General features: G+C 39.0%; 3 protein-coding genes across 6 annotated transcripts in view; all 3 read right to left on the bottom strand.

Annotated features, from left to right (window-relative positions):
* LOC127444490 (WD repeat-containing protein 19-like) overlaps positions 1-29,005 on the bottom strand; it is a 46,146-nt gene extending 17,141 nt beyond the window's left edge. The window contains exons 1-20 of the mRNA XM_051703861.1: positions 28,852-29,005; positions 25,932-26,054; positions 25,429-25,596; positions 20,507-20,616; positions 20,036-20,127; positions 19,550-19,615; positions 19,208-19,333; positions 18,573-18,688; positions 17,997-18,112; positions 17,826-17,906; positions 17,035-17,147; positions 13,268-13,441; positions 12,773-12,843; positions 12,494-12,666; positions 10,130-10,244; positions 9,945-10,051; positions 9,717-9,839; positions 6,553-6,702; positions 6,284-6,431; positions 4,961-5,168 (exon numbers count right to left, since the gene is read on the bottom strand). Coding sequence (XP_051559821.1) covers positions 4,961-5,168; positions 6,284-6,431; positions 6,553-6,702; positions 9,717-9,839; positions 9,945-10,051; positions 10,130-10,244; positions 12,494-12,666; positions 12,773-12,843; positions 13,268-13,441; positions 17,035-17,147; positions 17,826-17,906; positions 17,997-18,112; positions 18,573-18,688; positions 19,208-19,333; positions 19,550-19,615; positions 20,036-20,127; positions 20,507-20,512 — 1,985 coding nt within the window. The 5' untranslated portion in view covers positions 20,513-20,616; positions 25,429-25,596; positions 25,932-26,054; positions 28,852-29,005. The remainder of the gene's footprint in view (positions 1-4,960; positions 5,169-6,283; positions 6,432-6,552; positions 6,703-9,716; positions 9,840-9,944; positions 10,052-10,129; positions 10,245-12,493; positions 12,667-12,772; positions 12,844-13,267; positions 13,442-17,034; positions 17,148-17,825; positions 17,907-17,996; positions 18,113-18,572; positions 18,689-19,207; positions 19,334-19,549; positions 19,616-20,035; positions 20,128-20,506; positions 20,617-25,428; positions 25,597-25,931; positions 26,055-28,851) is intronic.
* An 8,195-nt stretch (positions 29,006-37,200) lies between these two features.
* LOC127445509 (thrombospondin type-1 domain-containing protein 4-like) lies at positions 37,201-52,912 on the bottom strand. Of its 3 annotated transcripts, none has more exons than XM_051705639.1 (12): positions 52,603-52,912; positions 48,918-49,101; positions 46,054-46,229; positions 45,729-45,840; positions 44,432-44,599; positions 43,813-43,942; positions 43,300-43,513; positions 38,906-39,079; positions 38,654-38,830; positions 38,224-38,403; positions 37,996-38,140; positions 37,201-37,643 (listed from the first exon to the last, which is right to left on the bottom strand). In XM_051705639.1, the coding sequence occupies exons 1-12, from the start codon at positions 52,750-52,752 to the stop codon at positions 37,504-37,506; spliced, it is 1,950 nt and encodes a 649-aa protein (XP_051561599.1). In that variant the 5' UTR covers positions 52,753-52,912; the 3' UTR covers positions 37,201-37,503. The 3 variants fall into 3 exon arrangements, with proteins under 3 accessions (XP_051561599.1, XP_051561600.1, XP_051561601.1); XM_051705640.1 differs by having other exon boundaries at positions 44,432-44,596; XM_051705641.1 differs by lacking the exon at positions 52,603-52,912 and adding an exon at positions 51,623-52,031.
* Positions 52,913-60,458: 7,546 nt separating this feature from the next.
* On the bottom strand, positions 60,459-132,923 carry LOC127445363 (zinc finger CCHC domain-containing protein 7-like). Of its 2 annotated transcripts, none has more exons than XM_051705398.1 (9): positions 132,865-132,923; positions 128,763-129,370; positions 90,769-90,827; positions 90,420-90,545; positions 89,739-89,909; positions 85,955-85,990; positions 67,291-67,386; positions 67,052-67,169; positions 60,459-62,348 (listed from the first exon to the last, which is right to left on the bottom strand). In XM_051705398.1, exons 2-9 carry the CDS (start codon positions 129,355-129,357, stop codon positions 61,753-61,755), a joined length of 1,797 nt encoding a protein of 598 aa, XP_051561358.1. In that variant the 5' UTR covers positions 129,358-129,370; positions 132,865-132,923; the 3' UTR covers positions 60,459-61,752. The 2 variants fall into 2 exon arrangements, with proteins under 2 accessions (XP_051561358.1, XP_051561356.1); XM_051705396.1 differs by lacking the exon at positions 132,865-132,923 and adding an exon at positions 132,243-132,379.
* Positions 132,924-144,179: the final 11,256 nt, after the last annotated feature.

Genomic DNA, 144,179 nt, shown 5'->3' with positions numbered 1-144,179 from the left:
CAGCTTCATTGATTATAATAGAAGCGATCTATTATTTCTGATGTTTCTGCTGAGGAAATAATTATGAGCATCTAAACTATGGTACAATTTCATCGCCTGTCCCACGTAGACGCTCAGTATCAACAAGTCTGGATCAGTCACTTCAGGTAAATGTATGACGTTATCTGAGAAAATATGTTAACTCAGAGTCTTATTTAAAGGATCCGGTGCTCCCAGGCCAGTAGCGTTCTAATTCCTTTGTTATTGTTTACATCCTTGAAATAGTCTATACAAATACATTTTTTAAATCAAAAGTCGTATTTGTTAACATGCACTATAAACTAACATGAACGAAAAATGAACGATTGCATTTATATTAACTAACATGGCAGAATTGTATAAATGCATTAAAAAATATATATTGTTCATTGTTTGCTCATGATAACTAATGGATGAACTAATGTTAACAAATGGAACCTTATTGTAAAGTGTTACCAAATAGAATGTCATCTACGTCAGATACTTCAACTGAATCCGATAAATGTTAATAAATGAATAAATGTTAATAAATTCTCAATCTAAACTAATATTACTGCTGTTACCAATAAAATCAACAACAAATATGAAAGTAGCTGTAAGTAATGCACAAAAACGTAACAAGACAATAAACACTCTGTGGCCAGGGTCTAATGTGAGAGAGTTTGCGAAACTATAACAGAATATCTATTCAGTGTTTCATAACAGATTACAGTTGAAGTCAGAAGTTTACATACACTTAGGTTGAAGTCATTAAATCTAATTTTTTAACCACTCCACAGATTTAATATTAGCAAACTATAGTTTTGGCAAGTCATTTAGGACATCTACAGTTGTGCTCAAAAGTTTGCATACCCTGGCAGAAATTGTGAAATTTTGGCATTGATTTTGAAAATATGATTGATCATGCAAAAAACAGTCTTTTATTTAAGGATAGTGATCATATGAAGCCATTTATTATCACATAGTTGTTTGGCTCCTTTTTAAAACATAATGATAACAGAAATCACCCAAATGGCCCTGATCAAAAGTTTACATACCCTTGAATGTTTGGCCTTGTTACAGACACACAAGGTGACACACAAAGGTTTAAATGGCAATTAAAGGTTAATTTCCCACACCTGTGGCTTTTTAAATTGCAATTAGTGTCTGTGTATAAATAGTCAATGAGTTTGTTAGCTCTCACGTGGATGCACTGAGCAGGCTAGATACTGAACCATGGGGAGCAGAAAAGAACTGTCAAAAGACCTGCGTAACAAGGTAATGGAACTTTATAAAGATGGAAAAGGATATAAAAAGATATCCAAAGCCTTGAAAATGCCAGTCAGTACTGTTCAATCACCTGTTGAAATAAGTGGAAAATTTTGGGATCTCTTGATACCAAGCCAAGGTCAGGTAGACCAAGAAAGATTCAGCCACAACTGCCAGAAGAATTGTTCAGGATACAAAGAAAAACCCACAGGTAACCTCAGGAGAAATACAGGTTACTCTGGAAAAAGACGGTGGGTTGTTTCAAGGAGCACAATACGACGATACTTGAACAAAAATGAGCTGCATGGTCGAGTTGCCAGAAAGAAGCCTTTACTGCGCCAATGCCACAAAAAAGCCTGGTTACAATATGCCCGACAACACCTTGACACGCCTCACAGCTTCTGGCACACTGAAATTTGGAGTGACGAGACTGAAATAGAGCTTTATGGTCACAACCATAAGCGCTATGTTTGGAGAGGGGTCAACAAGGCCTATAGTGAAAAGAATACCATCCCCACTGTGAAGCATGTTGGTGGCTCACTGATGTTTTGGGGGTGTGTGAGCTCTAAAGGCATGGGGAATCTTGTGAAAATTGATGGCAAAATGAATGCAGCATGTTATCAGAAAATACTGGCAGACAATTTGCATTCTTCTGCATGAAAGCTGCGCATGGGACACTCTTGGACTTTCCAGCACGACAATGACCCTAAGCACAAGGCCATGATGACCCTCCAGTGGTTACAGCAGAGAAAGGTGAAGGTTCTGGAGTGGCCATCACAGTCTCCTCACCTTAATATCATTGAGCCACTCTGGGGAGATCTCAAACGTGCAGTTCATGCAAGACGACCAAAGACTTTGCATGACCTGGAGGCATTTTGCCAAGACGAATGGGCAGCTATACCACCTGCAAGAATTTGGGGCCTCATAGACAACTATTACAAAAGACTGCACGCTGTCATTGATGCTAAAGGGGGCAATACACAGTATTAAGAACTAAGGGAATGCAGACTTTTGAACGGGTCATTTCATTTTTTTCTTTGTTGCCATGTTTTGTTTTATGATTGTGCCATTCTGTTATAACCTACAGTTGAATATGAATCCCATAAGAAATAAAAGAAATGTGTTTTGCCTGCTCACACATGCTTTATTTAAAAATGGTACATATATTACCAATTCTCAACTGTACGTTGCCCATGACATGAGTAATTTTTCCAACAATTGTTTACAGACAGATGGTTTCACTTTTAATTTACTACATCACAATTCCAGTGGGTCAGAAGTTTACAAACACTAAGTCAACTGTGCCCTTAAGCAGCTTGGAAAATTTCAGAAAATTATGTTAAGCCTTTAGACAATTAGCTTCTAATAAGAGGTGTACTGAAATGGAGGTGTATCTGTGGATGTATTTTAAGGCCTACCTTCAAACTCAGTGCCTCTTTGCTTGACATCATGGGAAAATCAAAAGAAATCAGCCATGACCTCAGAAAAAAAATAGTGGACCTCCACAAGTCTGGTTCATCCTTGGGATCAATTACCAAATGCCTGAAGATACCACGTTCATCTGTACAAACAATAGTATTCAAGTATAAACAACATAGGACCACACAGCCATCATACCGCTCAGGAAGGAGACGAATTCTGTTTCCTAGAGATGAATATAGTTTGGTGCAAAAAGTGCAAACCAATCCCAGAACAACAGTAAAGAACCTTGTGAAGAAGCTGGAAGAAACAGGTAGACAAGTATCTATATCCACAGTAAAACAAGTCCTATATCGATATAACCTGAAAGGCTGCTCAGCAAGGAAGGAGCCAGACTACAATATGCAAGCACACATGGGGACAAAGGTCTTACTTTTTGGAGAAATATCCTCTGGTCTGATGAAACAAAATTTTAACTGTTTGGCTATAATGACCATCATTATGTTTGGAGGAAACAGGGTGAGGCTTGCAAGCCGAAGAACACCATCCCAACCATGAAGCATGGGGGTGGCAGCATCATGTTGTGGGGGTGCTTTGCTGCAGGAGGGACTGGTGCAATTCACAAAATAGATAACATCATGAGGAAGGAAAATTATGTGGATATAATGAAGCTACATCTCAAGACATCAGCCATGAAGTTAAAGCTCGGTCGCAAATGGGTCTTCCAAATGGACAATGACCCCAAGCATACCTCCAAAGTTGTGGCAAAATGGCTTAAGGACAACAAAGTCAAGGTATTGGAGTGGCCATCACAAAGCCCTGAATCCGATAGAAAATTTGTGGGCAGAACTGAAAAAGCATGTGCGAGCAAGGAGGCCTACAAACCGGACTCAGTTACACCAGTTCTGTCTGGAGGAATGGGCCAAAATTCCAGCAACTTATTGTGAGAAGCTTGTGGAAGGCTACCCAAAACATTTGACCCAAGTTAAACAATTTAAAGGTAATGCTACCAAATACTAACAAAGTGTATGTAAACTTCTGACCCACTGGGAATGTGATGAAAGAAATAAAAGCTGAAATAAATAATTCTCTCTACTATTATTCTGACATTTCACATTCTAAAAATAAAGTAGTGATCCTAACTGACCTAAGATAGGGAATTTTTTCTACAATTAAATGTTAGGAATTGTGAAAAACTGAGTTTAATTGTATTTGGCTAAGGTGTATGTAAACTTCTGACTTCAACTGTAAAAAAAAATCAGAAATGAAGTTTGGTGCCATTTTTGGACCCCACATTTTAAATATACACCGATCAGCCACAACATTAAAACCACCTGCCTAATATTGTGTAGGTCCCCCTTGTGCCACCAAAACAGCACCAACCCGCATCTCAGAATAGCATTCGGAGATTATATTCTTCTCACCACAATTGTAAAAAGCGGTTATCTGAGTTACCATAGACTTTGTCAGTTCGAACCAGTCTGGCCATTCTCTGTTGACCTCTCTAATCAACAAGGCATTTCCATCCACAGAACTGCCGCTCACTGGATGTTTTTTGTTTTTGGCAATATTCTGAGTACATTCTAGTGACTGTTGTGTGTGAAAATCCCAGGAGATCAGCAGTTACAGAATTACTCAAACTAGACTGTCTGGCACCAACAATCATGCCACCAACAATTAATTTTTATCCCCTTTTCTCCCAATTTGGAATGCCCAAGTCCCATTACTTAGTAGGTCCTCGTGGTGGCGCGGTTACTCACCTCAATCCGGGTGGCAGAGGACAAGTCTCAGTTGCCTCCGCTTCTGAGACCGTCAATCCGCTCATCTTATCACATGGCCCGCTGTGCATGACAACGCGGAGACTCCGCATGTGGAGGCTCATGCTACTCTCCGTGATCCATGCTCAACTTACCACACGCCCCATAGAGAGCGAGAACCGCTAATCGCGACCACGAGGAGGTTACCCCATGTGACTCTACCCTCCCTAGCAACCGGGCCAATTTGGTTGCTTAGGAGACCTGGCTGGAGTCACTCAGCACGCTCTGGATTCAAACTCGCGACTCCAGGGGTGGTAGTCAGCGTCAATACTTGCTGAGCTACCCAGGCCCCTTAGGCAAGTGGTTTTAATGTTGTGGCTGATTGGTGAATGTGGCATGAGAATGTCACGCCCTGGTTAATTTCTGACCCTGAAACACCCCCCCCCACCCACACACACACACACACACACACACACACACACACACCTAATTTAGCATAAAATAACCTGTGCAAATACCTTTTGAGCATGATGGCCTGCTGCAGTAAAGGCTGGAGTTTTTCTTTGCTGGTGTCACTGTGTGGGTTGTTGAGGAAGGCATGTGTGTTCAAAACCACACTGTTAATTTTCCCACTCTGGGTCTGACATGTCAACTCCCCATTGTACAACAGCAAGGGCTTATGGGAAAAAGGCAACTTGGTGGCACCAACAAGAATCACTTTAGAGCCTTGACACAGACACACACACACACACAAATAAACTAAAACTCAGTAACAGTGAAGTCTGTTTCATTACCCAACTAAAATCCATCCATCACATTAAAGGAATATTACAGGTTCAATACAAGTTAAGCTCAATTGACTGCATTTGTGCCATAATGTTGATTAAGTTCAAATGAATTTCAACTCCTTTTCTTAAAAAAAGCAAAAATTAAGTTACAGTGAGACACTTACAATGGAAGTGAATTGGGGCCAATTTTTGAATGTTAAAACATGCACAGTTTCACAAGTATTGCCACAAGACGATGTGTGCAAACATGATTTTAATGTGATAAAATCACTTAAAAACCTTTTCTGTGTAGAGTTATTGCCAATATTACAACTTCGTTACCATGATGATGTAATGTCAACAAACCCTAAAACAACTGTAAAAATGACAATTTAAACAAATTTACAGCTCAAATAATACATGAGTTTTAACAGAAGAATTAATGTAAGTGCTTTTATAAAATTAAAAGCATCACATTTCTGTGTTTAAACCCTCCAAAAACTGGCCCCATTCACTTTCACTGTAAGTGCCTCAATGTAACCTCGATTTTTGCTTTTTTTTAAAGGAGGAGTGAGTCAACATTCATTTTTGTGGTAATCAACAAATGCTGTAGATTGAGCTTAACTTGTATTGAACCCGGAACATTCTTATAATGATTAGTGTTGGGAATCGAGAACAGGTTCTTATAACAAACTGCTTCAATATTTAAACATCTGAATGATTTACATGATGTTCAGTTGCAATAAATGTTCTGCCAATGTGGGAATCAACAATCAATTTTTTATTTAATGTTTGATTTCATTGATTCTAGTGATTAAATAGACATGCTACACATGTCTCACAGAAAAACGAAATCATTAAGTATGGGTTTAAGATTGAAGTTATCTCATGATGTGATAACAAGCTTGTTTTTTCCACTGTCCATTTTTCCTTTCTCAAAATTACTAAAAGAATCTTTAACCAAACCATTAAGAAAACATAATCATCGTCAAATTGCAATCTGAACCAGAATCCTTAAATTCTGTACAATTCCCATCCTGACTGATGATAAAACATTCTGCTAATTTAGTTTACCCTGTATGGTTTCTTTGTGGAAGGCATATGTGTAGACTTTGTCCTCTTCATACGCTGCAAACACACCCTTGTTGGTGATCCAATTTTCCCACAATATCCCTTTAATGGCAGGAGAAAAGTCTGGGATCTCAAACAGCGAATCATTCACCTACAGGAAAACAGACTTGCTTTCACTTGATTTCAAATGCTGATATCAGCAGTGTAAATAGAGTATCATTTTTTAATTAGTGCTGATCAATAAACGTTGAAACGTGTGTGTTTCTGTGTACCGGGCAGTATAGGAAGCCATCACTCTTTTCATCAATAAAGACGAGACGTGTTCCATTGGGGTCGGGAAAGACTTTGCGTATGCCCACTGTGTGACGATACTCATTCACACTCTGCCAGTCCTCAAAATAGAAACACTGAATCAACCCAGTCTACAGAAAAGAGTGAGAGAGAGAGATGTTTAACAATTTGATATTTTTTATTCTATTCTGAGTGATTTTTAAAAACTGAACCTTCAGAGGTGATTGTAACTGACTATTTATCAGTAAATGATGGAGAAAGGTAATTTATTATTGATCTGGCTTTACAGATTTGCTTTGAACTCAAGAGTATGCATTTTCAGTTTCTGTGCAGTTTGAGAAATATAAGAATCTATTGTTTTTTTGCACAAGTGAGATGAGCAAAGAGAACAGTACTTTTGCATAAATTGACTATGTGTGTCATCCACATAAATCACTAATGCCTAATATTTAGTTTTTAGAACTACAGTAACTACGTTAATGCTTTAACTGTGTAACAATAACAGCACATGTTCTTTATGGGTGCCGCGCAGTGATATATAAAGTAGCTAGGTGAACAGGTGTTTCGCATTATAGCTCTTCCTATTACACAACTGGAACTGGGTTTTGGCCATTTAAGAATTAGAACTATCAGTTTTGTAATATGAGATTAAAGGAATAGTTCCCCCCAAAATTTAACTTCTCTCATCATTTCCTCACCCTCACACAATCCCAGATTCATATGAATTTCTTTCTTAAGCAGAACACAAATGAAGATTTTTAGAAGAATATCTCAGCTCTATTGGTCCATACAATGCAAGTGAATGGGTGCCAAAAGTTTTAAGCTCCAGAAATCACACAAGTCAGCATAAAAGTAATCCATATGACTCCCAGTGGTTAAATCAATGTCTCCAGAAGTGATTTGATAGGTGTGAGTGAGAAACAGGTCAATATTTAAGTCCATTTTTCCTATAAATTCTCCTCCCTGCTCAGTCAATCTCCACTTTAACTTTCACTTTCTCATTCTTCTTCCTGTGTTTTTTTGTGATTTACATTTTTCATGCATACGCCCCCTACTAAGACTACTCTGAGAAGATTAACAAAAAGCTCTCAGCCAACAACTCATCTTCAGCATGGAAATGCCTCCAGGAATGTACAGAATACAAAAGAAGCTGACCAACTTTCACCTGTGTTTACAGAGATTTTCAACCAGTCACTGGACCTTTCCACTGTTCCTGCCTGTCTTAAAACTTCAGCTATCATCCCAGTTACCAAAAAGCCAAGAATAACAAACCTGAATGGCTACAGACCTGTTGCTTTAACCTCAGTTGTCATGAAGATGCTTGAACAGCTTGTGTTGGCTCACCTCAAACCCATCACCGATCCACTACTGGACCCACTACAGTTTGCATACAGAGCTAACAGGTCTGTAGATGATGCAGTTATCATGGGTCTACACTTCATACTCCAGCACCTTGACAGCCCAGGGACCTACGTAAAGATCCTCTTTGTGGACTTTAACTCTGCGTTCAACACAATAATACCAGAGCTTCTACAAGCAAAGCTCTCTCAGCTGACTGTACCTGAGGCCACCTGCAGGTGGATAACAGATTTTCTTAACAATAGGAGGCAACAGGTGCGGCTTGGTAAGTTCACTACAGGCTCACTCACTATCAGCACTGGAGCACCACAAGAAGGTGTGCTGTCTCCACTTCTCTACTCTTTCTATACAAATGACTGCACCTCAACTGACACCCTAGTAAAGCTCCTAAAATGTGCAGATTACACAACACTGATGGGCCTCATAAGTGATAGCAACGATTCTGCTTATAGAAGGGAGGTAGAACACCTGGTGTCCTGGTGTAGTCTGGACAACTTGGAGCTGAATGCTTTAAAGACAGTAGAGATGGTCATAGACTTCAGAAGGTCCTCTGAACCTGCAGCCCCTCTCACTCTGATAGGCACAAATGTCATCACGGCTGAATCTTTCAAGTTTCATCACTCAGAAACTTAAATGGGAGGAAAACACTATCTCCATAGCCAAAAAAGCACAAAAACGGTTTTACTTCCTGAGACAGCTGAAGAAGTTTAACCTGCTACAGTCACTTATGGTCCAGTTCTACACTGCCATTATTGAACCCGTCCTCACATCATCCATAATAGTATGGTATGGGTCAGCCGCAGCTCACGATCTGCACAGACTCCAGTGCATTGTTCACTCAACAGAAAAAATTATTGTCTGTAATCTGCCCCCTCTCCAGAGTCTGTATAAGGCGTGATGCAAAAAGAGAGCTGATATGATCATCAATGATCCCTCACATCCTGCTCACCACATGTTCCAGCTCATGCCTTCCAGGAAGCGCTGGCGAGCCATCAGAACAAAAACAGCCAGACATAAAAACAGCTTCTTTCCCCGAGCAATGGCTCTCCTCAATAACTTAGTAACTCTTTAACTTATAACTGACCAGCACAATAATTGGACTGCTTGCAGTCCTCTCTGCTACCTCACTGATACCAGTTTAATTTATTGCTGCTTGACTCTATTTCTGATTTCTACATTGCACCATATATCCACACTAATACAGACCAGCATGTGCACTGCACTTTATTATAAAGTATGGTATTGTACTGTATTGTATATTTATGTATTACATATACTGTTCTTGTATAGTCTATCTGTACACTCTTGTATATTGTGTATTGTGTGTATATGTAATGTTTCACTTCTCCTTGGAGCAATATCACCAAAACAAATTCCTTGTAAGCATAACTTACTTGGCCAATAAAAAGAATTCTGATTATACTGGGCAGGGAGAAGAATTTCTAGCAAAAATGGACTTATATATTGATCTGTTTCTCAACCACACCTATCATATCACTTGTGAAGATATGGATTTAACCACTGGAGTTGTATGGATGACTTTTATGCTGCCTTTATGTGATTTTTGGAGCGTCCAAATTTTGACATCCGTTCACCTGCATTGCATGGACCAACAGAACTGAGATATTCTTCTAAAAATTATAATTTGTGTTCTGGTGAAGAAAGAAAGTCACAAACATCTAGGATAGCATGAGGGTGAGTAAATGATGGGAGAATTTTCATGTTTGGGTGAACTATCCCTTTAAGGTTAAAATGAAAATATGATGTATGCATGTGAATGACTCACATCAGTCCCATAATACAGAAACTCAGTGGTGAGAGCGTGACAGAGGATGCGGTATTTTTGATCAGGTTCTGGAAACAGTTTCGTCTGTCTGTCCTCCTGAACAACCTGCTCATCTCCGTCAATCTTTCATACACGCACACAACAATTAGAAAATGTCATTTAGAAAAATTCGAGAGCCATACATTCCAATTTGACAGCCATACTTCTTACAAATGATTTTCCTCTTACCACATGCAACTGGACTTTCCCCTCAAACAGGGCTGCAGCATAGTCACAGTTCAGACACATACTGGCCACTGTCCCTAAATACTCTGTGTCTTTTACACGCTCCACTCCTGAAACACACACACAAACATGCAATAGGCCGTTTTATTTGCAGAGGTCAACATATTGTTCGTCTCAATCTCACTCACCACTGTCTCCTGAGGCATAAAACCACGCCCTGTTGTTCATGCCCACAGCAACATGATACGGCCCCACAGCTATGAAACTAGGCTCCACCTCCACTGCAATGGCAACAGGGGACTCCTGAGAAAAAGAACATAAGTCCAGACATGATGCATTAATATAAATTGGATTGACACATTTTCTTAAGAAAATGTGAGTGGTGCTTGCCTGTGCTCGTCGCTACTTTGCGAGGGTGTTGTGGGTGGTTACTACAATGTTTCTAGGTGGTCGCTAGGGTGTGGTAGTTTCTAGGTGGTTCCTTACTGGCCCATCTCTAAAGAGCCCACCCCCTGTTCTCTATGATATTGCGGTGCCTAGATATGGCTCGTGTCCCTCCTTCAATGTAAAGGCCAATTTACACTTCTGCGTTGAACCTATGATGTAGGCTCCACATTGCATTTATAGTACACGGTCACGTGCAAGTAGTAAAAATCTTCATTTCTGAAATAATTCTACAATTCATCTATAAACGAAAGAAATGTCATTCGTTGATTCAAATGTATTTATTAAACTATTTTAAAATTAAAAACTAGTTCATTAAAGTATATTGTATTTAAGTACATATTACTTATTAGCCGATACATGTTGCCTGTCATGCAGATTGAAAATAAATCAGTCATATGCTGTATGCTTGCTCTTGAGTCACTTAATTAATAAATAAATATACTGCCATTCTTTAGTGCTCCGTGCTTAAAAAAACAAACAAAAAATTAATAAATAATTACTCATGGGGCCTGGGTAGCTCAGCGAGTATTGACGCTGACTACCACCCCTGGAGTCGCAAGTTCCAGCCAGGTCTCCTAAGCAACCAAATTGGCCCGGTTGCTAGGGAGGGTAGAGTCACATGGGGTAACCTCCTTGTGGTCACGATTAGGAGTTCTCGCTCTCAATGGGGCGCGTGGTAAGTTGTGCATGGATCGCGGAGAATTGCATGAGCCTCCACATGCTGTGAGTCTTCACGGTGTCATGCACAATGAGTCAGGTGATAAGATGCACAGATTGAATGTCTCAGAAGCGGAGGCAACAGAGACTTGTCCTCCGCCACCCGGATTGAGGTGAGTAACCGCGCCACCTACTAAGTAGTGGGAATTGGGCATTCCAAACTGGGAGAAAAGGGGATAAAATAAAAAATTAAAAAATAAAAAATTACTCGCTTGACCAACACAAAACGGGGTGTCGTTTTAAAGCTTAAAAGCCAGACTTTATAATGCAAAAAAGGCAATATAAACAACTCGTAAAAAATGCTTTTTAATCTGTTGACAAAGTAGAAGTGATCCGTTTTCATTACTTATGAAATATGATTATTTACCATACTGTCAAACATACTGTCAAAGTATCGTTTCACTCATATTCAAAATATACACCCACCGACCACTTTATTAGGTACACCTGTAAACCTACTTATTGATGCGATCATCTAATCAGCCAATAATGTGGCAGCAGTGTGATGCATAAAATCATGCAGATACAGGTCAGGAACTTCAGTTAATGTTCACATCAACCATCAGAATGGGAAAAAAACTGATCCTAGCTGATTTCCTGGGATTTTCACAAACAACAGTCTCTAGAATTTACTCAGAATGGTGCCAAAAACAAACAAAAAACATCCAGTGAACGGCAGTTCTGCGGACAGAAACACCTTGTTGATGTGAGAGGTCAACGGAGAATGGACAGACTGGTTCGAGCTGATAGAAAGGCAACGGTAACTCAGATAACCTCTCTGTACAATTGTAGTGTGCAGAATAGCATCTCAGAATGCACAACATGTCGAACCCTGAGTCGGAATTGCTACAACAACAGAAGACAACGTCGGTTTCCACTTCTGTCAGCCAATAACAGAAAGCTGAGGCTGCAGTGGGCCTACCATCTGTGTACCTCAGAAGAAATCGAGATTCATCAGACCAGGCGATGTTTTTCCAGTCATTAACTGTCCAGTTTTGGTGAGCCTGTGCCCACTGCAGCGTCAACTTTCTCTTCGCAGAACTGCTGCTCACTGGATGCTTTTTGTTTTTGGCACCATTCTAAGTTACCACTGTTGTTAGGAGTTGCCTAAGATGTAGGTTCAATGCAGAAGTATAAATCGGTCTTAAGTCAGAGGGACTGTTTTCACCCGTTTTATCATCCGCCATGTATTATTACTGACCATACCGCAAACAATGTGGGGCGAGTTTTGAAAAACCCTAAACCCAAGTATGATGAGCTATTGTAATAGTGATGCTTGTCTTAGCAAGCACCACTAATCAGGTACAACCTACCCAGAGGCTTTAAGAGTAAGTGCCCAAGTGTTTCGCCTTTTTGTAAGTGCATATTTCTTTGTGTTGTCTCCTCACCCCCTCCACCTGGTTGGCGACTGTAACCTCCAGCAGGGATGTAAGATAGGCGATTCTAGTTCCACTGCTGTCTCCTAATATGGGCAACTTGGTAAGAAAAACGTGCAAAGTGCCCTGCTGAGAGGACACAGCTAACAGCTGCCCGTCATCAGTCCAACACATCTGATCAAGACCTGAGAGGGACACGCACACTGAGTGTTGGCCGAATATGCACACTACAGGGAGAATATTTTTCACACTTATAACATGCATCAATACACATCATTAATGGCATAATACCTTTAGTCTCCTCGTCCAGAGTGACTATAGCATACATCTCCTTCAGATCAGTCAGGTCATGTATCTTAATACTGACAGAGATATACAGTACAGTCATGTTATCTCACATGTTCTTATACAGACACTGCACTACTTGATAAAGAAAACTGTTCTAAGCATTTCATGCTTGATATAGTGTAGGTTACTGTATAGAACCATAATATAACTGCATTAAAAGTTCACCCAAGTTTGCCCAGAAATGAAAATTCAGTCATACTTTAATCACCCTCATGCCATTCAAAACCCATATGACTTTTTTTCTTTATGCAGAACACAAAAAGAAAATAATGAATATTGCAGTCTGTCTGATGAGGGTGAGTAAATTATGACTAGTTGACTTCAGACAACCCACCAAATAGTGGATTAAGAAAATATGTCATTTTGCACATCCCTAGTTACTATGAAATTCAAGCAAACATCTAATGCAATGGCATGTGCATGCTATCGAACACTTACCAGTTGTCCCCGCAGGATGCAGCCTTGTTTAGGGACTGTGAGATGGCGATGCTAGTCAGGCTGTCTTTGTGATTGTGGGCTTGAAATAGCTCTTGTCCAATCTCACGGATATGTGTGGAAATGACCACAAAGTAACCATGGGAAAATCCAATCATTATATACCCGTCCCCATACCTATAGACATAAAGGGCCAAATCTGTTCAGTACATGAAACACAAACTGGAATTGATCTATTTAAATGGAAGTTAATGTTTATGTGGCTGCCAGGAAGCTAGTTATTTACTATTTAGAGCAACCTTTTCATCACAGTGACACTAAATTGATTGCATATTCAGTCCTCCACACTGCAGTTAAATGTCTTGCTCAAGAGCACAATGATGCACAACTGGTGCAATTGGCCAGTTTTTGTGCTTACTCCTGTTTGGGACCGAACCAGCAACCTTTATGGTAGCAGCCCACATTATGAACAGTTAACATGTCAACTCCATATGCAAGTACATCTGTGTGTGTGTGTGTGTGTGTGTGTTAGAGGTAGGCTGATATATCAGTTTTACAGATTTTGGAACTATTGGTTATCAGCAAAAATATGCCGACAGTCAATATATACTGTATATATTTTTGTTCCTCTGTGGTCAGTGGATGATTCTACACTTAGAACTATTTAGTTCTACAGTATAACAGTGGCCTCAAAAGGTAAAATAAAAACAATCATTGACATCTTGTGGGGATTTGCTGTATCTAAATCTTTCATAATTGACTAAATGTATCCATATTTTTATCCTCACTTCAATGCATATTTTGTTAATTTGATTAGACAATAAATTATTATAAATTGAAGAGAGAGCATGCAAAGAAATAAACTATATGGAATTGTGCCCCATCAGCACATACATTGTGTCTACAACTTCATATCTAATAGTAATATTAAACCTTTTGCCTCATTAAACCTCATCTGTATACAGTATATATATATATATATATATATATATATATATATATATATATATATATATATATATATATACACTGGCAGCCAAAAGATTGGAATAATGTACAGATTTTGCTGTTTCGGAAGGAAATTGGTACTTTAATTCACCAAAATGGCATTCAACTGATCACAATGTATAGTCAGGACATTACTGATGTAAAAAAACAGCACCATCACTCTTTGAAAAAAGTCATTTTTGATCAAATCTAGACAGCAGCCATCACTCCAACACCTTATCCTTGAGTAATCATGCTAAATTGCTACTAGAAAATCACTTGCCATAATATCAAACACAGTTGAAAGCTATTTGGTTCATTAAATGAAGCTTAACATTGTCTTTGTGTTTGTTTTTGAGTTGCCACAGTATGCAATAGACTGGCATGTCTTAAGGTCAATATTAGGTCAAAAATGGCAAAAAAAGAAACAGCTTTCTCTAGAAACTCATCAGTCAATCATTGTTTTGAGGAATGAAGGCTATACAATGCTTGAAATTGCCAAAAAACTGAAGATTTCATACAAAGGTGTACACTACAGTCTTCAAAGTCAAAGGACAACTGGCTCTAACAAGGACAGAAAGAGATGTGGAAGACCAGATGTACAACTAAACAAGAGGATAAGTACATTAGAGTCTCTAGTTTGAGAAGTAGACGCCTCACATGTGCTCAGCTGACAGCTTCATTGAATTCTACCTGCTCAACACCAGTTTCATGTACAACAGTAAAGAGAAGACTCAGGGGTGCAGGCCTTATGGGAAGAATTGCAAAGAAAAAGCCACTTTTGAAACAGAAAAACAAAAAGAAAAGGTTAGAGTGGGCAAAGAAACACAGACATTGGACAACAGATAATTGGAAAAGAGTGTTCTGGATCTTAACCCCATTGAGCTTTTGTGGGATCAGCTAGACTGTAAGGTGCGTGAGAAGTGCCCGACAAGACAGCCACATCTATGGCAAGTGCTACAGGAAGTGTGGGGTGAAATGTCACCTGAGTATCTGGACAAACTGACAGCTAGAATGCCAAGGATCTGCAAAGCTGTCATCGCTGCACGTGGAGGATTTTTTGATGAGAACTCTTTGAAGTAGTTTCTGAGCATTTTTTTCAAATTGCAATAGTAATTTTTCATGTTATTAATGTCCTGACTATACACTGTGATAAGTTGAATGCCACTTTGGTGAATAAAAGTACCAATTTCTTTCCATAAAAGCAAAATATGTACATTATTCTAAACTTTTGGCCGCCAGTGTATATATATGGTGTACACATGCACACACACACACACACACACAGATATATATAGTTTCATACATACACATAACCCTTCGTCTGGTGAATATATAGGCTATAAAAAGGTTAATTTGGTAAATACTTACATATAGAGCATTGTAACGGAGCTAAGTCTCTATAATTTCAAAATAAGAGTTTCCGGTGAATTTTGGGCTTGTTTATAATTTAACCTCCTGAGACCCAAGCGTGACTGCTGTGTGCATTTTCCATTCCCTTTTTTGGTTTGTAACTAGTAGCCCCTAAGAAATATATTAAAAAAAATAATAAAAAAAAAAAAATATATATATATATATATATATATATTTTTAGACCAAATAGTTTTCCTAAAAATTGATGTCCACATACAGTATGTAGACAGTGGGACTAAGTTGGGAAATTTTAAATAATACCAAGCTATAGAAAGTGAGATTTTTCTCCAGGAGTGTTGGTTGTTCATGTTTTTGAGACGTTACAGATTTACATCAGAAATTAGCATAAATAATTTTGCAGCAGCATCCCATCATTGCCAACCATGTTAAAATAAAGTTTTGCAAGAAAAATTCTAAATCTATGTACTGTTATCAGTATCCCATATCTGCCAAACATGTTGAGTGGTCCAAACATCATCTGCAGCCTGAAACTGAACATTTGACCGGATATTAGGAGTGAATGTACTTGGAAATGCTGCATATGAAAGCACCCTTGCTCCCTAATTAGGGAATGACTCCAGTGTGCTGTCTGTTTGCACTGGTCTCAGAACAGTTTGAAATGCACCTTATTTTCATCCTAACTCTGTATACAGCCTCTGAAAGCAACATTTTCCAGCTTTTGGTTGCATCCATTGATTCTTAATGTGATAATACACAGTGAATGTAGGATATGTTAAGGAAAATGAGCCAATAGTCCACATACGTGGTCAGTGTGCCGTTTCACGATAAATCATAGACATTTTTAAAATGGCATATTGGATGAAGCTAGAGACTACTCTTTTGACTCAAACAGGTTTTAATGTAAAAACTCTTACCACACTTGCCGTTTCTCTCAAAGACAAACTCAAATGAGATCGGTGCTATGTTGTTTTGTCACATGACTGTGCGTTGAAAGTTTAACCCTTTAATGACAGCGTAGAGTCTCCTGAACTGAGATCAGTCAGTTTAAATTAAATTAAATTATGCATAGCCTATAGCGAAGCCAAAACGTAATGTCCACGCATGCGGACGTGGGGTCTCAGAAGGTTAAAGTCCTGCGTTATGTACCAGATCTTCTTTTTTTCTGGTTATTATTGGAAGTTTGGTTGCACAATAAACTTCATTTGGTTTTTATTCCTTTTAGACTCTTGTTGCCACTATGTCTGTGCCCGTTATAGTAAGGAAAGACTAAGAATTGTTTTTTACATTCTATAAACCGATTTTAAAACCATTAGCCAATTCATTTGTTATCTTCCTTTTCCACCACCTGAGTTATTGGTATCAGCAAAATCCACTATCGGCCGACCTCATGTGTATATTTGTGTGTGTACCAGCGGTAGGAGATGATGTTGCCGTAGCGCTGCTGGAAGGCCAGTTCAATAGGGTTATCAGGATCATTCAGGTTAAATAGGAACAGGGTCTTCTTCCCCAAAGCCACACTCACCTGCAAGTTAAAGGGCATTTAGTCAAATGGTTATTCTTGTAGGATTGCCCAAGATGCATCAGTGCAAGATTACTTAAGCTTGTTGCACAGTGCACTCACATAAAGACACATCTAATGAATTATAGTCTCATGTTCTCATTCTCATCAAGATCTGAAGTGAATAAACCAAGCAATAAATGCATGAATTAATTTCTAATGTATCAGTGCCCTTTTCTTGCTGTCTGAATTTCTTCATTTTCTCTCCACTTCTCGTTACATCTGAAGCATTTACAGAGGCATCAAACGAGACTCATCTAATCAGAACTGAAAGTCTGAGCTATTCGTTCTATAACATTAGTTTCTGTTTTTGCACTGATGCCAGAATTATTATTCATTTGTTATTAATTTTAGTTTCTGGTTTGCATTCAAAATAAAAAGAGAAATTAATTAAATTTTATTAGCCACTTCTTTTAATCCAGTATTTAATTCACTGGATTATCCCAAAATAGGCATTACCTCATTGTTATTTAATGCAGATTTTTTTTTTGTTGAATTTCCAACAAAAACAAATATATTTTTACTGTATATATACCGTTAGCATGATGCAAAATTACTCATAATATGATCTAAGATTTTTGTCAAACCTACCTTAAGTATGACCATTAGTAATAACTACGTTTAACGAGCTTGTTAACATACAGTGCTTTCGCCTGGAGATGATCTCTCATCTGTTTTCATCACTGAGAACTGAACATCTGCAGGGTCTGCCCTCACGGAAGTCTAAGGGACAGAGATTAATAACATTAAAAACTGTGCTTGCTATTGATGGGAGCTTCTAAATCCCTCTCTTTCTGACACACCCACACATACCTGTCGAACAGTGTCTCCCTCATGGTTGCTGATGGTTATGCTGCGGTCTTCACTGCCCAAAGCCAGGAGGTTCTGAGAGCTCCAACAGCCACATGTGATTTTCTTTGTATGCTTACCTACACATTAGCATGCAAGATGTGTTGTACTTATTCACACAGCATTCCGTTCAAATCAGGACTTTTAACAATACATAAGCTGCTTTTCCACCATCGGGACGAATCATGCAGTTCTGTACCGATCCGGCCTTAATGGTATAGTTAGGGTTTCTTTTTCCACTGTGTTGCTGCAAAATCAGAATTAGAATGGACTGGCTGAGCAAGTAACCAATTGAGAGTCGCCACATCGCTGTAGGCATTTCACCAGAACTCTGTCCTGCATTAGAATGGCTAACCGTGGTGACAAATGCGGGCCGGGAACGGTTTGAAATGGTATCATGCCAAACCATGCTCAAGTGGAAATGTTACTGGAACTGCTACTCATCAGGCTCAGAACGGTTCGGCCCGATGGTGGAACAGCGCTTATATTGTTCCAAAACATTCATCGCACTAAGCCGATATAGGAGCAATAAGGCTTTACCCAGAACAGGAATTTTGCGTGAGGTTTGCTGGTTGTAGATGAGAAGGTTTCCTTTAGATGTGCCAACGGCCAACAGTGGCCCATTTTTGGACCAGAGCAGGAAGGACATCTGATCTCTGTGGTGACCACAAAATACAGCAACCAAAAAGAGGCATCACCTTAACAACAAGATGTATACAAGAGTTTATACTCAAAAACATGTGTTCTTCGGGGTCTGGGTAGCTCAGCTAGTATTGACGCTGACTACCACCTCTGGAGTCATGAGTTCAAATCCAGGGTGTGCTGAGTGACTCCAGCCAGGTCTCCTAAGCAACCAAATTGGCCAGGTTGCTAGGGAGGGTAAAGTCACATGGGGTAACCTCCTCGTGGTCGCAATTAGTGGTTCTCGCTCTCAATGGGGCATGTGGTAAATTGTGCGTGGATCGCGGAGAATAGCATGAGCCTCCACATGCGGAGTCTCCACGGTGTCATGCACAGCGAGCCACGTGATAAGAGGTGTAGATTGACGGTCTCAGAAGCGGAGGCAACTAAGACTTGTCCTACTAAGGTCCTACTAAGTAGTGGGAATTGGGCATTCCAAATTGGGAGGAAATAAAAACATTTAAAAACGCGTTCTCTATGTCTCAAACACATACCTCATCCCACTGTCCAGCTGTGAAGTTTTGTTGACATTGGCATCCCACAAGTAAACGGAACTGGACTTTTCAGCGATGACAGCCAAGATATCACCATCTTTATCCCAGTCCAGAGATACACAACCCCTGCACACACACAAAACAGTATGAGCTACAACAGAAAGAGAACATCGGTGCCTGTAATCTGTAAGCATATATCATTTAGATTAATATTACATTTATATTACAAGCAAAATTAACAAAAAACTTCACTGTCTGTATTTATGACAGTGAGTCTCAGGTAGACTTCACGACAACTTTGCCCTGATATAAATGGCTGCAAATGCCTGTAAGCTCACTTACCCAGGGAGATTTACTTCATTCACCTTCTGTCCATGTCGATCAAAGATTTTTACAAAATTGTCAGGGCTGTGAATTGGATGTTTAAAATATGAGATAAATAACTGTTCCCTCATACTTTACGTAACAAGATTATGAACACTTCATGCAGGGGTGCAGCAATCATTTCAAAAGTGAGGGGGACAGAATGATTAGTGCAAGATGAACATAAATATTTAAGAGATATATTTTTAGGGCTCTCAGTCGATTAAACATTTTAATTGAATTAATTACACGAATGACCAGTTAATTTTAACTTTTGCATTTACACATTTAGATATTTGCTGTATGAAAGACACAGCGTAAACACATCTGCCCTGTTAAAAAGTGTTGGGGGACAAACTTTGGCTTTATTGAATTTGAGGGGGACATGAACCCCACATCCCCCTAGTATTCTACGCCCATGATTTCATGGCTAATAAACCAGAAAGCAAACAGTCACTCACTCACCCTGCAACTGCAAGATAGTTGCCAACTGTTTTCTGCCATTTGTATTGCAAACATGATCCCGACCAGGACTTTTCTGACAGCGTAAAAACACGCTGAAAAAATAGACAAAACAAGAAATCAATCGCAGCCATAATATATAAGGATAAAATAAACAAATATAGCATGGCAACGGTCCTTTCCCTTACTTGTACATTTGTATTGTTAGCAGACGTTTTTTATGAACTCGACAAGGTAATTTGTATAAATATATTGCTGTTGTATATTCAATTTTATTTGCGTGCATTTATTTTCAGAGCCAAAAGGCATTGTTATGAAGCTAACTAGCCATCGTGCTAATACTGAGTGTGATGCTTTTAAGAAACTAGCTGATAGTTTTAATTCCCGAGTGCACATATGCACTTCAAATAGCGGTATTCCTTTCAAATGAAACTGGACATTCAGTCATTTTATAAAAATAAAAAAAATACCTGCCTTCATTTTTACTTGTAGAAAGCTTAGGAACGTTCCACTGCGACGCGTCTTGATCTCCCTTAGCAACCTCGTAGCAAACAGCCAATCAGTGTTCAGCAAAGAGGTCACGCCTTAAAGGAAAAGTTCACCCAAAAATGAAAATCCTCTCATTATTTACTCAACATGATTTCTTTCTTCTGCAGAACACAAATGAAGATTTTTAGAAGAATATCTCAGCTCTGTAGATCCATACAATGCAAATGAATGGTGACCAAAACCTTGAAGCTCCAAAAAGCACATAAAGGCAATTTAATCCATGTCCATAGTGCTTGACGCATCCCAGAGCAGTTTCTACCAAGGGAGCCTACAATGTAAGCAACAAAATGCACAACACAGCGGTCCCATAGATGTTCTATGGGCGCTACACTGGCAAGGAGAGTGCCAGTGCCAAGGCGGTCTTGCACCCAGCCAACATGTGCTGCAGATTTGTTCTTGGGGCCTTGCAGAGGGGACAACTCCACTCTTTACCATACCACAGAGACAAACTTCCAGGGCTTGGAAGACTGTCATAGGTGGATCTTATTAGAAAACTTAGCCTGGCCTGAGGTATCTTCCACAGTTCAGCCCATACTAAAACTCTATTAGATGTACCCTCCCATACTGTCCAGCACCCTTGCTGCAGCTGGCTGACTGCTTGAATCATATACCCTTCCTCTTCCATCTTAGTTCTCTTCTGTCTAGACTAACTAGCATCGCTTTAATTATTCAATTATTTTATTTTATTTAGTTGTTTTAATAACAGTTCTGCTTTTCAGTCAAAACCCGGCAGCATCTATATTTGGCAGTTTGGGAGAGAGAGAGCCACATGCAGTTGCCGTGTGTGCGTTTGTGTTTTGTCTTTATGTTTTAATTTTTACATTTAATATTACTTTGATGGTTCGTCTGATTCCCACCTCCTCCTTGCCCATTTTAAACCTTGTTTCATTGGTGCCGAAACCCGGGAAAGAGGAGGGATGTGCTATCGTGGAGTCCTCGCCACTACCAGCCGACCGAGGAGCAGTCGTGGCCATCCGCCCAGGTCGGGGAGTGGCAGAGGGCTGGGCGACAGCGAATCTGGGTGCCGGCAAACCAAGTATTTCCTCTCTCTCCTCTCTCTCTCTCACTGCTGCCCAATTTTGATCCTTCCCTCTCCTTGTCCCCCTCCCCAGCTCTAAAGAGGGGGCTGCTTTTCTTTATTATTTGGTCCAAGTCATCAAACTTTTTTTATTTTTTATTAAATTTTAGTTTTATAATGAAATAAATTAATATGGTGGCACAATTATATTTTTGTCTACAAAACTAATTTCAAACATTTAAGCATACGCCTTCAGATCAAAAGATTTTTAAGATCATGAGAAACATTTCAGTCAAGTGATTCAAAACTTTTGACCGGAAGTGTAGTTGTCTAAAAGGTCTTCAGCATGTCACAGAAGGCTTCATCCACACTGTGCATTAAGGTAAAGAAATGTGTGACAGCAGTTTCCTTCAGAATCAAAGCACATGCTTTTTATATCTACAAAGAGAAAAGCCAAATTTTTTGGGCAGCAGGAAGTGGTGTCATTCTGACTATTTAGACTGGTTTCATGAAAAAAAAAAACTGTACAAAATTAACCAGTTATTAACCAGTTACCAGCATCTACAAATAATATTTTCACTCCGGAACAATTGAAAGAGACTTTGTTCACATTTACGGTTACGTTCAGCAAAATTTTAGCTTGCTTTCAGTTTTCGATTCTTGGAATATTTTCAGTCCCTGGTGGTTGTTACACATATTTTATAGAAGTTTCTCTCTATTTCAGTCCTTTGCTCACTGTATACATTTGGATGACTACCTTAAATTGACTAAAACAGAAAAAACACAAAAACACTTAAAAACATTAAAACATTCTGAATATTAACATTTCTGGTTGGTTAGATACTTGTAAGCCAAAGATTATAAGAACAGCAAAAGATCTGGAAAGTTATTAAGTTGTAATTGTTTTCACATTCAAAGGCAAATGATCTTATTACCCTACTATCCCTTATTGAACAATGTCCGCAGAATCAAAACCTATTTTTTGCAAGATGAATTAAAGTGGATATGTGACCTCAATGGCAGAGGTCTCCGGTTTTGTAGTCAGTGTTCTGAAGAGGCTTGATGAAATAAATATTAAACTGACAGGGACGTACTTTATTTGACCCTGTTATGAATCATGGTCTCTACTTGAGAGGCTTGACAGAGAATTCAATTTAATGCGAATAGATCTGAAGTGACTTCAAAAGAGGAAGATGAAAGAATTGATTGGCCAGCATGACACAGTTAATGTCACTGGTCAAAGAGGACCCAACATCACCATGTGTTGTGCTGTCTTGGGGCCATACAATATAGCAAGCCTGTTCTTCATTTTTATTTTATTTTTTACAGATAAATTACACATCTTCTTTCCAGAGGAAGAGCAGGACCAAGCTGAACAAAGATTTTCTTGTGGTTTAGGACTTTGTCCATTTCCATTATCCAGATATGGGGGAAAAAAGCCAAAATCTTCATGGCAAAGTAACTCTTGGAGAGATATTTAGGCATATTGGCACAAATGGATCCCATAGCTTAAGAAAACTGGCCAGAGAGAAATTAGAGGCATCAATAAAACACAAGGAAAAAGAGCCTCCATTGTGGAACATTAATGACAAACCGTCTATTGTTGAATGTGTAATGAAATAAATAGCTTGTCTATAGTTTTGTTCCATTTATTTTAAATAAATGTATTAACAGAAAAGAATACATTGCTTCATTATGTAATGAAATTGAACTGTTCTGCAAAATTACGAGCCTGTTTAATTGGCTGTGTTGAATGGTTTTTTAGCATTGATCAAAGTAGAGAAATGTATACAATCATTAAAGAAAAACTGTTATAAAATTGTGTTAATTATTTCTAGTTACCTCAGAGCTCAAGCACGGTCTCAAGTCCTTTAAGTGGCTTTCGCACTTAAAATTGTCAATGTTCATACACTAGTAGTAGCCAGAACCTTGGATTACTTTCTTGTCACCAAAGTTTCCACCAGTTTACTATTTTCAATTGAGAGAAGGTGTTGATTTGAACTTTTTAATAAGCAAACCTCTAAACCTTGTTTGGTTTATTCATACAGTATGCGTTTAATCATTATCAAACATTATAGGGAGCTTTACAGCAGAACACTGTTGTGTGCCAATGTGTTATGCATCTGCCCCGTATAATACAGCCTTTAGTCTTAGACATTACCTTCTGATACATTCATATGACTGCATGAGGAACTTCTAAATACCTAAAAGACATCTTTATATTACATTGTTTTGCGTTGCTTTATTAACACCTATTTTGCAAATAGTTGTGTTGATAAGTAGGTTTCGAGTGCATTTCAAAGTGCTTTTGTTGAGTTCAGCGTGTTGCACGCAGACAGCCCCACGTACACTGTAAACACTAATAGTAATCTCAAATTATAAAAAATAGTTTACTCAACTAAATCTTACATTTTTACTATTCTTACTAGTTTAAATTAAATTACAGTTACTCTCTAAATCCTAAAATTGTCATTAATAAAAACATTTAAGTGGTCCTATTTAAACATTACTTGAAATGTCACATTTTGGAATCATAACTCAAATACATAAGTTCTTTAAAATTTGGCTTCGAGTACTACTAACTTAAAATTACCAAGAACAAAATTGCGGCTGTGTGGAATACCCATAAACCCTTGTGCTTGAATAAATTATGTTTGTTTGGTCAAAACAAGGGAACTTATGAAGTAAAATAATAGTTTTTTATTGAAAAATGTATTTAGTTTTAATTCTTATGACTATTGTAGTTGTTCTGTTGTAGCTGGTTGATAATTGAGATTTCAGTTAAGTCACCATGAGGGTGATAAGTGTTACCTCTGGTGAAATTGGAGCCTGTTTAGTTTAAGCCATTCTTCTTTACTCAGTTGTACTTTACAAAGGGCAGATTTATGTGCACTATGAAGTAGAGTCCAGTGTGCCATATGGCTAACTTAGAGTCTAGTCATAATTTCCCTTATCCTTCATATCTTTTTTATAAGACATGTAATAACCCAATTTAAATAATTAAATCAAAGCTACTATACTTTAATCATAGATGAGTTAAGCTTACTTGTAACTAGTTAACGTTACTTAAAAAATTACGTTCAGTTTACTTGAGCCAAATAAGTATGTTCACTTAGAAAAAGCATTCAAACCGGTTGCCTTGAAAAATGTAAGTAAGGTCAACTAATTAGATTTTACAGTGTATCAACTAACTGCGCTGTTAATTTATTACAAAAATGTGCAGATGAGGACAAATATTCTGTTACAGTGGATATCCAAAATAAAAAATGTACATTACGCATGCATTATCTAAATAAGACCACATTCTGACTCATATCAGAATATTTTTTTGCACGTAAACGTGCTCACTCCTTTGTTAATAAATTCAGTCAGTCACTGACTTGTATTTGCATCACTAAAAATAAAATAAAATATCAGAGTGCACTGGCACTGGAGCAAAAGCACAACAAACGTTTGTAACCATGCTTGTCAGTTGACATACACATAAGAACATTTTCATGTTAGTTTCTGCCATTATAAATCTTGATATATTCCTCACTTTTGACATAGGATCAAATCCATGGAATTTAGGATCAAATCTGATCATACGCACGCTTTATAAATGAGGCCCCTGCTCTGATGACCCAAAACTTGGCAAAAGGGATGATCTGGCACTTTAATGGAGAAGTCAAATGAACAGCTGTGCCTAAAAAACTTTAAACTATTTTATGACCCATGTCAACACCCAACACTACTAAAACATAAGGCATGTGTGTTAAATATATGGATTTCGGTTTGTTATTAAAATTTGCTCTTTTAGTCAAATGCATCACCATCATCATTTACTGACCTGAACACAGCTGTCAGTACTCTGAGGTTTGTCTCAAAGCGAACATTTCTCTAGAAGTCTCAGGAATGTGCAAACCAGCATAACAATGCCCTCCCTTATTTTCAGCAAATCCTGTGCCGAAAAGTACATCCCTTCCATTTCATCATCTTCATCAACATCGATCTCCATCTGTTGGAGGAAAAAAAACACACCATAAAATACACACTTAAGATTACAACCCATATGGACATTACGTTTATCACACTGACACAGATCAAAATAAAGTCTTTGGAGGTCAGCTCCCACAATGGGTTAGTCAGAGTAGAGAAAAGTACATTTAACATGTCTATTTCCAATGTGCTTTGTACACGTATTTAGTGGAATGAGTGGAATGATCAATAAAATGATATAGGTTAAGTTACAAATACAATGCCACACATGCATTCAACGAACAAAATGAAACCACTATACATCGTCAGACACTTTCTTTCGGGGTTTGGATCGTTTCCCACTTTTGGAGTCACCTTGGGAGCTTTTCAGAGAATCTTTCTTGCACTTCTTGACAGTGTCTTGAGGCCAGCATTTCAGGGGCATGTTCAGAAAGGTATCAAAAAGGATCTGATGGAACACTTTATTTGCAACACTCCCTAAAGATGGACAAAAAGTAAAATAAATAAACTGATTAAATAATCCAAACTGGGCATAATGACTTCCAGTATCTAGCCTACAATTGCAATTAAATTGATTTAACCCCCCTGACCAGCAAGACATTCTAGTGATGTGAATCATCTAAAACCTCAGTAAACAGTCAAAGTAAGTTTTTAATACACATTTGAGTGATTTTAAGAACAAAGAGTTTAGTTTTTACTCAAATTTCAAAAACAAACAAAGCAAAAATATTATTCCACAAATGTAATGTCAAAATTTTTCAACCCCCAAAGTGAGTCATTTGTAGTGTATCTTTTACCCTTTATAACAGCACTACTCAACACACGGGAAGCGGACCGCAGCGGCCCTCTAGCCATCTTTTGCGGCCTGCATTATGATTTCACCATCAAAAACATCATAATCTAATGACTCGATTACACTTCCAAGCACTTGACGAATGCACAGAGCACTAGATGGCACTAGGAAGTGTACTCGAGCTTGAAATCATGATGGCCTGATGTCAAGATTTATCAGAATCAAAATGAGCTTTATTGCCAAGTATGCTTACACATACAATAAATTTGTCTAGGTGAGAAGATTCCAGTACACAAACAATACAATGACAAGACAGAGATAATAATAAAAAATAGCATAAAAATAAAAAGTGAATAGATAATATAAGTATATATAGAAACACACAATAAGACAAAAATATACAGTGCATCCGGAAAGTATTCACAGCGCTTCACTTTTTTCACATTTTGTTATGTTACAGCCTTATTCCAAAATGGATTAAATTCAGTATTTTCCTCAAAATTCTACAAACAATACCCCATAATGACAACGTGAAAGAAGTTTGTTTGAAATCTTTGCAAATGTATTAAAAATAAAAACGAAAAAATCACATGTACATAAGTATTCACAGCCTTTGCCATGATACTCAAAATTGAGCTCAGGTGCATCCTGTTTCCACTGATCATCCTTGAGATGTTTCTACAACTTGATTGGAGTCCACATGTGGTAAATTCAGTTGATTGGACATGATTTGGAAAGGCACACACCTGTCTATATAAGGTCCCACAGTTAACAGTGCATGTCAGAGCACAAACCAAGCCATGAAGTCCAAGGAATTGTCTGTAGACCTCCGAGACAGGATTTTATCGAGGCACAGATCTGGGGAAGGGTACAGAAAAATTTCTGCAGCATTGAAGGTCCCAATGAGCACAGTGGCCTCCATCATCCGTAAATGGAAGAAGTTTGGAACCACCAGAACTCTTCCTAGAGCTGGCCGCACAGCCAAACTGAGCGATCAGGGGAGAAGGGCCTTAGTCAGGGAGGTGACCAAGACCCCGATGGTCACTCTGACAGAGCTCCAGCATTTCTCTGTGGAGAGAGGAGAAACTTCCAGAAGAACAACCATCTCTGCAGCACACCACCAATCAGGCCTATATGGTAGAGTGGCCAGACGGAAGCCACTCCTCAGTAAAAGGCACATGACAGCCCGCCTGGAGTTTGCCAAAAGGCACCTGAAGGACTCTCAGACCATGAGAAACAAAGATTGAACTCTTTGGCCTGAATGGCAAGCATCATGTCTGGAGGAAGCCAGGCACCGCTCATCACCTGGCCAATACCATCCCTACAGTGAAGCATGGTGGTGGCAGCATCATGCTGTGGGGATGTATTTCAGCGGCAGGAACTGGGAGACTAGTCAGGATCGAGGGAAAGTTGAATGCAGCAATGTACAGAGACATCCTTGATGAAAACCTGCTCCAGAGCGCTCTGGACCTCAGACTGGGGCAAAGGTTCATCTTCCAACAGGACAACGACCCTAAGCACACAGCCAAGATAACAAAGGAGTGGCTCCGGGACAATGCTGTGAATGTCCTTGAGTGGCCCAGCCAGAGCCCAGACTTGAACCTGATTGAACATCTCTGGAGAGATCTGAAAATGGCTGTGCACCGACGCTCCCCATCCAACCTGATGGAGCTTGAGAGGTCCTGCAAAGAAGAATGGGAGAAACTGCCCAAAAATAGGTGTGCCAAGCTTGTAGCATCATACTCAAAAAGACTTGAGGTTGTAATTGGTGCCAAAGGTGCTTCAACAAAGTATTGAGCAAAGGCTGTGAATACTTATGTACATGTGATTTTTTTTATTTATTTTTATTTATTTTTCTTTTTTATACATTTGCAAAGATTTCAAACAAACTTCTTTCACGTTGTCATTATGGGGTATTGTTTGTAGAATTTTGAGGAAAATACTGAATTTAATCCATTTTGGAATAAGGCTGTAACATAACAAAATGTGAAAAAAGTGAAGCGCTATGAATACTTTCCGGATGCACTGTATACAGTATATATATATATATATATATATATATATATATATATATATATATATATATATATATATATATATATGTACAAATACAAATCTGTTATATACAGATGTGAGGGAATGTATGGCAGAAGTGTGAAAGAGGAGTTACATTTTGGTCTGTTGTCACTCAGAATAAATTAGATCACTTCAGAGGACATGGATTAAACCACTGGAATTGTATGGATTACTTTTATGCTGCCATTATGTGCGTTTTGGAGCTTCAAAGTTCTGGTTACCATTCACTTGCATTGTATGGACCTACAGTGCTGAGATATTCTTCTAAAATTAAATCTTTGTTTGTTTAAGAACTCATTTATCATGCAGCACAAGTCATCACCATTAAACAACCTGAAATTAATTTATGTCATGCATTAAGATTGAATACAGTACTGCAGTCTGAGGCAGGCATTGGAAACTGACCTGGCATTTTCAACAGCAGCAAATATAGGGAGGCTGCCTGTAGACCGCATTCTTTGCTCAAGACTGGGGCTTTTGGTTTTTGCACTAAGGATGAAGTACGACAAGACAGCCACCAAAGCTTTTGTAGAAACGCCATTCTCACCAAACAGGACCCAGAAACTCTAAAGGAAAAACAAAATACCAAGGAATCAAGTGAGTTTCATGATACACTGCGTCACAATCTGAGCCATTTATTTTTGTGTAATAAAGGTGAAGCATAATGAAATTATGGCATCATCACATGTCATACCTGAGTGTTGTCATCATCATCAGTGGAGAAGGGCAGCAGCTGCATGTAAACTGTTTTGAAAACATCAGGGTCTTCCTTTATCTCCTCCTCAATAACAGGGTCAAGGGGGTCTGTGTGGGTGAACTCGAAATCCCACACTGCATCCACCCAGTCTGAAACATGTCAACAAATCAACAGCTGTAAACAATAGCTAGTAGTAGTGTCTTTTGAGACACAATCAGTTAAAATGTAATATGCTCTTATTAACAACAAAGTATGACTCTTTTTTCTTTTTTTTTTTTTTCTTTTTTTTACAATGACTGTTTGAACAGTTGGTTAAAAGTTAGATGGAAAGATAGAAAAGTATTTCTTTGTTATGGCCAGTATAGTGTGGTGTAGTATAGAGTAGATTGTATAGTATATGTAGAATATAGTGGAGCAGTACAGAGTATGCAGTATAGAGTATGTAGTATATAGTGGTGCAGTATTTATTATGCAGTATAGTGTGGTGTAGTATAGAGTATGTAGTATATAGTGGTAGTATAGAGTAGATTGTATAGTATGTGTAGAATATAGAGGAGCAGTATAGAGTATGTAGTATATAGTGGTGCAGTATTGATTATGCAGTGTAGTATAGAGTAGATTGTATAGTATGTGTAGAATATAGAGGAGCAGTACAGAGTATGCACTATAGAGTGGTAGTATAGAGTAGATTGTATAGTATGTGTAGAATATAGTGGTGCAGTATTGATTATGTAGTATAGTGTGGTGTAGTATAGAGTAGATTGTATAGTATGTGTAGAATATAGTGGAGCAGTATATAGTATGCAGTATAGAGTATGTAGTATATAGTGGTGCAGTATTGATTATGCAATATAGTGTGGTGTAGTATAGAGTAGATTGCATAGTATGTGTAGTATATAATGGAGCATTATAGAGTATGTAGTATATAGTGGTGCAGTATTGATTATGCAGTATACCTGTGGTGTAGTATAGAGTAGATTGTATAGTATGTGTAGAATATAGTGGAGCAGTATAGAGTGCACTATAGAGTATGTAGTATATAGTGGTACAGTATTGATTATGCAGTATAGTGTAGTGTAGTATAGAGTAGATTGCATAGTATGTGTAGTATATAGTGGAGCAATAAAAAGTATGCAGTATAGAGTATGTAGTATATAGTGATGCAGTATTGATTATGCAGTATAGTGTGGTGTAATATAGAGTAGATTGTATAGTATGTGTAGAATATAGTGGTGCAGTATTGATTATGCAGTACAGTGTGGTGTAGTATAGAGTAGGTTGCATAATATGTGTAGTATGTAGTGGAGCAGTATAGAGTATGTAATATATAGTATATTAAGTCGGGTTTAAAGATACACCAAAACACATGCTGTATAACAAACAATGACCCTAAAGCAAAACAATTCCACAGAATGACAGCATCAGCTAAAGATCATTATACTTCGACATTTAATACAACAATTACACATAATGAATTTCCAAAAACATTTGAGCTATAATTCCTGTGACATATTCATTGTAAAAATCGAACTATACCTGTAGACACACTGTTTAATTTTAATAACGCAAAGCGCGAACCAGCTCAATTTTTCGTTCAAAATAATGCGCCAGTTTATTAAGTGATGAGCTGTTTCCTCACAAGAGCAGTTAATTCAGCACACTCAAGCATCTCCTCAATTAACATTCATTCAAAAAGTATGACCTCTGGTCTCCTCGCCACATGGCTTTGCTAACCTTGTAGGCTCCCCTTAGCAGAAGGGCTCTGATCCTACTACTGCGAATGCTTATTAATATTAATAGAGTCATGTTGACTGCTTGGTAGGTAAAGCCAGAGCCGTTGAAATGCTTACTGACATAAACCACTATCCCAAGTCCAAAATCTTTGTGTCTGCCTTTGAAAGAAACAAATGGGTGCTCTGGTCGGGGTGCAGCGACCTTATGTTAAAGGTGAAACGTCATTTTTTTATTCTAGTTATCAAAAGGTAGCCTTTCCTAGGTTGACTTCTCCAAAGAGTGTGAACACGGAGGCTCTATGATGATTTAATTGCTCTGTTTGTTAGAGCTGTCCGAAATGTCAACTTCTGACCTAACCAACAGGACAACCTGTGATAAGTTATTTAGTGGGGAATTGAGAGTTTTGAAGAAAAAAATAAACGTCTACAAATTAGAGGTCAACCGATAGTGGATTTTGCATATACCGATAACTAAGGCGGTGGAAAAGGCCAATAACTGAATAATCAGCCAATAGTTTTGTTTTTTTTAATCGTTTTGTAGAAAATTAAAAAACATGTGACTCCAGCCAGGTCTCCTAAGCAACCAAATTGGCCCGGTTGCTAGGGAGGGTAGAGTCACATGGGGTAACCTCCTCGTGGTCATGATTAGTGGTTCTCGCTCTCATTGAGGCACGTGGTAAGTTGTGCGTGGATCGCAGTGAGTAGCATGAGCCTCCACATGCTGAGAGTCTCCACGGTGTCATGCTCATCGAGTCACTTGATAAGATGCGTGGATTGACTGTCTCAGAAGCGGAGGCAACTGAGACTTGTCCTCAACCACCCGGATTGAGGTGAGTAACCGCACCACCACGAGGACCTACTAAGTAGTGGGAATTGGGCATTCCAAACTAGGGAGAAAAGGGGAGAAAAAAAATAATAATTTAAAAAACATTTTCGTCTTTCCTTACTATGATGGCCACAGACATTAGTCTTTTTTTCACCATCGGGCTGAACGGTTCTGAGCACGGTGAGGAATGGTTACAGTAGCTTTTCCACCTAGGCACGATTCGGCACGGCACGATTAGAAACCGTTCTCGGCCCGTAATTCTCATCCCGGTTAGACAACCGTGCTCAACTGTGCTGGTGAAATGCCTTTAGTGACGTCGCAACTCACGATTGGTCACTTGTCAGTTGCCAAGGTTACTAGTTTTTTTTTTCTGTAGCTGGCCAAGCACACTATCTCTTCTCACGTGGTCCTTAAACTCCCAAGGTAATGACTGACGTATTTCTTGTGTACATTTGAAGTCTGTTTTCAGCACCACAGTGGAAAACAAATCCGGAACTGTGCCAGCTGGCCCGGATCGGCACAGAATGAAACGGTTTCGCAAACAAGAACAGTTCGGCCTGATGGTGGAAAAGAGGCTATTGAGGCTAAAAGAGACCAAAATGAATAAAACCCCAAAAGCAGTTTATTGTGCAACCAAAATCCCAATAATAACCTGAGAAATTAAGATTTGGTGCATAACGTGGGACTTTTAACCATGAGCACTGCTCGTGACAGTCTGTAACATATTGAGAATGCTTTTCTTCTTTCTTGTTGTTAGGATTGTGGTAGATCTCAAAGAGGAAGTGTGGTATCAGAGATGCCATGACCCTGAGAGCAGAAGACAGAACTACAGATCCTCCAGTATGCTCAGTGTAGGAAAAAGAGCACCACACAAAACCTTTATGGTTATATTTGTACCGTCAGTTGAGGTGACATACAGTAGTCTGTTTGGCATAGATGATATTGCTCACAGATGGGTTTCTGGATAGATATGGAAAGTTTGTGGGGAAAGATGCTACAGTTAAGTGGAGTGATGTAAGGTTTGTTTTATGAAATCAGTTCTCAGTTTAAACATAATATGATTGCATTTTTCCATTTTCACAGGTTATCCACTGCCACAGGAGCTCTGTATGAGTTACATACTGATGGAGGTCTGTCAATCTTCACCTTTGCATAAACATCTTTCTTACATAACAATACATAAGGTTGAATACATGTTTGTGTGTTGACTATGCACAAAACAAATCTATTCTATTTTATGGGGTGCTTTTTAACCCAAATACTATCCTTTCACTTACTGGACAGTTATTTAAATTTTTTATTACACAGCTCTCTAGAATTCTTGATTCTGATTGGTCAATGGCGCCATCTAGTGGTCTGATATTTCTCAGTAACAACAGCACCTCCACGTAACAGACCGCTCATCTGGGTATTTGTGAGTCATATTTCCTGCTTCTTTGATCACTGTGTGTTCTGTGCAATTAAGCTAATAAAGTCATTACAACTCATCAATGTTTCATGTGCTTTCATATATTTGTTGGGCAAGTAGTCTTGTAATAAGATGCATAATATGAGCAGTCAGATGTTCATTGATTACAAAATAAACACCAAAAAATCTCAGAGATTAGAGGTGGATTTTAGCAGTTCAGTGATTTATTTCTTGTCACACAATTACATAATTTCAACGCAAATCAATATTTTAAGTCACTGAATTTATTTATGTAAAATTAGTGGGTAGTCAGCCGGTTGTTATAGCAAAATAAACCTCTTCAGGACACCTTGATCAGTCTGTCTGTCGGGGTTTATTTTGCGATAACTGGCTGATTGTACAGTATCCCTTACTTATTCGATTTAAACACCTTGAATAAAACTGAAAATGGCAAATAAGTATTTTGTTTTAAAATAAATGTGATCATTTCAGGGATCCTAATCAGCTACATACAGTTACTATATTTTAAAAATGATTAAATATTAGATCAAATGACCTTAAAACAAAGTCTTTCTAGCAAGTCAGTCCACTGCCATCTTTGGAACGCTCACGGGAGGCTTTATTTCAACATAAAGCAATAAAACTGTATAATATTGGAATCATAAATTTGGCTTCTTTACCTCATATTACGCTAAAACGGAATTTTCCCGGCTTGTATAGGTAATACGCATGCGCGTTCTCGAGATGATTGACAGGCAATGTCTGTATCTAAAAGGTGATTGGCTCTTTTACCTGTAAGGTGGGACTTCCTTTCTACATCCGTTGACCGTTGGCTGCCGTTGGGCGTTCCAATTTCTCCCATTCATTTTAATCAAATTTTACACATTACATGCAATGATCTCATGGATCAGGAAAAGCATCACAGATGTGAGGTATTGCTTAATATAATACAATTATTATTTTATTATTATAGTAAATAATACATAACTATAGAGTAGTGATATATTTCTGTCATATTTTTGTCTATGTAAATTGAACTCTTATTTGGACGATTTACCCAGAAATGCTGCTTCATGATCTCATGATTCACAGTTGAGGAAGCGCAGACTGCCTTCACTGTTTAACACCCTGTTCAGCTGAAAGCAATTATTTTTACAACTGGCTTCTGGCGACCTCTCCTGGATGTAAATGGATGTCACACTTGTTTATATGCTCTGAAACACTTACCGCTTTATCCTCTGGAGGCAGTGTTTTCAAATTCGGTCAACATATACTGATTTCGGCTAAAGAAAAATCGGCACACACTCACCGATTTTTATGTGAGATCAGGCTGGACTCCGAGGGAATTTAAACTGCTAAAGGCAGCAATTTAATCAACTAATATATATATATATATATATATATATATATATATATATATATATATATATATATATATATATATATACATACAAGTATATATATACCAGTATCGGTATCGGGACATCACTAATTTTGTTGTTTCTATTTAGTGTTTTAGGAGAAAATCAAATCAAAGCTTTAGCCCCTTTGTACCCTAAATTCATTCTGTAGGTTATAAATTCCATTTGCTCTAAGTTTAGGTTATACATACATACCCCATCCACATGTGCTTGAGCATAAATTTTTAAACCTCACACAAGTAATACCAGTTTGATACAGGCATGCCCTCTTTTAGAAAGACACAACAGACCCAAATACAGTAACTCTGATCGACCAAAAACTATTCAACTATATATCACCATCAGAAAGTCATATGGAACATTTTATGTCATGGTATAAAAACACTTTATAAGTTTTTGTTACTTTTCTGATTGGTTCTGATATGTATATAACACATAAAAATCTTTGGTTTGAATGGTTTTACATCTTTAAAGTTTGGTTTTTGTGGCCCATTGCAATAACATACTGAAGTCAGCGAATGAATTGCCTTTTAATCATTTTTTTCTTTGCACACAATGACCCTAGTCATTTCTTTTAAAGACCAGTGACCCCCCCCCCCCCCCCCCCCACCCGTTAGTCCAAGTTTAAGATTATATAAGGCAAGTATGATTTTACAGAATATGAAACTTATCCGTGATGTTCTTTTGCATGAAACAGGCATAAATAAAATGTACATTAATATTGTTCTTACTGGAAGTTTGTTTCCTATATTGAATTATGGCATTCATGTGATATTTTCATAATGTATGTCTACATACCCCATAATTTAAATATTATTTTTATTATTATTAATGTCCAACACTTAAATAAACTCAGTTAATGGTTGTTTTGGTTTTCCATAGATTGATTTATGCTGTTGTTCTTTTTCAGCTCCCTAATGGAGATTTACTTCCCTGAAAAGCAACATATGGATCATAGCTAAAACAGTCGCCATTCAGTCTGATTTGACCAGTATGATCAGATCCCTTCAGTACTGTGTATTCTGGCATTGTAACAAATAATCATGTCTGCCCTCAGGCTGTATTTTGACATGGATGTTTAAAATGCATTGTGAAGTTTTTGGCAGTGTCTAATGAACATAATGAACATTCTCATCTAACAAAGAAAAGGGCTCATTCTATTCCAATTCGTATAGTGTGAGTGCATGCTCTGTGAGCGTACAGGCCTTTCAGAGCATGTTACCTTCTTTTTTGGCTTTTATCTAGCTGTTAAGTTGTGAACTGTTTATAAAAAGTAGATATTTAAAACAGTTCCTCACTGAAGCGAACTTGTGTCATTCACTTCAGTGCTTCAGTCTTTTTGGAATTCACCATCACCTTCAAGCTTTTGCATATATATATATTTTTTTACAATGAAAGGGAAAAAGTTGAAAAGCTGAAGCATGTGTGATTGTTAGGTCAGACTTTGTTCTGCTCATACTTAAGTGGTCTTGTAAAGGGGTCAAATAAAAAAATACATTTTCTTTGATCTTTTAAAATAAGACAGGTTGCTGTAATGAATGTAAACATATTCTAACTTTCTGAACTCAGAAATATCTCTCCAGTCCAAAAAGCCATTTGTTGAGACTAAACTGCAAAAAAAAAAAAAATTCTGCAAACTATATTGGACAGACAGAAAACCCACAACATGCAAGTGTTGTTACTCGTTTCATATGTGAAGAGTTTAAATAGAGGACTTAAATGTACAGTAACCAAAAATGTCCTGTTAAAATACAAAGGATCAAATAAATGGTGGAAAATATTCATGAAAAACTAAATTACGACTGATTTTGGTGCACGAAACCTTAACTATAAATGATACATTCGTGTGTATATGTATTATATACAGTATATATTAGGGCTGGGAAACTTAACGCATTCATTTCTGCGATTAATATTTTTTGCAGTCGGCACAGGCTCACCAAAACTGAACAGTTAAAGACTGGAAAAACGTCGCCTGGTCAGACAAATCTGGATTTCTGCTGAGGTATACAGATGGTAGACCCACTGCAGCCTCAGCTTTCTGTTCTTGGCTGACAGAAGTGGAACCCAACATGGTCTTCTGCTGTTGTAGCCCATCTGCCTCAAGGTTCGACATGTTGTGCATTCTGAGATGATATTCTGCTCACCACAATTGTACAGAGGGGTTATCTGAGATACCATAGCCTTTCTGTCAGTTTGAAACAGTCTGGCCATTCTCTGTTGGCCTCTCTCATCAACAAGGAGTTTCCGTCCGCAGAACTGCCGCTTACTGGATGTTTTTGTTTTTGGCACCATTCAGAGTAAATTCTAGAGACTGTTGTGCGTGAAAATCCCAGGAGATCGGCAGTTACAGAAATACTCAAACCAGCCTGTCTGGCACCAAAATGATGCCATGGTCGAAATCACTGATATCACATTTTTTCCCCATTCTGATGGTTCATGTGAACGTTAACTGAAGCTCCTGACCCATATCTGCATGAATTTATGCATTGCACTGCTGCCACGTGGTTGGCTGATTAGATAATCGCACGAATAAGTATATCTATATATTCTTGCTCTACTACCAATACTTACCTAGTCATATCAATAAAAAAATAAAAAAATAACAAATATGAATTAATATGAACAAATATATTAAGATTAACAAATATGAATTCTCTCTTATTGTTTATTATTAGACAGATGCTGAACATGATAAATAAAATAAAAGAGGCTCAGTTTTTATTTGCAATAAATATAAAATTGCTCATGGAGCATTCTGACTTTGTATTTTATAAAGGAGGGGCAGTGAATGCGTACAAGTGTTCTTTGCTTTTTAAGTCTTTTTAAATGAAAGACAGAGGAGGTGAGCAGTGATGACATCTCAGGGTCAGATCCAGCTGAAAACAGGTGGGGAATGATGTCATGACTTCAAAGAGACAAGGACATCACAGTTCAGGAAGAAGGAGGCAGTAATGTCATATGCCACTGGATCACCTGATTCTACCGAGCGTGTCTCTATGAATGACCCGAGAGCATGATGCACAACATGTGGTGCGATAGTACGAGTACACACATAAACGGGACTGGACCACCACCACACAGTTATAATACATGTCCTTGCAGGATTCATCTACAGAGAAAGAGACAAGGAGACATCTTAAAGGAGTAGAACTCCCAAAATAAAAATTCCAATTGTTTCTTTTTTCTTTGTGGAACACAAAAAGAGACATTTTGTAGAATACGCACTTTAGTGCTTACTTGTCTTTTTTGGAGCTTGAAACCTCCAGTTCCCATTCACTTTCATTGTAAGGAAAAGATCAGCTCGGACATTAATCTAAACATCTCCTTTTGTGTTCCACAAAGAAAAAAACAAATGTATTTTACATTATGACAGAAGTTTTATTTTTGGGTGAACTATTCCTTTAAAAATACTTCAGAATGAGTACAAAGATGAAATTTTGATGTTAGGTACAAAAACATACCAATATGTGGCATGCAGGTGTGTGTATTACACTCCTCTTGTCTGACGGGTTCAATGGCAAGGTCACAGTCATTACTAATGGTCTGGTCATCTCGCAAGCAACGTACCTCCCTCACTCGAAAGCCTCCCTCACAAGATCGAGAACACTGAGGCAGAAAACACAGATTATCTTTAAACCAAGATGAACTTTAATGTAGTTGCTTATCCACTGTGTGTGTGAGTAACTTACTGAGCTCCAAGCTGTCATGTACCACTGTGCACCACAGCTTTTCAAATGGCAGGTCTGTGTATTTGTAGGGCGGGGCAGATGAGAGCATGTATCATCTGAGTTGACTTCTAACTGGCCATTGCTTTGGAGAACACACACCACACCCCGACTCTGAGTTCCATTGCCACATTCAGATGAGCACTGTGGCACATACACACGTAAACATACACAAATAAACTTTTATGTATCAATAAAAACTTCAGCAACTCTAAAAACGGTAAAGAAAGGGCAGGAGTGTATAGGAAACCTGTTTGTCATTATTTTTGTAATTCCATTTGGTGACAAATGCAAAAAGCTACAAGAGGAGTGCCGTGGTGTTCCGGGGTATCAGCGTTCAGCTTTTCTGCATTGTGTGAGTTCATGATTCATGTTTGAGTATGCATCCATGCACCTGTCCCCATGGTCCTGTGTACCATTCCAGTTGATCTGTGCAGGGTCCCAGGTCACACGGCGTGAGCTCGTCTGGTTTCTCCTTATCTTTACAGTTATCCAGTGGCAGAGAGTTGGTCTGACTCATCATACACACTACTGACCTACTGCGACTACCTTCTGCACAGTCTGCAGAGCACTGCAGAGAGACACAAAAAGCTGTTTTATAAGTGCTTCTAAAAATGCCATACACCAATACACTACAGATTCTCACCCTATCACTCCAGAGAGAGAAGAACCAGCTGCTGGCACACACTCCTTTGTCACAGTTCTGCAGGTCCTGTGGGCGAAGGGCCATGTTGCATTCCTCATCAGAAACAACATCACCCAGGTTATCCATACACACAACTTCTCTACTGCGCTGACCTACTCCACATGGCACTGAGCACTGAGGGGGTGGAGGTGGTGGGAGAGAGAGAGAGAGAGAGAGAGAGAGAGAGAGAGAGAGAGAGATTAAACAGGATCCAGTGCTTTCACAAACCACAATCTAAGGGGCCTTTTATATGGCTCTGAGCACATTATTGCTACTGACTTCATAAATAGAACCTCCAAAGACATTAAGATCTGGTGAATCTTGAAGCAATATATTGAATGAGCCTATCATTAAATTTTTCATCTATTGTGTGTAAGAGAAGCTCGTTTACAGTGGCACTCATGTTCATGTGAGAAATTGTGTTTGTACGAGCACAACGGAGCCTCAAAGGGTTCTGGCTGAGAACTTGTAGAAATGTGTGTGTTTCCGGTTAGAGAAAAAGGCAAGAGAGAGATTTCCAGTACTGAAATGTTTAATGGGAGTTCTTCTGCATATTTATCAGCATATTTATACATATGTGTGTGGTTTTGTTGTCAGTTACTTACTGATGCAGTTATACAGAAGCTTGGAATAAGTTGTGGATTGAATCTCCTCTCTGTACTGCCTATTGCTGCATGTCTGGGCATATCTAAGCAACTTCAACTTCATGTGCACACAAGAGGGCGCTGTTAGGGCTTTCGTACACAGCTGCCCCAAAACGTCTGTCAGGACATTTGAAAGTTGAAGGAAAAAGCCTTACCTAATTGGCCGAATTGAGCTGCCCTGTGTTGGGATGCCGCTGTGACCTTGGACAAGTCCTTCCGAGAAGGAAACTCCTTAATATCTGGGAGGTATGCTGTCCCCTGAGGGAGAGTTGATGCTGAGGAAACTACCTGTATAGCAGTAGCCACCTCCTGCTTTAAAGTGGGCAGTGCTGTGGCAGATGAACAAAGTGATGATGATGTCACAGTAGGGGTGAGAGTAGCAATGGTAGATGCCATAGAGCTGACTGCTACAGTGTTAGAAGTGGCATGACCTAGAGCTTCACCACTGCGATTGGGTGCACTGGGGGTGTTAGGAGGTAAAAGTGGATTTACAGTCAGGGTGTTGGTTGCACTGGATGCCACCGGTCCACGTTTAGCATAGATGCTGGTCTCTTTGAAAGGAGTGACTGCCTTCTGGTACACATTGGACAGAGTACATGTCTCCCAGGAGCAATCAACATTACTGAATAGCTCAGCATTCGGTGTGGCCGAAGAAGTGCAGAGGCATTGCTGATCACAGGGTGTAGTTTGGCTAAACCCAATAGGGCCTTGAAGAGTCCAACCTAGCCTGGTGTGAACAACGATGGGTCCATTAGGAGGCCCTGTGCATACAGGCTGAACAGGTACGAGCAGGTGTGGCATGTCTGACCCAATGAGAAACAAGGGTTGAGCTCGTTCAATGGGTGGCAATGTCAAGGACCGAATATGCTCATGTTTGCATTGGAGAGCAGCGATGGGATGATAATTTTCAGAGAGTTTCAGATTCTCTGCTGTGAAAGCATGATTGATCTGGAATTTTCTGTAGGGTCTGTCTAAAGGGGACACACAGAAGGAAACAGATGCTCCATGCAGCTGCATTCTATCTTGGCAAATGGTGCGCAGAGTAAGAGTTTCATGCTCAGTGGAGAGACGTAAATCTTTCACAGCCTGTTGCAGTATGATGCTGCGCTCAGAGCCGTCATCAAGTACTACATATGCCTCCAAGGCTTTATCACCATTGTGGAGTAAGACCTTGACCATTTTCAGCATTACCTTCAGACCCAGGTTTGGATGGCCCTCGTAGACCTGAGAGGTGGGTAAATTGACCAGAGGAACACTTTTTTGTGCCTGTAGAGCTGCTTCATAGAGTATGGTCAAGTGAAGATCTTTGTAGGTCTTGCAGGCTCATTTGAGGTTACACTCATCCGAAGCATGTGATCAACCACATTTCCAACAGTGCTTTTCATCTGCTGTCCACTTCATTATTTGTTCTGTGGTTAATCCCTTGAATATGGTGCATGACTTCAGGAAATGAGAAGCTTAGAGGGCATCTTAGCTTTCAGTGGTTCTTGAGAGGGTAACCTGTTGTTAGCAGTGTAAAAGACTGAGGTAAATCTGTCTTTGGAGTAAAGCATCACTGTGGTAGAGTGCTACTGTCCTGTTTGAAATGTGTTTGGCCTGTGACTTTATCTGTAACCATGCAGATAGTTCAGGCAGAGTGTATGTACGGTCTGTGCCAGTCTGAAAAATACCTTGGCTGATACAGTACTCCACAAAGCTGTCACATTAAGTCTGTGGCATCTTGCTCAACAGCCAATCAACATGAGATGCACATCTCAATTCATAGCCATTAGGGCCTTCTAAAGTCCTGAGCATCCCTACTAATGAATGTATAGACAAGGCAAAGATGTTGAAGGCTTCAGCATCCCCAAACGTTACAGCAGGGGCATTAAGGATGGCACCTTACTCACACTGAACTAGTTGGCATTGTTGGTCATACTTATCTTGCATCACCGGTAGTGCAGTAGATTAGGGTCGAGAGTCATGCAAGGCTTTGGCTAACTTGTAAGGACTGGGGAGCTTCAAGTGACCTAAAAGAACTTGATATTTGCACTGTTCACTTAGATGCTGCTGGCTGTTCATTAGATTATCTAATGCCATTTTTAACAAGTCACTTTCATGTCCACAGTCAAAGTTAAGTATGACAGGTTTTGGGACAGGTTCAGGTTACAATGCTTGGTATGGCTGAACTTGTGAATTAACAGATGTCACCACAGGAACCGGAGGTGAGGCTATCAACTTATAGATAGAAGATATCTGATTATAGTAACAGTAGGAGTGGGCTGCACTGTAACGATGGTTGGATAAGAGGGCAAAGAAACAGTATAATATGCTCTGGAAATTGAGGTAGGCTGGACGGCTACAGTAGGAGGATATGACCATGTCACAAAGTAAGGATGAAGTGCCTCGGGGGTTATGTCAGGTTTGCAAAAGAGGGCTTCGGGAACAGATTCTGCAGTCAGTACAGGAGGTAGTGCAAGGGAAGACAAAACACTGGCCTTGGGTACAAGGACATTGTATGGTGTTGAAGATCTAGGAATTTCCTGGGCAGAAGACATGTAAAACTCACCAACAGTCGAAAGGGTTTACCTCAAGCCATGTTTCAGGAGAGTCACTGGCTAGGCTAGGCTGTTACTCAGGCTCACTCGCATTATGAGACTTTTGATTCAGCAGAGTACAAACAAGCTTTGCAACCTCAAGCTCTTATCCAGGCTGCTGCTGCAAAACCAGATTTTACACACAATAGAGATCTGCGCGGGATGGATTTTTCAGACCCGCTCCTGCAAGCTTTTGCCCCGCTCCCGTAAAAATGTGTCATATTTTGTCTCACTCCCGCCCGCAATTTTCACGTTTTGTCCTGTTCCTGCCCACCAAAGCCCGCAGGTAGAGGTCTACACAGATTTTTCAGTCCCGCACCTGTAAGATTCTGTCCCGCTCCTGCCCACTCCGGTGTCATAGGCTATTTTTTCCAATTCTCACCAGTAAAAAAACAGAAAAAGAAAAGAAACGAAAAACACATTTCGTTTAATTGCTCAGACATTTCGCCTCAGAGTGATATTCTCTGCCACACTGAGCACAAGCAAGAATTTGTATGAATTAGCCACCAAACCCTGTGCCTGTAAATCGTTTCGTTTTTGCTGCTCTTGCGTAATAGATGAATTACAGGAATAACATTCTGTACATTAAAAACACAATCAATTTGAGTAATTTTTATTTCATTTTTAGATATTTATATTTTTTGGGAGTCCTGCGAGTCATTTCTTTCTCCCGCTCCTCATGCACACATCAGTCTTCCTGCCCACACCCGCAATCAGCAATCAATCCCGTGCCTCACTGTTTTGCATGGGGTCCCGTGGTAGTCCTGCGGGAGTGCAGGCCTATAACACACATCTCTTTATTTCTGTGTAAACAACACAAGTTCTCGCAAGTACATGCTTGCCATTATGAATGAGCTTCTCTCATAGCACTCATGAACGGACATCAAGATTGTTTTCTTACCGAAACCTATCGTATGCTTTCAGATGACTGGGAATTTGATGCACAAGCTGCATGGACTACTTTTATAGTCCATGATACTCCTATATTCTTTTTAAAGCTTTAACATAAGGCACTATCCACTGCTATTGTATTGCAAAGATGCAATCTTCATGAGAATGGATGACACTTTTAAGTAAAAGTGGCTCATCTTATCCCACACTCCTCTACAGTACACTCTCAGACACATTCACAAACCTCTGTCCACTCCGAGCGAATCTGCCACTCACTGCAGATCTTCAGCTGGCACACGGTGGTCGTCTCTAGCATCTCTGTGTTATCACAGAGGCTGGTCGCCACGATGACTGTGCTATTGACATGGTGTCCCTGCGTCTGCCGGCAAATCACCTGACGATACTGGAAACCTGGACCACAGGTTTTACTGCACTCAGACCACTCCCCAACATCCCAGCTATACAAACACATACGCAAACACAAGATTGAATACACATAGTGATGTGACCTGCTTTGCTGCTTGATATCAATCTCATGTGCTCCTCAATTGCACTATTTGGAACAAACTACTCTAAAAGTTTTCATTTTTGACCTTTAAGAGTCACTGCATTTGGGATTGCATGCCCCTTATTGTGTTTAAGACTAAATAGTCCCTCTTGAACTGATTTTAAGCTTGTTGTGGTTTATTTTTCCTCTGAATGCTCTCAGGTTCTAGTGCTGACTTTGTATGGTAAACGGTTGTGTATATTCACTCACAAGGCTGGGCAAGGCAGCGATTGACAGTCTTCTACCTGGGGGCCGGGATGGTGTGTATGGCTGCAGAGATCCCCTGGTACAGTAGTTTGAGTGGCCCTTTCTATACAGCTGTACAGAACCTGACGAATGCCTGATTTATACACAAGACAAACAGATAAATAGAGACAGAAGGAAATAAATAATATTGTATTGTGATGTCTTAAAAGTCCAGTTTTCTCTGCTGGGAGTATACAGTCTGGATTGGTTTTATTTAAAAGTCTTGTTACTCTGGTTCTAATTTAGATGTTAAACAGGGAAAACATTATGAAACCCCTGCAACGGGTTGGAATGCATCATTGTATGTGTTTTGCTCTTGTATAACAACACGCCATTCACCAGACATTAAAATGTTTATTTGTCTCAGAACCAAAATCATTGAAACACTAACAGAGCCTAATTGTTCACTATTTCGGTCTGTCTTTATTTTAGACACTACTACTGCATTAAATGAATGCAGGTAATAATGATCTCAAGAGAACACTTAGTTTATCCAAACCAAATTAAATAGGGGAAAGACAACAAACACACACATACACAGAATCCCAACATAAATATAAGGTGTCTGAATTGACTAAGCTACCTGTTCCACATGTAACACTGCAGGGAGTTTCTGTCATGGCCACCCAACTGTACAGAGGAAGGGGCTCAGATGTCATAGGGTCCAATGGAACTTGGTTAGGGTGAAGGTCGCCAGTTGAGTTTTTAGTGTTACTAATCTCATGGCCAGCAAACAGCCCATGGCTTTCTACTGGAGGATGAGATAGAGGCAAAGACAGACAGATAGTGAGAAAGAGACAAAAAGAGGACTTCCAAATCATATATAATAATAAGAAGGACAAGTTTAAAGCTCGCATAAGGGGGAAATACTGTAACTAAACTAACTATGAGAATCACAATTCATTATGTAATGTATGTCGTTATATAAGTATGTTCATCAGGTATGCAGGTGAGTAGTATATTAATACATTCCCGAACATACTTCATACAGGAACATGGCCATTTTCCTGTGGCTTTAATGTATGACAAATACAGTAGTAACACATCAGAGCCGCTTCTGGCCAAATTTATGACCTATGCAGAGTTCAACAACCGTCGGAAGGGAGGTGGGGTGCGAGCGAAGCACTGTTCTTTGTCGTTTTTTTCTTCCTCAGCGTTTTGAATGTGACGTCTCCTCATTTCTACACACTTCAGAATCTTGCTGAATGTAGTACGTCATCCGGGTATTTCTTGCCTACTGTTTAATGAATTAGGAGGATTTGGACACCCTAATTAATTGACATACTGCCTTTGGCATACTAAATAGTAGAGAAGTATGCATATTCTGATGCAGCATTTGGAATTTTGTTCAGCTTTAGTAATGGTTTGATTTTGGGGCCTGAGTAGCTCAGTGGTAAAGACGCTGGCTACCACCCCTGGAGTCATGAGTTCGAATCCAGGGCGTGCTGAGTGACTCCAGCCAGGTCTCCTAAGCGACCAAATTGGCCCGGTTGCTAGGGAGGGTAGAGGCACATGGGGTAACCTCCTCGTGGTCGCTATAATGTGGTTCGTTGTCGGTGGGGCACGTGGTGAGTTGAGCGTGGATGCCGCGGTGGATGGCGTGAAGCCTCCACACGCACTATGTCTCCGTGGCAATGTGCTCAACAAGCCACATGATAAGATGTGCGGGTTGACGGTCTCAGATGCAGAGGCAACTGGGATTCATCCTCCGCCACCCGGAATGAAGCAAATTACTACACGACCACGAGGACTTAAAAAGCACATTGGGAATTGAGCATTCCAAATTGGGAGAAAAAAAAAAAAAAAAAGTTTTGATTTTGAAATGTTCATCTAGAACTCTTTAGAATGTGTGTGTTTTTGTTTTTACATAAAATACTTACCATGGGGAAGTACACTAGAGACAGAATATGTATCTGAATGTGTGATGATTGTGGGGTCTCTGGGTAGAATGTACTCATAAAACACAGTTGGACTGGGCTGTTGATATAAGACCTGAAAAAGAAAAGCCTACTATTCAGATGAACTTATTCAGAAACCCATATTATTATAGAAGTAAGTACTTCCTACCTTAAAAAAAAAAAAAAAAAGTAATCAGTGTGAATGCAGTCATATCACCTGTTTTCTGAGTGTACACAGGACTTGTTTTCTTATCTTTTTTTTTTTAAGGCAGTTTTATGATATCATATAGTAGGAGTAGTCTCTCACAAACAAATGAAGCTCCTGATTGGTTGGACCAGGGGCAGTGATGGATTCCCCTGTTCTGCTGCGGATCTCATTGGGCCGTTTGTATGTGAATTCAGTACCTGCAGAGTAGAACTGTCCTGGCCTGTCAATCACCCAGTCACCATTTATCACGGCTTTACCAGTTGCTGTCCTGAGAGCTTGAAGAAAGAGAGAGATGGAGAGAGAAACAAAAATAGGAGCAGAAGGAAAGGAGGATGATAGATGGAAGCTGGGCACCTGGTGGTTCCATACCATGTATTGACCCTGCTGGAAAACCAGGTCATAACAGCTTAAAGTTGCTATAAGTGATTTTTTTCATGGAAAAGTATGCAAAATTTTTTCCTACTCCCTTAAATATATTAATGAAATAAGTGTCCTGAGATATCTCACTGGTGTCTGTAACAGCTGTAGACTTTGTAAACAGCAAACTAAAATGTGTCCGCTGTCAATCATTTTGCTTGTTCTCATAGTGTTGTATTTGAAGCGCATCATTGAGGCTATGATTCATAATGTTTGTCAGTTGAGGGCGCTATTGTGCACTGTTGAATTTGACAGCCACAGGAACAAACAATGCTGCTCTTTTTCTTGGTTTTGGTCTTAAAATTATCTTTGGAGGGTGGAGTTTTGGAATGAGGGGGCATGGCTAATGAAACAGCTCAGTCACATGAAAGTTTCAGAATGCTAAAATCACTTACAACGCCTTTAAGCTGGTCAAGTTGGTTTATGTAACATGATAGCTGTTATTTTGCTCCTATGAGGAGGAGGGCGTGGCCGGGCTGTGAGTGTGCATGCCTGGTGCTGAGTGGCCTAATCAGCGGGAGAGAGATAAGAGGAGTCGGGAGTGCTGGAGAGAGAGAGAGCGAGACACACACACAGAGCTGTGTGTGTGTGTTGTCCTGTTATTATGTTGCAGTTCAGTGTTTTAAGTTATTATTAAAGTCTTGTTAAGTTTTAATCCGGTTCCAGCTTCCTCCTTTCCCAATGAACAAGAGGCTTGTCTGCCACACTGGTGCCGAAACGTGGGACTGGAGGAAGATGTACTGTCAGAGAGCCCTCGCCGCTGATGGAGGTTCGTGACGCTGAGGATGTTTGATGCGGTGGTAATGGAGCAGTTCGCCTGAAGGCTGAGGAGTCTGCTGCGTCCGCCAGGGGGCGGGGAAGCTCACTGCCATTCGCCAGGAAGTGGAGGAGCTGCTGCCGGTCGCTAGAGGGCGGAGGAGCTAGCTGCCGTCCACCAGGAGGCGATGTCCAGTGCCATCGGCAGGCATCACAGAGGACCGCTACCCAGCTGGCCAAGGACCAAATGGCGGCGTGGTCGGTAACCGGAGTTTTTTGGGGGTTTTTTTCTCTCTCTCCCTCTCTCTGTCTTTCTCAACAAGACCCCCTTTTCCTCTCCGCTCCCGTCCACTCATCCTACCCAGGTACCCAGGAGGCGGGGAAAACAAGTCAGCGACATGGCCGAAGAGGCAACTCCTCCCCTCCAGGAGGGGGGGGAGTAAGGTCAGTCCGGAACTTGAATCGGGCGGTGGGGGTATGTGACGAGGAGGAGGTCATGGCCGGGCTGTGAGTGTGCGTGCCTTGTGCTGAGTGGCCTAATCAGCGGGGGAGAGATAAGAGGAGGAGCCGGGAGTGCTGGAGAGAGAGAGAGACACACACAGAGCTGTGTGTGTGTGTGTGTGTGTGTGTCGGCCTGTTATTATGTTGCAGTTCAGTGTTTTAAGTTATTATTAAAGTCCTGTTAAGTGTTAATCCAGTTCCTGCTTCCTCCTTTCCTGATGAACAAGAGGCTTGTCTGCCACAGCTGGTCCAAGGTAGTTGACCAGCTCTTATCAGCTTGACCAGGTTAAAACCAGGTCCAATGACTAGTGGCAGAGTGGCTGGTCACCAGCATATTTTTTGTTTTGGAAACTGGTCCCGAGCTTGGGATGCTAGTCTGCTGGTTTCTCTACCAAGCCTTTAAATTAACTTAGCCAGCTTCACCAATAAGACCATGATGGCTAACCAGCTTCACCAGCAGTGCAATACGACGACAGGAGGTCAAAGGTTCAAGAAGGGTATAGCTGCAGACAGAGCTCCAAAAAGGGGCGGGAGCTCCAAACCACCAGCAAAGATATAGGGAACCTGTTAACAAACCCTTTCCCTAACCCTAACCGTGTGTGGAGGTGTCGCCCCCTTTTGGAGTCGGTGTAACCCCTTTTGGAGTAACCCCACCCCCTTCTGGAGAAACCCTGCCCTATTTTGGAAATTCTGCCCCAATTTGGAGATCTTCGGCCTGCAGCTATACCTAATTGAAAAGTTCTGCTGCTAAAATCGGTCTGTGGATACCAAAATTCGAAACCACTGCACTCAATGGCAGAAGCTGGAAGTGTTGTTGAGGTGAAATTTCCACAGGGTGGCACCAAAAGGCGAGTTGTATTTTTTGTTGTAATTATTTAATAGTCAAAAAGAATGCCCTAAAACTAAGCGTCAGTGGTGTAAGAAGTAATTTTAGAGAGAAATGCAACCTCTAAATCACGACTGCCATTGTTTATGTGAACACGATCACTTCCTGGTTTCCATGGGATGAGAACTTGTGTTTTGGAGATTGATCGCAGGTTTGGTTGTTGAACAGCATAGCAGCACTTGTCCACCAGCTATACCAGCATTAACTAGCATAAAATTGAAATGTATTAAATTTATTTATTAAGTGACAATAAATGACCACCTTGGACCAACTAAATACATTGTAAAACCTGCTGCGACTGTTAGCTATTGTTGGTGGATTTTCAAGCAGGGTAATTGTTGCTTAAATAGTAGGAAAGACAGTGAATTATAAAGAAGAGCTAGAGGGAATTCACTTCCATTACCTAAATAGTTCCGTGTCTTCTGTGTTTCCTGTAGTTTTATTCTTTGAGCTCCAATGGGGATGTCCAGGATCTTGTGGTAGCCAACAGAGAGCAAAGAAAGAAAGAGGGTCCCACTGAACAGCTCACATGAGCTCCCATCTCCTGCACACACACCGCATACATCCATCTGGAAACCCTCACAGCCCTGCATGATAACATCACACAGAAAGGCATAAGGGCACACAAGACTGTCTGCAGAACAGATTCTATCAAGAGGACTGAACTGTACTGGACAATAGCACTTTCACCCCACATGTCACAGCCCTGTTAAAAAGACCAGCATTGCTGGTCACCATCAAATGTTTTGTTTTGGATGCTGGTCCCAAGTATGGGATGCTGGTGAGCTGATGTCCCAGACAGGCTTCTTACAGTAGCTAGCTGAAACAGCCAGGCTTCCTTGGTCAACCAGCTTCACTGGAAAGACCATGCATGTTGTCATGTTGACCAGAATTTTTTGCTGATAAATAACATGGCTATGCTGATCCACCAGCTAGACCAGCACCAAACTAGTATTAAAAACTATAAATCAGCTTAGACAGCATGGAAATTTATAAGCTGATCTTTTTTTAAAGCAGCGTTGGCAGAGTGTCAAACAGTTGTTCTCACTTTCTCTTTTCTTTCACGCAAGGAATTGACTTACAGGCAGATTAATATAGGGATTTAACTCATTCAGCAGGGAGACTTTTTCCTCCAAAAGGCAGACATTTTATTTATAAAAGATTACAATAAAAATCAAATGGCTAAAATGATTAGATTTCAGAAAATGAATCTATATTGGCTGTCTTATCTGGTAAGAGCTAATCAAAAGAGTAAACATAGCTCTTCAATGTGACACTGCTGTCTTTCTTTGAAAACACTCATACACGCTAACCTTTACTCAGAAATGCTTGTATATTTAAAAATGCATGTATGACATTAATCAGCAGACAAGCTCCCATATAAAAATTTAAACACTAAAGCACATGTTCATCCACTCTGGCACATGAACAAAGATGTATACAGAAAAACAGTCATCAATGAGGGAGAGAGAGATTGTTTGTGGCATTTGGAAAAGCTGCTAGGATCATTGCAGTGAATTACCTTTAAAGCTGTCTTTACTTAACCTGCTATTTATTCCTAAAACTCTCCTCTTAACATGGCACTGTAATGTGAAATACACACAAGGTCAGACTGGGCTAGACCTTTTAATTGTTCCATACTATACACACACACACACACACACACACACACACACAATGCTCAATGGTCTTTGGTGGCTGTAAGTCATCGATTGCAAATTGCAATCGGTAAACAAATCTCTCGCTCCATTTCTAGGGTTAGGTCAAATTTTAGACAAAAGCTACAACTATGCATATTAGAGCTGGGATTGATAAAGTCTATAAAAACCTCATGTGCTGTGGTCATCACAAAGACTGTACATACAGACGCAGAAAATAATAAACAGTTTAATCTCAAAGCAAACATTAATTTCTATTTTCGTCTCCTCTTTTTTTTTTTTGGATTATGGACAAATGGTGATCATGAAATTGCCTTTGTAGAAATTGGATAGGTATACACCTGATGTACTTTTCAACTGTATTGAAAGATTTTCTATGTATATTGGTCAATTGTTGGATGCTTTTCATTCAGTATTCAACATATCCATTAAAAATAAAGAAATAAACAAAAAAATAAAGAAATTAATAAAAGAAATGTATATGTAGGCACAATTTATATTTGTCTACGATCAAAGGGTTTGAAAATGAGAAACACAAAATGAGTCAAGTATTTCCAAACTTTTGACTGGTAGTGTACTGTGTATAAGCTACTGGTGTTGAGAGTAATTTTGGGGGTCAAGGACAGACAAAAAGCAAATAGCTTTTTGATTTCATATTTACTTATGTTGAAGCAGAAGTGTGCAAATTACCTAAAGGAATAATTCACCCACAAAAATCCCAGATGTGTATGACTTTCTTTCATCAGCTGAACACCAACGAAGGTTTTTAGAAGAATATCTCAGCTCTTTTGGTCCATACAACAATGCAAGTGAACAGGTGCCAAAAATGTTAAGCTCCAAAAACCACACAAGTCACCATAAAAGTAACACATAAGACTCAAGTGGTTAAATCAATATCTTCAGAAGTGATATGATAGGTGTGGATGAGAAACAGATCACTCTCACATTCTTCTTCTTGTGTTTTTGATGATTTACATTCTTAATGCATACCGGCCCCTACTGGGCAGGAAGAAGAATTTTAAGCAAAAAAGGACTTAAAGTTGGCATGAAACGGTAGTTGCGACCGACTTCCGTTTTGTGACGTATTTCTGAGTGAAACGGCTTATCGAACAAGAAAAAAATGTAGGGTTAGGGGTTTTCATTTCATACCGACTTTAAATATTGATCTGTTTCTCACCCACACCTATCATATCACTTTTGAAAATATGGATTAAAACACTGGAGTCAAATGGATTACTTTTATGATGCTGTGACAAGGAGGAGGCCGTACGGCCGGTGCTGAATCAGCTGATCAGAGATAAGGGGCAGCCGGAGGCACCGGTTAGAGAGAGAGCGAGACAAACGTGGCCGCGCTGCATGTTTGTTTATGTTGGTTTTAAGTTGAGTTTGACATTAAAACTTTATGTTGACTGTTCAGCCGGTTCTCGCCTCCTTCCTGCCCAATCTTTACCTGTTACAGTGGTGCCGAAACCCAGGAGGGAGGAGGGATGCGCTGTCGCGGAGTCCTCGCCGCTGCCATCCACCAGGGAACCAGCCGCGGCCGTCTGCCTTGGGATGGAGGGGTCGCTGTCGGCTGCCGAGAGCTGGAGGAACCACGGCCGTCTGCCGAGAAGGGGAGGAGCGAGCTGGCGTCCACCAGAGGATGGAGGAGCAGTTGAGGACCGGGCGACAGCGCGTCTGGGAGCCGGCGAGCAAGTTCTTCTCTCTCTCTCCTCTCTGTGTTTCTCCGTTCGCCCTTTCCCTCTCCCCACGCCTCCCCTCATCTCTCCCCCAGGTTCACAGGAGGCAGGGTGGACCACCAGCTGACAAAACGGCCGGAAGGGCAGCATCTCCCCTATACTACTAACCCTTTAATACACTATCCCTTTAATACACTTAAAAATTAAATATTCGCCAAAACATGCAATAAGTAATCCAAAAGTAATCAGATTAGACCTATAAAGTGTAAAATAAAAGATAATGTTACTGATTACACTTTTTAATCAGGACCAGATACCATTTTAGAAGGAACAGACTGACATCACTGTGAATTCGGTGGCAATTGACCTGTTTCAGTGATGTCACTTTTTAAACAAAGTTACTTGTTTGTTTGTGTCCTCTTGGACTCACAGTGACACCTAGTGGTACGGAAGCAAATCAATAGTTTTCTGTTACAGATGTAAGAGTGAAAGTGTTCTGTGTGGTTAATGAGATTAAGCGAGTAGTATTTGACTGGTCATGTGATTCTAACATGGCAGCCCCCATGAGGGGACCCTTTCTATGTAGAATAAAACAGCTTTTATTTATCATATTCTTCATCTTATGTGAGTGGTCAGGATTGTATACATATGTTTCAAATTTCCAAATCATTTCTTTAGGAATAAAAGTTTTATTATTTTTTAAATGAGAAAACAATTACTGAGTGCACCTTTAATTAATCTCTGCACTTACCTCTCCAGGGCTGCTGCTGAAGTCATTGTACCAGGGAACAGGCTTAGTGGTTGGGAACAGAAGGGAGAGCAAGAGGGTCATCTGATAGAAACGTTGGATAAGTCTCCATTGTTGTCTGCTCCAGGTTGGCTTTTGCATCCCACGAGCCATGAAGAGAATTTCCTGAAATTAATGAAAAATAATGCTGTGTTGCTGTCTCTGAGTGGAAATGTGTGTTTGTGTGAAACAATGTTGTAGTGAAAGGGGTTTTCTCTCCGTGGTATTTAAGTGTTGTTCAGAAATTCTCTCTCTCTCTCTCTGTTACCCCCAAACAGCGAGTCACACTGGTACACATTTCCCTCCTCTCTCTCTCTCTCTTCTCTTTCCACTCACTCCTTTTCTTAAGCAGCAACAATTCTTATTGGCCAAGAAATCTCTCTGAAAGAGAAGCTGTAAAATGCTTAGAATTACAATCACTGACTATCTGATGGACAGACACAGTCTCTCGCTCGCTTTCTAACACTCAGAGAGGCTTATTCTGACTTAGGCAAAACTAAATCAGAGTATTAAAGTAAAAAATAAAAAACACTACATCTCCCTGAAACCCACTAGAGCAGGCAAACAAATGTAAAACAAGACTAGTGTTTAGTGTTCTGCATTCCCCAGCCTTCTCTGCATGCTTGAGCGTGTCTTGTGGTGTGTAATTTTGAAGTAATGGAGATGCATGTTACTTTGTGTCCAGGTGGTGTATATGTGTTTTTCTTTGACCTGCACACCTCCTGGAGGTCACATGATAATCACCACATCGTGCAGTTTGCAGGGATTGACAGAAACTGAGAGACAGATGAGCTACTTCAGATTAATTCTCAAGACAAGAGTCCTAAGGGAAACATATGCAAAAGTCTTACACAGAAACATTTTGTCAGTTTTGTTCACAGAAAACATTTTCACGGACATACTGTACTGGAGCTCAGACAGACAGGACTGTTTCCTGTGGCAGTGGTGTTATGTTTCTTTATTCTAGGTCAATAATGCTATGCTTCTTGAAGCTGAAGTGTATAATTTCTGTGCCAATATATAGCATTGCCAAAAAGAACTGTGAAAATAATGATTGCTTTAAACAGCTTTCCTGCATATTTCCCCCATCTGCCATTGGTTGAACAAACAGATAGTCCTGCCATGAACTCACCCAATTGGCTTAGTCGATGTTGCCGTGTTGGACTGGACAGGCGCTCGAAGATAAAGTTCAATGTGGTAACACTTGCAGAAAGTATTTTAACATCAGAAAACAATTACATACGCTCATGTACCGATTAAACATAATTTGATATTTGAAGTAAGCAGTGAAAAGAACTACAAAAAGAAGTGCAATAGAGATGGATTAAATCTCACATGAAATGAGGTAACCTAATTAAAATGCAAAACATGAATTATCTTGAAAAAGTCTGGAACAGGTAGGCCTATACTCTCTCAAGTGCATGCCAGCTTTCTATGTATCTTTGAGCAAATGACTCAAGAGTTTTTAGATCTACTACTAAGACTGCCACAGTGACTGGGCAAGATTACAGCAAAATGAAAGTGACCATCACTAAAGTTGTTTGTTGTATTGAAATAAGACCACAGGATGAGGTGTAATTTCTGTATGGAAACTCTGATAGAGCTCTAAAGCACAGGTTTAGCAGGAAGGAGGAGTTTGGGTTTAGAAGGGCTATACTCTGATTTATCACTGTAAAATGGACAGATTGCCAGTCCACATACTCTGGACTACACACCTGTTGCAAAGTAGTCAGTGAGCAGGGTGTGTTAAGTGGTCAACAGTCAGATTTGCTATTCCAGCTGGAAGGTAAAAAGAGAGAAATCCATTCAGTGACAGCTTGGAGGAAAAATTGGCACTTTGCATCCATAAATATTTAAGTGATGTTAAAGACAGACAAGCCTCTAACAGACTTTGTAGACAGTTTTTAAGACATAGAACCAGACTTCTGGAAACTTCACACAGACACATCCCAAAATACGGGGATTTGTAGAGAAATGTCAGTTCTAAGCATACTTAATAACAGCTCTGAGCCCCCGCATTCTACATGCCCGTCTCCCAAGTGTACTAAATCAAACAACCCTGAGATTTATAGCTGAAGTTCAGAAGATGCTCTATTGAGAGGATGACAATGTAAACTGCGATCCTGTGTTGTGATGGTAATAACAGGAATTTAAAGGGTTAACTCACCCAAAAATAAAAATTCTGTTGTCATTTACTCAGCCTTGTTTCATTGCAAACATGCAAACACTGAGGAAGAAATTTTGTAGAATGTTCACCCTGCTCTTTTTTCTATACAGTGAAAATGAATGGTGACTGAGTCTGCCGGACCATTCTTTTTAACTTCTCTGTCTGTGTTCATCGAATGACATCATTATATGGGTTGAGTGATGGTGAGTAAATGATGACAGAATTTTCATTTCAGTCCTGACAACTCCCAAATTACAAAGAATAAATTTATGGTATTATAAAGGGTATAAGTTGCTAGGTGTTGTCTTTGTGTACTAGATCTTGTTATACTGTTGCAGAGGAAGTACGAAGACTTGTCACTGCTAGAACAAACACAGACATGCTTCTGCACAATCCCTTCAAGCAGATCTAGACAAGTGGTGCTGGGGAGGAGGAGGAGGATTTCAGAGAGAAAACTCTTGTAGTGCCCTGCATCTTACCTGCAAACAACCATTTAAATGTTAGACAAAGAGAGAGTACACGAGTTGATTGGCTAAAAGATTGCATGTCAAAGGACCTACCAGCTTGCGCCATGTAGAGTTTCATGACTGAATAATTTTTGGGTGAACTTTATCTCTTTCTGTCATATATCCATCGTTTTCTGCTACGTGCACTCTGATTCTGTGTTGATACAAGCTGATGAAATCAAATCCTAAAACAATACAACCCCATGCTGTACAGATCAGGCACACTTGAGCAAATCAAACCATATATACATCATATTTGACATATTTTAGGCCTTAATTGTATGTGTATTCCTTCACAATTCCTTCCTAAACAATGTTGTTGTTGTTTAGTTTTTTCCCTCATTCTCCTACTTTGGTTGTCATGGTTACGACAAACTTGGCCATGCTTTGCACTGAGTGACATTTTATGGCAAGCAGTACTAGGCACATATGCAAGGAGCAACAATACTGTAAAAAGCCCACATAAATGAATATCTATTTTAACCAAAAACTCTTCTCATTTTTCATTATTTTATTACTTTCATAGTTTTATAGATATTTATTGATTTATTTATATGTTTTTTCAGCTTGTGTGTCTTCAAGTGTAGTTTTTATAAAGCCCTGGGTGGGCTGCACTCAGGAGTGGCTAATGAAAAAGAATTGCCACATGCAGTACAGCTCAAATGGACCACAGTCATGGAAGCCTTCACCATGGAGGCAAAAAACAGACCTGCAGGCAAATCTAGGCGAACAGAAAGAATTATGATTCATGACCTAAATATGAAATCTCTCTTTCTCAATGAGAACATAGTCCTTGAAAGCAAAATGGAGATGAGGTGGTCTGCAGACAACAAGAAGTAGGCCCCTTTACACTAAGTAGGGTTCATTAATTACAAATACACTGGGGCCCATAATTATTTGTACAAGAGTAGTAGTTGAATTTTTGATTATTTATTTGGGTTCACCATCTTGCAGAAACGTAAAACTGACCGAGCAATCTGTACAATCCGAACCCCACACCCTAAGGTAATCGAGGCCCCATTGGGGTTCCTAAGATGCCACACCGGCAGAACCTTCTGGAGAGCCCCTAGACACCCTTTTAAATAGCCTCAAATATCCTATTTATGTCTCAAGGAACTTCAGTATTTAAGAGTTCTAAAGCTGTTCTTATGACAGGGTTACTAAAGGAACTGTTAACAGTCCATAGAGTTCCTTAAGGCCCTTTCCTACTGCAGGAACCAAAGCCTGTTATAGGTACTTTTACCCAGAACTTTCATCGTTTTCTGCTAGCCTATAATCTAGAAGACTGCGCTAATTTTCCAATTCCCTTAACAGAAATGACATAAAACCAACAAAGTATCCAAAGTGTATCACCTGCTTCACATATTTTATGTTTGTGAGAAGGGTGAGCATAGCTGCTGCGTGGCTTCAACGAAGATGCGCTTTGAGCTTTCATCATATCTGTACTCTGTGACTTTACAGAAAATAAATTGGTTTCTGCATTACTATATTGATTTTTTCTTGTGATAACGGACATGAATAAGATGTTTATCGAGAGTGGGTAATTGAAATCTATTATAAACTTCTCATGAACTCTATTTTACATGAGGAAAGTGTTTCGTGCCTGTTACTGCATTGTTAACTTGCATCAAAGCGTCTTTTTTAAGTCAGTGGGTAATTTAGTTCAGTATTTTAGGTTGAGTTTTTGTAAAAGATTATGTTGATAAATAGGTTTATAGTGCATTTTCAACATGTTTTCTGCTGAGTTCAGCATGTGCTGCGATAGGCTGAGTGCCTCATCTCTCCTTTCACTGTGGCTGCATTGACGCAGCATGCACGGACAGCTCACACACCCAGTGTAAAGACTGTAACCTGAAAACACAAGCTGCACCCAAAAACTGGAAAAAGCTGCCTTCAGAGACTGTATATGGAGGTAGGATGAAAATAAGGTGCTGTTCATACTGTTCTGAGAGCAGTTTCCTTAAGAGTTCCATTTGTTCAAAAATGTTCAAAAATCATTTAAGCCATCGATTGATTAGAAAGCACTGCAGCTGCACACTTTTTGGATGCAGCCACAGTTTGTGTAAAACAGCCCTAACAAAAGTGTAGCTCTGATCCTGGAGTCCTCTGTTGGTGTGGTTGATTTTGCTTTTGTTGCTATTGAAACGTGCGTGCAAACAGTATTCCAAGAAAAATAGTCAACACTACATGACGTCACAACAGGAGCTCCTTTTGTGTGTGCGAATGCAAGAGGGAAAAGTCTCTGTGAACGGGTGTTCCGTTCCTCTTAAGAGTTCTCATTTAGAAAGTTACTAAGGGTAAAGTACCGGAACTGTTTGTGGGAAATTGTCTTTAGAGTTCTTACTGGAACTACGAGTATGTTTCTCAGAGAACTGAAAGGGTGTTTAGAGGTTCTCCAGATGGTTCTGCCAATGTGGCAGATGAAGAACCCCAAATGGTGCCTTGAGTATCTTTTAATTTTAGCAGTGCTGCAAACCATCACTCAGGACCCACCATGCTTGATTAAGAGTGATACTGCATGGGGGGCCTGGGTAGCTCAGCGATTATTGACGCTGACTACCACCCCTGGAGTCGCGAGTTCGAATCCAGGGTTTGCTGAGTGAAGCCAGGTCTCCTAAGCAACCAAATTGGCCCGGTTGCTTGGGAGGGTAGAGTCACATGGGGTAACCTCCTCGTGGTCATGATTAGCGGTTCTCGCTCTCAATGGGGCGCGTGGTAAGTTGTGCGTAGATTGCGGAGAGTAGCATGAGCCTCCACATGCTGTGAGTCTCCGCGGTGTCATGCACAGGGAGCCACGTGGACTGTCTCAGAAGCGGATTGAGGTAACCGCGCCACCACGAGGACCCACTAAGTATTGGGAATTGGGCTTTCCAAATTGGGGAGAAAAGGGGATAAACAAAAAAGAGTGTTACTGCATGAATAGTATAACCAAATATAACCAACCTTTCGAACCAAAAGTTTTAATAAATCAATCCAAGATTTACACAGTCTTCAACTGACCATACGTTTTGTCTTTAGTGTTTTTGGCAGCAACACGCCCATATAATAACTTCTTTAGGGTTAAAATGTACTGCTTGTACATTGGTTCCATGTGCTTCATTGAGCCGATCTACCAACTGTGATTAACATCCTTGTCCCTCCATAAAAAAATATCCTGTCAACCAATTTGATTTTTGGGTTTAGGTTTTGGATTGGTGCTTGAACAAAACAACAACAAATTGTTGGGTTGACAGCTTGATATACTGTAGATTTACAGGCATTCACTTACAAAGGGGGCCAAAACTACTGGTTTAAAAATAAATGTGCAATAATGGTATTTACTTTGCTTATGTTTCAGCTATTTTTATTGATAGTTGCTCTGAATATATAATTATCCTAAACTGATCTTAGAAGCTCATGATCTTGAGATTCAAGTTTTTTGTCACTCAGTGGTACATTTCTGACATCCATGAGCAGCTATAACATACTAATTTCAATAACAACACACACCCACAATTGTACAAATGTACTGCACACTACACAAATGCAGTGTCTTTCAAATTATAAATAAGATGACATTGATACCTGTTGCCAGGCTAATTTATAATTAATCCAGTACCATTTATTAATAACTTGGTGGTTTATAATTCAAGAAATCTAGCAACATAATGGCATTGTTGTCCACTTTTTAAATAAGAATCACATTTTGATTTTGAATATAATTAGTAGACATTTGATAATCCTAGCACTAAAAAGAGCTTAAACAGAAGCAAATATTTTTACTGCACATTTATTTTCTTCTTCTTATTAAACCATTAATTTTGTCCCCCAGTGCAAGTGGATGCAGATGAATCTGTTTTGTAAGCTGTGTTTATCCAGTGTCATGACACATTGCTGGGAATGTTTTGTGGCCAGCTATGCCAGTAAAATGCAGGATTAATCACTTCTAAAGCGTGAGTCAGAGCAAATCAGTGTGAATCATGAGAGATAAGTATGTGTGTCATGTCCGACTCGTAACAGAGCTCAGTAGTGTCAGTATGTTGTTTTTCATTTTCATCGTGCTACATCTCTAGCCAAGCTCTGGGGGACCCTTGAGTTTACATTCTGTCTGCAGGAAATGTTTCTCTCTTTCTGCATCTGGGCCTGACTGCCATGTTTGGTGTTGGATTTTATTTTGGCTAAAAGAATCATCTCCCCTGTTTTACTGTCGAAAGTTTTTAGACAATAAAAGCCGGCAAACACTTTTAAATAAATGTCCACACACAGATGGTCCTGTGGAGCAGAACAACATTATCGGTACAGATGCATTAAACAACTGAGCAAATCTGGACTGCTCTGAAATTCTGAACCAGTTCTAACCAACTCGAGACAATATGATGCCACACAAAAAAATCTATAAAAAAGAAACGATGAATTATATAGAACAGTGGTTCTCAAACTGTGGTCTGGGAATTGATTGATTACCAAATAGGCTTAAATTATAATTGAAGAAAAAAAAAAAAAAGCATCACAATTAATCACTGTCAGAGTACATAAGTGTTCAGTCCAACTTCCTTAGGTTAATTCACTAAAATAATTAATTACACTAATAATTCTTTGTTAATAATTGTTTGAGAAAGTTGGTGGTTTCCCCCAGGTTTGGTGTGATATATGGTCTGCATTGTTCGTTTCACTGTTGAGGTGGTCCGCCTCCAGAAACAGTCCAGAAATGATACAGAGAAAAAGGAAAAGGAAGTAAATGGCAATAGTTTAACCACTTACCCAGCTGTTTGGTGCCTTTCATTTGTTTGTCTTTTAACGACCAGCCTTATACACAACACCTGGTGCTCAAGAGCATAATCAGGGGAAAGTAAAGGAAGGTGCAGAACACATTTTTGTCCTAAAGTAAGACATTCTGAAACTTAGTTCAGCACACAGGGTTTAGTATTTCTTTATTTATATCCTTGTGCCATGCATTTGCCAAGTCACTAGGCATCTTTATGGGGATCAGACATTAAAAACCTAAAAAACTGGATATTCGTTAAAAAGATGTTAATAAATACAAGCACTGGGATACAGTGGGATACATGGCAAAAAAAAAAAAAAAAAAAAAAAAAAAATATATATATATATATATATATATATATATATATTTTTTTTTTTTCCACAAAATAGTCTCAAACAGAATATCAAAGCAAACTGACTTTAATCAAGATGTCACAAAATAAACATGTACATAAAAGAATTAGAAAATTCTAAGTACAAGCAGGACTTGAACACTAAAACACCCACTATTTGCTAAACATATTCAACTGTATAGTTAAGCACTGTGGTCCCACTTTATATTAGGTGTCTTTAACTATTATGTACCAACATTAAAATACATCCAATACAATATATTTATTGTGTAACTACATGTTGTTTTGCAAAATTCTCACAAGATTCACTTTTGCTGCTACTGAGGTTGAGGTAGGAGTAGGTTTAGGACTAGGGGTTAGGGTTAGGTTAGATGTAATTAAATGCAGGAAATTTAGATGCAAGTACAATGCAATAACACTTAAATGTTTAAAGGAATATTCCGGGTTCAATACAAGTTAAGCTCAATTGACAGCATGTGTGGCATAATGTTGATTACTACAAAAATTAATTAAGACTTGTTCCTCCTTTTCTTTAAAAAAAGCAAAAATTGAGGTTACAGTGAGACACAATGGAAGTGGAGGGTTTAAACACAGAAATGTGATGCTTATCATTTTATGCACTTGCATTAATTCTTCTGTAAAAACGTGTGTATTATCTGAGCTGTAAATTTGTTTAAATGGTCACTTTTACAGTCATTTTAGGGTGTGAAGACATTACATAGTCATGGTAATGAAGTTGGAACGAGTCGAAATTAATTTTTGTGGCAATCAACATTATGGCACAAATGCTGTCGACTGAGCTCAACTTGTGTAGAACCCGGAACATTTCTTTAAGTACATAGTAGTAAAAGACACCTTACATAAAGTGGGTCCAGCACTGCTAATGTAAGTTTGTTGTGCTCTGCTGAGGGGTGGGCATTAATGATCTCTTTTACAATTCTTTGTGAGAGGAAATGAAAAGAAATTGTCAGCATCACACTCTTCAGTCTTGGACACAGTGAGTTTAAAATATGTACATGCATACATTTGCTTAATTTACTGTATGTGTGTACTATGCCTTCAAATTCTCTAAAATCAGAGATGATCTGTTCCATCCGACAATATTCAATAGCAGCAATCTACCTCTGTATTAGGGGTAGAAAGGTCTGATTTGCTTTCGAATTTTCACAACAAATAAAGACTAAATGTGCCTTAATAAATAATGAAACCATGTGGATGGAAGAAGGTGGAGCAAAATAGCCAGTAGGGTGTGATACACATTTGAGAGAATCACCATCTCACTGACACCCAAACACACGTGCATTACCCCAATGAATGTACACACAATTAGCCAAATGGTTTATTTTTATCTTCTTTGCTTTTGTTTGATCAGAAAAAGGTTTTCATCAGATGGATAAATGGCAGAATCTTTTGCTGCTTTTCTTTGCTTATTTCTGAGTCTCCTCATCTTTTTTTTGCTTTTCTCTCTATTCCCTGTATTGTTCTTTCTCATTCCAAAGAGCAAATCTGGCTTTTTATTGGCGTTCTGAGGTGATGGGCGAACCCCTGAAGTGTGAGGACCGTTCTGGCCACCTCTTGGAAAGTCTGCATCTTCGTCTATATATAAAGGTGCAGCAATTTTGTTCTTTTTCTTCTTTTTTCTTTGGTTTTTATTCTTGCCTTGCTCTTGAGGTGTGAATGCACTCTGAGGGATGTATTTGCCACCAGTCCCCGGTGTTTTTGAGTCCTGCTTGAAATGCAAGTGTGTGTTCTGTTTGTGTGCTTGTGGATGGTGTTTGGGCGTGTGAGCGATGCGTCTCTTCGGCGTGTGTGAGTTGTTTGTGTGAGTGGTGGGAGTATATGGGGACTGTCTGTGGCTGGTTTTCTGTTTCTTCCTGGGCGGTTGAGGGGTAGATGAAACAATGCCTCCATCTGGCAAAATCAATCCAGCTTCCTGCAGTTCTGGAAAAGACACATAAAAGAATAAAGACTTGGACTGATCACATAGGCCCCGTTTACACCTGGTGCTAGTGGTGCATTTTGGGTGATCACACGTGGTACGGTGAGGTACGTCGCCGTTTATACCTAGTTGTAATATGTGTCTTTCGTGACCACTTGTGTTTGATTTTCAAGGAGAGGATATCTTTTTTTTTTTTGAGGGTACATGCATCACTTACAACGTCAGAGTGTTAGTGCATGATAAAAGTGCTAAATAAATAATTTGCCGCACTATTTTCCCCAATTATACTTGTATTTGATTCTAAGCACAAACCAGATATTTAGAGCAATACATCAGTAATGTTTTTGGAGAACCTGTATTAATAGAACTTTTAACTGAATGTGGTCCTTACAAATGTATCACATGGGTTTTTGACTACCTCCAGATGTGGTATGAGTGATCGGATCAAAATATTTTTGTACCTATATATCACACTGTCCACTTATGTTCACCCAAAAATGAATATTCTCTCATTATTTACTCACCCTCATGATATCCCAGGTGTGTATGACTTTCTTCACCAGAACACATTTGAAGAAAAATAGAAAAATGTCTCAGCTCAGTAGGTCCTTAAAATGCAAGTGGATGGTGATCGGACTTTGAAGCTCCAAAAATCACAGACAGTCAGCATAAACATCATCCATACGACTCTAGCGGTTAAATTAATGTCTTCTAAAGTGACACAACCACTTTTGGTGCGAAAAATATCAATATGCAAGTACTTTTTAACTCTAAATCGTCGCTTCTGGTCAGCAGCGGTATGCGTCGTAACGTAATCGCATTGGCATTTGAAACACGCGAGAACTGACGCACGTGCGACACAGCCGGAAGAGCAGCGCTGTTTACAAGTGAGAAGGAGGAACACTGTACAGTAGCTTGGTTGGTTTTGATCTGTATTTATCGGTTTCTTTACTCACAATGGTGTGTTTGTGTGCTTATCCTGGATATCTCAACCGAGAGAAAAATGTGAGATTACTTCTGTATCATGGCAACACGAATACATCACACAAGAGACTGCTTGGACCCAACCCTCTCGTGAAGCTTACCGGAGCGATGATTTATAGTTAAAAAGTACTCAAATATTGATCTTTTTCACACCAAAAGTGATCGTGTCTCTTAAGAAGACATTAATTTAACCACTGGAGTTGTATGGATGACGTTTATGCTGACTGTCTGTGATTTTTGAAGCTTTAAATGTCCGATCACCATCCACTTGCATTGTAAGGACCTACTGAGCAGAAATATTTTTCTGTTTTTTCTTCAAACGTGTTCTGCTGAAGAAAGAAAATCCTACACATCTGGGATATCCTGAGGGTGAGTAAATGAGGCCCCAGCCTTTCTTCATATGAAATAGAATAACGAATGGGTGCAACGTAATAGAACACAATCTTGCCAAATCGAATGTGTTTTGGAGTTTGTTTCGGCGGTTTGTAATAGCTCGCCAGAGTGAATTTTCAGGAAAACTTTGTACCGGCTGCTAAACACCTTCCTGCCATTGGTCCACATCATCGGTGGGTGTGACTTGGAGCTCAGTCAACATGAACGCACCGAAGTGCAGAGTTATTAGGGAGCTGGTGCAAACTGTTTCATCGTTCACGTAGAGACATTTTCCAAGAACATGTCATGCCATTTTTTTGGTTTAATTAGTCTACTAAAATCCACTGAATTATTCTTAAGTGCCCATTCACCCGTTGTTTGATATGCTGCTTCACTCATGTGCTGTCTCACACATCTGCCCAAAGTGAGATTGCCTAGCATCATTCTTTTGTCAGTATTCTATCCATTAACATTCTTTCAAACACCCATCTTTGCAGTAGTATCAGTGTCATCATTAAATACAATAACAAAAAATGAGTGTTAGAGCATTTACGCCATGAACACAGAATGTAAACATGACAAATTACACATTACCTACTGCAGGGGTTGGCAACCATTTTGACATGAGGTACCATTAAAAAAAAGCAACAACAAAAAAACATGCACATGTATGTGATTTTCCGAAGTTTGAGTCCACTTGTGAAAATGTTTCTAGTTTGCATTTTTCTAATTTAATTGTTTATTTTTCATTACAAATGATATTATCAGCATAATAGTTTGAGTGAAAAATTTGTATTTTCACAGAGCATCTTGTGAAAGTGCTTTAAGGAAAGAAAACCAGTCCTTTTGTATAAAATGAGTTAATACAGTTAATGTCACAAATTTGCATATTTGGGAGGGGGGGTCTGCGTATAGATAGCTGTGGAACTGCAACTCTATATATCTTATTGTAATGAGCCACTACATGGTCTGTGATTGATATCTAGGAAACATAGTTTAAAGCTAACATTTATGATTTTACTTCTGTTAACATAAATACTGTATACTGAAATTTTAAAATTATATTAATTTCCCATATATCGTCCCATAATAGGGTGGACATGTTATGCTTGACCACATATGACTAACACCACAAAATAAAGGAAAACATAAAACAATAGAGTTATAATCTTCAAATAACTCGAAGTAATTTTGCAGAATGGCTGATGTCCACCTCCAGTGTGTGTGATGCAATTTCCTAGCATATATCTTCAATACCTTCAATGAAAGGTCATGGTATCATGACATAACAGGGTGCGCAATAAATCAAGGGACACACAAAACACCTCCACTATCAGTGTTAAAATTACACATTTACAACAAATGAATACATATTAGTGAGAGAATGTAACACTAAACTCTTTAAAAAAAAAAATAAAAAAAAAAAAAGCAGAAATCCAATGATTTTGCATTTATTTTTGTCTAAGATGTTTGAAGTGCAGCTTTTGGGACATGAGGAAGTGAGAGTGCAATAGAAAAGGATTTCAATTATTTAAAATGTACATTATAAAAAGTCTTTATTCGTTTTAACAAGCCTATCAAAATTGTAATCGGGTGAAATTAAACAATATAAATACCACACACACTTGTAATGTGGACTTAAATGAAACAGAATTGTAGGAATGACCCATATTTACAGGCATTCCTGTGCGAGACACTGCTTTATATTGAAAAACAGCGTGGACGGGTGCAGAATCGTGTTCAGTGTGAACGTCCCTTACTAAACTTAAAATGAACAACGCTTTAATACAACGACCAGGAAGAAGAGAGAAGGGAGAGAAAAGGCTTAACATGAAAATAATGTATTTCTCATTGGGTTAGTGTCATTGTTTTGGCAGTAAATAGTGTTTATGATAAGGGAACTGTAAGAAAATCATGTTGTTTTAACTACACCTGTACTACTGTACTTTTATTTTGAATTAATGCAGTAATGCAGTTTTTCTTACCTCCCTCTCTCTCTTCCAGAACGAGCTCTGACATATGCAATAAAGTGTAATGGCATGTCATGAATAGGTGCGTTTACTGGTGTTTTAAAATCCCAATGCTGGGAAACAATTAACATGCACTTGAATGCTATTTGATTTTGACCAAAATTATCACGACAGAAGACGTCCACTGATTGTCACTGATCTTTCCCCCAGCTGTTTCTGTCAAGTGTAGAGTCCACGTAAAGCAACATCTGATATCTCGCACAACTCATGCGAAAGGTGTGTGTTTCAGGTCCATTTCTCTCCATTTGTGAAACATTCTCAGCAGTTTGGGTGTGTGACGCTAAAATACGGGAAAAACGGCATTGTTCCGGGATTTCATACGGAACGCAATTTTTTCCCCTTAATTTAATTAATTAATTTTACCTGATACTGCTTCAGCGTGAGGTTGACTCTCTCTACACTCACTGTCATAAATTCCCTCAGTCGATGATGCCGGAGACAACGGTTGTCAGGGGCGGGGAACGGTAGAACTCAAGTGATAATGCACCAATTACAACAAAGAATCTCTAGTTTCACAAAACAGCATCCAATACAGTTAAAGGGGAACTAACACGACAGTAGATGATGAACTTCTGAAGCAGCAAAACAAGTGGGTATACCAAGGGTATACGCAAATATTGATCCTTCGAAGTCGTTATACGCAAACAGCCCAGTGTATACGTGCGTATGGCCCTGCCTACACCACTGCCTGTATGCTGGCTTGGAAATCTCAAGGATTAATAGTGGTGTTTTCCTTATTACATCACGTGTTGTTCTGAAAGCAAAAAGAAACAAATGAAACACGTTATGTATGCTGTCATCCGCGCAACCTGACCGAAGCAAAGCGGGCGCGTTTACTTGCTAGATTAACCGTATGTGAAGCGCTGCCGGCTCGTGATGCGCGAATGGCTTGCACGCGCTGCACGAGTCTGTTGGGTATACAATAGTCTCGACACATTTTATCTTTTTGTTTAGCCTCCCATTCAGCTCATGAAAACATGCTGCGTGATCATGAGAATTACATCAAGATGTAGACTGGAATGCAGGTATGATATTTCATATAAATAAAATAGTCTAGTCCTCTCTCACCGTTTCTGGTGTACCACTTTTGGATTAACTATCCCTTGAATACCAGGTGTAAATGGGGTCTCAGAGACAACAAACCAGTGCTACAGATCAAGAATTGAGAATTAACCCACTACGTGTGCTCTAGGAGTATGAATATGTGCAAGGAGATATTATTGCTTTTAAAGCACATATGATCAGTGCACTTATGTTGTCATAGATCTCCTCCATGATCGACCTACATCAAAGACTTAGAAGAAAAAAATGTAACAAACCTTTGGCCTTCTTTTTAATTCGATGGTCCCGGCACTTGATGTCACGTATCTTGTCATAATAGGAAACAAAGGGCAGGGTGGGATATGTTCCGTTATACATTCTCCTCTCAGAGCATTCCTGCAGAATAAACACATTTTAACATCACATCACAGCAAATCTGGCCATAGGAATCTTTCCGGGTTGTTCAGGACAGAACACAAAACTTAGTTTAAAGTGATGAAGCTGAACGTTCACTTACATAACCGAAGTGTCCTTTCTTTGAGCAGTTGTAACAGTAGGAGGGGGTCTTGCAGGCCTCTGGATCACTGGCCTCACAGATGGGTCCCAGCGTGGTCTACATCGAGACAGACAGTTATATACTTAGCTGTGATCGATCAGGAGAGAAAAAGGACTGAGTTCCAACCACTAAATAGACATTGTCCAACATATAACTTCAGAAAGATCACATACAGTATATAGTAGGCTTACACTGCAGCTAAATAGAGTTGTCACTCCTCTTATGAGTGCTCAAACACGCTCTGTACATACAGAGTTTGGTTATTAATTTTAGGGGCATGACAGTCACATTCATCAACTGAATTCTCTCCTGAAAATGTCAGGTGAATTTTCATCAACACTTTTCATACAAGATGATTTAATGAATATCTCTGCCCATCTTTTCAGTACAAAAATAAAAAAAACAATTATATGCTTATAGTATGATCTATTCTATAGTACAACCCCAATTCTCAAATGCAGCCACAAGCGACAATAATCGGGGGCCAAGCACGTATGGAAAAATGACAAAAATAATCCAATTTGACTGGAAATTTCCTATGGAACCCTAAACCTTACTCGAACACTAACCCTAGTCCTAACCCTAACTGTCTTAATCACAGTGGCACAAATGGGATTTTCTTAAGTTATTGTGCCCCCTAGCATCAAAAATATATGAAATTTTGCCTGTGACCTCAGAATTTTCTCTTGTCCATGTGTTTTAAGGTTTGTTAAGTTTGAATTTTTCACTCACAAGATACAGGTCAATTAGGCCACACAAAAAAATCAGGGGGCCTGGGTAGCTCAGTGGTAAAATACGCTGTCTACCACCCCTGGAGTTCGCTAGCTCATTAGTTCAAATCCCAGGGCGTGCTGAGTGACTCCAGCCAGGTCTCCTGAGCAACCAAATTGGCCCAGTTGCTAGGGAGGGTAGAGTCACATGGGGTAAACTCCTCGTGGTCGCTATAATGTGGTTCGTTCTCAGTGGGGTGCGTGGTGAGTTGAGCGTGGTTGCCGTGGTGGATGGCATGAAGCCTCCACATGCGCTATGTCTCTGTGGCAACACGCTCAACAAGCCACGTGATAAGATGCATGGGTTGACGGTCTCAGACGCGGAGGCAACTGTGATTCATCCTCCGCCACCCGGACTGAGGCGAATCACTACACAACCACGAGGACTTCAAAGCACATTGGGAATTTGGCATTCCAAATTGGGAGGAAAAGGAAAAAAAAAATCTTTTGACAACCTTTTGTCAGGAGGGTCTGTAGATGATGTACGCTAAATTTCATGCAAATCGAGGAAATAAAAAAATAAAAAATCTAAGTGGTTGAAAAGTTTTAATGCAGAAATGGAAATCAATGTGACCATATGATTTGGGGGCACTGAAGGAGTTGGAGAAGCTAAGAACAATTATTCTAGCCTATACAGTTCCAGAGTTATTAGCAAAAAAGCAAATTTGTTTACTATAGCGCCACCGTGTGGCCGATTCTCAAAAAATTTTATACGCAGCTCCGTGTAGAGACCCTTCTTGTGTATAATAAGTTTCATGACCATCAGCAATTCACAATTCAAGTTATTAGGAGCTGATGTTTTATTGGCTGCTGGCGGCCATTTTGTTTTTATTTTTCAAATCGATAAGTTAAGGATATGTTAGCACTTGCATATTTAATTTGAACTTTGTCGATCAAACAACTGCAGAGTTATTACATTTTTTTTTTGTTGGAGCGCCCCCTTTGGGTACAATTGTATGAAAATTTGCGTGCATCCTTAACATGGTCTGTTGACTATGTGTACCGGGTTTATTAATGTTTGGACTTTGCGTTGAGTAGATATTAAATCAATGAATCAAAGTACGTTCAACCGAAGGAATTGCATCACTAATGTCTTCTGGACGATTTCAAGTATCGAAATTCTTTTGATAACTTTTTGTCAGGAGGGTCAGTAGATGATTATTACCAATTTACGTGCAAAACGGACAAATGGCTTATGAGGAGTTCGAAAAAGTACACATACAAATACAAAAATACAATGTTTATGTTAAGAATTTGAGTGCACCTCAGTCACACAGCTGTGCCCTTTGTGTACCTGTGTATCAGCAGCAGCTGACTACCTGCGTTACATTACTTGACTTCACTCACTTCCTTTCACTTGATGCTGTTATTATAAACCTCACTTACATTTCCCATCTCACCAGTGAATGATGACCTCCATTCTCCCATCATCCACTCTTTCTCACAGACATTCATATAATCTGTATATTTTTCTTTTCTTTGAGGTGATATAAGGGAGTGATTACTGAGGGTATCAATAAATCCCAGTAATGCGCTGGTGATAAGGCCACCTTTGGAGTGTATGTATGTGTGTGCGTTTCTCCATCTGGTCCCAAAGAGCCCAAAGGTGTTTCACGCTCCATCGCACTCCGTAAATACAGCACGATAAAGAGGGTAAGCCGACTGCATTTGTGAGTGTGTGTGCGTGCCACAAAACTACACACATATTGTCTTTTAATGTCTCCTCAAGGGGGCGTTGAGACATACACACACTCATACACACTCATTTTCAATAAGCCAAGACACACGCAGTCCCACTACGTCATATTTTAAACATATCTTCCTCCGTTCCACACACTCCCTCTCTCTTTCTTTCTGTCTGTTTTCCGCTTGAGTGGTTAAAGGGCGGAGGGGTGAATGCTATTAGAACCGCTGGTCATTATCAGCTCAGTGCTGAAAACTGTTCCATCTCCATCACAAAGACACCACCGGTTACCCCCCAGACGCCCATCCTTCTCTCTCGCTCTCTAAACCCCCAAACCCAAAACACTTGCCCCTACATCTACTGCTCTAACCCTTTGCCATTCTATGTCCTTTCTTTGTAAGCACCACTATTTGAACAAAACCCTAACCCTAAGTATTAAACATTAAAGTCATTGCATAACTTGAACTGCATCCCATGAATAAAACCAAATTGTGCGGGCCATTATGGAGTGGTGTGCTATTACTTTTCTAAGTGATCAGACTTCTTGTCTGGCAGGTGAAAAAATCCCCAAATCTAACATTGAAGAAAGGACCCGAGGAATATCTGGAGACCAGAATATTGTAGAGAGTTGGGGGTGGGCTTATGTGACTTTGGCCAGCAAGCAACCACACAGAAACGCCCTGGCAACACCGTAGAAACCACTCAACACCACCCCAGGATCATGAAAATTAGTTCTGATTTAATGAGATCTGATTTAGCAGCGCTGCTAAATCTACAGTGTAAAGCACACAGCGACCCGTGTTTTCCAATTCCTGAAGGAATGACTCTTATGAGCTGGTTCTTTTCAATCTACAGCGCGAAACAGCACGACCAGTGTAGTCTGATTCCCAAACAAATGATATTTATGTGCCAGTTCTTTTTAGTGAATCAAAAACACAAAGCTTGACCAGTGTTGTGCAGTTCCCGATTACTCTTATGAGCCTTTATTTTTTTAGCTAATCAAAAATTTACAGCATGACCAATGTAGTGCGGTTGACTAATGATGAATGACTCTAAAGAGCTGGCTTTTTGTAGTGAATCAAAAATTTTTATACATCAGTTGCTGTAAATGCAATAAGAAATGCATTTCACATTTAAAGTGTTAAAAGAATCGATAATGAAATTTTAAAATGAAAGAAATCAAGTTTCTCTCCATCTATATGGCAACCATTAAATCCTCCGCAACTCTACACACACTGTAAAAAAAATTAAAATAGCATTTTATCCAGCTTATGGGGTTCTTTGAGTCACAGAAATTCCAAATGTGAATTACTTTGCATCTATACTGTATAAAAACACATGTTAGACCAACAATATTCCCCCAAATGTTGTCCCAACTAGCCCAACAGATTTGTCTGAATTAATTTCATATTAAAGTAAGTGTTCCCAGCATACGCAATCAGCCACAACATTAAAACCACCTGCCTAATACTGTGTAGGTCCCCAACAGCACCAACCATTCTCTGTTGACCTCTCTCATCAACAAGGTGTTCACGTCCACTGAACTGCCGCTCACTGGATGTTTTTTGTTTTTGGCACCATTCGGAGTAAATTCTAGAGACTGTTGTGTGTGAAAATCCCAGGAGATCAGCAGTTACAGAAATACTCAAACCAGACCGTCTGGCATAAAATCAAGTCCCCGCCCTACATTTTTTCTTGTTCGATAAGCCGTTTCACTCCGAAATATGTCACAATATGGAAGTTGGTCGCAACTTCTGTTGCATGCCGACTTTAAACAATTGTACCTACTGCCTTGCAGGACATACCTCTCTCTTCAGAGGCAAAGATTGCAGGTAACTTCATATAAAAGTAATTGAAATGGTGCTAAAATGAAAATTCTCATTTTGCTAATTGATAGCTGGCTGAACAAAAAATGAGTAGTTCTCTCAACAAGAATTTGCACATTTACTTAAATTCACATCGACTAAAAAGAAATATGTTACTGTCATTGAGAGAACTCTTACTGCTTGCATTGCGTTTTTAACTTTTTTCTTTTTTTTACAGTGTATCCCTCCATTTCTATTTCTCTTCTCTACTTTTTTACATCTCTTTATCTTTTGACCTCTGTTTCTCCCTCCTCTGTACTTTTACCAGTCTAACCAGCAATTTGTTTCCCCCATTACCGTTTCCTTCATCCCTGCTGATATCGTATGCAAATTGGTGTATGGGATGACTCTCCCTCCTTTACACACATGCACGCCGTGCCCCCTCCCCTGACCTTGAGCTCCTGTTATCGCACTCTTGCTCGAATGCAGCGGACTGAAGGGGAACAAAAAAAGAGAAGACAGTGGCAACCCCTCCATCCGTTCCTCTGTGCATATGAGCTGCTCTGTGGTCCTATATTAATTACCTCTCTTCAGTGTGTGTGTATCACCTCTGTCTGAAAGGATTATCAGGGCAGAGGGTGGCTTCTGATATGTTTGTGTTTCATGACCAAGAATCAGAGGGCATATTCATATACGCACACGCGCACACGCACACGCACATACACACACAACCTCATAGACAGAAATATTTGTACATTGCACCACAAATGGCTTAGGGTAAGTTAGGGTTTGCCTTTTTACATTAAGTGTAGCTTTTTCCCACCTTAAATATCAAAAGTCATCAAAGTCATCAGAAGAATAGGCCTAGATGGAAAATACTCAAACCAGCCCGTCTGGCACCAACAATCATGCCACGGTCCAAATCACTGAGATCACATTTTTTCCCCATTCTGATGGTTGATGTGAACATTAACTGAAGCTCCTGACCCGTATCTGCATGATTTTATGCACTGCAGCCACATAATTGGCTGATTAGATAATAACATGGATGATTGTTGGTGCCAGATGGGCTGGTTTGAGTATTTCTGGGATTTTCACACACAACAGTCTCTAGAATTTACTCCGAATGGTGCCAAAAACAAAAAACATCCAGTGAGTGGCAGTTCTGTGGACGGAAACACCTTGTTGATGAGAGAGGTCAACAGAGAATGACCAGACTGGCTCGAACTGACAAAATCTACGGTAACTCAGATAACCACTCTGTACAATTGTGGTGAGAAGAATAGCATCTCAGAATGCTATTCACTCCCATACAAAACAGACATTACAGATGTAACTACTGTGTAAAGGGGGTGTGGCAAGAGCAAATGTTCATGCACACATTAGTCTAAATAGGGCTTGAAAGAGGAAATTGTCCACATTTTACTCTGCAGCCATCTGATGCCGAACCAGCTTACAGCATACTTACACAATAACATTCGGCAGTTCATAAGAGTAAATAGAATAATAGATCTTGCTTAAAAACAAAGTATTAATGTTGTATACTTGAGTTGTACAGTTGTTTTGATGATGTTTAGTTGAGACAGAACATGAGAATGTGAGAATATTTGACCACCAAGTTGTATTGAGCAGCGATGAGTATTAGGAAATTCATTCAAATTAATAGTAATTATCATATTAGATGTTAATATAAATTGTAAATTATGTTACATTTAGATAAAACTTTACAGAATTGTTGACAAAAAAAAGAGGTCTTCACATGTCTCATACTGTTTTTGCTGTAATGAATGTATATTTTGAAATGTCAAAGAATTTCTACATTTTATTATTTCTAAAAAGAAAATTGGCAAGTGATCAAAGTCACTTTCACACTTGTCAGTTAACATGCCAAAAATAGAAATCTTTTTACATGTAATAACTTATTAATGATTTACAATATATTTTTAGATGAAAAGCATCGAATTATGAATGATTTAGAAGCTTGAATTCCACCGGGTCAAAACTGACCTGAGAATGCAGAAGGTGTCTGCAGATTCTGAACGCAATAGGAGGGTTAAAAAGTCCTCTACTCATTTATATTGCCACACAATCCTTCACTTATCTCATGTAGAATGCTCTCTTTTGTGTAGCGGTCAAATTAACTCAGACTTCAGTCAAACTGATTATTTGGGTCATGTGGTCGAGGAAGAGCTCCCAGTTACACACAATCACATATAAAAACCAATAAAACACACCGCACACACACGTCCAGACAACAGTCCTTCACCACTTTGGCTACAGGCGGACACAACCTTAATCCTTAAACCCACATCAATTCAAACTGTTTCCAGTGCAATCACAATTCAAACATGCACAACAGTCTTTGTGTGCTTGGGGATTAGGGAGAGGTGGGAGATTTGAGGTGCATTCTGCATATGTTACAGAAAACAGACCCCCTGATGTTCCACAAAAGGCGGCCATTTAATAGAAGAGTTTTAGTATGGATAAAGGAACCACAATCACCTATGTCTAACGAGAGAGAGAGAGAGAGAGAGAGAGAGAGAGAGAGAGAGAGAGAGAGAAAGAGATTGAGAGAGACAAGTGAGATATTAGATACAGAAACTATTTTAGTGGCTCCCCCACCTCATTCTCCTTTTGCGTTGTAAATTAAAGACCCTATGAAATATAGATTAGTTTTGTTGCTTGTAGTCGAAGTAGCCCTTTTCCACCGCAATGGCGATGGTTCTTGTGCCGAGCCTGTTCTTGGCTGGTTCATAGCCGGGGCCATCTAGAGCCTATCGTGAACGGCCGTGCTTTTCCACCAACTTGAGATCTGCTTGAGAGCCGAACAGTGACATAACAGGTCACGTGGCTACCTCACCTGTCTACAAACAAACATGGCGCATCGCAGTGTTTATTTACATCTTTTACTCCTGTTTTTGAGGACATATTTAAACATACAGAGAAATGCAATCCAACGTTATAACATTGCTCAAGTTTGTCAGAGAAGACATCTACGCTCAAGACGACAGCTATGTCAGCTGTTAAAATTACATTATTTTGTATGAACCTTTTAATGTGGCTTAACTTAGTACGAAACTGTAACAGAGGAATCGTGATTAACACTGGTGCAGCAGACGGTTATATTTGGATTTTTGCCATAGCATACAGCTAATATTACGTTTACAGAGAATCTCCATTGGTTTATTTACCAGATAGCAGCAATCTTCCTAACAGAATAGCTGGCCAAAAATCCCCTTACTGAACAAAACAATGAGCAAAATCAGGTGAGAAGAGTGTAAGAAAAGCTAACAATAATGGCAAATTTAATAACTTACCGAGGTCAGCTACAGAAGACACTGGCGATTCGGTGTTTGTCTCAAGCGTGACTGACTGAATTCAATACCCTGGTTAGTTTGCTGGATGGTCGGTGTCTGAGCACATCGTTGCTCCGTCCACTGCGGCTTTTGCTTAGGTCCTTTTTTTTCTTTTGCAATCTCTTTAGATTATTATGGATACCCGTAGAAGACCATATCGCAAGTAAAGAGACTTTTGAAGTCTCACTTTGTTTTTATTGTTGATCTAGATAAAGTACTCCTTGCTGCAGATGGTAGCTTTCCAAACTGTTTTTGTTTGGGAAAACTTTACCTGGTGATGACACCCTGGGCCCGCCCTCCGCCCCCTTACGTAATTGGTTCCTGCACAGAGACCAGCAAGCTTTTGGGGCCGGTGTGGAACAGGTTTTCCACCCCGGAACTGCCTATTCTGTGGTGGAAACGCGCCGTAACCATTCAATAATAAACACCGGCCCAGGAACACGCCCCCGAACTATGTTGGTGGAAAAGGGCTATATGTCTTGGCTTTGAGCCCATATCAAGTACTGTGCAGAAGTTTTAGGCACTTGTGAAAAATGTTGCATAGTGAGGATGTCTATAATGCCATAAATTGGTTTCATTTATCAATTAACATCATACAAAGTCCAGCAGACATAAAAAAAAAAAAAAAGCTAAATTAAAATTTCTGAGACCACCTTTGCATTCAAAACAGCACCAATTCTCCTATATACACCTGGACACAGTTTTTCTTGGTTGCTGGCAGATAGGATGTTTTAAGCTTCTTGGAGAATTCACCACAGCTCTTCTATCTAATTAGTCTGTCTCAATTGCTTCTGTCTCTTCATGTAATCTCATACTGACACGATGTTCAGTGGGGGGCTTTGTGGGGGCCATGACATCTGTTGCAGGGCTCCCTGTTCTTCTATTCTAATCTTTTCTATTTGCAAAAGTAATGTTTGGTAGTCTAACATTTATATTTCCTATTGACACACTAAAGCTGAAGATATAAATAACCATCTTAAGACAAATGCTTCACATCTTATGTGCCTAAGACTTTTGCACAGTACTGTATATTACCAAATAATTCCATGATTTTCCATAAGTCTTAGAGGTCCAGACTTTAAAGCCCTTTATGTACTTGCCCTTATATTTACAGATAAGACCATAGATGGCTCCTCAATACTGTGGTTAGGTCATTTTAGCAATAATAATAATAATTATAATAATAGTACATTATAGTATTTGTTATGCACCAGTCTCTCTGTGCCTGCCCTCCAAGTAATAACCAGAAGCCATCATCCAAACCAGCAGATAAGTGTGTGTGTGTGTGTGTGTGTGTGTGTGAGAGAGAGCGAGAGAGAGGGAGGGAGAGAAAGAGACACCTGTAAAAAGACAGCAGTGCAAGAAGTTTGTGTTTGTACCAGTAATTGAGCAGTTTACTTTTATGTCCTCTCCGTCACAGAAAGACACACACACACATCTAGTTCTTAAGAGGAAACAGTTCACTCATATCTTCTATCAGTTCTCAATTACCAATCCATTAGAATGATGGCAAATCGTTGCCTTTCTAAAGGTTATGCATACACAAACAATTCACTTATTTAAAAAAGTACTATGGCATGACAATGTTTTTTTTTTTTTTTTTTTTGGTTATGTTCTATTGTAATACTTCGTTTTTTGACATGCACTAGAGTTTGAGTTTTGATCTTATGATCTTGGTCTTAAAGCCTGGTTTATACTTGACATAAACCAACTTGTTCGTGAGGTATCATGCACAGACTATGATGTCATCGAGGCTGTTGACTGCGAAGGCTTGTCAATTTTTGTAACTTTTCTCGCTGTGCGTGTGCAGTGCTTAAATCCCATTGGACGAATTCGAGGAAAGGGGCAGGGCCGATGTGCCTGCAATTATGAGCCAGTGTAAAACTCATGCTAATAATGTTAAAAGGACAATGTTTTCAATGTGAAATGACCCGAAAGACAAGTAAGCCTATTTATCCACTACCTTTTGAACACTGGATAAACACGTTTTTTTAAAATACTATATTATTAAACAGCTCTTGTTTATTTTATACTGTGTAAAAATAAAAGCATTTTTATTAACATAGGTTTGAATTTAATTGGAGTTCATACAATTATTTTTTAAACTTATTATTTTTTTTACTTTATTTCATGGGATAAAATAAAATGGCTTGCACTGCACTTGTCACTTAAAGTGTTCAAGATGATTACAAAGGAAATTATTCATCAATCTAATTAGTTAAATCATAAAACAAATGATGAAAAATGTAAATGGGGATGGGGAAGAAGCAGCACTACACTCCTGAAGAAGCACTAAAGACTGCAGTGATGTGTTGGGGGTTCACTTAAGACAAACTTTGATCTTTGTTGACCATAATTCAATCTCACAAGCACAGTCCTATGCAAATTTCTCAATTCATTCAAACTGTTCTCCTGAACTTCTATCATGTCATATACTGACAGACTAATGGTTCCACACTGGATTCGTGAACTCAACAGTAAAATATCAACGTGAGAGAGAACAGTTTCACTGAGCTGTTCCCATTCAATACACACACTCACTCGAAATAAACTGTGTCAGATACTTCTCTCTGTCTCATGGACAGATTTCCATTCACACAACTATCACCAAGTGAAAGAGAGCATGTCATCATAAAACTCAGGATCCCAATATTCCGGATGAGGCAATATAAATGGGGACTTAAACATAAAACAAACCCATTTAATTTTCCTTTATGACCCCCCTTTCTGTCACCTTTAGCTAACTTCTGAGCACATTTCTCAGCAAATTTGTGCTCATACTATCAATAGGTCTCACATATGTGTGCACAAGCCTGCATTATTTACACCTCTGTAGTATTGCTTAAATGTCAGTAGATGGTGCTGTATGTCTACCACACCAACACACACACATGCTGCATGAATGTAGACACAGTCTGTTTTATTTGCTAAATAACATTTTATTTGCTTATCTATTGGTAGAATAATGTATAACTTAATATACCTGACTGAACAGTCTGTTGAATATCATCTATAGTGAATGAGCAATAGTATTTTAGAATAAGCATTTCTGGCTTATGCAGAGTTCGAAATCACGAATAACACCCAAAAATCACTCTGACTCTGCTGACAATAAAAATACAATAAATATACACAACTATATATATATATATATATATATATATATATCTTGGATTTTCTCTTATGTCTTTTTAATTGTTTACCATTTCTGAGATTCTGTTATCAGATTGATCAAGTTGATCACTCTGATCCCATAAAAACGGTATGTCCCTCATTCATTTTTTTGGAAACTCCTATGCTAATCATTCAATTAAATGTCATTACTGTGTAAAGGATTACTAGGCTGATCAGTTTGAGGAGAGGAGGGATTTTATAAAGTAGTTTAAAAAATGCTAATTGCTCACCAATATCCTCTTAAAACGTTTGGAATCTGTATCCCCTTCAGACCCGTAATATCTGAACAAAAAATAAAAGCTCTGTAGTGTGCTGCTAAATGCACGAATGTGAAAAATGTATTCATTTCCGCCAAGTGTGTGCATGTAAAGAACATGTGTAAAAGCTGTGAAATTATTTTTGAGGTTTTCTTTTATCCGTACAGACATTGAAGGAATATTGAAGTTTCAGAACAAGTTAAGCTTAATCTACAGCATTTGTGGCATAATGTTGATTACCACTAAAAATAACTTCCCACCTGTTCCTCTTTAAAAACAAACAACCAAAAAAACAGTAAGGGTTACAGTACAGCACTTATAATGGAAGTGAATGGGGCCAGTCCATACACATTAAAATACACAGTGTTTCAAAAGTATAGCTACAAGATGTAAACATTATACGTGTTAACATGATTTTAGAGTGATAGCTTACAAACCTTATCTGTGTTAAATTATATTCAGTATAACAACATTATTGTCATGACGACGTAATGCAGTAAATGCGGTCATGGCTGTAAACCCCTGATTTTAGCATAATAAAATCATACTGACGTATAATGTTTAAGTCTTGTGGCTATACTTTGAACCAGTGTGTATCTTAAAGGTGCTGTAAGCAATTTTAGCGTTCTGAAGCGTTCACGTGAATTAGCCACGCCCCCTCGTTCCAAAACTCCGCCCTCCAAAGATAATTTTGAGACCAAAACTGAGCAAAAGAGCAGTATTGTTTGTTCCTGTGGCTGTCAAATTCAACAGTGGCACAATAGCGCCCTCAACTGACAAACATTATGAATTATAGCCTCAATGATCCACTTCAAATACAACACTTTGAGAACGAGCTAAATGATTGACAGGTGAAAAGCGTCAATGTCCACAGTCACATTTTTGTTTGTGGTTTACAAAGTTTACAGCTGTCACAGAGACCGTGAGATATCTCAGGACACTTATTTCATTAATATCAGGGAGTAGGAAAAAAATTTGCATACTATTTTGAAAAAAATCACTTACAGCACATTTAATGTTTATGGACTGGCCGCATTCACTTCCATTGAAAGTGCCTTACTGTAACCATGATTTTGACTTTATTACATAAACAAGAGGGACAAGTCAAAATCATTTTTGCCACAAAAGCTGTTGATTAAGCTAAACTTGTATTAAAATTGGAACATTCCTTTAACCAGGCTGTGACCGCATTGTGTGATTTGGCCGTACAGCTTGCATTAGATGAAAGCATCCCATCTGATCAGACCGATAAAGGAATCAAACGGCAAATTTGGCCCAGACATCCATCATTCTCTAAAAACAAGGTTTGTCTTTCAGTTCCTCTCTTTGCTGTACTGCATAACGCATTTGCTTTGTAAAACTTTCACCCTTTGCATAGCACATGTGAACATCCGTGCTTCTCTCTCTGGCCGTCTCCTCTGGGCTTTGTGGCAAACTCAGTAGAGTTGAGTGGTTGTTTGTTAGTGAAGGCAGGTGCAGGCCTCACCCACACACGCGCACACAGAGGATAAACAGAGCCAGTAGAAAAGGACTGGTCTGACAGAATGCCTTTTCACACCTGACTGGTCCTAGCATAGGGCGACAGGCCACAGCTCCCAAAGCACGACACACACACAGCACACACACACACACACACACACACACAGGTATCTGTACTGTATTTAACTTTGAGCCCTCTAGACTCCAGGATAGTTTAAAGGCCTTAAAGACCGTCTGTTGAGGGTGACTCAATTTAAGTACCTACACACACAGACAGAACCAGGGCAGGACCCAAAGGATGAGAGTAATACACAAGCAGATGGACTCAGTCCAGCAGAACCAAGTGGGCCTGTATGAGACCATCACAAACTACAGTATTTTACGCCATTATAAACCCTACAGAATCAAGACACAAATGTCACACAGTGTTGAGAAGGCGTAGAGGGCTCTTACAAAAATGCAGTTTGTGTGCCACAGTTTTCGGCAAAATATCATAGTCAATAAAGTCAGGGTTCCCCACCAATGAATTCCCAAGCCTTTCCAGTTGTTCATGAATACTGCACAAGGAGACAATATTTTAGGGAAAACTGTACAGTTGACCGTAACTACAAGCATTTCAACGAATTGAAATGTCGTTTTATTCATTTCAATGACTTGCACAACTTCTATTAATTTCCAAAACAATTGCATGACTTTTCCAGGCCTGGTGATCAGAATGTAAAACTGACCTGACATTTATTAACTGACCATACAGTTATTATTACTAGGGGTGGGAATCACATGGTAACTGGCGATACGATATAATATCGATATTTAAACCGCGATACAATATTATTGTGATTCTGTTTTTTTTTGTTTTTTTGGTGAACTGTGATTCAAAATGACCATATATTGTGCTATTTCACTTAATGTTACTCATTCGTCTTCATCGGACTTGTTCTGTTCAAATCACCAAATGCATTGTTAAATTAATATAAAAGTGCCAGTTTACAAAACAAGGCCAGTATATTTCCTAAAATCTATGTACAAAGCCATCAGCATATAAGACCATAATGGCTCTCTATTTCTGTGGTTAGGTCAATGTAGCTAGTCTTTCTAAAAACAAATAAAATAGTATTTATGAATACAATAGTAGCCTAAACACTCTAAATACAATGTGTGTTACAGCACAGTTTCAATACACAAAAGTATAATTGGTTTCACCTAAAAGGTTAGCCTGTTTTACACTTTCACGCATGCAAATATCACGATACATTAACATATCGATATTTTTTCCCACCTCAAATTTTTTCTACTGTAAAATCAGTCAATATGGAAATATAAATAAATATTAGTTCTTCAGACAGTACAAGAAGCTGTCAGAATCCCTATTTCATTAGAATTTTTAAAGAATTAGCTTACACCAAGTTACCACCATTTAATTATAGAAACAACAGCTGTAATAACTGTTTCTTCAACTTTGGGCAATTTAATACCACTTTTTTATTCAAAATGTATCACTGTCTTAAGAGTTGTGGTGTTATTTCAACAACATCTATCAATTTTGCCCCTCATCAAGTTTTATCAAAAGTTTGTGTACTTGTTACCCAAATCGACAAAAGTGTGTCAGTGAAGAGCTTGATTGAGATGAAGTATGAGACAATAGATGTTTGAGAAAACAATGAAAACTCTAGGTAAACTGAAATACATTTTTATTGGGTGCAATTTTCCATTTTGCCAAATTATGCAAAAAGAATGTAAATATTCTGTTTTTTTGTTTGTTTGTTTTTTTAGAATACATTCAACTTTAGCTATGAAAATATCCTAGCAACCAGAGATCATTTAGCAGCGATGGGCCACTTCTATTAAAATGAATGGGAGAAATTGGAAAGCTCAACCAAGGAGCTCTCGCGCCCAACGGTCAACGGATGTAGAAAGGAAGTCCCACCTTACAGGTAAAAGAGCCAATAACCTTTTAGATTCAGACATCGCCTGACAATCATCTCAAGAACGTGCGTGCGCATTAGCTAAACAAGCCGAGAAAATTGCGTGTTTTAGCGTAAAAAGGAGGTAAAGAAGCCGAATTTATGATACCAGTATTGTCACATTTTATTGCTGATTTGAAATATGTTCTTTGATCGTAATCTTGACCAACTGAGATTTTGGTCTTTCTCCATTCAAGTAGATAGGAGCTGCACTGGCATGACTGGAAATAGCCTCCTGAGAGCGTTCCAAAGATGACCAACAGTGGACTGACTTGCTAGAAAGACTTTGCTAGCACCACAAAGGAGTCGTCCATTTTATTAAAAAAAAACAAAACAAATGTAATTTCTATCACAGTCATTTCCATTGGAAATGACACTGTGGTAGGACTTTTCATGAGAAAAATGACACAAATCTCTTATGATGCATGTACATACAGTGGACATTGTTAGTAGACAAATTAAATAAACTAGCGAGAGTGTGAAAAGGGTTTTAATGAGACTTTACTTTATAAAAGTCCACAGTTCTAAGTGCCCGAAGTTGAAGAAACACCCAACTACGGTACTGTTGGCAGAAACAACAGATCCCATGTTAAATTTAGGGGTGAGGGTGTAACAATGTTAGTTTCTGTCTCTTGTCTATTCTCTGAGCTTCATCAGTAAATATCCTGAGAAAACAAGCATTTCATTTGACACGGAAATGGAATCGTGAAGTTGAGAAATGTGAGGGGCGAGAATTATTTTTGAGAAGACTTTAACCCCTCCACGCACCCTTTCAAGAGCCCCAGAGGCACCTTCCTTTTCATCCCGCCTTTCTTTTTCTCTCTCTCTCCACTCCGCCACCCCGCGCACTAGGCTAGCGCTAACGATCTGGCCTTTTCATTAGGCAGGCGCGCTAATTAGACTGTGTGTGTGCGCGTGTGACGGGTCGAGTGACTGCTCGGCGCAGCGCGATGCTGGCAGCCCATTTCATGCTTTATCACGTCTTTTAATTGACAAACAACCTGCTCTTTTCTCTTAGGCTGAGGTCTATATTCCAGGAGTCTGTGCGTATGTGTGTGTGTGTGTGTGTGCAGATGTTCCAGTGCGCCCCTTGACGTTTAGCTTTGTGTGTGACTGTCACATGCCTTCTCACCCTGGTGGATCTTTGGGGAGAAAATGCTCAGTGAGTTTGCCAATTAACCACTTTCAGATTGTTCTGTGACAAAACACACACCAACTCAAATAAAATTCACATATAAACGAACCACGGCATGTTTTGGAGTCACATGTTCTTAGGAAATAGCCCTTAGATGTTTTAAAATTCTGTGTACTAACTAAGGAACGTTATTCAAGCAGACCTTTTTTTTTTACCGTATGAAAGCTAATCTCTACTTCACTTAGACACACTCTCAGGAGTCCACCACTGATACACTTTCACACAAAAGGCAAAGCAGCAGGACACAGAGAGCCTTTTCTCTGCAAGTCACAATCGTGGCTAATATTGTTCATGATGAGTTTGTGTGTGCGTGTTTATACACATGTGAGTGCACAAAGGTTTGGTAAAACACACAAAAAAAATATTAATATACCAGTTATTCATGTTGCCTGCACAACAACTACTGTTCATTTTGACTGGGTTTTCCTTGTCAGTTGTGTTTACACTTTGTTTAACGTGTTCTTTCTTCATTTTGGATGCTTAAAAGGATAGTTCACCCAAAGGTGAAAATTTTGTTGTCACAAACCAACATAAAATAAAACATATACTTTTGTTGTCACCATAAATTATGTTGATGTATGAGTTACTTAAGACAGACGTAAGACAGAATGATAGGCTCAGTCACCATTCACTTTCAATGTATGGAAAAATCTGCAGTGAAAGTGAATGGTGACTGAGACTGTCAGGCCCTAACATGTTGCCTAGCATCTGCTATTGTGTTGCATGGAAAAACGAAATACATACAACATCATGTTAAGGTTTGGACTAACATGAGGGTGAGTAAATTATGAGAGAGTTTTTATTTTTGGGTGAACCAATGACACATTTATAGGAATATTCCGGGTTCAATACAAGCTCAATCGACAGCATTTGTGGCATAATGTTGATTAAAAAAAACTTTTTTTTTGATTTGGCCTAAAAAAAGCACAAATCTGGGTCCCAGTGAGGCACTTACTATGGAAGTGAATGGGGCCAATCTGTAAATGTTAAAATATAATTTCAAAAGTATAGCCACAAGATGTAAACAATATATTGTAAACATGATTTTAGAGTAATACAATTGCTTACTAACATTTTCTGTGTGAAGGTTCTACTTCGTTGTCATGACGATATAACACAGTAAACCCTAAAGCAACATGAAAATTAAATATAAACAACCTTACAGCTCAAACAATGCACAAGTTTTAACTGAAGAATTAATGCAAGAGCTTTTATAAAATTATAAGCTTCACATTTCTGCCTTTAATCCCTCCAAAAATTGGCCCCATTCACTTTCATTTTAAGTGCTTCACTGTAACCTTGATTTTTGCTTTATTTAACCCTTGTGTTGTGTTCGTTTTGTGCTAACACATTTTGTGTTCCCGGTCAAAAATGGCCGGCCCACTAAGATTGCTTATAAATCTCTCATATTGCATATATTATTACAAAATATTGCATAATATCTTTTTATCAACTTTTATCAACTAGTAATTATGATGATTTTTTTGGTTCTTTTCTCCCCAATTTGGAATGCCCAATTCCCAATGCGCTCCAAGTCCTCGTGGTGGCGTAGTGGCTCGCCTCAATCCGGGTGGCGGAGGACGAATCTCAGTTGCCTCCACGTCTGAGACAGTCAATCCGCGCATCTTATCACATGGCTTGTTGAGCGCATTACCGCGGAGACGTAGCGCGTGTGGAGGCTCACGCTATTCTCCGCAGCATCCACGGAAAACACACCACGCACCCCACCGAGAGTGAGAACCACTTTATAGCGACCAAGAGGAGGTTACCCTAATGTGACTCTACCCACCCTAGAAACCGGGCCAATTGGTTGCTTAGGAAGCCTGACTGGAGTCACTCTGCATGCCCTGGAATCGAACTTGCGACTCCAGGTATGGTAGTCAGCGTCTTTACTTGCTGAGCTACCCAGGCCATTTTGAAGATATTTTAAAAATATATATTTTTATTGATAGAATGATTCATTAAACTGAGCTTATATAGCCAGTGCAAAAATAAAAAATAATATTTGTAATAATAAATAAATAACCACTTGCTTGATCAAAATAGGTGTCACTTTAAAGCTTTGAATCTGGACTTTACAATGCATTTAGCTGATCCTACCAATTCTTAAATAATGCATTATAATTGGCTAAGAAATAAGAACGGTTTCATTTTCACAACAGTTATTTTCAGAGTTGGTAAAACCATAAAAAAAGATGAGATAGCCATGAGTGGAAAGGTCTGAATTAGTAGAATGCAATGAGCAAATTTGTTTCACTCAAAGGTCAAACTGCAGTGAGTATTAGTGTATGAAATAAAACAGGAGTGGCTTTTTGTCCCGTGTTTCCTTATTACTTCCTGAAACATATACATAACATAGACAATGACATATAGTAACTTACAGCAGACTATCCAGAGCCTAAATACAACATAATATGATAGGTAGATCTTGAAATATTTTTCAAACAGTGTAAATGGAAAGACGATGCACAAGAGGGCACTCAACACACAATGCGTGCGTGTGCACATGTCCGAAGACTTTGTGTGTGCAAACACACATATGTACTCATCTAAAGGATTTAGATGCTCCTGAACACTTAATATTTCTGTATTCTGTAGTCTAAACCATTAATTTCCAATGGCCGGTCATTTTTGACCGAAATGTAAAGAAAATTGTTAATTATTTTGTGTTTTCAGATACCATATCTGAACAAAGTCAAGGAATTTTATTCCAATTAAATGAAGTCAAGAAGAAAAAAAAAAAGAAAAAAAGTCGGCCGGGTCAAAATAACCGCCACACAACATAAGGGTTAAAGAAAAGGAGGGACAATTCGAAATAGTTTTTGTGGTAATCAACATTGTGCCACAAATGCTGTCGATTGAGCTTAACTTGTATTAAACCAGGAATAGCCCTTGAAGACATAACTTGTGACATAAGCACACAGACAAACACAAGGCTTACCGTGAGGTGGTACTGTCTCCAGATTTCTGGACACTCCTGTTGAGTGACACAAAAGAAAAAAAGTCAAAACCTTAAAAGCAAGTAACCACCACACAGTTAAAATCATAGATTTTCATGACAATTCCTTATAAACAAAGAAACAAAGAGTATGGGGTGCTTGAAAACATCCACTGAGACCCTATTCTTTATCTCTGTTTCTACTAATTCTACACATCTTCTAATTTATTCTCCCTTTTGTTATCCATTTATTTCCAAGCTTTCTTATGTCCTCTTTGATCAAATAATCAGCAGAAGTAACCTAATAGTTTTAGGAACCTATTAGGAAACTAACAGTGAACAGTACTGATATTTATTGAAGGATGGACAGAGAAAAATATATCGAAAGTGAAGAAGAGGGTTTCTCAGTTTGCCGTTGCAAGCTCAAGCCGTCTCAACGGATACTGAGCGAGTGTGGTTAACACATTTGCCCTGTGAGCTTCCTACAGCTCTCTGAAAATTGAAACTGCTGAGGGCACAGCAGCTAGACTCATTTATACACTTATCTTTCCATTTAACCCCACCTGAGAGCCAGAGAGAGAGGGAGGGAGAGGCTTTACCAACCCCTGTTGGGTTATCCTGCTGAGGGCATTGTAGAAAAAAATTTAAAATCTTTAAGAATCTGCTTTTCTTTCCCACACTCGCTGTGACAAGGTGTAACACAGTAAAGAAGACATTAAAAAAATATTTCCGCTCTGTAGATACTAAAAACCAAACACTCTGATAAACACATCACTCTGCTAAAATTGTGGAGTGCTGATAAAAAGGATCAATGAATCGCTTTAAGAAAAGAAGTTTCTGTGGGCCTGGGTAGATCAGTGGTAAAGACGCTGGCTACCACCCCCGGAGTTTGCCAGTTCGCTAGTTAGAATCCCAGGGCATGCTGAGTGACTCCAGCCAGGTCTCCTAAGCAACCAAATTGGCCCAGTTGCTAGGGAGGGTAGAGTCACATGGGGTAAACTCCTCATGATCGCTATAATGTGGTTAGTTCTCGGTGGGGTGCGTGGTGAGTTGAGCGTGGTTGGCGCGGTGGATGGCTTGAAGCCTCCACACGTGGCAATGCGCTCAACAAGCCACGTGATAAGATGCGCGGGTTGACAATCTCAGACGCGAAGGCAACTGGGATTCGTCCTCCTCCACCCGGACTGAGGCAAATCACTACGCGACCACGAGGACTTAAAAGCACATTGGGAATTGGGCGTTCCAAATTGGGAGAAAAAGGGAAAAAAAAAAGAAAAAAAAAGGGTTCTGGATCCTGGGTATCTCAGCGAGTAAAGACGCTGACTACCACACCTGGAGTCGCAAGTTTGAATCCAGGGTGTGCTGAGTGACTCCAGTTAGGCTTCCTAAGCAACCAAATTGGCCCGGTTGCTAGGGAGGGTAGATAACATGGGGTAACCTCCTCGTGGTCACTATAATGTGGTTCTCGCTCTCGGTGGGGCGCATGGTAAGTTGTGCGAGGATGCCGCGGAGAATAGCATGAGCCTCCACACGCACTAGGTCTCCACGGTAATGCGCTCAACAAGCCACGTGATAAGATGCACGGATTGACGGTCTCAGACGTGGAGGCAACTGAGATTCGTCCTCCGCCACCCGGATTGAGGCGAGTCACTACGCCACCACAAGGACTTAGAGCGCACTGGGAATTGGGCATTCCAAATTGGGAGAAAAAGGGAAAAAAAAAAGAAAAAAAAGAAGAAAAAAAAAGGGTTCTGGGGCCTGGGTATCTCAGCAAGTAAAGACGCTGACTACCACACCTGGAGTCGCAAGTTTGAATCCAGGGTGTGCTGAGTGACTCCAGTTAGGCTTCCTAAGCAACCAAATTGGCCCGGTTGCTAGGGAGGGTAGATAACATGGGGTAACCTCCTCGTGGTCACTATAATGTGGTTCTCGCTCTTGGTGGGGCGCATGGTAAGTTGTGCGTGGATACCGCGGAGAATAGCGTGAGCCTCCACATGAGCTAGGTCTCCACGGTAATGCGCTCAACAAGCCACGTGATAAGATGCGCGGATTGACGGTCTCAGACGTGGAGGCAACTGAGATTCGTCCTCCGCCACCCGGATTGAGGCGAGTCACTACGCCACCACAAGGACTTAGAGCGCACTGGGAATTGGGCATTCCAAATTGGGGAGAAAAAAATCAAAAACAAAAAAAGAAAAGAATTTTCTGTAAATTTGTTTGTGTATATTAAGCAAGTTATCTTTGACTTCAGTCTTCAGTGCTGTTCTGATGATCAGGAAGGTTTACTTTCTGCAAGTCATCTAATGAGCTTTTAGCTGTTTTTAGAAAAACTTAAGCTTTGACTATGTTCCCTTACAAAACTATAGTGTCGACAAACCTATGAGGCACAGATCTGGGAGAATTGCCACAAATTTGCCATGAGTTCTTATTTTCACAAGCAAACAAGCTACAATTAAACAGCAAATGTGCCACAAATTAACAACATGTTTTAACATGCAAATAACTGTTCGTGATCACTTTCTAAATTGAAATTATCTGTAATTTTATTTTCAATATGTTACAAAAGCAAAGTAAAATATATAACACACACACAAAAAATTTTTTTTATGTTTGAGTGATAAAATAATAGTGAGAATACTATGATAAGAGGAAAGAAAACATGTAGGTGAATAAAAAAAAAAATCTTTAGAAAAGGCATATCAAATGTCAATCTTACATAATCATGAAATTTGAATTATTTTTATTTTTTATTTTTTTATCTGTGATAGAAAGGTTTTCAGCGGATAGTTTCTTAACCAGTAATTAAAAAAGCAAGCTAACAAGTCTTCGTTCAGACTAAAGTCTCAACCCAAACATGTAACAAATATGTAAATGTTAATATCAAGCGCGGTGCTCCTTCGTTATGAAGAAGTGAGTTACAGCGAGCCAGACACTGGAAAGTTAACGCTTTCCTGTTACGACCGGCTGGTATTTGCTAACTCTCAGAGTTCATTAACAAACGCCACATAGCAGTTTGTGAGATCGGCGTAATTATAGATTATAAGCATAATTAAATGTTGTGTTGTGCTGGCGGCTGAAGAATTGTTTATTAGTTTAAACAGTAAGATCAACTAGGCAAGCTCCTTTCTATATTCAATGAATATTCTAGATCTATCAGTGACTAGAAGTCTTACACTGATGATGAGCCTTACGATTAAACGTGATGTGGCCAGAAGGTAGAGCTTAGACAATCAGAACTTTACATTTCAGAATGAAATGGAATATCTTGCAGTAGGACTGTTTAACTACACCCGAATACTAAATGTTTGTTTGTCAGCATGATATGCATGAATGGGGCCAATTCCATTTCAATTAAAACTATGCCAAAATTGTATTAAAATGGTTTCCAAATTGCAAGACAAGATGAACAGAAACTTAAACTAGCTTTTATAACATGGTGGTTGGGAGTGTGTGCTTTTATGCATTATAAACATATGACTCCAAGCATTGCTTTAAGAAGCTATTTCTTTTCTTGTCTTTCCTGTTTCTAAAAGTCATATTTCATCTTGTACCCCCCCTCGCTTTCTCTCTCTCAGTGGGTTTGTTGTTGGGGGTGACGAGTGGAGCGTGTGTCCCACTCACAGCCTGTGAAGCGTCTGTCTTAATGAGAGAAAGAATGGCTCAGGAGATACACACACACACACACACACACACAAGTAACACACACTATGCAATAAACAAACACACATCTCAGTTCAACACATGAACAGCGGCCAGGCCCACCCTACACACCCACAGCAGTACTCACGTCAATGAAGTGTCCGGTCATGCCACAGCGGTGGCAGCATTTGTGCCAGTAAGCTCTCTCCAGACAGTCGTCATAGGTGTGGCCGGGCAGCGAGCAGTTTGAACAGTGACGGTTCGGACAGGTCCTCGCCAAGTGTCCCCGAAGCCCACATAATGAGCAGCATGGCACCTTCTGCTCGCAAACAAACACACACATACGCACATTCTGACGGTTACATTTAGGACAACTCTGACAGTGTCCTGATCATCCAATAGTTGCTTATATAACAACAGGCAGGAGAGACTGAAAGGTGTTAAACTTTCTTTATGTTGAATCACTTTGAGGTTGTGCAAAATAAAATCAAATAAAATAAAGCCTAATATCTGCTTTTGTGTTTCATGGAAGAAAAAAAGTCATCATGAGTGCATGATCAAAATGGGTGAACTAACCCTTATTGAACTAATTTTTATCTAATATGCCTTTTCTTCCTACAGTAATTTGTCCCTCAAAACAATTAAGTTACAATAATAAAGGAAGCAGCAATATTTGTAATGAAGAAGAGTCAGTTCTATTGCAAAATGAATCCAATAAAAACTCCACTTTAGGTGTAAGCACATTTATTGAGCAGATATGAGGTGACCCCTCACTGTGGGGCAGGTGACTAGTGCGGTTAGTCAGAGTGAAGGGTGGATAATGAATTACCTTTGGTGTGGGGCAGTTTTTGGAGAGGTGGCCGATCTTGTTGCAGTTGTGACACGTGACAGATTTTTCAGTGTAGTAACGATTTGAAAGACGCCTCGGGCCAACCCCTTTATTATAGATCTGAGCCTACACACACACACACATACACGGTAACACCTCCTGGCAATTAGAAACTCATATAAAAGACATTATTTAAAAGAAAAACTTGTTTTTGTTGATATATAAATGTGTATATATATATATATATATATATATAGAGAGAGAGAGAGAGAGAGAGAGAGAGAGAGAGAGAGAGAGGTTGACAGTATTATGTTTTTATTGATTTTAGATATGAAAACTACAATATTACCCGTTTATCCTTTTCTGAAACAGACCAATTCTGTTCCTTCCCTCGAACTGGGACATAATCTATCATAAAAAACAAAACAAACATCAGTAAATGAGAAAAACATACAATTCTGAAATCATAAGCATAGGATATTTAAGCAATTTTGTATAAAATAGATTAGATTGTGTGTGGTGGAGATGTGTATGTGTGTGTGTGTGTGTGTGTGTGTGTGTGTGTGTGTGTGTGTGTGTTTGAATAGAAGAGGCCCACTACCCTAATTTGACCTTTTTTAGTTTGTTCTCAGGAGACAGAGAGACAGTTACTCCAGCTATACACAGCTGCACACCAAACTCACACAACATTAAAATGCACCACATCCACAAACACACCCACACATACATAGACACCAAAATCGAAAGAGTCCAAAGTGATGCAAAAATACGCACCTCTCAGAGAATAATTGCTGACCAGTGTCATCAAATTCAGCAGCATGCCAACAATTACTGATTGTAGTTCAGCACTATTCTCAAAGGGTGAACTAACTGATGAGAAATTACACTGACTGAAAAAATCATATTCTCACAGACACGAAGAATCATTATTCAGAGGCACACAAAATGACAGACACACTCAAATTACATATACCCAAATTAATAATAATGGACATTAGGAAAACAAAGCACAGAAGAATTTATGCATATACATGTGTGTGTGTGTGTGTGTGTGTGTGTATGCCTTTTAATCTACACATCCAACACATTGCAACAATGGCCCCCAAACATCCCAGAGGACCCAAAGTACAATAAACAGGAAACATTTCCTTTAATCCTGATGCCCCCCTTCCCTCTCTGTCTCAAACACACACTCTACGTGGGGGAAATGCCTAGTCAGTCACGGCCCAGCAATCACAAAAAGCCAGAGAAAGGAGGACCTCACTATGGTAATCCTGTCAGGCCAAATCACAATGACACACACACACCAAAAATACTATAATGCAATTAAAAATCTATAAATATTACTTTCATAAATCTACTGGGTGTTCAAATCTTTTTTTTTTTTTGTATGTATGTGTACCCACCACCACAACCAGAGGGGACGCTACAGAGTAAGCCATAATCAACCTCACAAAAAAAAAAACCTTAGCTTTTCATAAATAACAATGAGAGATGGAAAGTAGAGCAAGGGAGAGGGGAATAGCGGAATAGCGACAAATGTTACTTGTACATCTCATAGGTATGCTAATTAACATAGAGCCAACAAATACAAATAAGAACTTTATCAGAGTGTGTGTTTTTAATGAATTCCAGCTGACTAATAGTCTGAGAGAGAAGGAAGCTAGTGTGCACCGGCCACCATCGTTGGGTCCATGGAGAACAAAGTGAATGTGTAAGAAAAACTAATCAACCATGAACACAAGCTCCCATTACAGAGAGAGAGAGAGAGAGAGTTCTGAGATGAACATGTGGCCACAGGCCTTTTTTTCCATCAGGAATTGAATTTGATAGCGGTATTCCATACCAGAATGCAGGTAGACATGAATAAAAGTTTGTAGGGCACCCACTAGTACACCCGGTTGCAACTAGGGGTGGGTAAAATAAAAAACAAAACCAACATGCTCACGGAGTTGCGGTATTGCAGATACATACCTAAACAGTAAAATACACTTCAAAAGTCTGTGAAAATGGCAGTCTTGCTGAGGCATTAATGTAAACACTGTAATTTATGTGCAACCCAAATTCCCAAAAAGTTGACTCTTTGGCCCGGTAAACACAACGGCTGTTTTTCCCCAAAACTATTTGAAATGTGGACTTGTCGGACCACAGAACACAATTCCAATGTTCCACTTTAGATGCGGCAGAGCCCAGAGAAGTCGGCAGTGCTTCTGGACAGTGTTGATGTATGGCTTCTGCTTTGCATAGCAAATCCTTAACTGACATCTGTGAATGCAGTGGCGAATTGTGTTGACAGACAAAGGTTTATCAAGGTATTCCTGAGCCCATGTCATGATATCCATTACAGATGCATGATGGTTTTTAAGACGGTGACATTTGAGGGATCAGCGGTCACGTGCCTTCAGAAGTGGTTTTCAGCCTTGCCTTTCACGCACTAATATCTGAACGGATTCCTTGTACCTTTTAACTATATTGTGCACTGTATAGGGTGAAATGTCCAAAATCCTTCCAATTTGACTTTAGGGAACATTGTTCTCAAAGCGCTGGATTAGTTGCTGAAGTATCTGTTGGCAAATTAGTAAGCCTTGACCCATCATTGCTCTAAAAATGACTAGGCTTTTTTTGGAGGCTCCTTATATATTATAACACGATTGCCTCACCTCTTTAACATCTCCTGAAAAGTAAACCACTCACTGCTTTTGGCTGGATAACTTTAGTAGCTTTAAAAGGTATTACTTTATTACATATCATACAGTGAAGACCAGAACTTTAAGTAGTTTTTTGTTACATTCCATTACTTTTTTCAATTTCTAAATGCTTGCTTCTAAATACTTGATATTGCTGATAAAAACTTCATTTGCATCTTTGTTCTTTTTTTTTCTATTGCTTGTAATTCTTCATTACTGACTGATAAATTGTCATGCACATCATTTCGTGCCACTTCTATGACTCTGTAATGTCACGTGTTAGCTTGAGTTAATGAATGGACTTGAACAGCGGTCCTTCGACTCTTAGTCCAATGCTCTATCAGGTAAGCTAGCGCACAAGCTGTTCATGTTGGAATGTGTGTATACGTAGGTGGGTCTGTAATACAAGTACTAAAATGTATAATTTTTCAAAAGATGCTTTAGAGTAAAAGTGTGTCAATATCATAAAATATCAGGGTCTGAGTTTTTTTTTAAAGTCATCAGTCATGAGCCATTAAAGTCATGATTTGATTGAAAGTGAATAAAACACACAGTTGTTGTAGTGCCTCTAGTGTTAATTTCACCTAGAAACTGCAGGGAATTGTACTTGGAGACACGTATAACAAGTTTTGCCAAAATGTATATAGAGTCACGTTTTCACTGTGAGACCAGGTTGAAATTACTAGTTACTTAATTTTTTAATTATTTGGATGGCTCTGAACCCGTGACATATCTTTCCTGAGCACTTCTCCCTGCACTCGTTTCCCTTAACAACCTACCTCAAGTGTAACCATTCAATGTCCTGCAGCAGACTCCCAGCACAGGGAGGGGGAACATGGGCCTGAATAAAAAAAATAAAAATCTGATCAAAGCTTCACATAGACCCTGCCGTTAACCAGTTTGGGGGGTTGCAGGACCTTTGTGCGGTGCTGTTGACTTCTGCTACTAGGCTGTCGGTTGGACAAAGAGAGCGGAAGAGAAGCCAGCAGTCAGATTAACACAGCCATTCATAACAACGGAGCCAGAGTGTGTGCGACCTCGTGTACCTTTGTGTGTGAGGGTGTACGTTTGAGAAAAAGAGACAGAATGAGAGAGAGATGCTCATGTTTAGTGTCCCACTTTTGGTTCTTTTCCACTAAAGCACTTTACAGGCGCAAAAAGAGCCAATGAACTCTTGACGGTCTAAGGAGTTTGGTATGAGCTGTTCACGAAATGCTCACTGAAACCGCAAATTCTAATTCTAAGTTGGATTTACTAACAAACAGGAATGATTCTCAGGTTTGGAAGTCCTACAGACAGAAACATTTTTTTTTGCTAATGACCATTGGGTATGTGCGTATGCATGAATGTACAGTGGGGTTAAAGAATCCACTGTAGTATTTGGTATGCCCCCGTTTGATGACAGCATTAATTTGAGATGGCATGGAACACACAAGTTTGTGCAAAACCTGATGTTAGACCAGTATGATTTAAAAATGTTTCACTGAGAATCTTTGTGCTTCAATGGAAGCAAGGGAACTGGAGTAGGAATTCACCGAAATTTCGTCTGCTGAAAAATTCTGGCCCAAAATACCATAGGGGGAAAAAGGTCAACAATTTTGGCCGCAAATTTGAACAGAAATGGTTACTTTAAAATCTGACAACAGAAACACTGAAATGGAGAAAAAGTGATTGCTCTCTTAGTTATTAGCGCATTACTAAAGAACGTGCTGTGTACCTGTTTAGTATGAGCCACCACTAAACGCAGTGGTCAAATATCCCCACATACTGTTCTAGCCGCACTCTTCATCAGCAATGTCAAACACACGGAAGAGTTCGGTTCGACCCGCTCAGCATCCAGCACTCACGGTCTCATGCACATGTACAAATTCACACTTTTCATCTGAAACTGGATCTATGAGTGTCGCTGTCACAGAGAAAACCAGTTATTTTTTCTCCACTCACAGCAATAATGAAAACATGGATGATGGACAGATAAAAAGAAAACTATTAGAAATTTTAAATAATCGTTTTCAGCACAACGTGTCAAGAATTTTCGGTTTCGGCAAAGAATTCTCATTCCGTTGCATCACTAAATTTGACATTGTACAAATCAGCTCACATGGTCAAAGTCACAAATTTGATTAGTTACCTAGGAATAGTGCACTTCAAAATTTCTTATTCAATTTACTCAATTTACACATTTCTTTCATTCACTGTTTAAAAAAAAAAAAACTTACAACAATGTTTATATATTTTCAGGTTTAAATTATGTTTTGAATCCCAGATTTTCAATGTGGACTCTTGAACTTTTGAATGCCACATGTCTGACCAAGACGAATGTTGAGCAAACCAATTTTTCAGTCAACTCATTCAGGCCGTGTTTGAAAACAAACATATAATTCGCTGAAAAAGCTACAACAAAGCCATTAGAATCATATCTACAGTGTCAACCGCAACATAAATTGACGTTTTTTTTGGGGGGGGGGGATTTTTCCCCTTTTTCTCCCAATTTGGAATGCCCAATTCTCTAAGTCCTCGTGGTCGTATAGTGATTCGCCTCAGTCCGGATGGCGGAGGATAAATCCCAGTTGCCTCCGCATCTGAGACAGTCAACCCGCACATCTTATAACATGGCTTGTTGAGCGCGTTGCCACGGTGACATAGCGCGTGTGAAGGCTTCACGCCATCCACCGCTGCAACCACGCTCAATTCACCATGCGCACCACCAAGAACAAACCACATTATAGCGACCACGAGGAGGTTACTCCATGTGACTCTACCATCCCTAGCAACCGGGCCAATTTGGTTGCTTAGGAGACCTGGCCTGAACTAGCGAACTAGCGAACTCCAGGGGTGGTAGCCAGTGTATTTTACCACTGAGCTACCCAGGCCCCCATAAATTGAAGTTTTAATGCAAATCCATCTTTGTAAAAAAAGAAGCTTAACTCTATGCAAAAACTGGTAAACTCTTGCAGTCTACATGCGTCAAGAGGTCGGTGCATTGGTGATATGGAGAAGGGTAGATGCCCCACAGAGGGGCAGACATGGGGGGTCAGTGGCCCTCACAGACCGACTGACAAATACTTGACATGGACCACAGAGCAAACGCATTACGTCCCTATTCACCCTGCCCAGAGCAGACCATAATCCAATCAAAGAGTGATCAAACACACACACACAAACACAGCGCCTTCGCGCCTGCTTGACCCAAGGCATCTCTTTCACTCCTCTCGACAGCCATTCTCCTGTTCCTCCACTTCCTACATCAGTTTAATAATCTCCTCTCTCATTTCCTGTCTGTATCCATCCCTCAAAACGTCTTTCATACCTTCCCAGCCCTTTCGCTCGGCTCATTATTTTTCTGGCCTTTTTGCCACTTTTATGGAAAGGATAATAGAGAGAAAATAGGAAATTAAGAGAGGAGGGAGGCAGAATAGAACTGGGCAATGTTGCAGGTCAGTTCAAAACTTGAATCGCTTGCATGAGCACCATGAGAACCATAGGCTAACCACTAGGCTACGGCTCTCACCGCACTGTTCATTCTTGCCATTCTTTATTCACCTATGGCCATGTATTATGATATGGGACGAAACGATTAACTCGATACCAGGATATTTAGAAGGCTGTTGATCAAACTAAATTCAGTATTGTGTACTGTGTAGGCATGGTCATTACTGGCAAGCCATAAAGTAGTCTATACAACGCATGCTCAAATCTCTATTCTATATTAAGTAAATAGCCAATAGCCAAAGTTCAGGCAAGGGATCAATATCAGGAAAGAAAAAAGCTTGATCAGTGCATCTCATGCAAGTATAAGATTCATATCCACATGGGCAATTAACCTCTACTTGACGGAAAAGTCGGAAGGCAGAATTCAAATGAGCGGTGCAGTGAAATGCATCATGGTCCGTGAACAGACCACAGTGAGTTAGGTGAGCAGTGGTGAATGTGAGTGTGAAAACCAAACAGAGTGTAACAATGCCACACTTTAAAGAAACACACACAAGGGTACCTCACTACAAGAGACTGGAGATATGTGTTCTTACAAACATACTCGCAACCGTTTCACACTCCACTAAATTCAAGCATCCGGTTGGATCACAAACAGAACATGCGGAAAGAGATGACCAGGACATGAAATCAAGCAGAAAGAGACAGACATGTTGAGACCGAGATGAAATGAGAAAGTGCATGAGAGAGAGATCTCTGCCTCTCGGTCGATACGTGAACAGGTCGATTATGGATTTCAGTGGCACATTTCATTTCATGCTCAGTCTTCATGTTTGCAGCACTGTAGTGGAGCCCTGCTACATGGATTACACTGATATCTCTATTGCACACACACACACACACACACACACACACACACACACACACACACACACACACACACACACAAGCACGAACAGTTTTAAAGTAGTGTTACACTGTTATCGCCATGAGATAACGAGAAGCTATTTGATTTATGGGCTTTCTAGCCTTTATTCATAGGATAGTGGAGGAATACAGTAGACATGACACAGGCCGGACTTGAAACTGGGTCCCTTTGAGCTAATGTTGTGAGCACGCAAGCTACACATTGCGCCACAGCCCCAACAAGTCTGTGACTTATACTTTGTTGCCAAAACTCTCCATAGAAGTTAGCTAAATCTGACTAAATCCTACTTCTAGGATATCCAAGGACCTCCGCAATTGTAAAAATACAAAAGTAAATCGTTTTTATATTTTTTATTATTATAATTATTATTATTATTATTATTATTATAAAAACACAAGTTTTCTTTATGTGTAGAGGTTCAGGTTAGTCTGCAGTGATTATTTTAGTAGCTTGATTTAAAAACAATAGAAGTCTAAATGTGTAGATAACCTTTCTAGCAGGAGTGAAACGGTTCAAATTTCTCACGGTTCGGTTTGTATCACGGTTTTAGGGTCACGGTTTTGGTACGGTTTGGTATTTGTTATGTTAAAAAAATATCTATATTACTGCCAAATCCAAAGTAAAAATATTCTATTTAGTAACAAATACTTCAAGAGATTTGCTCTCACTACAAATCACCATGGTTTTACTACAGTAACCATAGTTTAACCATGTATTTGTAGTACAGTCATAGTAACCATAAAATTAACATGGTTCCAATACTATAGTAAAATCATGGTTACTATATGGAAACTACAGTATTACTGCTGTAAAACAATGGTTAACCGTATCAAAACTATAATTTCTGCCAAGAAATCAATGGTGACAGCAGGCATTGTTACTTCAGTCATGGCTACTACAATATTACTATAGTAAAACCATGGTTACTATATGGCTACTACAGTATTACTGAATAAAACCATGGTTAATTTTCGTTAGTGTCCTTAACTAAAAAACAATTTTCTCTAATTACTAACTCAACATTTAACTTAATGCCTGCATTTATGCTATATGCATCAACATAAAGTGCATTTCATACTCAACATACAGTATGTTCAGTGTTCAGAATCTGTACATCACTATAGAAGAAAAAACCTTGCTGTTAAAATGGAAGCTAGAAGGGATGTCATAACGCAACACGAGTGTTTTAATCATACGTGGAAATCCCACATCTTCATCAACGGTCCGAGTAGGGCAACATAACTTTGGCAATCTATCCTCGGGTGATGTCAGCGTAAATATATAATCAAACATCGATGTATTACAAGTATATGGCACTCGCGTCAAGCAATGTCTGCAATCAGTGCCTGTTTTGTAAAGGTTTTATGGCCAATCTCTGTTGTGACTGACTGCAAATAGAAAAAGTTCCCAGACAGGAGACTTGAATGACGCAGGGGCTCATCTATCTTGCTGCTTGTTTATTTTCTTTGCCAAACTGTATGATCCAGATGCGTCATTAAACTTGAGATGAACCGCAGTGCAAATGCTTACCAAACCGTTGGTGGCGAACCGTACAGTTAGTTTTTTTTTTACCGAGAACCGTTACACCACTACTTTCTAGGTACAATTACATTTTTGTACACATTTTATTTTGTCATTCGTTTTTCATCATATTGGTCACATTTTAGCTTTCAAAAATGTTTTACATTCAGTCTAATCGACCAATAAATGTCTTGAAATTGCATATATATTTATGTTAGATGTCTATTATAGGGCTGCAACTGCAATTATTTTGGTAATCGATTAATTTCCGATTATTTCTTCGATTAATTGGATAAATCCCAACATTTTATTTTCCTGTAATTTACTAAATAGTACTGAATAGTACAGTACTAAATGTACGATTCTATACTCTCACATAACTTTGAACAAAGCCTGAATCTTGAAAGGTTTAGTATGAATGTATTATTATTACTTTCAGGACATACGCAAAACAGTTCCTTTCCTTTACTTGTAAAACTTAACAAAAAGTAATGGTGACACCAGAATAGAAATATTAATAATTCTGATCAACTGAAAAATATATAATTATGTTAGATACATATGCTTGAACACAGTCCCTGATTGCATACATTTTTAGTATGTAAAAGTAAAACATTTAAATTAATACTGTATGTTTCAGAATAGTATTGTTACTGATTACATGTTTCTAAACTATTCTTTTCAAAAATATGTGTATGCTTATCTAGTAAAATAATGTTTGCCATGGTATAAATTTAATGGTGAAATCAGACATTTGGCATTATCAGGAGGACTATCAAATATCAGGACCCTTAGCATTATTATACATTATATTCAGCATTAAATCCAGTTTAATACAGTACAATCATCAAATTCACTCTCGTGCTGAAAATAGCACCTTTGCTTATTGTAATATATGCACTGACAGGATGAGGAGAAATCGTCTGAAACACTTTAAAAACTGGCACAATTGGACCTCCGAAACATCAGCGTGATATCTATGACAGCTGCACAATTGATTACACTGAAACTGAAAGCGCAGTATGATGTTGCACGAGTTTAATCAAAATGATTTTGTTCCCTTTCCAAGGGCGTAGCCATGAAATTACTTTTGGGTGGGCCTCAATAAAAATGGATGGGCCAGATTTTTGCCCAATTTTTTTTTCTCCAACCTTTCCAGAAAATTCCTGTGAAATACGCAGAAATACGCACCCGATTTTGAATTCATAACATGTATACATTATAAAACATAGAAAATAGCACGACCTCTTTCAACGCACCTGATGCAGCAACCGCTCCACATTAAACTGCATGCTTATTATGATCTTCCTTGAAGTGTTTAGTGGAATGGTGGTGGCGTAGTGGGCTAAAGCACAGAACTGGTAGCAGATGGTTGCCAGTTTGATCCCCACAGCCACCACCATTGTGTCCTTGAGCAAGGCACTTAACTCCAGGTTGCTCCGGGGGGATTGTCCCTGTAATAAGTGCACTGTAAGTCGCTTTGGATAAAAACGTCTGCCAAATGCATAAATGTAAAATGTAAACGTAAAATGTTTACAAAGTGTTCTCTTGCGCTGGACAATTTGGGTCGTGTTTTTTCCACTTAAAATTGTCTCCGCTCTTTTTCAAAAGAGTCATCATGCAACACATTTTCAATGGGCTGTAAAGTCCCGTCACTGATGGAGCTTCTCCGTGCTCGTTGCAACTATCCAACCAATCGATAATGAAATTCATTGTTGATGATTTCCATTATCGACAATTATCGATTAGTTGTTGCTTCTCTAGTTTATTGTTTAATCGCATAATTTCTACTATTTACACGCATTTACACAGATATGTAGAAGACGTGCTAAATCTGTATTCTCTTTAAGAAAGCATCAGCCAGGAGAGGAAGTGCATAGTTTCTTTAGTGCATTCATGTGTGATGAGAATTAAATGTTTCTTTTTTTTGTTGTTATTGATCAACAACTGACTGCAAAGGATAGAAATGGTATTAAAAGAGGCATTATTCAATGACATATACAGTAGATTGCATGGATCTCATCGCTGCACACATAGAACGAGTCAAACCAAACTTTTCTTCGCCACTATACTACTTAATTAGCCAGTGGCTAATTACAGGCATTTTTAGTGGCATAGCGCAAAATTTGTTTGCATATGCAAGTGATTTATTTGCATTATAGAGGGTTGCCATATCCAGTAAAAGATGGATCTCGGGATTTAACGATCAATATTCAGATCGGGCAAACGAAGATCGCGATGCATCGGAAAATCTATATTTTTACCCAGTCATAATAACCAATTAGTTTACGTGCCTTGTTCTTTGTACTGCTGCAGCTCTCTGGTAAAATAAACATTAAAGGTGCAACAACGAGTTTTAGTCACTTTAACTTAAAATACAAGCAAAACGGCAGATTAACACTTCATAAACACTTATTTTTCGCTCTGTTCCTCCAAGCTGGAGCTTGAATGATGGTGCCTAGAGACTGCAATGGCAAGATATATAGTGAAAAAGGAGTTACGTTTTGGTCTGTTCTCACCTAAAACCGACTGGATAGCTTCAGAAGACATTGATTAAACTACTGGAGTCGAATGGATTACTTTAATGTTGCCTTTATCTGCTTTTTGAGCTTCAGAGGTCTGGCCATCATTCTTCTAAAAATCTTCATTTGTGTTCTGCACAAGAAAGAAATTATACACATCTGGGATGGCATGAGGGTGAGTAAATGATGAGAGAATTTTCATTTTAGGGTGAACTATCACTTTTTTTTTTTATGAAACTATTAGTTAGGTTTTGGTTAAAGGGTTAGGTTAGGGAGGTAGGTTTTGTTCATTTAACACTCCATAGAGTATTAATATTTTTGGAAGACCATTTAACTTGCTTTTAACGCCATTCAGTGGACATTCCACCTCGAAACTGCAGCAATACTTGCCTCGCTACTCTTTGCGCTCCACTTCCATTCAAACACATCCGAAAGCAGGAGACCGGAAACACAACCTCATGCAAAGAAATTTCATACTACAATGCTCATCGAAAGTTCGAGTTTGATGAACTGAACCGCAAATCCGTTAGACGGGATTGACCTCTGACCTCTTGGCTCAATACAATGAATACAATCTGCATGTTTTATTGTTGCAGGAAAGGAAGTAGACAATATATTTTAACATTTTTAATATAAAATTATTTGTGATTTATTATTTACTTACACCAGAAGCCTTCCAGCGTGACATCATATCCTGGTCCGTTGTCAGAAAAAAATGTGTGTGCTCAAAGCGTCGTGTGACTGCCTCTTAATGCACCACGTAATTTCATTTAGCAAAAATGTTGCCACCATCACGTAATTTTTATGAAATCAGGTTGGTAAAGTTAGCGTTAGTCCATAGTAATTATAAATAGCTTTAAATTATACCAAGAGAAGCCTATGGTATGTCTTCATTCAGACAGCACGTGAGTGTGTGGGTTGGTGATTTGTTTGTTTGTTTTTAATGCCATTCCAGCTTCTTTGGCTATTTTCATGGTGAAATCAAGGCAAAAATATGAAAACAAGCAAAACAACTAAAAACCTATTTAAGATGTTGAATATCCATTTGAAATAAAACCTCAAAATGATTCTGGACTGACTTCTCGGAGGACTAGAAATACCACAGTCCAATAAAATATGTTTGACATTTAATGGGCTCTGGCATGCAGCACATATGGGGCGGATCTTCACATGATGGTAAAAGTCTTGAATGGCCTATCCGGTCAATGCCTGTTAATGAAGATGTAAAATAAAGACACTGCCGACCCTGCAAAGCAATTTGAAAATCAGTCCATATTCCACTAACTCTGCAGGTACAACACCAAATTAGGGCAGGTGGCCAAATCAGTGCCCCCTAACCAAAATTTGGCGTGGCACAGAGTATGTGCTGCCACCTTCCTGGCACTACCGACTCCCTGTTTAAAGGGGGAGGTGGGGCAGGTGGCCAAACCTGTCTGTCAACGTGCAGTTGGCTCTTGCAACCCAGAGGGGGCCCAATTACCGCCCAGCGGGGCGCGGTATGCCAACAGCATGGCAACCACACGGCAACCATACGCTCCAATCAGAGGGGCAGACGGGTAAGTGACAGGAGATAAGAGGAGAGAGTCACATGGGATTGAGAAAAACACACGCAAGCGTGCACACACCCAACACAACTCTTTGTACTTGGTAATCTGATGTCAAGTTAATGAAAAACAAAGCCCCTAACCCCCCCACCCAAAACATACAGTCCGTACAGGAGCATGAGAGTTTTGAGCAACTGTCTTTGGCAATGACTTTAAAGGAATCATGCATACAAAATTCAGAAAAAGGTATGTCGTTCTAAAGCCGTATTTCTTTTTTGGAACACAAAATGAGATGTGCTGAAGAATGTTCACATTGCTCTCTTCCATAAAAGCATACAGTGACCAGGGGCTGTTAAGCTCTAGAAGGACAAAAAATGCACCATTAAAGTATCATGCAACAAAATCCAAAATTAAATCGAACTCATTTTATGCCCTACATTCAGAGTCAAATTAAGCCATACAGTCTTCCACTCCTCTTAAATTTCATTTGTGTTTGGAGAACAAGATTATCAGAGAACAACACATAGATTTCAGTCCGTTCCTCACACAAAGCTACCATACAGCTTCAGAAGACTTGGAATACAGCACAGGAGCAATAAAGACTACTTTATGGTGCTTTTTGGCATTTTTAGAGCATATGATTTATAACATAATATTAGACAGAGAGGAAAAAGAAACGGCAAACAAAAACTTGTATTACTTTGTATGACTCGATCTATATATTATGGACTATAATTGATGTAATGTGAGTGCCAGTAGTCAGTCAATTTTAAAGGAATGTTCCGGGTTCAGTACAAGTTGAGCTCAATTGACAGAATTTGTGGCATAATGTTGATTACCACAAAATTTATTTCGACTTGCGGCTGCTTTTCTTTAAAAAAGGAAAAATTGAGGTTGCAGTAAGGCACTTACAATGGAAGTGAATGGGGCCTATTCGTAAAAGTTAAAACACTCACTGTTTCAAAAGTATAGCCACAAGAGGTAGATTATATTCATATTGTTACCATGATTTTAGTTTGATAAAATCGCATACGAACTTTTACCATGTAAAGTTATATCCAATTTTACCACTTCATCGCCATGACAACGTAACGTCGTAACCCCCTAAGACCACCCTAAAATTAGACGAATTAAACAATGAACGTAAGAGCTTTTATAAAATTATAAAATTTGAACTTGGTGAACTCTAATTTGTTATGAACAAATGGTGCGCCTTGACCAATCAGTGGAGTGTCAGGCACGCCCACATGTACGAAACAAATATTCATGTTATAATCTTGGTTTATATGCACGAATGAAAAAATCATTTTCTTGTTTTTGGCCATTTCTTTTCAACTGAAAAACAAGCAGATACAACATAAATTGTTGTGATGTGATAAAGAGAGATAACGGAAATGTGATAAATGAATGGTTTAGTGGTCATTTCGCTTTGAAGACAAAAACGAGGGGCCCAGAATAATCTTTTATTGTTATTTCTTAAAAAAATGATTATGAAGTCATGTGTTGTAAGCAACATGTATTTGTTGTTTATGTTGACCATGAAAATCAATAACAGAGCGGTCACATTGAGACCTTCAAGACAGCGTGAAGTTTTTAAAAAACGTCAGATATTATTTTTGACATTTTTATGAAAAGGCACATTTTGTTCTGGTCATGTGGTGTAATCCTATTGTTTACTCAAAAAGTTAATGATTTATAAAAAAAAAAATTTTACCTAGAAAAATGTGTTTCAAAACTTTTTTAAATTCATGATTAAGTTGTTTATCCTCTCATGTATTCAAGGTGCAAAGAAAGTATTATAATATCTTTTACTTTAAGGTTAGACAACATGACAATTTTTTCAAAAATGACATTTCTAGCGTGCTGAGTGACTCCAGCCAGGTCTCCTAAGCAACCAAATTGGCCCGGTTGCTAGGGAGGGTAGAGTCACATGGGGTAACCTCCTCGTGGTCGCTATAATGTGGTTTGTTCTCGGTGGGGCGCATGGTGAATTGAGCGCGGATGCCGCGGTGGATGGCGTGAAGCCTCCACACGCGCTATGTCTCTATGGCAACGCGCTCAACAAGCCACGTGATAAGATGTGCGGGTTGACTGTCTCAGACGCGGAGGCAACTGGGATTCGTCCTCCGCCACCCGGACTGAGGCAAATCACTATGCGACCACCAGGACTTAGAGTGCATTGGGAATTGGGCATTCCAAATTGGGAGAAAAAGGGGGAAAATCCCCCCCCCCCAAAAAAAAACAAAAAACAAAAAAAATGACATTTCTAAGAACTTGACAAATGTTTTAAACTAGACTTTAAATGATTTCTTATTTATAACTCCTTGGACAACCTTATTTGTCAATGACCCATAAGCATTAGCGCCCCACGAGTGAAAGTATCCAATAACGGGGGGGGGGGCTAACTGAGATAAAAATTATTATATGATGGCTCATGTGATCGTTACATGTCTGTCGTGAGGTGACATGCACCATGTAAAATAAAGCAGCTTTTACTAGGTTACTGATTCGAATATATTCACCTCATACTCATGATGTACAAGGTTTTTCACTATTACTAAATAAATATAAATACAAATACTTCTAATATATAGAAGTATTAATATAAGTATAGAAGTATACAAATACTTCTACTATATAAATATAAATACTTCTTTGTGTAAAACTTTTTTTAATGAGGAAAAATGACCGAGTGCGCCTTTAACGGCTCTAAAAGTGTAGTAAAAGTTTCTCTTTGAAAAATAAATATTAGCAATCAGGTTGTACTGGCCGACTGCAGTTAAGGGGCTGTCATTTTGCTTACTCATACGATGAAACAAGAAAATGGTAGGAAAAATGAAATACTTAATAAAACCACTGGCTTGCGACTTCAATTTCATTCTGATGAAAATTCTCCTCTGGGAGTGTTTTTCTATCAGGCTCAGGGGCAGATCGACTTTTCATGATTGTTATTGTTATTATATGAAAAGAGATAAAAACCATCATTAATCGGCTACATTCCCTTCCCCTTATCACCGTGATAAGAGGAGAGGAGTGCTTTTCGTCCTCCCATCTAACCCACACTGTAATTAGGCCTCCCTTTCATTCGCTCACTCACTAAAACGGGAACACACACACACACACACACACACAGGGCATGCAGGAGCCAGCCGTGTTCAGCAAATTAAAAATTTGTCATTAAGTGGAGTTTACCATAATGCTGTTTTATCTTCCAGGGGTTTGGGGGCCTGATGAAGTGTGTGTGTATGTTATAGGTCTGGGGTGTTAGGGGGTGTGTGTGGACAGCGGGGCTTTTGTAAATTGAAAAAGCAGAATAATCCTGCCCTTTCTATCGCCCTCTTCAGTCACACACACAGTAAATCCATAGCCATTGGGGTAATTAAATAACAGCGCTTTAAGATTCTAATTTGTTTTGTTGTTTTTTTCTTCTTTTCTGCCCGTAACCAATCATTGGACTTCTGGAAGGGTGGTAACAATATAGGTTGGATATGAAACAGGTGGGAACAGAAGACAGCGCACACACACGCGCACACACACACACATTAAAAATATCCACACAAATTAGACTAGGAAACATAAAGCTGGCATTATTAAAAACGATATCCCTCAGTCTTGAATTATAATGAAAGACAAAGGGGAATTATTTCTACTGTTCCCACAAGAAGGGGGGGGGGGTCTGGGAGGACGTTCTCAAAGGTGGAGACCCTACACTGTTCAGCTCGGACAACCTGGAATAAAATATGAGTTTGGGTGGGGCTTCAGTTCCACCAGACTGACAGCAGGCAGTGCGTGTAAAAATAACCGTTGCATGGAAACAAACACTACAAATGTGGCGTTTCCGCAAATGGAGCATCAAGGAATATTTCCAGTAGAAAGATTCCAGTAGGAAGACTAATTCCCAAAAGTAAAAAAAAAAAAAAAGCAGATAACTATAACTAGACATTAAATGAAGTGAGGTAAAAACAAGTGTTCTTAAATAAATACAGTATTACACTGCCCTTTTAAAAATAGACCCACCGTTTTAAAATAGTAGCCAAGTTTTAAGGAAAATTCTGTCATCTTTTATTCACCCTCATGCTGTTCAAAAACTGTTTGCAATGAATGAAAGTGAATGGTGACTGAGGCTGACATTCTGCTGTACATCCCCTTTTGAGTTCCACGGATGGAAGTCATGTGTTAAGAAAAAAAATTAGGATGATTGAATGATGACAGAATCTTTATTATTGGATGAACTATCCCTTTAACTGTGGTATTAAAAAACAATGAATGCATATAATGAATCATTAATTAATTAGTGGATTAGAATAATTAATTGCATCAATACTTAATCTATTGAGACTATTTAAATATTTATTGATTGAGAAGTTCATGTTAATTTTGAGTGGCGGTTAAATATTTTTTATTTATTTTTATTTTTTTTTATAATACAGGATTTCCCAATACTGGACATTAATGACATGCGGTTGCTCATGATCTACTGTTGAAAATGTACTGCTCATTTTGTTACATGAAAATTTAACTTTGCAGCATTTATAATGCAATATACAGTATTGTGAATAATTGTACGGGTGTCTATTTTGCCCCTTATCTGTATAAAGTCCAGCTTTATGCACCAATTTTCTGGTTATTATTGGAATTTTGGTTGCAAAATTGTTTTATTTGATTTATTAACTGTTTTTATAAACTGAGGGACTAAAGTTAAAATTTATGGGACGAAATTATAATTATTGTCTGTGGTAATCGACAGTAGACACAGTCAATAGAGCTTAACTTGCAATGAATACTCGAAGATACAGTACTCCTATTGTTTCAATAAAACAAACTATTTGTAAAAAACAAAAATAGTAGCCTTAACTGCCAATAAAATTGAAGTACATTCCACCACTCCCCTTACAGAACATTAAAGGGATAGTTCACCCAAAAATGAAAATTCTCTCATTATTTTCTCGCTCTTATGATATCCCAGGTATGACTTTTTCTTCACTAGAACACATTGGAAGAAAAATAGAAAAATATCTCAGCTCTGTAGGTCTTTAAAATGCGTGGATGTGGATCAGACCTTTGACGCTCCAAAAATCACAGATAGTCAGCATAAATTTCATCAATATGACTAAAAAAAGACAGCCAGTAAGCTTCATGAGAGCGCTGAATTCATGTGGTCTCTCGTGTGACGTATTCATGTTGGCATGTAACGGACGTAATCTCACGTTTTTCTCTCGGTTGAGATATCCAGGATAAGCACACAAACGCACCATTGTGAGTAAAGAAAAAGATAAATACAGATCCAACCAAGATTCTGTAGTGTTCCTCCTTCTCACTTGTAAACAGCACTACTCTTCCGGCTGTGTCGCACGTGCGTCAGTTCTCGCGTGTCTCAAATGTCGACATGATTACGTCACACGCACATACCGCTGCTGACCAGAAGCGCTGATTAAGAGTTAAAAAGTACTTAAATATTGATCTTTTTCGCACCAAAAACAATTGTATCACTTTAGAAGACATTAATTTAACCACTGGAGTCGTATGGATGATGTTCATGCTGGCTGTCTGTTCTTTTTGGAGCTTCAAAAGTCTGATCACCCACTTGCATTTTAAGGACCTACTGAGCTGAGACGTTTTTCTATTTTTCTTCAAATGTGTTCTGGTGAAGAAAGTCATACACACCTGGGATATCATGAGGGTGAGTAAATGATGAGCCTTGGGTGAACTAATCCTTTAAGTATGAATTTGTTTTATTGTGTTCACACAGCATATTTTAAATTATACCATTTAAATTACTACAGTTAGTGTTACTGTAGTAAACCATGGTAAATTTAAAATTAAAGGTGGTTTAGTTTAACAACTTAAAATAAAAGCAAAGAGCAAACTAAGAGGATGTCTATTCTTTAAACAGTCACATTAAATTCCATCAAACAAAAAGAGATACAAAAAAAAAAAAAAAAAGGGCTGAGAGACATCAGGCGCAGAGGCAAAAGGAAGAGAAGGGACAGATGGTGGGGCTATGGCTGGGTGAAAAGGGGGAAAGGGGGGTTAAAGGAAGCGACAGAGAAAGAGAGAGAGGAGGAGGGAGAGAAGGTGTAACGAGAGGGCTTGCCTGTCCATCTTCACCTCACTCGCATCCCCAGGGTATTCCTCCCTTTCCCTCTTTCTCATTCTCCCGCTCGTAATTCTCATTTATCGGGTCTCTTGTTTATTCATTAAGTTAGTTTGCCCATTTCGGCTGTTTTCCTCCATTACCGTCTATGCTGATTAACAGGGCAAGTCTTTTTGCCTGATGATTTTTTTTTCTTTGTTTAATTTAGCATTGTTAATGTTTATTTAAATTTCACAATATATATCAATTTACAGTGATAATTAATGTATATTCAAATTGAAAGGATAAAATAGTTTGCATGAGATGACAAATCATTCCTCAAATTCATCCCTCCATTTGACTTGTCTTTGACAGGTAATAACATCCACAAAAGAACCCCACTGACAAGTTCCACTTGAATGTGCGTTTAATATGATAACAATAGACTGGGTAAATCCTCAGACCCCACCTCTGACATCCCAGAATTCTGTTCTCCATCCAGTGGAAACTCTCCACAACTCCATTCATAACAGCAGAAACAATATAATTATTATATTTCAGAATATAAAAGTGTGATAAAGACCTACAGTGGCAGGTTCCAGCAAACTCTATTTTGCAATGCAATGTTGATATAAAATTGTGATATTTTCTCTTATTAAGTGCAAGATCAAGTTTATTCACTTTAAACAAAACATCCCAGAGGGCAAAACAATGTTCTTTTGTGACATGAATCAATCACGACTGTTCATCGTAATACTCATACATTGTTTCTATTCCCAAATCAACTACTCATTTAACAGGAAAGTGTATTTTTTGAGCATTATCTGTACATGTGTCTTAAGAAAACTGTTTCGGAATATAGAACATATATGTAACAGATATATTACACATGTTCAGGCCTATGAAGCAACTAGTTATAGTGCTTCGAAGGTAGCACTGTTTTTAATTCTATGGAGTATGGAGTAAATATGTAATTATTCCTCCCATTTTCTTATGTGTTTGAGCAAATGTGGAAACAAAATGACAGCTTTGGAATATTTTTTGTGGGTGAGAAACAGACCAATTTTTTTTACCATAAATGTCCACTTTCACTTCCAAAATGTGAATGTTGAATTAATGTTATATTAATATTGATCTGTTTCACACCCACACCTATCTTATCGCTTCTGAAGACATGGATTTAACCACTGGAGTCATATGGATTACTTTTTGTGGCCTTTATGTGCTTTTTGGAGCTTCAAAAGGTCTGATCACCATTCACTTACAATGTATGGACCAACAGAGCTCAAATATTCTTCTAAAAATCTTTATTTGTGTTCTGCAGAAGACAGAAAGTCATACACATCTGGGATGGCATAAGGGTGAGTAAATTATGAGAGAATTTTCATTTTTGGGTGAACTATCCCTTTAATCCTTACTTGTAAAAAAATAAATAAACTATAAATCAAGCTTTTTCAGGTTTAAAAAGTGACTTACAAAATTTGTCCCTGCAAGAGGAAGCTTTACCATGGAGTGAATATGTATACCTAAAGTGCCCTTGCTACATACATCAGAAAATCCCATTACACCCAAAGGGATCGACAAACTGAATTGAACATATTAATATGAACAACAGGATGTTTCTTTAATACACCTAAACATATGCCTAATACTCTCACTAATATCTCTCTATTTGAATGTAGTCACTTAAGGCAAAGCCTTATTGGGAAAAAAATCTATTAGAAATTCCATCAAAGAGTACCTGTGGTTTAGCCTCAAAAAGGATTACATTCCAGACCTCGCTCACTCTCGCTTTGGTGCATGACAGAAACAGAAAGGGAAAGAAGCGGAAAATAAAAATATATAAAAAAAAGAGGTTAGAGAAAGAAAGATTTTTAGATTAGGCCTAATGCTGAATAAATATGGAGAGATTTGTGGAGGAAAGTCAGTCACGCTCAGTACCTCGTAAACACACTCCATTTTTCCTTCTGCTGGTCCATCAGGCCACTAAGCTGGTCAGCAACAGCAACCCAATTACTATTGATTACCGCACTTCAGGAAAACAAGGGAGAGGGAGATAGATGGATAGACAGCAAAATCCATTCCAAAGTGAGCATCACTACGCCCTACTCACACTGGAGGGCAAAATACAGAGTGAATACTCTGATAGGTGCAGGGCATAACTGTCTCATGTGCGCCTGTTTGGTGTAACCTAAATGAAGACATTACTGGCACTTTATTATGAACTGGAATGTTACCTTGATGACATATCAGCAAAAAGCTTTGTTGTGGCAAATAAACCTTTGGGGTAAAATAGTGCATCTTTGTGTCTTGTTTAAGCTGAATTGCTTGAAGACCTCATGAAATGACTTGAAGAGCAGTTTTATTTCCTGTATTATCATATTTCCTATTGAAAAAGGAAGATGGAGCGGGAGATATCAAGTCTCATCCTTTTTTTTTTTTTTTTAAAGGACAACCACTTCTTTGTTTCTTTCAGTTTACAGTACAGCCATGAGCCATGATTTGCTACTTTGCTACTTGCTTAAGGAAGTATTTTTTCCCATTCATTATTTTCATATGGATTTCATAAAAGTCTTTATAAAAGCATTCTAAAGTAAGTATTTGAAAATCAGACAAAAAACTAAAAGGTTCAAGACTGTGTACTTAACATGTTCAATAAGAGAATAAGCTACAGTACCATGAAGCATTGCGAATCCTAAATTCTAAAATCAATAGTTAATATTTTTCCATTGTTTTTATTTTGATGTCTAGATGGGAAGGCAAGGATGAGAGGCGTTGGAAGGGATCCTGTGTCCAGCTGTGGGGGGTGACAGGGAGAAGTCCCTGACCGCTGCCCCACCACCAGGAGATGTTCCGGGATTAATGGGGCGAAACACTGAAGATAGGTGGCTCCCGGCTGATGACCCTGCAGCTGGGCTAAAGGCATTGGTGGAGGTGCGGCAGGCAATAACGCCCGGCAGGTTATTACAGCTACCTGCGCATCTGTTTAGTTCTCTGGGAAACCAGTGACTACTGTGAATAGGGCAGTTGGAGTTCAGGGAAGACTGGAGGATGATCAGGAAAGACTGGCTGACAGCAGGAATGTCTGCACAGTGGTGGGCAGGCTAGTTACCTTACCCACAAGTCCACACACAGGGGACAACCTTACTAGCTACGAGCACAATTAAAGGAAAACAGCCCAGTGGTCATCCGAGAGGCAGGATGGAAGATGGACCAATTAGGACAGACAATATGGACGCAACTGGAATGGCCATGGATAATGAGAAAAGGATCCTTAGAAAATGCAGTTGCAGGTGGATGAGGGTAACAACTAACAAAGGCCTGTGGATTCATCAAGGAAGAATGAAGTGTGGCGGGAGCAGCCAGACATAAACTTGCACTGCAGCAGCAGGTCAGACAAGAAGGATACGGCATCAAGAAGATCAGTACTGCCAGCAGGACAGGTCAAGCCTGCAAGGTGAGCCGCAAGAAGAGACAACCTTAAACCCACAGACAAGGGACGACATGACAATGAGAAGAAACCAGGGAGAAGGAGGCTAATCAAGTGGCCGAGATCTAATGATAAGGATGCATGGAGCAGACTAGATGAGGACCTGTGCTCCACCTTGGAGAATGCCCTTACTGGAAGGGTGGAGGCCAAGCATAATAAGTTTAGCGATATTGTGTACGAAGAATGCATAAGTAGATTTGGTGAAACGGTAGTAAGGAAGAGTGGTCCCAGGGTGACGGGTCAGAGAGAGAAGGAGATACTTCAGCTTGTGAAAGAGCGGAGGCAGCTTCGTAAGGCTTGAAGGAAGGCAGGGGAGCAGGAGATGGAGAGCTTGAAGGTATTGTGGGATGGCATAAGGCCTAGATTAGCGGTCTTGAGGAGGGCAGAGAGAATCCGACAGCGGAGAAGGAAGAGGGAGCGTGAAAGGGCAAAATTCATCAAGGATCCTTTTAAGTTTGCCAGAAACCTGCTGGAAGAAAAGAGGAGTGGGAAGTTGGTGATGGCAAAAGAGGAACTAGAAGACCACATGGAACAGCAACTTGGTGACCCCTACAAAGACAACCCGCTTGGCTCCCCCGGATATGTCCCACGGCCAGTAGAGCCAGTAGTGGAATTTGATGTAGATCCGCCTAAGCTGAGTGAGGTGAGGCAGGTGGTAGAAAAAGCTAGGGCAACTTCAGCCCCAGGCCTGAATGGGATACATACAAGCTGTATAAGATGTGCCCCATGGTCCTTAAAATGTTGTGGAGACTGTTGAAGGTTGCCTGGAAGAAGCAGTGCATACCTGTTGAGTGGCAAAGTGCAGTGGCCATCTTCATACCCAAAGAGCAGGGATCCACCAACATTAGTCAGTTAAGGAGCACTGCCCTATTGAACGTAGAGGGAAAGCTTTTCTTTTCGGTGGTAGCAAGGAGGATATCTGACTACCTCCTGAAGAATGAATACATAGACACAAGCTGCCAGAAGGCAGGCATACCAGGTTTTCCTGGGTGCGTGGAACATGCATCAGTAATATGGGAGCAGATCCAGTCTGCCAAGTCAGATAAGAAAGACATCCACGTAGGCTGGGGAGGTGCCACACAAGACACAGCACGGAGGGACGCCAGATTCATCTTGGCGCCTGGAAGTGATTGGACAATGATGGACGACCTTGGCCAGCAGCTAAAATTTCCAACTGAGGTTGCCATTACCTCCTCAAGGCCGGATGTAGTGTTGTGGTTGACTTCAGCTAGGAAAACAGCATGGGAAGAGGGTCTGGAGACAGCCTATGAGAGGAAGAAGCTAAAATATGCCGATCTGGCCTCAGGGTGCAGGGAAAATGGATGGAGGACTGCCACCTACACTGTGGATGTTGGGTGCCGAGGATTTATGGGAACATCAATGCACCACCTTTTTAGAGACATTGCCATCATAGGAGCAGCTTAAAAAAGTCTTTGAAGGAATTGGCAGAAGAAGCTGAGAAAGGAAATTTCGATTGACATGATTGGACTAAAATTTGAATATGCTATGAGTCACACATATTTTTTTTTTGTCTGTTTCTCAGAAAAGACAGCACATTTTAAATGAGTGTATATGTGCTATTGAAAAAGTTAATTTTGTCATCTTTGACAAGAACATTAGCATATTATTGTCTCAAAGCTAACAGACATATACTAAAAGCCACAAAACTCCAATTTTGATTGCATGGTGCCAAACATTTCCTGTTGATTGACCTTGGGTACACAAGAGCAATATAAGATTTTAAAATCCTGTGTGCCAGTGAGGATGACATCACTCAGTGATCACAAAATCAAGGGTGCAAAAATGCCAACTGAAAGTTGAACAGAGAAAAGCAGAAAAGAGTTGACTTGTGGAATTTGTCAAATCAGATCAGTTTGTAGGAGCCATTTGCCATTAAGTATAATCGGAGGTAAAGTTCAGTCCATTTCAGTCCAAAGTCAACATCAAACCCCAGACTGTATGTGTACATGGATCTGCTAATTACCTACTAAGCTTATAACTGTTTACCTTCAAAAACTAGAAAGGTGGGGGGCCTGGGTAGCTCAGTGAGTATTGATGCTGACTACCACCCCTGGAGTCGTGAGTTCGAATCCAGGGTGTGCTGAGTGACTCCAGCCAGGTCTCCTAAGCAACCACATTGACCCGGTTCCTAGGGAGGGTAGAGTCACATGGGGTAACCTCCTCGTGGTCGTGAATAGTGGTTCTCGCTCTCAATGGGGCACGTGGTAAGTTGTGCATGGATCGCGGAGAGTAGTATGAGCCTCCACATGCAGAGTCTCCGCGGTGCCATGCACAACGAGCCACGTGAAAAGATGCATGGATTGACAGTCTCAGAAGCGGATGAAACGTAGACTTGTCCTCCACCACCCGGATTGAGGTGAGTAACCGCGCCACCATGAGGACCTACTAAATAGTGGGAATTGGGCATTCCAAATTGGGAGAAAAGAGGATATAAAAAAATTAAAAAACTAGAAAGGTAACCGTGTTGGGGCCTAGATGAATAGCTGGGATGATTGAAAAGAGGTACATATAAAAACAGAACATGGTTGAAATAAAGAACAGAGCCATGGCCTAGCAGTAAGTGCACATGCTCCAGACACATCGAGCTGTGCTGCTTATTTGGGTGTAGCAGGTTCAATTCCAGTCAATTCCGCTCTTTCTCCCCAATAATTTCCAAAAGCAAAAAAAAAAAGGTGCATAAAAATTGAGACCTAAAAGAGAACCAACTTTTAAGTTTTTGATTTCTATAAAGCTTTATAAATGGAAAAAAAAAAAATCTTTTCACAATTTATTTTTTTCCTTCATTGTGATTTTTTTTTTCTTCCCAATAATCGAACAGCAATCCAGCTGCCACCGCTATTATTTGCTCTAGGAAATATTTAGGCTTCATTTGATATAATATTATAAAATAAACCCCAACTTGTGAGATAATGAAGAAGATACCTAGCTAAAACGCTATTGGGTTTTATCAGCAAGGTAAACTGCCAATATGTCCGGTGTATGCAGCAATTGCAGTGACAGTAAATAGGGGGAAGAGGTAGTATGATATGAGTTAAATGGTTTCCCGACAGTCGGCCCGCAAACATTTCAGCCTCATTCCACCAATGTCGGCTATCTCAGCTGACAGCTAAACCAACTGTATGCTTCGGCCGTATTAGATAGCAGACAAAACTCAACTCTTTACATCTCCATGTCATTACAAGTTCCGACTGGAAAATTCTGAGCTTAAAAATCCAGCGGATGAAAGCAGGTTTGATTATTTCTGCATGTTGGAGGATTATTTGATACGTATCGTAAAAATACATGAATCTTTCAGAGAAGACAGAAGGCTTCCAAAGCCTCTGCCGAATTCATTGAATAACAATAAAACATCTAAATTAAAATCGCTCCCAATATGAATCAAGTATTGATTTAAGCTAAGCATTCAAATTGTGTGGTCTCAACTCTCAACACTTAACGTCACCTAAATAATACGTTGTGAACATATCAGACTAAACAAAGACTCTCAGACTAGAAAGCATGAATAGATTTATTTTTTATTAATTGGTTTGTCCACAAGCTAATTTGTGAGACTAAGACACTTTGAAAATGTCCAACGTGTCAAGATGCAAGGTCTCATCCATGCAGTTTTATTTAGCCTAAACAAAAATGAATCTACTTTGATTACAACTATAACAGATCAGACGTCTTTCTTTATTTCTTGCTATCTGCCTTGTAGCATTCTTATGACAGAAGTAAAAGCAGTAAAAGTTGTTTTTGATGTCACAAGTTTAGTTTATCAGTTGGCACAAACAAAAAGGAAAACTGATGTGGCACACACACACACACACACACACACACACACACACACACACACACACACACACACTGTAAGCAGCTCCCTCAACATGCAAAAGAGACCCTAATAATAGTGAGGTGGCGTTTTCCGGAAGGTCCCTGAGGGAGTTAAGAAAGCTTTAGAGATTAGTAACAGTGAGACACAGACCGGCTCACATAAAAATATATATACACACAAACACTTCTTACCTCTCATTAGTAGAGAGACAGATAAGCACACAAGCAAATTAATTAAATGAGATAAAAAAATAAGGCAATATGCCTATAAAGGCAATAGAATAAGTATGACTTTCCAGAACTTTCCAATAGTAACACAACACAGGACATTTCAGTGACTAGGAGTATTTTCACAGCTTCTGAACTGTATAAAGAATTATTTCGGTTGGACGATTTAAACAATGTGTGAACGAGAGAAAATCAACCGTGTTGCATTTTGTAATGTATTTCCATAACAATGTTAGCACAAAGACGACCGACGACAAAGCAATTCAATTTTACCTTTGCACTTAAATTACACATATAATATCTGATTTCATGTAAGTAACCGGAATCTTTTCGGATAACAGTGGTTATATATGCAGTGCTATTGAGACAAGGCACTGTAAAGATGGACAAAGCAGAATAACTTGTTTGCAAGCATTACACGATTAAGTTGTTTAACAACAGTATCAGTTTTTTGTGGAAGGGTTCAGTTAGTGACCAGAACACAGTGTATCCACAAGACCTAGAAAGCCACAAAAATGAAAACCGAGGCGAAATATTCCCCCCTTCTGCATTTTACCACTCTATTGAAATTATATTAATAAATCTATAGTCTAATAGTCTAAAGCCCTAACAGCTAAGCAATCATCATCTTGGCTCAGTGTTAATAAATACCCCTAACCCAAACACCCCACCCAAAAAGACAGAGTGATTTAAAAGAAAGTTACAGTTGTGCTGAACGGAAGCGAGAAAGGGGAGAAGAAAAAAAAAGAATTAATCAGGTCTCAATGGAGTGCCTCTGTCCTCTGTCACTGAGGCAATAATTTGATTTTATATTAAATGACTGCTTAATTATAATGGATTTTATTGGTAATTGCAATTGCAATTTCCCCCTCACTGAAGTTTCCCTCCTGCACCCAGACCCACAGAAAGATACAGAATCAACAAAAACACGACACAGACAGGAGGAAACACTTAATATCCATGTGCCAGGAATGTCTAACTGTAATATACTGGCTTGGATTACAATTATACAAACATTATGAATTAACACCATAATTTACATCTTACTCTGAATTAATAATATCATTTAGATTCAATCCGTACAACCTATATGACTAATTTCTGTATTTTGTTCTGTACGTTGTCTCCATTTAGGGTCATACAATGGTACGGATACAGTGCCAAAGCAATGGAAGCGGTTTTAAAACCTGCTCTTATGCCCCTAACCTCAAGGCGCACAAAGCCAATTACAAATTATCTTGGTCTCAATTCCTCTTAAGAAAAACAAAATATCCATTTTCTTTCTTGAGCACCATCTTGTCATCGCATTTAAATAATTCTATGAAAAACAATGAATTCAGTGTCTGGAATGTACTACAGAAGCTAGTGGGTGGGGGGACTTTTTCCACTACGCTTTGTCAGAAAACAGCCCACACAAATATTCTATATAAAAAATAAAAAAATTTAAAAAACAATTCGCATCAAACCAAATGAGCACCTGCAAAAACAAACACAGATGTTGGACTTGAGGTTTTCCGGGACGAGGCTGCATCTTTGTGCGGTGAAGATAATCACAGAGGAACAGATATAACAGTCCGATTTAACCCACTCTGGGAGACTATTCTCATAACTATTAAAAATAATATAATAATAAATATCTTGTAATAACTTCATTAAGCCATCCTAATACCAGGCCATAAATGGGACTGGTGCATAAAAACAACAACTCATTTTTAAATGTTATGTATTTTTATAAGGGAACATTTATTTGACAGTATTTATAAGAAAAAAGGTGTATTGATCTAGTTTGGGAACAATTGGAGCAGACTACGTTATCTATAAAGATACGATAATTTGATTTATGCATCTAAACCTGTTCCACTAAATCCTTCAACAGAATAACTAAAGTCTCACGGCCTGCGTGCGTACGTACGCCTTTGCCGAGTTTAAATGTGCAGACCTGCCACTCTGCATCAATAGCAGAAACTATGACAATGGAGCAGGGCTTGGTTCCCCGGCCTTGCCTTCTCTAATCAAACCTGGTGTGTGACCATTTAGTATGAAATTGGAATGGAAGCTTGCCAGCAATCCCCTTTTCAAAAATACACCCAACACCCTATAACATGATTAAGGATACCTGCTGTCCCATGCAGAGCCCACCCAAAACGCCAGACGTCCAACCAGGAACACACACAGACTTTTCAAACAGGATTACACTGGCCACACTCGTAACGTAGTTCACTGGCCATTCGTGAAGAAAGAGCTGATGGAAATGCACTCTCCAAGAAGCCGGATGTAGACCTGATGAAAGTGTACAATCTCTCTGAAAAGTTTGATGAGATTCTCTCGATTTAAAGCTAAAGTTCAGCAAGTCGTGCTGTCACTACATTTTTTGGATCAACAGAATTGCCCTAAAATTGTTGTAATAAGCCATGAAATTCAGTCGATATACAAACAAACTCAATTAAACGCATTTCACAGTCAAATAAATTAATCAATCAATAAATAATCATTATAAAAAGATTAATTACTTACAATTATACTTATAAAAACAGTATGACAGTATAAGCCATTTTTGCAAGAATATTGAGAACAAATTCACTGGAAAAACATTGGTCAAAAAGTTTGAGAATAATGCATAACTTTTCCATTTCTTCATGATTACTTAGTTTGTTTTTTTTTACTCATTTTATATAGACACTGCACACAAAAAGCACAATTTTTCATTTTTACAACTAGATCGTTGACTATAAAAATTTAGAAATTTTAAAATTCCCTTATATTTTTCCATGACCGTGGGAACCCTCAGTTTATATATATACATATATATATACACAAGAATAAAACCAAGTAACTATTAAATATTCATAAAATAAAGTACAACCAATGAAACTTGATCAAATAAATCTTGTAAGACTTATCTAAAAATGTAAGTGGAAAAAACACTGCCTTTTGCTGTGATTTTATGGTGAATCTGTGCGTGTTTGTGTGAGGGCATGGCGTCTGTTAAAATACACCATGTGGAGAAAAGGGTGTGGTGTTTCAGCTGAAGTGGCACTGCTGTGCCCAGATAAGAGCTGATGCCTATCCTTGCCACAAACACACATCTCCTGGTCCACAAACTCACATTAACACACACACACCAACATAACCAGTCTCACACACATGAACACACCCCAAAAACCCTCCAATCTCTCACACACATACAGACAGACACATATCACCTCACACAGCCGCCACGTCTCACACCAGTAACTCTCTCTCTCTCACACACACACACACACACACACACATCTGCTAGAATCATGCAGTAGTATGCAGTCTTCACAAATCCTGCAGATAAAACACCTTCACTCCCTAGCACTTAGCAACACAAGTTACACAACACACGCTCCCATTTCTGCGGCCGAACCGCTGGCACCTCAAGCTAGAGCATTGTGACCCATCCACAATGATGCACTTCCACATTCTGCTATTGACTGCATATTCACAACAGCCACAATCACACTCACTTACACATCACAGAAGTCTCACCTCGCCTTCCCGTCCAAACACAAGCACTTCAATGCTAATAAATATCAGCGCACATTCAAAAATATGGTGGAAAATGGAAATTACACAAAGAAACACACTAGAGGGGTGCTTATGAATGTTGGCTGCAAACCCAGTTACTATAATCATCAAACCTTGACTTAAAGTGCATCAATACTGACTCCTGAATCCAAGTGCTCAAACTCCATGGGCTGCAACACCATTATGATCTCCGAGAACTATAAAACCAAAATAGAAATGATACAAATGCACAAACGTGCAAATAATTAGCAGTTATTCCATTCATATCACACTAATGAGGAACTTTATATTGGAATATTAGAAGGCCTTTGGCATTTCCAATATAAACAACTTTTGGATGAATAGCTCTTTTGTAACAAAAAAACCTTCATAACATGATTAGAACAAAAATGGCTTCCCTAACATGCTGGAGATTTACAATATATTTTCATTAAAATAAACTTCAAGTGAAAATGCCCATTGAAACAAAAGGCCTAGGTCAAACAAAACAATTACATGTAGAATATAGCAAAAGCCAAAGTGAGAGGGAAAGGTAGCCAATGTGACTGACAGCTGTCAGTTATCTTCGTCAGAGTCTGGGTGTGGCCTCATTAAAGCAAGGAGAGATATCGGAGAGTGAGAGAGAAAATATAAGGATGTAGAAAGAGGAAGAGGAGAAAGAGAGAGAGACAGAGAGAGGGAAATCTACATCCAATAGGATACAGAGGGCGACAAGGCCACGTTCACTACTGTGAAGATGACGGTGGAGTCAACATAGACTTATCCAGAAAACAGAGCTAAAACCAAAATGGACTGCATCTAATATTCACACACAAACAGCTACAAACAAGCCATAATGACATTTCTGAACCATTGAAAAGAGAAACAAAAAGAGAGGGAGACAGATATCTAATGTCTTACCTTTACCCTGCAGTATATCAAACACACTCAAAGACACTTTTCTTTCAAATGCTCACGCATTCAGTCTAAACTAATGCCCATCTGCTGCCACTGCTACAGTCCAGCCTAATGACAAAGTTTTGTGCTCACGGGGCAAAAAAAAAACAGACAGAACCAAAAAAGGGGAGGGAAAAACACTGAAAAAAAGGGGGAAAGGGAAATTAAAAAAGCACAAAGGGGAGAAGAAAAAAGAAAGTGTGACCACTGAAGAAAGCTCAACAACTCACCCCCTGTGTGTGTGTGTGTGTGTGTGTGTGTGTGTGTGTGTGTGTGTAAATCTGTTGCCATACAGACACAACAATAACAACTGAAGAGAATTGGATTTGAGTGTGTGTGTGCATGTTGCAAGATGACTGTTGTTCAGAAGACATGCATCACACAGTTATAAGACACAGTTATATAGCAAGAGAAGAGAATTGGATTTATATGTGAATGTGACTGTGTGCTCAAATAAAATTAGTCACTGCTGTCTGAAGCCTTTTACTAGTCCACACAAACACAATCACACTTAACACACATTCTCTGTCCTTCGTCTCCTATGGGGAGTGCATATGACAATAATGGGAGTATATATGTAGGTGACTTTCAGGCCATGTTGGATGAAACGGCATGTGTTTATTTTCACCTATGCATGCAATATTGTGTTTTGAAGCCTTTATACTCAAAGTCATCCTATCTCAATTTAACACGTCCTCGTTAAATAGAAAACTACTGTCCTCTTTTTTTAAATGGGTAGAACACATCATTTCCTTTATCTTTCACTTGCCACATCCTTAGTTCATGGGCTGAGCATTTTAAGCCTCAAATTCTAGAGAAGGGGTGGACAAAAATGACTTTTTTAATGGCTAATTATTTATATAATATAATTAATGATAACAAATGAAATGTCTACAAATTTGAAAAATAAAATGCTTATTTCACATAATATTTATGCTGCGTTCACGTTGTGAATTACTGTAATTATGAGATGGCAACTTGGAGATTCTTCTTGGTGCTGTTCACGTCCTGGGACCTTGGAAAGTTATTCTTTTCTATGGCAACATTCATAACGCAAAAAATGCTTTTGTTATTGCTAACAGCAAAATATTCCTCACTACTTTAATTCAAAGACCAAAGAAAGCACTCCAGGCAACAATGGCATAATGAAATGGCATATCAAACAGAATTATGGTTGACTACCTTTCATTGTTGAGGCCGCTGCCATATTGGTTCTTTTTTTAGTTTAAAACTTGTATGTTTTTTGTTTTTTTATGAATCAAGGGGGAACTACAGTTTCTGTTAATCGGCCAAGAGAACATCAGTTATTGGCCAATGCTGGTAATCTTAAAACAGCGAAGTGTCTGCCGATAAATCAGCCTGGCCAATATTTCAGTCTGCCAATATTCTAAAGTGGCATATGTGCCAATATAGGGCTACACAATCATGACCATCACTTCCCTTGATATTGTAATCCTAATTATTAATTTTGATTAATTGAATTTCCATTAAATTGCTTATTTTGTGTGGGGCAAATGCAAGCCATATTCTTTATGTAAGCACTAATCATGCATTAAAGTCTTTATGTTTTGCTGTACCATTACTGACAAGCTAATGTACTCAATGGACATGTCTGTGATTGGTTACAATACTCATCCACTGGGAAAAAAGGTAATAGAAAAATAGAAAATTTTGATGCAAACGGAGAACCGGAATATCGAAATGGAATTCTGTGAATTGACTCTTTTTTAAGATTAGTTAACTGCAGCAGCCATAACTGTAATCACTATGTTAGTGCTTGAAAGTTAATGTAAACATAGTTTTAAAAGTTCAGTGTCGCTGCACAAACTTAGAGGACAAAAATAATATATCTGGATGTCCCGCATACTCAAACCCTATCCCTGGTTCTTAACCCTCATTACCTACAATGCATCCTCACCTCTCCTCTGAACCATCCTTTTGTCCCCCTCTACCACAGTTAACCCAGCAGCAAAAATCTCTCGCTTTCAGACATGTAAACACACACACACACACACACACACACACACACACACACAGAGGGCAACCTCTCCAGCCACTTCCTCCCATCTCCCCTCCCTGTGTGACCCACATGTTTTGGAGTGCGGGGTCAAGCCCCAGAGATCAGACACACAGAGGAGAAAAAGAGAGACAGAGCTGCTGCTTTTTCACCCCCCATTTATCCCTCTGTACCCCTCCTCTCTCGCTCTCTCTCTCTCTCTCTCTTTCTCATCCTCCACTGAATCTCTCTCTCTGGGTAACAAAGGCAGGCCGGGGCAGGAGAAGGCCCCCTCTACACATGAGTGTGAGAAGCATGACCGACAGAGCAGAAATACCAGCCCACAGACTCCTCCACAGCCACCATTCAAATGAGCCAAAGAGAGAGGGATGGAGGGAAAGAGAGAGGGAGAAAAGACACAATGAAATGCTCTGTATTTGAAGGGGAGAACTAGAAAAAAAAAAAAGAGAAGGAAAGAGCAGAAAATGAATAAAAGGAAGAGAAAAGAGTCTACGAATGGAAATGAGGACAACGCGTTCAGGGAGGATGGAGGGAAAAAGAGAGAAAAGGGGGTTTGCTGCTTTGCTGAGCTTTGCAGGTTAATCTAATGTGTAGATCTGGAGAGATTTGCAAAGACGTTTTTATTCATCTATGATTAAAGTCTCCCTCTCCCTCATTCGCTCTCTGACAGGAGGTTTGTTATGTTTTGTTTGTTTTTTTCCTCGACCTACACAGAAATATTCCCTCATTGCTTTTCCTGCATGTTCTCACGCATGCAAATTAACTTTACACACATAAAGCTGGATGCATGTGCTCACACACACGCACCTGCTCTGCACACACAAACATGCACACTCGCACAGTAACTTTACAACAAATACATGTGGATGAGACATCAGATTCAGTGATTAGGATACACATACAGCCCGGAAGGCAGAGAAATGCCGGGTGCTTTGGGGGTAAACACAAATTTGTGCTTACATTAACACATATGCTGCATCGGCCTGGAGACCACAGGTGCTTTGGCCTGCAGTCCCTCTAGACGGCCCATTCATTCACAAACACACACATACACACACACAATAAATAACATACTACAAATGAGATTGACATAAAATAAGATCAATAAATTACACATGCTTGTTACATGAATTTAAAAATGTCTTACTATTTGGTATGACCCCTTTTTGCTTTAATGAGAGTATGCCATCGAGCTGGCATGGAATCCACAAGTTTGTGCAAAACCTGATGATCCAAGTTATGCCAGCATAATTTGAGAATGTTCCAATTAAGAGCATATTGTGTGCTTCAAAGGAAGCAAGAAAATCTGAACTTCAGTACAAAGGAGTTAAGATTTGCTTATTTGATTAGTGACGTAAAAAAGAGCAGAATCTTAGAATATATTACAGTACAATATTCCAATTCATTTTATGTCGTAACCTATTGTTGTTTTTGATTTTTAAATACGATTTTGAACACCATTTTATCAATGTGGACTTTTGAGCCTTACTTGATTTCCCAATTTTGTTAAGATGTTGTAGAAAACGAAATGACAGAAATGGCATCTCTGAAACCAAAATAGGATCTCTAACTGCTCAAGTAATAGTGAATCATCATTTACTCACCTCCATGTCATTCCAAACCCATATTACTTTAGCGGCACAGTGTTCAGTGGAACACAAAATGAGATGTTCTTTTAGACTGTACATGCAGTTCTTTCCCTTACAATCAAAGCGTATAGTGACCAGGGGCTAGCAAGCTCCAAAAAGGACAAAAGCACAACTTAAGTACCATAAAAGAAGTCCATACAACTCGTGTCCAATATCCAACAGCCATCCAATAGCTTTGTGTGACGAACAGACCATGATTTAAGTTCAAATCTCAAATCTCATTTGCACTTGACCATATTCAACTTGTAGTGTCGCAAAAGTTTTGCGATCCATTTCTCAAAGCCATCGTAACTTAAGTTGTACTTAAAAATGCATCGCAAAGACTTATGCAGTCCCCAGCAGGACAATCACAAAATTACACCTAATACAATTTAAATATCTAGCTTAATATTTATAAAATTATGCACAAATATAATGAAGTTATGAGCAGCACTACGGTCACATTTAAGCACTTCACATACAAGGACAGCGACTTTCGGAAGTAGCACTTAAAGTACGTCCTCATGTTAAATGCACTTTTGGGAAACACACAGAATAAATGGACACTTTTTCTCCCCTTTTCTCCCCAATTTTGCATGCCCAATTGCCAATGCGCTCTACGTCCTCATGGTGGTGTAGTGACTCACCTCAGTCCGGGTGGCAGAGGACGAATCTCAGTTGCTCAGTTCCACGTCTGAGACTGTCAATCAGTGCATCTTATCACATGGCTTGTTGAGCGCATTCCCGCAGAGACCTAGCGCATGTGGAGGCCCACGCTATCCTCCGCAGCATCCACGCGCCCCACCGAGAGTGAGAACCACATTATAGCGACCACGAGGAGGTACCTCTACCCACCCAAGCAACCGGGCCAATTGGTTGCTTAGGAAGCCTGACTGGAGTCACTCAGCACACCCTGGATTCGAACTTGCGACTCCAGGTGTGGTAGTCAGCGTCTTTACTTGCTGAGCTACCCAGACCCCCCCAATAATGGACATTCTTAAAATCGCTTGCTGAAAAAGCTCTTAACCACTAAGATCAATCGTTATTGAGAAACGAGGTCCAGGACGATTAATCGGATTATATTTGGCCATTTTGCGGCCGTGTTCCCTTGGCCGATTAACAGAAGTGTTAACTTTCCCATGTGTCAGTTCCAAAATCTACCAATAAATTTGTCAATGGATAGTCAGCACTATGTTTTCAAGGTTTTTTCATTTCAAGTTTATGCAAGTTTGAGTAAATATTGCATAAAACAAGTGTTTGTTTCACTTTAGAAACTTTGTGTACATCTGATTTGCTGTTATTAAATTGTATTATGTTTATCTGCATTTATACTGTATCTGCATCGGCCATTGAAAAGCCCATATCAGTCGACCACTACATGCGAGAGCCAATGCTGCTTAACGTCATTGACATTGAACCTTGGGCAACACATTTTCACATGCCAAGTCTGAATATGCACAAGAACAAATGAGATTTGACGACTTAATTTCAGTCTATTCTTTACACAAAGCTGGCACATAGCTCCAAAATGAATATAGTGCAAATGTCGTATGAAGGGTTTTTCCTGCATTTAAAATTTTTCAGCGGCCGCCAAATGATATTCACGTTGCTTTTGGCTCTTTATAAGCGCTAAATATGCTTCTCATGTCGTACACTGATGTGCGCAGGGTGATTGAAGACTGGTATCACGCGTGTGTCGGGGCAATTCAACCATTTCAAATGGCTACAGCAATGACATTCTGAACAACACTGATGAGGGAAAGAGGAAACACCTGCCCTTCACCAGCATCGATTACAAGACTTTTCACATCTACTCATTAACACCATTACTAACATTTATCTCAGTAAACTTTAATAGATTTTTTCATTACATTACAACAGTGGCAGTTGCATTAAAAAAGTTAACTTTTTAAATGTGTTTTGGCCAGTGGTTCTCAACCTTTTTTTGATGAACGCCCCCCTACTTCATTCCCATACCTTACCAAAACTCAATATGTGCGTTATTTGCTTAATTTGCTGAATGCAACTTCGATGCATTGCTTAATTTTAAAGTTTTGTTAATAAATTCAGCAGGCTTACGCTTCATGAATGTGAGACCAAACCTTGTGTTTCTTGAATTCAAACAGATGGAGGGCTATATCTGGGGCCTATAAAATGAAAATGCAAAGACAGAAACTAATAATAAAAGTGATATTGTTAATATATTTTACATTTGCCTTTTTGAACATTTTTATTTATTCATTAATTATTTATTTTTATAGTTTTAGCAGTGGTATTTGTAACAAGACCACAGTAAACACATGGAAGCATGGATCTTCACTAACATGGTTAGATGTAACATGATTTCTATAAAACAAACTATGGCATTTTTGTCATTATAATCAGTAGACCTACTCTAAACACATGTAAAAACAATAAATGCAACATATATATATTTATAAGTTGTAACAAAAATGTATTATATTCCCTCACTCCCCTAATGTAGCCTATGACAAATATAATAGAGCTGATGTAGTGATATGATAATAATTATTATCAATCTATATCTGCCTAAAGTACAGTTAGTGTTACTATAGTAAATTCAAGGATGGTGATGTAGAATTCTGTTCCGAACTCAAATGGTTTCCACTTCTCACGCCTTACTTCTCACTGATTCTCGCAAAGCTGCAAGTTTAAGAGCTCGAGCTTTAAGAGCCATACAGGTGCATTAGCCGAGGTTGCGCCTCCACCTGTGTACTTGACGCTGCTAAACCAGATACTTCAGATGCGTCACTAGACTTCAAAATCAGTTGAGCTGCGGTAGAAATGCATACCAACCCGTATAATTGAGAACCAATTAATTCGCTTCTGAAGCGAATCAATACGTTTGTGTAAAAAATAAATCGATAATTAAAATGTTATTAACTTTTAAAAAGCGCTTACTGCCAGCAGTTGACACATCACGTAGCTGTCGCGTGACGTAAGCGTGTTGGTGAGTTCACGCAAGAATTCGGAAGCGCCGCTTATTTACAACAGAAGAACGAATGTCATGCCAGAATTCGGCCATTTCAAACAGCATTAGAGCCCTGGACGGAAGTGCCGATTTAAAGTTAAAAATGTTTTAATTATCGACTTGTTTCTTACATAAACCTATCGATTTGCTTCAGAAGAAATTAATTGATCAACTGGAGTCATGTGGATTACTTTTATCCTGCTTAAATGTGACTTTTGGACTGTCAAAGTGCTGGCACCCATTTACTTGCATTATAAGGAACTGACAGAGCTCTATCTTCTTCTAAAAATCTTCATTGGTGTTCTGCTGAAGAAAGACAGTCATGCACATCTGGGATGGCATCAGGGTAAGTGAATAATGAGAGAATTTTCATTTTTGGGTGAACAATCAATTCACTGTACATCAGCCACTACCGATGACCATTTTTGACACAGGAAAAACCCTGCGTATGGAGTATGGACTACTTTAAATCTGCTTATTTGGTCATTATTGGAGCATGCAGCCCCTGGTCACTATATGCTTTCATGTATGGGAAAAGATCAGTAAAACGTCTCCTTTTGTGTTCCATGGAAGAAAGTCATACATGTTTAAAATGACACGAGGGTGAGTAAATGATGACAGAATTTTTAAATGGAGCTAGTCACCTGCAGACCCAAGCGGAATCACTGCACAGAACACCGCAGAATTTCAAAGTCTGTCATTCACAAAAGTGAATCAAAATGTTTTGGAGCAAAACATTTGGAACAGGCTTAAAATAAACCCAATGAACCTATATGACGCTGTTTGTGTTGTTTAAGGCCTTTCTCAAGAGCAAAATAAACAAAAAATGACTGAATGCACCTTTAATTCTACCCTCTTATTTGGGCTTCTTTATCACTTACATCTTGATTTTCTTGCTGGGTATTTGAAGCAAATAAGAATGAAAACCAAATTCCACACACGTACACACACAGTCTTACCCTGTCTCTCACAGTTATCCGGTATGGAAAGGTTCAGCTGGATGCTCTGATCTCCATCCTGTTTCTCTCGGCCCAGAATCATCCAGTTCTCCAATTCATCCGAGTCCGAATCCACATCCTCCACAAAAGGAGGTATAGAGTGTGAATCCGAGCTCTCGTCTGACTCAGAATCCAACACCACAACATCGTCAGGGGAACTCCTTCCAGTTCGAGCCTGTGCGGGACCGGGTGAATGAATGCCATAGGGCTGCAACTTCCTGTGTGCCAGGCTACAGTGCTTTGATGTTTGACCTTTCTTAGCACACACGCTGTCATCTTCCTCTGTGTTGTCTGAGACCGTGATAGCATCTGGGCCAGAGTCAATCTCAATGACATCAGATGGAGCAGGACAAGGAGCCAAGGAATTCTGCTGAGGTTGAGTCTGTGCTCTTGCTGACTGGACCTCTGTCAAGTCCTCATGGTCCTCAGCACAGTAATGCAGCTGTGAATAAAGCCTGAACTCCAGCTCGCTGTCAGCATCAGACAAACCCGAGTCGGCCTCATCCCGGTACAGCTCATCCTCATAATCGTCCCTCTCCTGATACCCCGAGAACATCTCAAGGAGAGCCCTAAAGAGAGAGTAGCCATAAACTTCATCATCAGTTATTATTAATGCATTATGAAAACAATTCAGTGATCACACTTACATCATACAACATAATCACCATGTAGCATATCAATCACTGTTATCAACTGTATGCCAGTCTCTTAATGCATCATCATCATCATTAAGGCGATGAAGAGAACAGCTTTGTGCAACGTAAATTCATTCCTCATCACCGTCTATGAAAAAATACTTTCCGATATGGAAAACAAGACACAATATCGCCACAGGAACCTACTGCATAAAACACCCACAGTCTACTACGGCACACAGCTACATCGAAAACAAGGATTTGTCGGCTCAACAACCATAATGTATAAAAATAAATAGCTTTACTTAATTTTCATTAATGTGTACACACAAATAACAATTTTAAGGTGAACTTAGAGAGTTACATAAAGTAAATTAATAATAATGAGTTCCTTGAACTGTTTTAGCTTACAGTGCTTTACAAATCCATAAAAATTCATATTTTAAGTACTTCTAACTCAAACAATCAAGTATAGAACTGAGGTTGTGGGGGAATACCTATAAGCGCTTGCACTTAAACAGTTTAAGCATGTTTGTTTGGTCAAAAGGAACTTCTGTGGGCATTTAATTAGTTTATATTTAGAATTCATAGAGATTTTAGCTGTTTTTAGTATTACTGATGTTGTTTCACTGTAAATAGATGGTTTGTGTAAAGTCACCATTACAGTGATTATTGTTCCATTGGTGGTCAACTTGGATCCTGTTCGATCCATGTAATTTTCCCTTGTACGTGTGAATAGCTGAAGTGCAGCTTTATGTTAAAGGTTTCATCTGTGTATACCTAACAAAAGTTTCCTAGTTGTGTTGACATGAAATGACCATAAGATGAATTTACTTAAAAAGCGTGATGCAAAAATGCTACATATATATTTTAAGTAAATCCAACACATCATTTTTTTTTCAGTGTACTGTTTAGCTTAGGTTAAATTAAATAAGGCAGGGTTTTGGGGGCCTGGGTAGCTCAGTGGTAAAGACACTGGCTACCAGCCCTGGAGTTCGCTATTTCGAATGCCAGGGCTTGCTGAGTGACTCCAGCCAGGTCTCCTAAGCAACCAAATTGGCCCAGTTGCTAGGCAGGGTAGAGTCACTCCTCGTGAACGCTATAATGTGGTTTGTTCTCGGTGGGGCGCATGGCAAGTTGAACGCGGATGCCACGGTGGACGGCGAAGCCTCCACACACGCTATGTCTCTGTGGCAACGCGCTCAACAAGCCACGTGATAAGATGCGCGGGTTGACGGTCTCAGACGTGGAGGCAACTGAGATTCGTCCTCCGCCACCCAGATTGAGGCGAATCACTACGCGACCACGAGGACTTAAAAGCACGTTGGGAATTAAGCATTCCAAATTGGGAGAGAAAAAAAACAAAACAAAAAAAGCAGGATTTTTTTTCCCCTCCCAATTTGGAATGCTCAATCCCACTACTTAGTAGATCCTCGTGATGGCGCGGTTAGTCACCTCAATCCGGGTGGTGGAGGACAAGTCCCAGTTGCCTCCGCTTCTGAGACCGTCAATCCACGCATCTTATCGCATGGCTCGCTGTGCATGACACCGCGGAGACTCGCAGCATGTGGAGGCTCATGCTACTCTCCATGCCCCATTGAGAGCGAGAAACCCTAATCACAAACACAAGGAGGTTACCCCATGTGACTCTACCCTCCCTAGCAACCGGGCTAATTTGGTTGCTTAGGAGACCTGGCTGGAGTCACTCAGCATGCCCTGGATTCGAACTCGCGACTCCAGGTGTGGTAGTCAGCATCATAGTCAGCGTCAATACTCGCCGAGCTACCCAGGCCCCCAAGGCAGGGGTTTTTAAACTTTTTTGATACCAAGGACCACCAAAAATGATGATCCCCTTGCAAGGGACCCATTCCTAAAATATAAAAATAGCTATATATTTTCATGTATAAACACCCATTTTTATTGTGCTAGAACAAAAATGCATAATACAATGAATGACTAATTGGCTTCTATATTGTCGTTGTACTAAAGATGAAACAAATTATTAAACTATATCTGGAAAATGTTTACTTAGTTTTAGGCTAAGTTGATCTGTTTTCTACCCACGATTAGAGTAATATTATATTTATTACAATCCTTACAAACCTCTGCGGACAAGTTAAAGGCAACAGTTGCAAAGAAAATCCACAGGAAGATACAACAAAAATACATAAATAAGTATCTATGAGCCTACATGCACATTTGTATTCGTTTCTAACTGTTAAAACTATGGCTGTCAATAGAAAAAAAATAACCATGATTAACCTTTTGATTTCAGGATAAATCAGTAATGATGTCAAATTCAGAAAATGTTCACTTTTTTCTTTTTAATCTTTTTTTTTCTACCCCTAGCACTCCCTTACAGCCGATTCGAGAACCACTGGTCTATGGTTAGCTCACTGCTTTGTGATCAATTTTGGTCAATTTAGCGGACGTTTATCTGTTTATTAGTTAATGTCTTAAGCCAGTCTGTGAAGTGGTCTACATCGCACATAGCCAGAGATTATTTAGCAGAGACGGGTCACTTATATTTAAATAAATGGGAGAAATTGGAACGCCCAACGGCAGCCAACGGTCAACGGATTTAGAAAGGAAGTCCCGCCTTACAGGTAAAAGAGCCAATAATCTTTTAGATACAGACATCGCCTGTCAATCAACTCGACAATGCGCATGCGTGTTAGCTATTCAAGCTGAGAAAATTGCGTTTTTTTAGCGTAAAATGAGGTAAAGAAGCACAATTTATGATACCATTGTTGTCAGATTTTACTGCTCATTGTAAATGTGTCCTTCGATCGTAATCTTGACCAACCGTTTAGTTGATTTCATCTTTCCCCATTGAAGTAGATAGGAGCTGCACTGGCATGACTGGAAATAGTCTCCCTAGAGCGTTCCAAAGATGACCTGACTTGCTAGAAAGACTTTGATATAGCTTCCATCATGCGCGGACTTTGTTTGTTTATACTCTAGTATGTTTGACAGCAGTATAAGAGTCAAAGAAAGAATCGTTTCAGTTAAAATCCAATAAAACGATTGTTAAGTTCATGAACATAAACTTTACTCATAACTTTGCACAACAACATCAAAACAGGCAGTTGCCTAGCTGGAAAGGTATAGAATCGAAAAACTCAAGTATTCAGAATAATAAATATCTGGGTGAAATCACTGGGTTCCTTTCCACCTTTCCATGTTAGTAGAAGCTACTAACATCCTAATTAGACCATTTATAACGGGAAAAACGTGTGTTAGCCTCAGTGCTATCAAGTGCTGCTCAATCACCCACGTGTATTCATGTACGGAAGCCGGCTGATGTCTTACTACTAATACACGGACACGACAGTGTTTTTAAAAGATTCGTCAGTGGTTCGAAACTCAACCACACCATAGGACACATTTTTGATGCGTTTTCTAAGTGAGTGAATAATATATCTGACCTGTTTATACGTTTCCGATTTTCGAAAGGCAACACGGGAAACTCGATTCCGGGCTCCAGAGGGGGAGGGGCGGAGAAAGGGATGGCCGACTATTCTTTTTACCTGGGAAAGATGCGCAACATTTAAAGGGATAGCTCAACCAAAATTGAAAATTCTTTCATGATCTATTCACCCTCCTGAAATCCCAGATGTGTATGACTGTCTTTCCTCTGCAGAACACAAAGATTTTTAGAAGAATATTTCAGCTCTGTAGATCCTCACAATGCAAGAGATTAGGTATCAACATTTTGAAGCTCCGATAAGCACATAAATGCAGCATAAAAGTAATTCATAAGACTCCAGTGGTTAAAGCCATATCTTCTGAACATATTTAATCGGTTTTGGGTGAGAACAGATAAAAAAATAAGTTTTAAGTTAAAATAATAATTGTTAAAAAATTAGGGCTCCTGCAGTTCAACTTGTAGAGCGTGGCACTAGCAATGCCAGGATCATGGGTTGGAGTCCCAGGGAACATACAAACTAATAAAATGTATAGCCTACATGCAATGCACTGTAAGTCACGTTGGATTAAAGCAGTGGCGTAGCCAAGGGTGGGTCTGGGCCCACCCAAATTTGACTCAGGCCCACCTAGAATATTAGAGATTATTCTTTGACTTCAAATATATAATTATAAGATAGTTTAAAAAAAAATTATAAATTCTGATTTCTGAAAGTGTGAAAGAACTGTTTGAATGCGCCGGTTCTCTGTTGTCAAGGAAAATTTGGCTAAACAAAACTTTTGCCGAAAACTAGGCCCATCCTTTTTTATTGAGGCCCACCAAAAAGTAATTTCCTGGCTACGCCCTTGGATTAAAGCCTCTGCCAAATGCATGAATGTAAACAGGGTCGTTTCTAGGCATAGGCGAACTAGGCGGTCACCTAGGGTGCCGTCTGCTGGGGGGCGCCAAGGAGGAGCCCAAACTCCCTAAATCCCATCCCACACTCTTGTTTGGCATAGACTAATCTTTTATTATTATTTCTTAGCAAGAAGTAAGGCTATTATTATATCACATTTAAATAATTTTTTGTCCTCAAATCAAAGTCAGAAAGTCCTTTTGTTGTCATGAGACAAGAAAAAACAAAACAGAGAATGAATGACACACAGAGAGGAACCATGAAGACCCCTCATGTCTGTCAAGTTCACAGTCTGTCATAATTTAGCCTTTTTTAGGACATGGCAAGCTTACTTCAGGTTGTGAAATGTCGAATGGTAAATAATTTAATTTGTTCTTGGCATTTAGTTATCCAAGACATAAGCAACATATTACTGGCACTTAATATTTTGCCATTTTACTTTAGGTGTGAACTTCTTGCTATCTCTTTGACTATAATCAACATTAAATGCCAAAGAATCTTTCATCGGTTGCCTTTGGACTCTTCTGAGGTCCACATTTACATATCTTAACAGGTAACATATCTAAATATGAATCGCATGCACACATTTGTGCTTTTCTTTCTTTCTTTCTTTCTTTCTTTCTTCTATTTTTGTTAAATTCCAGCCTACCTTTATCATCTCTTGAAACCTATGGCATGAGTGACGCATGCCGATTGATGTGGGAATCATCGTGTGAATGCCATCTGATTCTGGAGACGTCTCCATGCGTGTCAGTGTCAGAAAAGGCCATCAAAGCAGTGGATTGTTTTCTTTTAAAAGGTTACATTTCCTAAATGAAGCCAAAGCCCACCATATAAACCACATTTTTGGAAAAATCTGTAGAAAAAGTGATTGAAGCTGGAAAACGGAATGCATGGCTGCTCTTCAGAAATTGCCACATGAGAAGTCTGATTTTGGACATATTTGTTGATCGTCATTACTGTTGTTGTTTAAAAGGAAAAGGGAAGCACTTGTTCATCGGTTAATCTGCACAAATTCAAACCAGTCGGGCGTTGAAGATGGAGTCACAAGCGAGGATGCAGGCCTCCCCATTCCAATATCTGATTCCACATGGCTGTTCTGCATGAGAAAGATTTTCATTTGGGAAATTAAGCCAAATGGCCACCTTCACCTACTCCTGCATTTATATTGCTGATGTCTCCACAGTCTGCACCTTCAGTGCGTTATTCATGTGTAACATTGACCCATACTGTGCTATGATCAATATTTGAGCATACAATTATCATGGCATTGAAAGTTATAAGTCTATTTGGGTGCTATATACAAACATAATAGCTTTATTGCTGTATTGGAATCTAGCAGTGGAAGTGGGCTGGTTGATGCGATTTTCTAACAGAAGCAATCTTACAGCCCAGAATGTTCTTTTCCAAAAGAAAACCAATATAACATGTTAAGTGTTCCAGATAATGGGGTAATACTAAGTAGTTATAATAAAGAATACATTACATGTGAAAAAGATCCGTGCAGGGTCTTCTTACTTTTTATTATGCACATTGGTGTCATTTGCCCATTGTGAAATTTGCTCTCTTTTTTGATGGTCTACTCAGAATGTCAAGGCACAGTTTGACCCCAGCATGTCACTACACATGTCACAAGATCTGGAACAAAACAGTCACAGAAGAAACCATGTCCTCTTTGTGTGGTCTGGTGTTGTGCCAAGTGTTGACAGGCCTAGACCTGGCACTGAATTTTCTGATGAGATTAGATAATTCCCCATTTGATTTTTATATTTGAATTAAAAACAGATTTTAAGATTTAGTATTTTTTATTATGAGGACCCTGTTCCTCTCAACAATACCAGAGCACTGGATACCAGCCTTTTTTTAAATTGTAAATATTTTCTTTATTAAGCATGTAGTCATGTAAAATAAGCCCAGGTGGAAAATTTGGTTTCAGAGAATTAACACAAAACAAAATCTTCGTTGAAAATCATTGCACTTTTCTTTTGGATGCTGTCATTCCACAAAATGCAGCTATTTCTGTCCCATTTCACAAAGACTGTGCTATTTTAAGTAGGCTAATTGCCAACATAAAAATACCACTGTAACCATAATTTCAGCCAAAATCTAATAGTTAACAGTTAACCACTGTTATAATAAACTAACATGGAATCTCCTTCAAACTGTTTAAGAACACTGTAAAAAATGTCTGTAATTTTAACAAAAAAGGACTGTAAAAATGCTACAGAAATAAAACGTTAATTGATTAACAAATATGAACTGTAAAATATATAGTAACATTTTTTTAATATATTTTAAAAGACAATACAGTAGTTTTTACAATAAAATGTTGTCAAAATGACATTTTTTAGATGTAAAAATTATGATTTTCCTGTATAATTAATGGTCAAAATTTACATTAGCGTACATGACATTTTTACAGTAAATTATTGTTAAAATTACAGTAAAAAACTATTATCGGGCGTTCCCATAATTCTCTTTTATATACATATTTCATTATATTTTCAGGGAATAGTTATGTTTCTTATTTTTAATATCAGTTCTGTACATTGTGGTGTTCTGTTTTATATTTAATGTAGTTTAGTTCATGTTTACTGCATTATTTAAATGTCACATGTGTAACTCTGATGGTGTTTAGTGTTTGTGTGAGTGACACTGAGCACTGTCTCTACATGTTTATTAGTTATTACTCCTGGAAGAGCCACTATTGGTGAACTTCATGTCATCATGTGCTCTTCTGTAAATGTTACGGTGATTAACAATGCCTTATAAAGTAAAACGCAGATTTTTACACTTTCAGAAGGTTAAGATCAAGTTTATGACGTGTCAAAAAATCAGAAAGCTTCACTATAAATTTTTTTATTTTTATTTTTATTTTTTTTATTTTTTTTCAGAGCCAGCATGGTGATGTAAATGACAACAGTTTTAAACTGTAAAATTTACAGCTTGTTCTGTAAAGCTGTTTACCATAGTTTTTGCATAAATATTCGGGCAACCACAGCTGCCAGTCTTATTTATTTATTTATTGTAATAAAATAAAATACAATTTTTTTAAAAAAAATTTTTTTTTACAGTGAAGCTTTCTGATTTTTTGACACTGTTGGCGTAGGGCTACATCTTTTTTCACAGTTTTATCGTTGAAATAATTAATTATAGTTGCAGTGGTATTTTGGCGGAAAATAGCTAATTTTACAAAGGGATCCTAATGGGAAGGCCAACATATTAGGTATTCACACTAAGTTTAAAGGAGGTTGCGTGAGTAAATATTGAAAAAATAAAATAAAAGCCAAATAGACATTATTCGCTCATTTGCAACACTTAATAACACCGTTCAGAAACAAATGGGTGGATTAAAAATAGAGGCCTCATTAATGTTGTTGATTTCCTCAATGTTTTTGTTTACTTTTTGTTTTAATTGTCCGCTTTCAGTCTCGCGTCTCGGTCTAAAGCAGCGATTATTTCCGCTTCCAGCAGGGCAACAGCCAAAATTCCCCCTAACCCAAAACTCTCCGCGCTTTAATTACTTTATTAATTAAATTAAGAAGAGAAGGAAACACCACATTTTGTATCCGCGTCACGTTAAGACTGATGTTCAGGGAAAATGCAGCCAAACGAAATATCAACAGAGAGATGTTTGCGATTAAACCCTTTGCATGAAATCTTACAGAACGACCTCTATAGCACATTGTCATTTTTTATTCTTCTTATATTATTTTTATTCGTTTATTCATAGCCCGAATGGGGCTATAGGCCTACTGCATTTACTGTTGCCGAGTTTTCAGCATTTTTACGACTTTTTTATTTATTTTATTTATTTATTTTTTTTTACATTAGTTCTTTTATTTTACTTTCGTGTATTTTAATGACAGTGGGTGCTCGTGGCAATTTATCACAGTGCAATAACTGTAGTAAATTTGGCAAAAACTATGATACATTTTTGTGAGGAATAGAAAGTTCTAAGGGTTCTTTTGATGATAACTCGCTAATTTAGTCTTTTTTTTAGTCTGATGAATTTGGATATTTCATTACATGACAATAATTATTATAATATTATAATTATGCATTTTTAAGCGATAATGTAATGTTGCATATCTTTATAAAAGATTTAAGCCTACATATGGGTTTTATTGTACTTTTCAGGTCTGAGTAAAATAAGTCTCAACTGATAACGCGGTATTTTTCTCATTGACAAAAAAAATAAAATAAATAACAAATAAAAATATATATATATATGATTTTTTTTTTCTGTGATTTGCCCATCAGAAATGTAAATACAAATAATTAAAATAAAAAAGTAAACTGTATAATAATAATAATAATAATAATAATAATAATAATAATAATAGTAATAAAAATAATAATAATAATAAAGTCGATTATCCACGAACGTGCCATGGATGGATGAAAGGGTCGGCTCTGTGGTCCTAAGTCTTACAGGAGCTGATATGGAGGGAAAAAGGGGAAGAAAGAGGACGTTGATGTAAGTTTGTGTAAGACAAGTTTGCCCTTTGATCTTCGAGCGGAGAGGCATGTGTAGCGGTGGTTACATTAGGCCTTAGGTCACCGTGACAACAGCCACCTGCACAGTAACACTGGTGCTCACATCTCTCATCAGAGCTTCATAATAAGAACAGAACCGAGCTCAAAGAGGGCAGTTTTAACTGCCGCAAATACAATGTCAATCAACAGCTCCGTTTATTTATTCAGCAAATTAAAATAGGCTATTTCCACTCATGCACGAATATATATATATATATATATATATATATATATATATATATATATATATATATATATATATATATATATATATATATATACTGTAGGTTGATTAAATAATTGACCTCTGGGTTCAAATCTAAAATCTGAAATGAGCCACAGGCCACTCCATATTAAATGAATAAGGTCTAAAGGTTCATTCATTATTCTGCCTTTAGCTCTCTCTATCAATGGAGCATGGCTTTGTGAGGTGCGATTAAATGAGCTACATTTGTTGTTTTCTGAGTAGAGGTCAGAGAGAGTACTGAACGAAGCGTCTATCGCATTGTTCAGCGCTCAATTGTCTCTGTGTCGCTCATGAACCTCTAGACCTCAAATCATCCAGCGCGTGCGTTCACGTGCATTGTTGCAAATAAAATAAATAAATAAAGCATAATAAAATTAAAAAAGCAACTGCATTCTGATGCATAAGTCTTGTCTGGTTGACCAAAATGATTATTTGAGAGAAAGCAAAGAAATACACGAAGAGGCCTTCACCAACTGGAAACCCATTTTTACGGGCCTACTCCTGGCCTACTCCTTATTTATGTATTTATTTATTGCAACAAATTATAGTCTGTAAGCCTAACAATTGCTATAAAAAATGTACAAAATTGTTTGGCTATGTATTATAACAATTTTTAACACTGTATGGACTTATCATTATCAACAACAATAACAAACATGATTAAGAAGTTATTATATTATAAGTTATTATAAAGTGTTGCTTATCAGCACGAGAGAGAGAGAGAGAGAGAGAGAGAGAGAGAGAGAGAGAGAGAGAGAGAGAGAGAGAGCAAAAGTTATGTTTGAAAGTTACTTGCAAATTATTAGATACGAGACCACGTATTCCCACTGCCCATATCTGAAGAGGGAGAGCGGGTTGCGCGGGTGTTTGCGAGGTGTGTGTGTGTGTGTGTGTACACGTGAGACAGAGAGAGAGAGAGAGAGAGAGAGAGAGAGAGAGAGAGAGAGAGAGAGAGAGAGAGAGAGAGGAAGAAAGAGGACATGAGCGCACATGGAGCGCGCGGCTCTTTCTTGATTTTGCCCCATAATCGTTTCACGCTTCCTTCAGAGTCTCTTTTCCACCTAAAACGTTTAGTCTCACTCCAGTGAACAATTGCAACGGCGCAACAGGGAGCGGGAGAGTCACATTATTTCAAACTATTCCTCAAAACCACTGTTTCAACAAAAAAAAAAAAAAAAAAAAAAAAGAGCAGACAGAACAGCAACAGAGGATATTGGAGAGGCAACCTTTTTGTTCACTCCATACCCCCACTCCACCCCCACCCCCCCCCCCCGTCCGACCTAGCCACGGCATGGACTTGGACCAAAAGGGTCCATCTCTACGCATCGGACGGTCGGGTAGGGCCCTGTCTGTTTCTCTGTTTCAGTCAAAGTACTAATCAAACTGTGTCTGTCTGTTAGAAACCTAAACTAACAAATACAATGACTTGTTCAAACGCTGTACTTCCACATAGGCTACAGAGATCTTGTATAAAACTGCTTTGAGTTTTGGGTGCTTGTCCTTGGTGCACTGACATATCTGTTGGTGGTCCATTGCGACATTCATTATATTTTATTTATGTATTTATGTATTTATTTTGAACAAACAAATGTCTTCCAATATAGTGTTAATTTAGAACTGCACGTTATGATGGGCCATGAAGTATAAGTCTACATTTCAGCATTTCAACACCTTTTCTAAAGCTACTGTATGATTTTGACAGCAATGTGTTATGAGCTTGAAGTGTGCTGGACTTTGGGCTTTTTGCCCAAATCAGATCTGAAGGTACAATTAAATGATCACAAACTCAATTGAAAACCTCCAGATTGGCCTACACGACGTTTTAAAAGCAGAACAGAAAATGGATGAGGCATAGGCTACTTTGTTGCCGAAAACCAAGAAAATGTATATCTTTGAAACAGTGAGGTTCTTGAAAGATGTGCTCTTCATGGAGAAGCCCTGAGAGTAAGTGGATAGCCAGCGGAGTCTCTTTTGGAACAGACGTTTTATTCATATAATTCAGAAGCATGACTTAACTCTTTGATCCATGGATACAATTACTCTCAAAAATAGTGCAGCTCTCCCAATACACGTGTGCTATAGATTTTAATGTACAATTAGACGGCATTTTAAGCTTGTTTTTACTCTTGCATGCATTGAGAGAGACGTAAATGTCACTGTAGGCAAAACTGACTGTTGTCATGACTCATGTGAGTATAAAACTATATATAAGAAGAAGTAATGATGCCAGCCTCACTGTATCTCTCCACAGAGATAAACAACACGTCATTTTATGTCCTTACTCAGAACGAAACCAGTTGAAAGCTGCTGTAGTAACAGTCTACATGATTGTATCTATAGGTTCAGGTGGCTCATCTCACCTTTTGATTTTCTTCCCCTTATTCGATTTCGTCTTTCTCTTTTATGTAAACAAAAGACACGTCGATGAGTAGGCCCCCTGTACGCTTTGTGACTGATGGAGCTTGATCTGGCGAGAAAGTCTTCAGTCTTCAAAAAAGCCAGTTTTAATACCAGAGTTCAAGAATTAATGCATTGCACTTTTGAATGGAAATGCCAGATATATAATTTATAGAGTAGTTTTAACTCATGAATATTTCTGTTTCAATGTGTTTCATTTGAAACATACCGCCAACTTAGCTGAATGCAAGCCATGTTCTTGACTTTGACTGTAGCTTTTTATTTTCTAGTCTGTTTAAACGGCGATATGGGCCTATATTCTGAACACTTCGTTTTGTAGTCAATATGCACTATTTATTATTTATCTTTTTACTTAGATTGGTCTTTCCTACAAGTGATTACTTTCCGCTTCCTAAATTATCATTGTTTACATTTTTTTCTCGAAGCGTTAAAAACACTCACTAATGGATTATGTTAATGATTTTATACATGTCTTGAATCCTGAAGAAAGTTATCTCCAAATTTCCAAGCCTGGAGCAGCAACAATTTCTGTACATGATTGGCTGTTTTTAGTTGTACTTTAGTTGCATATTTAATTTGTCAATTTAAACACGGAAATTTGCTTCTGAGGAACTATTCAAATCCAACATTACACTAAAAATGCAGAATATAGGCATTTATGAGCATTTTACAATGCCTCGGTTGAAAATGGGAAAATTAGGGAAAAATGGATACCATAAAACCGACAGAGGGCTTAAAATATGTCTAAAAGAGATTTTAAAATTGTTGCAATCTATAAATGGTCATAATGTATATTTTTTTTTATTTATTTTTTTGTGTGTGGGGGGGGGGGCCGTGTTTGTCTTTCACGGGCTACCAAACAACCCTACAGCACTTCTGACACATTGAAATACATCAAATGAAACTCTGAGAGGGGTGTGCTCTGTAAGAGAGGTGTGTCTTCTGAAAGCAAGCCCGCAAGGTCATAATCATTAAAAGGTTAATGATAATCATAAATGTAACTTCATAGTATGGGCCTGAGTAACTTGATAATATTTTAATTATATATCATATTATAAATGTAAATATCTGCAAATAGGCATATCTTTATTTTAACATAATTACACGTCTACAATTAATTAGGCTACTTTGGGTTACTGTGTGAGTGTGCGTGCGTTTGTGGCTGCTGACGTGGTCGAGGGGTCGCCCCCTCGTGGCACTGATGGCTCACAAGACGCAGAGATCTCTTTCAACACACATACACACACACACACACACACACACGAAGAAAACAAATCACGGCTTTTTCTCAAGCGCTTTAAAATAATAAAAATCATAATATTAAAGAAAATTATATAATAGGCCTGTATATATATATATATATATATATATATATATATATATATATATATATATATATATATATATATATATTTAGTTTAGTGATTCGAACGTTATAGGCATATCATTCTGACCACACAGGCACGTAAGATTGTTGTGTCCTTGATCTGTAAGTGTAGAATTTGACTTGACTAAAAATGATCTAAATAGGCCTTAGTTTAATTAGAACAGATTAAAAGAAAAGTTGAAAGTGTTCCTTTAACGATATGTAATCAAAGTAACATCTCACATCACAGAATGTAACACCTTTGTAAATAATTACCGATGTCGTTTTATTCTTGTGCAGAATTTTTTTGTTTGTGTGTGTATAAATAAATAAAGGAATTAAATAAATTGTTCAATGAATCGGTAGAACAATCACTCAATCGAATAAGCAGTCAATTACTGTGCAGATGTAGGCTCCAAGCATACAGACATTATTTAGAAATTGAATAAGTTTAAGGTATGGCTTTTTCTTGCAATAAATAAATAAATCAATTCAATGTTAAATCATGTTCAGAAACAATAACCTCTTATTCGCTTTTTAATGCCAATTTAATATTTGTTATTTATTGTTGTTTTACACTGATGTGCTTGCCAAAAAACAATTATAATCTAGATTTGAAAGCACACCAGTTACTAAACAAACTAAACATCACTTGCTGCATAATGGTAATGGAATTGATCTGCCATGAAAACACTGATAAAACAGTTCTGCGTTCGTTGAAGAGCAAGACTGGTAACTTGAGGGCCAGTGTTCCTGAAATGAAAATAAATGGGATGCATCTTTTATGGAAGCTCATGAACAACAACGAATCATGTAATCGATTTTTTTTTTTTAAATAATGAATAGGCTACACCGCATTCAAATCTATTTTAGGGGTTTTAAAATGGACCTGAAATACACTAAACTGCACTCGTAATTGCACAAGCAAGTGTAGGCTACGATATCATCTAAAATGATATGCAAATAGAGCACGAAACTGAGTGGGAAAGTGTTATTTCGTTTGTTTTCTCTGCATTTCTGGAAAATATGGCAATTGTGTTCAAAAGCAATGTTTATGCATTAGCCTATGGGAAATTCAGAAACTCAATTTTGAAGCAAAAGCTAATTATAAACTATTTATTACTTAGATGAGTGAGTACAAACGGATATTTCAATATCTATACATTTTTTTCTTGCTTAATTGAAATTAAACATGGGATCAGCGATCAGCCGGAGAGCCGCTTACGATTCAAGACTCCTTATTTGTCAGCGCACAACTGGGACAGCACGTCACTTTCACACAGGGTCAGTGTTAGCCAATCGGTGTCGTGACGGCAGAGGTGCATTGCCCGGATAGGTAGACTCATCTTGATTGACAGTTTCTCGCAGGCGCTGTAGTAGATTCAGAGCGCTGTAGCTTTGGCGCTGTCCACACCAGAGGAGGTTCTGAAACGCGCTGTGCGCTCGTTCAGTGATAGCGCGGCAAGGACGGAGACTCGCCGCAAACGCACAGCACCTCGCCGACGGAGCGTTCACACTGGAGGAACACCGTTCGGCGGATATCATTTGCGATGGTCAAGACTAATTACACTACAGTATCAACCATCTGAGACTTTCTGTGGATTTATACGCACATCTTGACCACAGCAAAACTTGATAAAGACTCTTTTTCTTGGACATTTTCTTGGGCAAGTTCAAATGAATCGCGCAAAGGCTGTTTTTCATTTCCTATTTAACTTTGTGCAAACATTTTGATTCGTGTTTCATACGATGCACTTTTTAATTTCCTACTTCCACGGTCATATGTCTATTGTTCGGGGACCTTCGTACAGTCGGAGTTATCTGTGTATTTTTCGAATATAGAAGGTCTGA

Source organism: Myxocyprinus asiaticus, chromosome 8, assembly GCF_019703515.2.
Source record: "Myxocyprinus asiaticus isolate MX2 ecotype Aquarium Trade chromosome 8, UBuf_Myxa_2, whole genome shotgun sequence".
In the NCBI taxonomy this organism is placed as follows: Eukaryota; Metazoa; Chordata; class Actinopteri; order Cypriniformes; family Catostomidae; genus Myxocyprinus; species Myxocyprinus asiaticus.
The sequence above is the reverse complement of the archived record's forward strand: the minus strand, read 5'-3'. Positions and strand labels throughout refer to the sequence as shown.

Excerpts from the sequence above, each read along its gene's own strand:
- LOC127445509 (XM_051705639.1), bottom strand. The coding sequence starts at position 52,752 with ATGGCTCGTGGGATGCAAAAGCCAACCTGGAGCAGACAACAATGGAGA. Across the intron at positions 39,080-43,299 it reads TTCGCTCGGAGTGGACAGAG|TGCTCAGTGCCATGTGGAGT; the intron begins GTTTGTGAATGT and ends CCACCCCCTCAG. Across the intron at positions 38,404-38,653 it reads ACACAGGACCATGGGGACAG|TGCTCATCTGAATGTGGCAA; the intron begins GTGCATGGATGC and ends TATGTGCCACAG.
- LOC127445363 (XM_051705396.1), bottom strand. Across the intron at positions 90,546-90,768 it reads TTTCAGAAAAGGATAAACGG|GCTCAGATCTATAATAAAGG; the intron begins GTAATATTGTAG and ends GTGTGTGTGTAG. Across the intron at positions 67,170-67,290 it reads AGAAAGGACACTTCGGTTAT|GAATGCTCTGAGAGGAGAAT; the intron begins GTAAGTGAACGT and ends TTTATTCTGCAG.